The sequence below is a fragment of the Sinohyriopsis cumingii genome, chromosome 12 (assembly GCF_028554795.1).
Source record: "Sinohyriopsis cumingii isolate HCF-2022 chromosome 12, ASM2855479v2, whole genome shotgun sequence".
Classification (NCBI taxonomy): domain Eukaryota; kingdom Metazoa; phylum Mollusca; class Bivalvia; order Unionida; family Unionidae; genus Sinohyriopsis; species Sinohyriopsis cumingii.
Genome location: NC_142972.1, coordinates 121659243 through 121803421, shown reverse-complemented (window position 1 = coordinate 121803421; position 144179 = coordinate 121659243). Strand labels below are relative to the sequence as shown.

The window sequence follows — 144179 nt, the reverse complement described above, 5'->3', positions numbered from 1 at the left end:
TATCAATAGTTACAATCCAATTCACAATTCACAACATAACACTTTAAAAAGTTCATACACTTCTTCTGTCTCATTGTCTACTCTCTCTGTTTTTTAAATTTCTTCACCGTCACAGTCTTTTCCTCTTCTTCCTCCTCACTTTCTTCCCTTCTTCTTTTCTTCTCCTGTTTCTTTTTCTTCACCTGGCTGCTTTCTTTCTCTGAAGAATCCCTCTCTTCTTCTGAAGAATCCCTCTTTTCTTCTGACTCCTCTTGTTTCTTTTTTGGGCAATCTGGAGACCAATGTCCTTTTTCTTTACAATAATAACAGGTATCTTGACTTTTGTCTTTTCTAGCCCCTGTTTTTTTTCTCTTTTTTGACGGTCTGGACACTCTGAAGACCAATGCCCTTTCTTTTGACAGATATAGCAAGTATCTTGACTTTTATCTTGAAAAGAAGGAGAGTAGTCCGTCGGCTGGTCTGAAGAGAATTTTCTAATGACCCCTCGCAAAGCTCTGATGAAACGTTCGATTTGGCTAGTCTCTTCCATCGTTGTGCTCGGTTTGAGAGTGAAATGAATAGTGAAAGGACAAGACACATGCCCTTTATATACGCTGGTCTGCCATGACTATAAATTAGTCCATGGTGTTTAAACTTGAGTCATTTGACGTTTTGCACTCAAGATGAAACGATCCAATTCATTTGAGAAGAAAGAAGAAGAAAGTAAGAGGCAGAAACGTGATCTATCGCCATGTACCAGGGCTGAAGTCTTGGCACAAATTCATGCCAGTGATTTTGAAGAGGACATGAGTGAACCAGAATCCGAACCCTCTAAACAAAGTTCACCACCCTTAGTCAACCCTGAAAAGAACTATTCCATTCGAGAGACGGAAAAGCGCTCCTCTAGAAAATTTAGAACCACGGCTTACAAATACACGGTGAAGTTTAAAGATTTCAAGGCTGAAGTACCGTTAGAGAAAGCAGAAGGGTTCATCACTGGGGTGTGGGATTCTTTGCTCACCGCACTCAAGCGACAATGTCAACCCAAAGAAGACGATCGCTTGAGACTTTCCATACAACACGACGGTTTGAAATCCCTTGTTTGGATCGAGTTTAGCAGACCCGCAGAACTGACTGCTTCCAAAGTCATGGACAAGATTCAACACGTGCAACAATCCAATGACCAGTTTGACATCACCAATGGAAAAGCCACACTGGACATGACCCACGTCTCTCCTCCTCAAGGGACTGGCCGCAAAAAGGTGTTATTGGTGAACGACCTTCCCATCACCAAAACGAGCCTCGTCCGAATTCACAACCCTCAAGACCAGATGTGTTTAGCCAGGGCTATCGTGGTGGGACGAACCTATGCCAACAAGAACGACACGGTAGAATGGAAAAGAGCCTGGGAGAACATTCGACAATCGAACCGAGCCAAACAACGAAATGAAGCAGAACTCATGTTACAACAAGCCGGACTGTCCAAAGACACACCCTGTGGCATTCCTGAGATGCAAAAATTGCAAGATGCCCTATCTCCACGATACACCTTGAAAGTGCACCCTCAAGAAATGCGCGGGCCTCTGTTGTTTCAAGGGAAAGACTTCAAGGATGGAAAATACATTCATGTCTATTATCACGATGACCATTTCGATACCATTACCAGTATCACCGGATTCCTGGGATACAAATATTACTGTGAGAAATGTGACCATGGTTATAATAATCGAGAGCAACACAAACATTGTGGATTGAAATGCTCAGGATGTTTGGCCTCTCCATCCTGTCTGAGCGAAGGACCAGTGCATTGTTCAACTTGTCTGCGCACGTTTGTCAACCCTGCCTGTTACCAACAACATCTGAAGACGCAAGGTTCACAGCAGAAATGTGCTTGTCAACTCCTGAGATTGTGCCCTACGTGTGGACAAGGCATACGTACCAATAGTGCCAAGGCACACGTATGTTCAGGAAAGAAAAAATGTCACATTTCTCACCACATCGTGGACTTGGAACACCAATGCTACGTGCAAAAATACCAACCCCCACCAGAGAAAGAGGATGGACACAAGAAGAAAGGCAATTTCATCTTTTTCGATTTCGAATGCATGCAAGAGACTGGCATTCACATTCCTAATTTCTGCGTGGCTCATCGAGCATGCGAGAAGTGCATTCAAGAACCTATCTTCAGTCATTGCCCTCACTGCAGCAAGATTCCTGGAGGACGTGAAAAAATCTTTCGGGGACCGAACACGCTAGCCGATTATGCTCGATGGGTCTTAGACTCCATCGACAAGACATGGAGCCAAGAGGACATCGAACGTTACGGAGATTGTCATCGTCATACCACGGTGATGGCTCACAATTTCTCCGGATACGATGGACAGTTTCTTTTGAGATACTATACGGAACATGGCACCGAGCGTCCTAAAGTGACTTTGAACGGAGCCAAAATCATTTTCATGCAAGTGGGACAAGTACAGTTTAAAGATTCGATGAGTTACTTGGCCATGCCTTTGAGTCGAATGCCTAAAACGTTTGGAATGACAGAAATGGCTAAAGGGTACTTTCCACTCTTTTTCAATACGGAAGCCAATCAACACGCCGTTCTACCCCATTTGCCTGAGGCTCACTATTACGACCCCGACAACATGCGTACCGAACAACGAGAAGCTTTCTACGCTTGGTACCAGGCTCACGCCTCGGACCCTTTCGACTTTCAGGAAGAAATGCTAAAGTATTGTCGTTCCGACGTGGACATTTTACGACGTTGCTGTGGAAAATTTCGAGAACTGTTCATGGAACACGGAGGGGTCGATCCTTTGAAAGAAGCTTGCACCATTGCCAAAGCGTGTTCCTTAGTGTACCGGCAACGATTCATGCCTGAAAACACCGTAGCTGTCATCAGTCCTCAAACGACCAGCTATGTCAAACATCAATACTCGGTCAAAGCCCTACGCTGGTTACATTACTTGTGCGACAAGGAAGACAAGTGGATTCAGCATGCCCGCAACGGAGGGGGCGAAAAGACCATCGGAACGTATTCGGTCGATGGCTGGGACTTAGAAAACCCCAAGATCGTGTACGAGTTTAACGGTTGCTTATTTCACGGATGTCCCGTCTGTTACCCTGACCGTGGCACTAAAAATCAGTTTTTACAACGAACCATGGAAGACTTGTACCAGGACACTTGTCAGCGACGCCTACAGTTGGAACAGGAAGAATACCAAGTGGTGGAAATGTGGGAACACGTGTACGATCACCGTATGAAAACCGATCCCGAGTTTAAACGCCTCGTGGAAAGTTACCAGTGGGTAGACCCCCTGAACCCGAGGGATAGTTTGTACGGAGGAAGGACCAATGCCACCTGTTTGCTGTACCAAGCCGACGAAGAGAAAGGAGAAGAAATCAAATACTTGGACGTGTGTTCGCTGTATCCCTACGTGTGCAAATATTGTCGCTTTCCTATAGGGCACCCACAATTGCTGACGGAACACATCGACCTGAAAAACATTCGACAATACGAAGGCTTGATCAAGTGTAAAGTTTTGCCTCCCACGAACCTATACCATCCCGTCTTACCTCACCATTGTCAAGGCAAACTGATGTTTCCATTGTGCCGTACTTGTGCCGAAACGTGCAACCAAGACCAACCTTGCCATCACACCCAGGAAGAACGTGCCTTGATGGGAACCTGGGTCAGCGTAGAATTGTTCAAAGCTCTGGACATGGGATACCAACTGTTAGAAGTGCACGAAATTTGCCACTTTCCCAAGACACAACAATACCACAAGGGTGACCCCACGCAGAAAGGCATTTTCGCCGACTACGTGGATGCCTTTTTGAAACTGAAACAAGAAGTCAGCGGCTATCCTTCCTGGTGTCACACTCCCGAAGACCAAATACAATTCAAAGAGAAATACTATGAACAAGAAGGCATCTCTTTAGACCACATCGAGAAAAACGAAGGCAGGCGATCGTTTGCCAAAGTGATGTTAAATTGTTGTGGGGTAAAATGGCACAACGACCGTGTTTACCCAAGACGGAATATTTGACAGAACCTTCCCGCTACTTCCAGATGATTCACGACAAAACCAAATACATGACACACCTGGACGTCGTTCGAGAGAATTTGATCTTGGTCAATTACGAAGAAGATCTGGACTTTGTACAAGACGACCCTTTTGGAAATGTCATCATTGCGGCTTACGTGACAGCTCATGCTCGCTTAAAATTGTACGAAGCTTTAGAACTGTTAGGGGAACGCGTCCTGTACTTTGACACGGACAGTTGCATTTACATCCATCACCCGAGTCAACAGCACCCTGATATCGAAGGAGACCGTTTAGGAGCCTGGACAGACGAGCATCCCGACGACAAGATTCTAAGTTTCGTCAGTGGCGGTCCCAAAAATTACGGCTACGAATACCGGGACCCACAAGGAGAAGTGCACACGACGTGCAAAGTGAAAGGATTGACTCTGAATTATCGTACCAATCGTGTGGTCAACTTTGGGGTATTGAAAGAAGCCTTGCAATCGGGAGAGGATGAACACTTTAAAGTGACCACCTATCAACCGAACAAGATTGTACGTTTACCCACTCACCACATCGTCAGTCGACCCTTGGAAAAAGTCTATCAAATCGTGTACCAGAAGCGAGTGCGACTGCCCAATCATTTCACTTTGCCGTATGGGCATGTTGGTATAAAACTTTGGTTGTAAGCGAATAGCCACCCACTAGAAGGATGACTTCGCCACAGCAAGAATCGAGTGAGAAACCCGATGAGAACTCCAAGTTCAAACCCTACCATTTTCCAGTCTTCTTACCTGACTATTGTGATTATGCCCGTCGATTGGACACGTTTCAAGCATCGCCTATGGATAGGAAAGGATTACCTTCTTCGCATATTTTAGCTAGAACAGGATTTGTCTACTTGGGACCTGAGTCAGGATTGGGATATGAAGTACAGTGTTTCGCTTGTGGCCTGAAGTTACGAATGGATCTATGTATCTATAAAGATTCAGCTATTCTGGAACATACTCGATGGTCTCCGCACTGCCCTTACCTTTCTATGGCCTTTCCACCCATGACATTACGGTACAATGATGATGGTACCTTAGAGACGGTACCTTCCAAAACAAGACATAAAAAACATAAAAAAGGAATGATGTACAAGCTTGAGACTGCATTGCGACTAGTATAAAAAGGGGCTATGGTCAAGATCGATAGTTCATTGGGACTACCAAGACCGAGCGAACAAGATGAATACTTTCAGAGAAACACAAAACAAGTTTAGACAGGCACAATTCAAGTGTGGGGCTTCGGAAGTGTAATGCGATTGTGAGCCTTGCGATGGGTACGATGCTGTACGTTGTGACCTTAGCGATGCCGTAAAGCATCGTGGGAACTTTGTTCTCACTACCCCTATCATGGAAAGTGATGCTGTGCGTGTCAAACCTGAGGGATGCGAAAGCGATGCCTCTCGTCCTCTTGGACATTTTACTGGGTTTCGTTTTAAAGGTGGATGTTCACCTTCACGTCTACCCCCCCCCCCCCCTACGGATGTCATCCAGCTCTGAGCAAACTCCTGCCCATGTCACTCAACCCTCATCGAAACGAACCTGTGAAAGACGAATATACGTTTCCTGTGCGTTTGTCGGAATACTGCGACTTTGAAAATCGTCTTCAATCGTTCAAAGGAAAATGGCCTAAGTATCTGGGAGGACCGACCCCCGAAGAATTAGCCAGAGCCGGATTTTTCTACTTGGGCGAAGGGGATAAAGTCAAGTGCTTCAGTTGCGGTGTGTCACTTCACCACTGGGAACCGCAAGATTCGGCCTACGTAGAACATGCTCGATGGTCAACGAATCGTCATTACTTACCCTTAGTGGGACCGAGACATTGAAGTAACTTAACCATAATCTGTTCATGAATACTTTACACGAGAACATTCGTGCTTTGCCTGTGGAGTTGAGAGAATGCTTTCACCGAGAGCTGGTCAAAATACAAGTCAAACGTAAAGAACAGTTGCATCCGTTACGTCACCAGATCTTTAACCACTGGTACCTGAATGGTATAAGAGAACTGATGCGTCAGAAATTGTTTCAGTGGTCAGACCTTGTTCAATACTTCCAGGACCCCGATGATCCACGTGTTGATTATTTTGGTTACTTCGAGATTCACCTAGTACAACACATTGAGGAAGACAAGGTAAAGGATTACCGACATATTTTACGTGGAATCTACTTAGCGGAAGAGGAAACTTCTAAACGAAGTCTGACGTATCGGTTACAGTATGCAACATTTAAATTCCCCACTGGAGAACGAAGATCTCTGGCTAGAAAATACGTGTATTGTTTCCGAAACAAAGAGACTATAAAAACAGGCTGCCATGCCACGACTTTTATCGCATGTAATCCAACAGATTCCGTGGAAGGAACTCAATGACCATATTCAAACCTTGGATCATTACCATCGATTATTACAAGAACTTTATCCATTCAATTTGGGACGACAAGTGGTGTGTGTCTTAGTGACTTGTTTTCTGGGATTTCGTTTACCAGCCGATTCCTTGTGGACTCTTTACGAACAGTATTTACCACCCCATTCAACATGAAAGTGGTGCCTTTAAATGTTCACGAGAGACTCCTTTTGCTCAAAGCCTTACGTTTTCATCTGGATACTTCTCGACCTCTACGGGAAAAAAAGATTATTCAACTTTTAGCTACCCAAGACGTGTATGACGATGTGTGTGTAGCTTGTGACTTACACCCCCACTGGACAGATGTCCGTGCCTGGAAAAAATGGGATTTTGAGACTTGGCCCCAAGAAGTGGCCCAGTATGTTCGAGAGTTGTGATCCTTCCTTTCAACGTCCAAAGAAAAAAGTTACTTTTCAACCTGTGTTAGTGACGGTGTCAGTAGTGACGGTGTCAGAAGAACCCGTCACCCAGGACAGGACTGTCGTGGGCAGGCCTGAAAGACCCTTTCGGGAGGACACTTGTGTGACCTTACCCCCTATAGAATTGGTCAGAACTTTACCCAAAACATGTTGTACAGACACTTGTGTTTATTCCACGTTGATGGTTATCATGTCCCTTTTATCTTTGTACTTAAGCCTTTGGCTTTTATGTATTTTTGTCTTTCGTATTCATGTTTAAAACATTCAATAAACGTGTTCTGAAAAAAAGTATATAAACTCTCATCTTGTTTGTTTTCGTGTCACAAGTGACATTCCTGACACTATCTCTACTTCTGCTGTCTCTGCTCCCTCTTCCTCCACTGTCAAAGTCATCGACGAACACTTAGATCGTGCCAATTGGGGGGCTTTGTATTTTCGTCATCCCTTTAACATGCTCATTGCTGGACCTAGCGGTTCAGGCAAAACCGAATTCGTCAAACGCTTGATCGAACATAAACATCATTTGATCGATCGACCACCTCAGCGAATCGTGTGGTGTTACAAAGAGTGGCAATCGGCGTACAGCCTCTTGCGAGAAAGTCAAGGCGATTCCATCGTGTTTGTGGAAGGCATTCCTAAAGAAGACGACGGCATCGTCTCTGACTCCCGTCAAACCCATTTGGTCATTTTTGACGACATGTTAGGAGAAGACGAAGAAGAAATTAAACTGTGGTTCACGCGCAAAGAGCATCACCGTAATGCCAGTGTCGTTTACATCACCCAAAATTTGTTTCAACAAAGTAAAGCCCATCGCACCATCAGTCTCAATGCGCATTACGTGGTCTTGTTTAAAAGCCCTCGAGATAAATCGCAAGTGCAAGTCTTAGCCAAACAGTTAGGAACGCCTTGGCTGACTCAGGCGTACGACGATGCCACTCAAACTCCACACACCTATTTACTCGTCGATTTGAAACCTACGACCCCCGATAATTTGCGATTTCGTACCCACTTGTTTCACCACTGGTGCCAAGACGGAGGGCCTGTCCTGTACACGTCTCCGTCCTCGACTTAATTTCACTCCAGAAAAAAATCTATAAAAACCTCAGACCCTTTTCGTCTGTCTCACACACATTTTGAACATGACGTCCCTTCAGTCGCATCTTCCCGTCAAATTGATTCGTGCCTTGTATGGCATCAGTCGAGAAAAAAATCCACAAATACGAGCTCGTGTCTTAGAAGCTAGTCTCAAAGAAGTCTTACGATGGTTCACGGTGACGGCACGTCAATTACTCCAAGGAATCATTCAGATTCCTCATCAAACCAAACGCTTTTTTGATCGAAACAAAGTCGCTTTGACCCAACTGGCCGATCCCCGCATCGACACCCAAACCAAAAAACAAATCATTTTGAAACCTGGAGTGAGCGGTACTCTAGGAGGGGTCATCATTCGCTCTCTCTTAAGATGGGATCCTAATGCCCCCAAACTTCTCCCCAAGAAAAAAGTCAAACAAAGCTCCAAGAAGAAGAAAGAGACCAGGTCCCCAAGGAGAACTTCTCCAGTGGCGGGACCCTCCTCTTACCAGACACCACCCCGGAAAAAGAAAAGAAGCCCCCAGAAAAAGAAACAGAGAAAAAGTCCCCAGAAAAAGAAAAGTCCACAGAAGAAAACTAGTCGCAAAGAGAGGCACTTCGGCCATGACGCAACCTTACACTCGCAAACCACGACCTGCCTCGGCGGTGACTCCGTCTCCGGCAGCCTCACGTTCATCCACTTCTCCGTTGATGACACCAAGAACTGAAGGGTACTTGGAGACGTTGATCACACCAAGAACTTCTCCGTTGATGACCCAAAAAGAACTTCCCCAGTGGCAGGACCCTCCAATTTAGTGGCAGTGGCTGCTGCTCACAAAGTACCTTCTCCCAAAATCAAAGTCGAAGAAAGATCGGGCATGTCACAAAGTTTACTGGATTTGTCCAAGCAAGAACTGGCTCGATTTAGTCCGTTGCGTACCCCTGCACGACGTGTCATGCCTGTCCTCAAACTGATACGACGTAAAGACAATCAGTGGCGACGCGTTCCAGCATAAAAAAGGCCTGTGACCAAGTCGGGGTATCAGTGTTTTTGGTGCTCCTGAAGACTCAAAGATGTCACCCTCCAGAAAACATCCCTCTTCTAAACAGCCCCAAGGAAAGAAAAGAAAAGGACTGCCTCCTCGTTTAGTCAAACATGGGGACATGTTATCTGTCCTGTCCAAAGCTTCTCCACCTCTACGAAAAAAACTCATTCAATCAGCCTCCAAAGAGGTCATCGATACCGTGTGCGAATGTTGTTTGAACGTTTTGAAAGGCACGATCCCTTTGTCCAAACACCAGAAACAATGCTTAGGCAAACATCGTCACGTTCTTCGCCAAATGGTTCAAAAGAAAATTCCCATTCGTCAAAAGAAGAAGATGTTGGTCCAACGTGGAGGCATTTTACCCCTCTTGTTAGGTCCCTTGCTGAAAGGAGTCTTGGGAACCATGTTGGGAGGACTGGTGGGAGCAAGATAAAAAGGCCCTCGGAAGTCCCAAGATCTCAGAATCGACCCCTGACAACCCCATGGAAGGACGAAAACTGCCTTTAGTGCCTTACAAAGGATGGATGGAATACCATCGTTGGCAAGAACAACGCACCCCGCATTTACCTCCCAATCCCAATTTGAGCGAGATGTCCCAGTTACAACACGAATTGCAGTCCTTGATGGATCGCCAAGATTTGTCCGAAACAGAAAAATCGCAAAAGTACGGTCAACTCTTGCAAGGACTGCAACTCTTTCACCAGAAAGCTTTAGACGAAACAGCTCTACCCACTTTGAAAGATTTTAAGACCTTGATGAAAAGTCCAGCTCCATCATCACTACCACCACCACCACCACCACTACTACCATCCCCAGGGGTCACCAGAGATGCTACGCCACGAAGACCTGAGGAAGAAGAGATGCGAGAAGTGTTTCAAACACCGTCAGCAGCTCCCATTTCAAGTAAGATTGCAGCATCCTTGTTGACCCCGTCCCCCACACCCCAACGAGAAGAAATGAAAGCTTGGGTTAAAAAGATGATGTCCACTCCTCCTTCAACAGAAGTGAAAAAGAAAGAAGGGAAAGCAGAAGTGAAAAAAGAAAAGAAGACCAAAGCCATTCCATTGCCACCTCCACCACCACTACCTTCGACTTCTACTCCCGTAGCCCATCGGACACGTAAATCCGTTTCTAAACCACCCTTTCGACCCACCCAAAGTAGCATCACCAAAGAGTGGGTGACTTATTAACACACAAACAAACACAAAAATGGAAAAAGTCTTAGCCAGCGTTTACTACGATCCTTCTCATCGTGCAGGTTACGCTGGAGTTCAAAAATTGTATCGTGCTGCCAAAATGCGACTGAAAAGTCTCCGTTTACCTCAAGTGCAACGATGGTTACAAGAACAAGCTACCTACACTTTACACAAACCCATTCGACGCAAGTTTGCCAGAAGTCGCACCCGAGTGGAAGGCATCGATCATCAATGGCAAGCCGATTTAGCCGATGTCTCTCATTTGGCCAGCTACAATCGCGGCTACAAATATTTGTTTTGTGTCATTGACGTCTTTTCCAAATTTGCCTGGGTCGTGCCCTTGACTTCCAAATCGAGCAGCGAGTTAGTGCGAGCCCTGCAACGAGTGTTGAAACAAAGCGGTCGTCACCCTCTTCGATGGCAAACGGACAAAGGTACCGAATTTCTGAACCAAGCTTTCCAAAAAGAATTAAAGAAACGTGACATTCATTTTTTTACCACCGAGAATCCCGAAACCAAAGCCAGCATCGTGGAACGTTTTCAACGCACTTTGAAAGAACGCATGTGGAAATATTTTACGCATCACCACACTCTGAAGTACATCGACATCTTACCGCACCTGGTGCAAGCGTACAACCAATCTTACCATCGAAGCATTGGACGTGCCCCGCAAGAAGTGACTCCCGACAACGAAGTGCTGGTGTTTGAGCGCCTGTTTGGTACGTCCCTGACGAGGGCTGTCCCCAAGAAAAGTTTAGTGTTGGCCGTAGGAGATTGGGTACGCATTGGCAAAACCAAACGCACTTTCGACAAAGGTTGCTTACCTAACTGGACGACCGAATTGTTTCGTGTCACTGGACGAGTGCATCGCCGTCATCCTACCGTCTATAAATTGGAAGACATGAACGCAGAAGTGCTCAAAGGAACGTTTTATTTGCCCGAGTTACAACGTGTCACCAAAAAAGAAGACGATGTGTACGACATCGAAAGCATTCTCGAACGCAGAACCCGTAAAGTGGGCAAACGACGTGTCAAAGAAGTCAAAGTACGTTGGAAAGGATATCCACCAAGTTTTGATTCTTGGATCGACGCTTCGCAAGTCATCGACTATAAAAAGAAGTGACCATCATGCCCTTTCACACAGACGCAGCTAAGTCGACCACTCCTTCACCTAGTTCTTCTGTGCAAGATTTACAAAAACAACCTTTGTGGGTGTGGTGCGGAGAACGTGTGCCAAAAACGCAAATCGTCTTTTTCTGCCAAATCTTGGTGGTGTATTGTGTCATCGGGGCAGCCATTGCCAATTTGAGTTTGCAACAAGGAGACAAATAATTGTGGACCATTTTATTGAGCAGTTGCATCGGTTACCTGCTTCCCAATCCCTCCCTGAAATTCTCCTCGAACGGGAACCACGGGAACCTTGTGTCCAGTGCCAGTGCCAGTCACCACTCCAACAACAACAACCAGAACCCCATTTTGGGCGGAGACACGCCTCTGACGTCCAGTAACCCCTCGGACAGCCACAGAACTCTGGAATTATGAGTCACCAAAACCAATTTTACTTAACCTTACCCAGTGACAGTTCCATGGAGGTGTTTCCCCACAACACGTTGTGCTGTTACACAGCCAAATTACCTCAGGCCATCCCATTAGATCACGATGCCCATTGGGAAGTGGCTTTGGTAGAAATGATTTACCCAACACAAATCAAAAACATCACTGAAACTCAAAACACTTTTGACGTCGAAATTCTGGACCGAACAGTGCAGCAAACCATGATGACCACTTCTCAACATAAATCACTTGCGAAGACCCCAATACCCCGCAGCAGCAGTGACCCTTCTCCTCCTTTTTACGTGTATCACTTTAAAATTAACTCAGGCCATTATTTTAGTGGTCAACATCTGGTGGAGGCCATCGCTGACAAATTCCATGCAGCATTTGACAAAGTTCTGACCGGAGTAGAGAAACGTGACACCATTGAGTACCACAAACTGTCTTACCGTCTACTCATCAAATTTGAAAGTGAGGAAAAAAGTATACGTATTAAATTTTGCCCTGAATTGTATGACATTTTGGGTGGAGACCTCAATTTGGTCACGGATAAGCACTCCAAAAAGATTCACATGGCAGACATTGACAACAACGGGCATTTTGCAAGGTATTTTCGTTTCCCGGTAGAACTGAACCGGGGACTGAATTTGATCTTTGTGTACTCCGATGTGGTGGAGTACAACGTGGTGGGACACACCTCCGTGCAGTTATTGCGTGTCATTCCTTTCAAAGTAAATTCTGCCACGGTCACTGACGAGGAAGGTCGAAACACTTACCACGTCCACCGCGAATTTGTACATCCTCATTATTTGCCTGTCAGCAAGTCGTATTTGGACACGGTCAACATTGCTATAAAAGGAGATTTGGGACAAAATATTCCATTCACCAAAGGAAAAGTCACGGTGAAACTCCATTTTCGAAAACGGTTCTCTCACGACTCGTAAGTCATGTATCCAGTGTACCGAGGGGTTGCTCGACAGCGAGGACACGGCTTAGGAGATATGTTAAAATCGGCCTTTCGTTCGGTGGCCCCGGTGTTGAAACCGATGGTGACACGCGGATTGCACGCCTTGAAAGATGCCGCACTGACGCAAGGCAAAGAATTTCTCCAAAATGTCATCATTGACAAACAAAACCCAAAAGAAGCCTTCATGAGGGCAGGCAAAAATGTCTTGCTACAAACGGGTAAAGACCTTTTGGGCCGACGAGACACACCTATAAATGCCCTGCACGCTACCGAGTCAGGCATTCAGCAAGGACAAGGCAGAAAGAGACGACGAAGAAAACACCCTTTCACTAGACTTCACACGTCTAAAGCTAGAAAGGCAAAGAAAAGAAGAACCGTTCTAGACTTAGACGTTTTCGATTATTGAGACACAGAAAAAAAATGATGCACCGAGAGTCATGCGCCTGTTCCAAGTCGGAACTGGATCTGTTTGCCATGCCCCCTACCATGATGACGATGCAAGAATCCCAATGGGTGGAATTTCACCCCGTCTCCTCATTGACAGATTCTGCTCCCATCGAGTTTGAAATCAAGGGACAGCCCGAAGATTACATCGATCTGAATAGCAGTTACTTGTACTTGAAAGTCAAAGTTCTAAATAAGGATAATGGTGGAATAGAAGACACTGAGAATATAGCTCCCGTCAACAATTTCATGCATTCCTTGTTCAGCTCAGTGGACTTGTACTTGAATAACAAACTGGTCGGCAGCAGCATGGATACTTACCCTTACCGTGCCTACCTGGAAAATCTCTTGACGTACGGAATAGATGCCAAGAATACTCATCTCAATGCTTGTGTGCTATGGGAACCTGACGAAGCGAAGAAGTTTGAAAAATTTGACAATGACGGCTTTGAGGAAAGACGAAACAAAATCAAAGATGGACAGAGTTTAGAACTGATGGATCGTTTGCATTTGGACATGTGGTTGCAAGAGAAATATTTGCTGAACGGGGTAAATGTCCGCTTGAGACTGAATCGCAGCAGTGCCGCTTTCCATTTGTTGGCTGATGATGATGCTACTAAGACTGGCAATCCTAAAAGCAAAATCGAGGAGGCCAAACTCTACGTACGACGCGTGGAAGTGTTACCTAAAGTGGGAAATGACATCAGTCAGACGTTGAGCAGAACGACTGCCAAGTATCCCATCCGACGCGTGGAAGTGAAAACGTTCACCATTCCCCGTAACCATCAATCCATAATCGAAGATCATCTGTTCCAAGGACAGTTACCCAAGCGTTTAATCCTTGGTATGGTCCTGAATTCAGCCTTCAACGGAGACTTCAATGAAAATCCTTTCAACTTTCATCACTTCAACGTGAAGAAAATCGAAGTCAGTCGCGATGGCAAGACCTTGTGTACCCGACCTTTCGAACCTAACTTTGACAAGAAGAATTACTTGAGATCGTACTTGTCCCTGTACGAAGCCACCGGTCAGTTAGGAACCAACACCAGTCACGGCATTACGTACGAAGATTACGAAGGAGGCTACGCTTTGTGGGCTTTCGATTTCACTCCAGACCAAGGCAGTGACGAGGGACATTTCCACCCTATAAAATCCGGCCAGATTCGTGTGGAACTTCAGTTTGCAGAACCAGTGGACAAGACCGTAAACGTCATCCTGTATGCAGAATTCGATAATACGATAGAAATCAACAGTTTGAGAGAAGTCATTCTAGACTATTAGAAGCTATGGAAGACTGTTATCCCTCCTTACCTAGTGGAGAAACTTTGGACATGGAATGTGAGGAGACCGTGGAAGGAGAGTCCCAAGACAAAGACGAAGAAGTTGTCATGATGAAGTCGAGATGGCCAGAACAAGAAGCCCATTTAGTCTCCTGTTTTGCCAAACACTTGGTCGAAAAAATTACAGAATTGATCAAGAAAGATTGCTATGGATGTCAAAACGATTGTCCCAGTCAAATTCAACACGATAAATGCCTGATGATGAGTCAAGAAGAAAAATTGGACGAGTATCTGGACGAAGCTTGGAGTCTCATCTCGGACGAAGTCGTGTTGCACCAGTGGTATAAAGACTTGCGTGAACATTCTTGTCCACCATTAACCACTCAAGAGATCCATCGTATCGAAGCTCTCCTGAATCAAAGTGAGGAGACGAAACGAAGAAACGGTTATTTGTCAGACATTTTCAAGCAAAAAGTCAGGATCGAATTGATGACTTATTATTACCTGTGAAGAGGAAAAAAAACAAAACATGGATACCTGGGAACTTCATTACCTTTTGAACCACAGTTCGTATACGGCTTCTTGGAATCCTGTCGTCTGTGCTAAAGATGAACTCCCTCATCGCAAACCTAAAGACCATCTAGCTTATGTCATCAACACGGACGACTGTCATCTCCCAGGAACCCACTGGGAAGCCGTTTACTTTCCTCAAGAAGGATTTGTGGAATATTTCGATTCGTACGGATTGCCCCTTTTGGAAGACGATATCATTGACTTTATGAGAAGAAATGCTCAGACCACCCGATTCAATAATGTGAAATTACAAGGCACAGATTCCTTGGTGTGTGGACAGTACTGTGTGTATTTTCTGCATCATCGCAGCCTGGGCTATTCCTTAGAACATTTAGTGACTCATTTTGATCCTCGTTCTTCTTCAAGAAACGATGTGAAAGTAGATCGATGGTTTTGTGACCATTATGCTTATCTTTTGTCTCAAGCTAGGAAACGTAGTGTCCATCAATGGCCTAATGATTTCCAACAGTGGAAATCACAATTTCATTCACAACGTTGTCAGCCCTGTTTAAAGTAGAGTGTGAATTGAAAAAAAATGTTTGTGATTTGAAAAAATGTTTGATGTTATATTGTTGGATTATTGTTAAAAATGTTAGAGTTGTTTGTTAGTGTTAAGTGATTTTGAATAAAAAATGTTGTGTTTTGAAAAAAAAATGCCTTTGTCTTTTGTTTGGCTATAAGAATGTTGATTCATGCTCTTTGACTTCTTACTATCCCTCTCATGACACTCATTGAACGTTCCGGCTCGAAAACCGTAGAGGAATGTTTTCCTTCACGTCCGCGCTTTGACTTTAAGAACCGGGGAAGTTTCCAGTCTAACCATCCATTGTCGACTCATCCTCCTACGAAGATGTGCTCCAAACTAGCTAAGCTAAACGAAGCCTACGTGAATTTGCATAGGGTCAGACACAGTCTGATACCGAAGCCAGAAGAGATAGAGAATGTGAGAATGTTAAAGGTCACTGAAGACCTGATAGAAGAGCTCTTCAGAGAAGAAGTGAACAGGGAGAAAGAAGAATGGACAGAGAAGTACAGACTTCAGAGACAGCAGCAACAGCAACAACAGCAGCAGCAGCAGCAGCAGCAGCCTGAACCTGACAGAGGCTTTGTCGATTGTCGTATCGACACCAAAGAGTTCTTCTTCTCTTTCCGAAGAAGCAGACCTATCGTCAGAAAGTCTATCCTCAGAGGACGTCGCATTCTTAGAAACTAAAAGATTGCCATAACAAACAAAACAACAGCCCTTTTCAGGGCTACCCAATACTCTAGAAAAGAAATAACAACCGATTTGCCAATGTGTGTAGGTAGAGTAGTGTAAATATAAACACTGACTCTTTTGTGATGTGAGTGTATATGTTTGTGTATAGGATTGTGTGTTTGTAAGTGTTCACATACGTTTGTGTGGATAGTAGATTAAGATCATGTTTTTGGCTGTTTGAGGTGTGGGGAGAGTAGATTTGGGGTTTGATTGGATTGCTTTGCGTATGTGAATAGTAAATTGAAGTGATTAATGAAAATTTTTAGAATAGTGATGGGCAGTATAAAAAAGTGAGTGAGTGTTTCTTTTAGGTCCGCGCGTTGTTTGGTGATGATCTAGGTAAGATCAATTTTATGTTTTAAGGGGATGTTTTCCATCACGTCCGCGCTTTCAGTATAAATTGAAACTCGTTCGGCAGTCTAGCTACCCTTGTTGATTGATCAAGAGAATGAATACCAGACTAGCAAAACTGCTTGAACTTCATGTACACCTGGAATATGCCAGGCGTATAGTGAATGAGCTGGCTGCAGAGGCCTTAGTAGAAGAGGGAAGGATGAAAGAGGAGGAGAGAAGAAACAAAGAAGAGGAGGGAGGAAATTTCAGAATCCCAGAGACAGAAAATTGGGATTCTGAAGCCACTTATCCCGCCTCTGCTCTTCCCCCCCCCCAAAAAAAAAAAACAAAGTGAAAAGAGACTGGGGAAGAAGATGTGTGTGTGGTGCCAGGCCTGCAAGGTGCCATCATTAACCAGGTGTCATGGAGTTCAAAAAAAAAAAAAAAACAGCCTTTTCAAGGCTACCCAATACTCTAGAAAAGAAATAACAATCGATTTGCCAATGTGTGTATGTAGAGTAGTGTGAATATAAACACTGACTCTTTTTTTCTAGTGTGAGGGTATGTGTTTCTGTTTGTGTTTGTAAGCGCTCACGTACGTTTGTGTGAATAGTAGATTATGGATTTCGTTTTAATGATTTGCGTGTGTAAATAGTAGATTTGGGTTTGTTTATTGCTGGTTCACGTATGTGGATAGTAGATCATATGAACTGAGAAAAGTAGGGGATGTTTTGCTTCACGTCCGCGCGTTGTTTGGCCATGATCCAGGTAATATCAATTTTATGTCTTAGGGGGATGTTTTCCATCAAGTCCGCGCTTTCACTATAAGAACCCACAGTATTCGTCATTGAAACCATTCTACAAAGAATAAAAAAAGAAGATGGAAGTGTCCCAACTGTTCAGTGACTTAAGGCATGTTTATTTTTGGATGGTGGATGGTGAATATGGAGTTGAAAGGATTGAAAGAGATTGGAGGTTAAGAACCAGTGTGCACTACGTGAACGAACTAAAATTATCCAGGAAGATGATAGAAGGATTAATTGAAGAAGAAGTGAAGAGACTGAGAGGGCTAATAAATCCCCCTTATGTCAGAGTGGGAACATTAAAAGAGGCCCCTGAGAAGGTAGAAGAAGTAAGAAGGTTTTTGGAAGAGATAGAAAAAAGGTCAGAGTGGCCCTTTGTCAAAAGGAGTGTTGAAAGATTGAAAAAAGGGGAAGAAAAGATGAGAAAGGTGATAGATGAAGAAGTGGAGAAAATAAAGGACAGGTGGGCAAAAGATAGAAAAGGAGAAGAAAATAGAAAGAAAAAGGAAGAACTAGAGAAACTGAACGCTAACTGGATAAAAATCCAACAGAAGTTCCGAGCCATGGGTCATCCGGACTGGATACCGGAAACAGAAAACAAGAAGAAAGGAATGATGGAAAAGATAAGAGGATGGATAAAGAAGTTGAGGAGTTAGAAGAACAAGAAGAAGAAGAAACCCAAAGGCCCTTTTCAGGGCCACTCATAGGTCTCGAAAAGAGATTGACTTTCAATTGTCAACCCTCTTTTTTTTCTTTTTTTTAAAAAAAAAAAAAAAAAAAAAAAAAAACAAATCCCATGTTAATTTCCCCTTGTCCCTAGAATAGATATTTTTTCTCCCATGTTCAATTCCCCTTGTCCCTAGAATGGATATTTTTTTCTCCCATGTTAAATTCCCTTGTCCCCAGAGTGGATATTTTTTTCTCCCATGTTAAATTTTCCATAGTCCCCAGAGTGGATATTGCCTTTTTAACATGGAACTCCCCTAGTCCCTAGGGTGTCCCCATTCACTACTAGTGGGGTTGAAATGTTTAGTTTAAATTAAAAATATTTCTCTGTAAAATAGGCGAATAAAGTTGTGTTTCTATATCATTTTCTGCTTACATTTTTATATGTCTAATTGCTCCTCATTGGTGAATTTGGGTCCCCCGACACAGGTGTGGGTGCCTTCATGCTCGCTAACATGATATACGTCTTGAACTCTCCACTTGTGAACATGGTATGCATCTTGATCGTTGTTGAGTTGTTGTTGTTGTTCTAGGGTTTAACGCCATTTTTCAGCACAAGTTAGGCTATATATGGCGGCCAGTATAACTGGTGGAAGAAGAACCCTGGAAAACCTAGGGAAGAGCCAACCGACCTACGAGAAACTACTGGCAGGCTTCCCACGTACCCACGGTAGCCGAGCCTTGGACTCGAACCCACGCAGACAGAGGTGAGATGACCGTGATCCGGAACGGTGAGCGCTTTAGACCACTCGTCACTCGGGGCCCCGATCGTTGTTGAGAACAGGTGAAACCATAGGATGAGTCGCTTTTATTCATAACCTATGACCGGATCAAAAATGGATTTAAGTCTTTCACCAATCCAAAGTTGCGTTATAAAATCCAGTCAGAGCGGGGAGTAGTCTCTCTTCCAATCAGAAGAGAGCGCCTCGTGAAGTCACATGCAGTATAGGCGCGCCTGACAATGATAACAGGTAAGATGAAACTATCGCACATTTTCAAAAAGAAACTAAAAGAAGAAAGCAAGAGGCAACGACGTATTGTATCGCCTAACACACAAGGTGTTAACTCAAAATCCATGCACGTGATTTCAAAGAGGACAAGAGCGAGCCGGAATCAATACCCTCCACGTCTAATCCAACACCAAGAGAGTCCACCCCAATAGAAAGTCGTTTGGTAGCTCCCAAAAAGTATTGGCAAATTCAAGAGACTCAACAATGCACTTTCCAGAAAATTTAGAAAGACGACTTACACCTACACGGTGAAATTAAAAAAATTCTAATCCGAAGTGCTGACCCAGACAGTATAAGATTTCATCACCGATTTGTGGGATTATTTATTAGAGACACTGAAACTACGATGCCGAGTAAGAAGACGATCGTTTGAAACTCTCCATTCATCACCACAGTTTGAAATCGCCCGTCTGGATCGAGGTAAGCACCGCAGCAGAATTGACATTCTCCAAAGCCATGGACAAAATGCAATACGTCCAACAATCCAACGACGAGTTTCAAATCACCGAAGGAGAAGCCACACTTTACCAGAACCACGTTTCCCCTCCGAAAGTGTTAATGGTGGACGATATTCGCAGTACCAAACTCATCCAAATTAATAACTTCCAAAACCATATGTGCTTAGCCAGTGCCATCGTCGTGGTTAAAAGTATGCCGACATTAACAAAACCGCAGAATGGAAAAGAGCATGGAAAACCATTCTACGATCAGACCGACTAAAGCAACGAAAAGAAGCAGAACTCCTGTTACAGCAGACAGGCATATCGAAAAAAAAAACATCGTGTGGCATTCCTAAAGAGAAAAAAACTTCTTGCGTCTTGACTCCACGCTACACGTTAAAAGTATACCCTAAAGTGGACCTCTGGTGTTTCGAAGGCCCGATTTCCCAGACGTAAAGCATATCAACGTGTATGGTTATGAAGAACATATTGAAGCCATTAGACTATCACGGGATTTTTCTGATCGGCTTATTAGTCTAAGAAATGTAAACAAAGGTTTGCCAATCGGGAGTAACATATTCACTGGGGATAGAGATACCAGTGTTATTTAGCGTCGAAACCCTACGATCCCAAAGGAAAAAAATGAATTCGTTGCAAATCTTGCAACGAACCTTTGTCAGTCCTATGTGTTCCAAACAACATCGCATTACACAAGGTTAATAGGAGAAAGGTGCTTGCCAATTGTTGTAATTGTGTTCATCTTATTTGTACCAATAACGCAAAGGCTCGCGTTTGTCCAGAAAAGAAAAGATGCCGTATTTGTGACCAAATCGTAGACGTTGAACATCGATGTTACATCCAAAATACGTAAATCAACAGAAGAAAGACTTGAAGACCAAGAAGAAGAAAAAGTGGATTTCATCTTTTTTAATTTCGAATGTATGCAAGAGACCAACATACACATCCCTAATTTATGCCTCTCTTATCGGGCTTGAGAGAAGTGCATCCAAAATCTTTTTTTTAATGACCCCATTTTAGCGAGATTCCAGGAGGACGTGAAAAACATTTTCGAGGACCCCGCACTCTTCCCATTTTGGCAAATGGATCTTAGACCCAATCGACGACACTTGGAGCGAAGAAGACATCCAACGGGTACGGAAACTGCAATGGCTCACAATTTCTCGGGAGAAGATGGACAATTTCTTCTGCAATACTATTCAGAACAAGGCACAAATTTCCGCTCAGTCACTATGAACTGAATATTAAAAAAATGTACATGCAAGTGGGACAAGGAAATTAAAAATATTTCACGAGTTATTTGACCGTGCATTTGAGTCGAATGCCTACAACATTTGGAATGACAAAAGTAGCTAAAGGGTATTTTCCACACTTTTCAATACCGAAGCCAATCAACGCGCTGTCCTCGACCATTTGCCCAACGCTCACTATTAATCATGCACACCGAACAACGAGAAACCTTCTTCGCTTGATACCAATTTCACGGCTCCAACCCGTTCGACTTTCAGGAAGAAATTCTAAGGAATTACCGATCCGATGTGGACAATTTACACCGTTCCTGTGGAATATTCCGACAATTATTTCCGGAGCACGGAGGTATCAATCCTTCGAAGGAGCTATACGATCGCATAAGCGTGCTAGTCAGTGTACCGCAATAAATTAATGCCCGATAATACATATTTCCACGCATACGCCTTTCCGCGGGTAGAATTGTAATCCAACAACAGCATGTATTCTATCGCGGACATTAATAAAAGTGGAAAACAACGATAACCAATGTTTTCAATGAGTGATCTTATCCGCTGTGTATTCTGCGAGCGAGCATACATACAAGACTAAAAAAAAAAAAACAGCACCAGGGCGAACTCGGGTTTGGTAACATTGAATTTCCAGTGCAGGTTACTGACATCAGTAAGTTTGAACGATTCAACACTGATATCGCTGTTAATGTGATTCGTCTATCAACAGCTTCCACGCTAGTCCGAGTTTCCCCTGACCATGCCACCCCATTTTTGATATTTGGACGTTTACGTTGGGGTGTAGCGTCAGAGTCCATTCTCTATCGAAAAGTTGGAATTCGCCGACACCATTTGTTATCGGCATGTGGTAGCCGCTTACTAGCCGGCCTAGCAAACTTTAACGAGCTATTAACTCAACTATGACTGATCTGGCAAACTCAGAACGAGGCAAAACCCTGGATCAAACGGTCTTTGCATCATTTAAGGGTATCCACCATGATGAAAATTATGGCTTTGGAAATGGTATCAGGCATACTGTTAAAAAACCCGTTTGTGTGCAATGACTGGAGGATACGGACTTTTCTTAGCTAGTCTGGATCAAACGGTCTTTGCAGAGCGGTTTGTGATAGATGTTGAGAAACACCCGATGACGTTTAAACCAACTATCAATGATATACAAGGGAAGTGGTTTGGAGATCTACTGTTTTAGTTTTAGATGTCGTAGATCCTTATATCAGTAGATGGTACTTCTCCATAAGTTGTGAATATGCATGACTGGTTTTAAACTGTTTTTGTTTGATCGTTGTAGAACAGACTTCTTGAATAATGACACAACAAATTTCCTTTGATTCTGACAACCTCTTTTAAATCCGTCTGTAAGGGATGAAATTTTTTTTAAAACCTAAATTAGATAGATAGATAAATAAATATATAGATAGATAGGGAAAATCATATAACTTCTGCAATATTACTTGTGAATTAGATATGGAAAATGGAAAGCAAACTCATCAAGCACGAAAGACGTTTATAAAGCGAAACACAAAATGTAACACAAAGACGAACTATTCAGATTTTTTCGAAAATGGATAAGGATAAACAAAATGTAATTAATCTGGCGTGTACGCCATTTGAATTTACGTCTCAATTGTATAGATTAATTATAGTTGTGTCTTACTTGTTCGATTATGGGAAGTCGCTGTCGGTGAAACATTTCCTAGTCCGAGTAATTAGATAGTTCAAAGAGCAAACGTCACAGAGTGCAGTGTTGATGAGATTTGATGATGGCATGGTTTAGTTTCGTAGTTGAGTTCAGGTCTGAGCCAGATAAGTGGGCACGGCCATGTAGTTCCTTTTAAAATCTAAAGATGCTGATTGACAGTGTATTTCCATGTGAAATCTGATATTTGCACGATGGAATAACCGAGAAGGGATTGTTCCATTATCTGGAGACGCTTTTTGGCATGATGGTAAATATGGTGCGAAGTCACATGTGAACTGATGCTGGAAATGATGGTTCGACTGACCCAGGGGTAGAGTGGGAAAATAGTTCCATGCATTAGTTGTTTGAGTTGTGATTTGTATTTTATGGTATTTAAGTAATGACCTGACTACAACCCCAAACCCTTCTCTGTCTCTAATTGATACGCGACTGGCTTATTGTGACAATTAACTGCTCATGATAAAGCAGAAAAGACAGAACAGAGAAAGCGGTACAAATTAAATTAGATTTAGGTGGGATTTTGCCCCTGTTTTAGCATATATTTACAGTTTACGGTAAGCGTTAAATCTGATTAATGTGGAAATTTTATTGTATAGAGCTACGTTGCAAGCAGCTGCCAGAGCACCTATTGCAAGACAATAGTCAGCAAGTGTGCTTTTTTAAAGTTAGCATTCTCGCAAAGGTCATGTTATAGCACTTGCCTTCTACTCACAGAATAGACGTTACAAGTCCAGTATTTTTTTTTATAAGAAATTGGGTTCTATTGTGCAGGTTGATAAATGGAGATATATACATTTCTCCTGCTTTATTACACCTTGCGAATAAAATAAAAATACGTTCACTACAAATATGAATAATACTGTCATCAGTGCATTATTGTTCTGCATGTATACATTGATTATGTTTACAGTACATTCAATGCGAATAACTTACTACAACATATATTTCTTAATCATCCATCTTGAGAGATAGTGGACCAAATAAACCAAAACACAATAATCAGTGTGTAGAGCAAAAGTAGACAGCAGACAGACAGACAAGCGTATGGACAGAATGATAGGCTCATAAAAGAATATGCAGGTTGATAACCTATTAAAAGTACTAAAATTCATCAACATACATTCCAGAGAAATATACAGAGTACATATAAAATAAAATTTTACATTAACCCTAGTATAAATCTATTTACCTTATCATATGGGACTTAGGTCAAGTCACATTTTCCTTGAAGCAAAAGAATCATCAAGCACTTTGCTTACTGCAATGCCATGACCAGCACCCTTCAGAAGCTCAAATGGAATGACCACCACTAATATGCTGTTCATACTATGTTGTTTATACAGACAAGTAGCAAACTAACCAATCAGAAAGTTACTTACTACTTGTCATACAATAGAACAACCCAGCATGAACAGTAATCAGGGTATTTGATTGATTGATTGATTGATTGATTGGTTGGATTTATGTTGCGTGCGCCCAGAAGAGCATGTGCGTAGGGTTTATTCCCGCACAGCGGAATGCTAAATGTTCCTGGGGGAAGGAATTAGTGCCACATCCCCCCGGCGTTTATGTGCTCAAGGAGCAGTGCTAATTTAAAGGTCAGGTCGTATGACTATATGTCACTAACGACCTGAATGAAGGGCTTTCATGAGTGGGAATGGGCCCAACACATACTCATGTTAACAGAGAGTCGATTTCAGTCCGTATTTTCTATACTAGGTGTCGACCAAAGCAGTATATAACGCCCGTTGCGATTGGTCGTAATGATGACGTCACATTGGGACACCTAGCTTTAGGCGGGTGGAAATTGTTCCACATCTCCGCCGTTATACTATGTCCGGGAGAGGCAAGAGAGCAAGGAACTCGGCAAGCCAGCCATGGATGTCGTGCACTCCCAAGAAAGCCAGCTCATACTTAGTCAAATTTAGTCTAGTTGTACTAATGGACAATAAAACAAAATGCCCATAATGTGTTAGCCACCTGTACAATTGGGTCAAATCAAAACAAGTTGTAAAATTTTCCTACGTCCTAACAATCATAAAAATTATACTACATAGTGTATGTTGTATAAGCCCTAAAAAATTTTAATACCTAATATGTCTCAGCTACATACAAAAAGTTTGGTCTCTGTTAGGTCATAAAAGGTTTGAATTTAGAACCGGTGGATTGACGGATCAAGTTGTGTACATAATAGTTTTATCGAAACGGGATACCAAACCAAAATGGTTCCCTGGATAAGAGGCAGAATTGGTAGCCCTTAGAATGGCTTTTTTAAGCAGAAGTTCTCCGTTTTTATTCTGCTTCTTTACATTTCTCCGTATTCCTTTTTCCTCTCAGGTAATTTCGGGGAAATAGTAGATGTATAGTGTAAAATGTAGTTAGCTGCTTCTACTAACTGCTGGACTGGATAGTTCTTGTAGGCCTCTTGATATAATTGTGTAAGGATTCTGACACCATGGTGCCACTCGCTATTCATTTATTTTTGCTTTTATTTATGTTAAGTGTTTCATGCGTGCGTTGCACGCTTATTTGTGTCCGACTGAGGCAAGGGAGGTAGTGACCAGGAAGGCAGGCGACCATCTGCAGGCAAGAGTTCGCTTTAGGGTACTGGTCTAAATGGATGTACTTGCACGGATTTTGAGTTTTGGTTCTTGTGTTTCAAATTGTTCTAAAGATGAGCTGATTACATTGGATGGACAACTCTGTGCTGCATTAGTGTTAGTATGGTCTCTATCGCAGAAGTAGGACGCAGTATTACCTTGGCTGTCTTTTATGTTAGGGCTAGGAAGAGAGCAGAGAAGAAGATGTTTTAAAAATATAATTTTTGTTTATTTTTTAAGGATATATTTGGGATTTAAGAACACGGGACCCTTTGCTGAGTATTGAGGTCCCTAGGGACATATCAAAAGCGCCCGTCTGTCTATGTATATTAATCTGGTTTTAGAGAGTTTTTGGATGGGTTATGTATGTTTTACAGGTTGTTAATTTTAAGTTAGAGGGACACCCTTGCTGAGTACTCACATCCTCCAGGACGTGTCAAAGATGCCCATCTGCTAGTGGAAATTTATTTTATAAGTGAGATCGGGTTGCATATTTTATGCTTTTAGGGTGTTTTATATTTTTTTCTTTTAGCTTGGATGAGTATAGGAATTTAATTATATTTTGGTAGGTCATATTTATGTTGGGGTTGTTATTTTTAAGGAAATCTGGGTAAGTGGTAGGGGATCAAGTTTTGTTTTGAGTTTTTAAAATTCCATTCTAGTTTCCTGATATTTTTAACAGCTATTGAATATATGTGGCAGGTCTTCAATAGTTTTGCAGTGATAGCAATTGATATTAGCAGGCTTGGGTCCCAGTTGTTTGCCAAAACGTTTTTGGTCCAGGCTGTTCACTTTTGGTAGTTTGATGGACCTATTGATTTCTTTTATAATGGAGTAGAGTATCCTGCCTTTAGTAGTGGAGTTCCACTGCTCCTGCCATTTCTGGTTAATATAGTTTCTTGTTATGCTTTGAGCTTCTATTATGCTATATCTGAGTGGGGCAGGGTTAGGGTTCCCTAACATGTTTTTTGCGACTTTGTCGGCTAGATCATCACCAGGGATTTCTATATGCGAGGGTATCCACATGAATTCAACTATCTGATCCGCTGTGGATAATTCCTTAAGCATATAAAAAGCTCTAGCCAAGAATTGTTCTCTTGATTTGGTGCTGTGTGATTTGATGGATTATATTACACTAAGTGAGTCACTGATGATAACTGCTTTTGGAATTTTTTGGTCATTAATCCATTGTAATGATTCTGTTATTGCTCAGAACTCTGTGGTGAAAGTAGTGCAGTGGTCTGGTAATCTGGGTCTCATTTGTATGTTGAATTCGGGAATAACCACTGCATCTGCTGTTCTGGGGGGTTCGGTTGTTTTGGATTCGTCAGTGAAAATATTTACGAAGCCAGATTAGGTGTCTTGTATTTCCATTGCTACGATGGTTTTGAGTTTAGATTCTTGTTCCAATCTGTTTCCATAATTGGTGACTCTAGTGTTGATCCTAAGGATAGTGTTTGTCCAAGGGGCGGGGTCAGGGGAGTGAGTGTACTCTTCTTGTAGAGCAAGTGTTGGCATCTTTTCCCCGAGTTCTAGGATTTGTTTGCCACCTGGTGGGTTAGGAACTAGTTTGCGGCTAAACGGTTTGTTGCATTTTCTGACGGTTACTTTTGTAGCATGCGAGTCGGGGTGATTTGTTAATCGATTGGAGTATCAGAGGAGCATTTCCTGTCTTTTTATTTGTAATGGCAGTTCACTTGAAGTTCGTCCAATGATGTCGATGGTAGAGTGCCAGTACAAACAGATAAGCTTTCCTTTGGATGGTATCCAGTTTGTTCAGTAATGTTTGTTTCGCTGAGTTGAAAACTTGGCATCCATAATTTAGCTCCGACCTTATAAGTGTTCTATATATGGTTAATAAGGTTTCTTGATTGGATCCCCAGGTTATCCCTTTAAGATTTCTTAAGAGATTAATATCTTTGTTGCAATTTTGAATTAGTTGTTCAATCTGGTGTTTCCAAGATAGATGCTTATCGAAGAACATATCCAGGAAATTTACTACCTTAGCATATTTGATTAACTGGTTTTGAATGTACAAGTTGGGGTAAATTATCTGGTTTTTGCGTTTAGGGGAGAAGATTATTGCTATCGTTTTTTCATGTGAGATCTTAAAACCCCATTTATCCGCCCATCTCCCTATGTTATCTAGGCTTTTCTGGATTTCTTTGACAACTTGATTGCTAGCCTGCCCTCCAGATGCCGCTGACATCAGCGAATTGGGAAATGTTAACCCGTTGTGTCGCTAGATTGAGGTCAAGGTCGTTAATCATGATGTTGAATAGCATAGGACTGAGTACACTCCCTTGTGGGGTACCGTGTTCAAGGGGGTGTTCTTTTGAGGTGGCGTTTTCTACTCTGGTGATTATTCTGCGACCTGTGAGGAAGTTTTCGATCCAGTTAAACATGCGTCTAGTAATTCCGAAGTGGTTGAGTTTTGCAATCAATACTTTAGTCCAGGCAAGATCAAACGCTTTTTCAAGGTCAAGGAAGACAGCTATAAGTTGTCTGTCAGATTTTCTTTTGGAGCTGAAAGCATGTTTGATATCAGCTTCTAGTCTTAAAAGTTGATCTGTGGTAGAGCGCCTGTTATGGAAGCCACATTGGTTTTCCGATAGGAGTTTGTTACTTTCTAGGTGGTGTTTTAATCTGTTGGCTAGGATTGTTTCCATCATTTTACATATGTTATTAGTGAGGGAGATGGGACGATACGACTTAATATTATTAGGGTCTTTACCTGGCTTAGGGATTGGGATGACAATTGCTTGTTTCCAACTGAGTGGTAGTTTTCCACTTTGCCAAATTTGACTGAGCAGTTTTATAATGGTTACTGTAATGATGTTTAGAAGATTTTTATATATGATATATCCAATTTGATCTTTCCCAGGTGAGGTTTCTTTTTTAGACCCTAGCGCTATTTTCCATTCGTATAGGGTGAGTTCGGAATTTAAATCTGAGTTCTTGAACCCTAGGTCTTTAAAGATGTTAGGAAGTGTGGTTTCAGTTTTCCGTCTGTGTTCTTGGAAGTTCCTAGTGTGATTGGTATTACTGCTCATGGCCGAGAAATGGTTAGCAAGTAGGTCAGCTTTGTCATGGTTGGTTGTAGCATTTTTCAGTTTAGGTGTTAAGTTTATAGCTTTCCCCCGGATATATTTTATTTTATCCCATACTTGTTTAGAGTTAGATTTGTGGTTCAATTTGGAGCAGAAGCATTACCATGTTTTTTCTTTGGCAAGTTTTATGATCCCTTTAAGGTGTTTTTGTCTTTATATTGGATGAAATTTATTGAGTATCTTGTTCGCTTATATTTGCTAAGTGCTTGTTTTTTGTATCTCTATGTGCTTTTTTACATTGATCATCCCACCATGATTCTGATTGTTTAGTTTGAGTGGTTTTTTTTTTGTTGTTGTTTTTTTTTTTTTTTTTTTTTTTGGGGGGGGGGTAATATTTAGGGTAGCAGCATTAAGTATAGTATTAATTACATTGTCATGGAATATTGTTATATCTGAGTCTTCGAGCTCTTTTGTATTAATAGCGGCTAGTATGTTTCTAAAGTTATCCCAATCAGCTTTATCATATCTCCATTTGGGTGGGGCTTCATAGGGGTTGTGCTGAACTGATATTTGGAGAGAGATTATGATGGGGAAATGGTCACTACCTAACGTGTTATCTTGATCAACCCACCAGTTTGTAAGTTGGCCTAGTTCGGGTGCGCATATAGTAAGATCGATTGCTGAGAGGGAGCTATCCTCATGATTAAGTCGAGTTTTAGACCCGTCATTGAGTGTGGTTAGGTTGGATTCAGCAATCCATTCTTCAATTAATTTGCCTCTTATATCCGTTCTACTTTCTCCCCATAGTACATTGTGAAGTTGGATATATGTTTCGGATTCACTGGTAAGTGTGTTTCCTGGAGGCAGATATATCAGGTTTATTGATTGCATTAATGATTTTATGAAGGTGGTCTGAGGAGCAATTGTGAGTTTAGCATGATAATGTTTGGTAACACATGAGTTTAGGTGTTCTATTATGTTTTCTAATATGGGGGGGGGGTCTGGTGCTGTTAGATTTAATTATCTCTTTGAACAGTTCAGTCCACATCTGTCATGTGATGATGTTTTGATAACCTTGGTGGGGGTGGGGGGTATGACTGTGGGTTTTTTTGGTGGTAATGTTATGGCTTTGATTTTTTCCTGATTGCATTCCTGCTGATTGGGTTTCAGATTTTGGTACAGTTTGGGGCGGATTAGTTTTTTTGTGGAGGTGGATTTTGTTTTGTTGTGATTGGAGTTGAGAGGTTAGGTGACTTCCTTTGTTCCAATTTGATAGAAGTTGTGTTGCTGTTATAAATTTCTTTTTGCTGCCTGATACGTCAAATGTTTGGCATTCATGAGGTTAAATATTTGATTTTCTTTGATAGTATAGAGGCATTCAGATGCTCTGGGGTGGTGGTGTGGTTCTCTGCAGTTGGGGCATTTGATAATTATCTTTGTACATGCCTCTCTATGTGGCCCCCGCAGCGGCCGCATCTATATCTGTATCGACATTTGTTGGCGTAGTGTCCCCAGTGTTGGTGCAGAATCGGGGTTTGTTGCCAAAAGGTTCTAGTCTGTGTCTTACTCCGGAGGAACTTAATTTTATCAAGGTTGTAATTGGTTCTTTTGATACTATAACTGCTTTTGTGGTGTGTAGTCCTTTACGATTTTTATGTCGGTATGCCTTTTCTATTTTTGCACCAGTCTCATTGAGTTTTTTAAGCAGTGTTTGGTCATTTAGATCCTTATTATATCCTTTGAGGGTTAGTACTTATTTGAAGTTCATATTTAGGAGTGGTTTGGTAGTTTTATTGTCTGTTTTGATTCAGATGGGTTTTTGCTGTCAGGTTTAGTAGGTTTACTTTGTATTTTGTGGTGCCTTTCGATTTTAACTCTAATGTGGCTTAGGATTTCCAGTTGCAGGATTTTTTTCCACTTGGTTGAGCGTGCTGCAGCGAACAATTAGGTAGTCAGTTTTTGGTCTAATTAACCTAAATTGCACACGGTGTGCTCTGGAAAGGGCTGTTGTTGCTTAGGTGGAGCAGTTGCTTGTCCCTACTGCTTATGTATGACGTATGTTCCAGTGAATGAAATCTTGGTTTTACTTCCTGGTTGTTGCCTGGGGAAGAGGGTTTGTTAGTACTTGTATCCTGTTTCCCAGGTTGGGTTGGAGTGGTGGTGTTTTTTTTTTTTTTTCTCCGTAGGAAGCTTTCCTTTACCTAAATAGGTTACTTGTTCCCTGGTGCTGTCTATAGTATATGGGTAGTTGGGTTTAGGGGGTTTATTTTTAGGTGGTTGGCTGTTGGTTTTATTACATTGATTGATCCCCGAGGGGCCTGGGGTTTAGCTGTTGTGGATTGTTTCTTTTTTGGTTTATTCTTTGAGACATCCATTTTTCCATTATTGTTGGATTTTGCTTTGAGTGTGGATGGGCGGGTAGTAGTTTGCTGTGTTGTTGTAGTTGGAGCTGTTACGTTTAGATTGGTTGCTGAATCGTTTACATTAGGTTGGTTTAGCTGTGGTTTGGGTGGGGTAATAGTGGTTTTTTGGTTCTTTGCTTATCAGGATGCCAATTGATGTTTTGGATTGGGGAATTTCAAGTAGTTTGTATGTTGGTAGTGTTGTTTTGACATTTAAGTGATGGTCCAATGGGGGCGTGGGTTGCGATTATGTGTTCCATATATAGTGTGGGTATTGTGTTATCTAATTCCTCATATTCGCATGTCTGATCAGAGCGCCTGAAGTCTATAGGTGAGGTTGGGTCAAGATCGTTTGTTGCTGCGATTAATCAGGGTAGCTTCATTGCTCAGTGAACAAACTCGAACAGGTAATGCTGATCCAAGGTTACCTAAATGGCTAAATATGCGTAAAATGAGAACACATAAATTGCAACTGATGACTTTATTTCACTCATCAATGAACATTAATTACATCAAATAATGAAATACCTACTTCTGCCTAATTCAAACATGAATATATAAAATTATAAAATATATGCTCCTGCTACAGTCACAACAATGAAAGTTTAACATATCGGCACTATCATGTAATCGCTACTTATGATTAAAAGTTACCGAAGATTAATTTGGATTTAAGTGGATTATTATTGTAGGTGTTATAATACTTTCCATTACATTTTGTCACTAAGAGATTATCTGATTAATGTGAAAGTTTCATTTTGAAAGAATAGGTGGATTTTAATGCAGCTAAATATGTTATAATACTTAAAATCGCTAGTGTTTATCAAAAAGAGACGCAGAAGAAAACTAGCATTGATGATTCAAGGTGAAAAGCTGCATAAATCAGCATGCCAAAGCCGAACTGGCTCAAATTATTTCATGCATGTGATAACACACTTTACTTGTATTAATTTGGTGCGTGAACTGCAAAACATATTATTATTTTTTTAATGGAATAAATATCAGAAAACAGTTACATTTTGGAATTGTAACGTTTCGACTTGGGTACGTTTCGGCATTCTTAAGTATATTTTGACTTTGATACGTTCAGACTTGGGTTCGTTGCGGTGAAGGTACGTTTTGACTTGGGAACGTTTTGACTGTGTATAATACACCTGCACTTTTTAATTTTTAGTGTTATTCCTGGAACTTTGTAATCAAAATATAAAATAAATCATTACATTTCAAAAGCATCAAACTATGCTTACGTTACTAGCGATGCAACGTCATTGAGCCGTTGTGACGTTATGAAAATAAGACTCAATAACAACGTGCGGTATAACGGTTATTAGAATGTCCAATATTTACATCCGATATTTTAGCAAGCGAGCAAAAAAGCCGAGGATGCTCCAATTGCAAACATGTTAAGTAAAGTAGCCTAACTGCACAAGTACATTTGCCGGTGTATCCAGGAAACTTGATTCAGCAGTCAGAAGGTTTAAACCTTGGCATATTTAAGAATAATCAAGCATTAATTTTTTTAATGGGTAGTACACGCAGCAGATGCTTGAAAGTGAACCTGCACATCAGTCATCATATTCTTCATAATTGTTACAGAGTAATGGACCTAACTTTATGGTGTAACCTGTTTTCGTGAAAGACTTGTACGAAATACCAAAACTTTGCGCTAGGTCAACAAATACAACTATGCTGGCTAACATTCTATGACACTAGGTTGACACTAGGTTGCATAGTTCTACAGTGTAAGACATCTCACTTGATATTCATATTGCTAGTGTTACGTCTTACCGCCTAAATAAAGGCCTTGTGTAGCGTGTTCCCCTGTTGACTGACACCGGAACAAGCGCCACATTTTCAGGAGTATCTCAGATACATGGCAGCAGGTATCGATAATTTTCCACATATTAAAGTAATATTGATTTATGCATACATGGATGTCTTTGTTTTTCTTTTTTCTAATAAATGAAAATACTCACAATCAAATTTTCCGCCTCGGAAGCGGGAGGTCGTGGTTTCGAACCCCAGCCGAATGATACCAAAGACTTACAAATATGGTACTAACAGCTGCCTCGCTTGGCGCTCAGCATTAAGATGTTAGTGTTAGGACTGGCCAGCCATGTGTCAGGATAATGTGACTGGGTGGGACATCATGATATGTGTCTGCGACATGATGCCCCAGTGCTAGATATCACTATAAACTGCCACACTGCAGACATCGTAGCGATATAACTGAATAATTGTTGAAGCTAATTTAAAAACCCAAATCACACACACATCCTAATCACAGTTAAATTTATGTGTTTTTGTGATCCATTATACATTTCAGTGGGTTGGAATGTGAAGGAAGCTGAAAATGCTGAAATGGGTTAAAAGATTCATGAGTATTATATTGAATGAATTAAGTTATATAAACACTTTCTTCATTATTAGTATATTTGTGTTCATTTTGTTAAAGAAACACTGATTTTTGGCATTTCCTGCCTCCATCATATCCCAACCAACGGAAATGCACGACAGGGAACATGAAAATGCATCCATTTTGCTTGTGTCACACTTTGATGACAGCAAATTTAGTATATCAGTTTGACTTAAATTTGTGGAAGCATGTCAGTATGGGGAGTTGTGTGAGATATTCCTGAAAATTTCCTCTTGTTATATTGTCACTCAGTTTGGAAACATACTACACAAGGTGGGTATTTAGGCAGTAAGACGTCACACTATCATAAACGTAAAGTGAGGCATCTTACATTCTGCACTTTAGTTTGCAAAATTTGAGGTTGTTTTTGGATGTTTACTATAGGAAGAGCCCATAGAACACCTAGAATTAATCTCAGAACAACAAACATTGCATGTTCTGTTTGGTATTTTCAACCATCTTTGCTTTCTTCATTTTCATTTCACAACTGACTCTACCAAAGATGTCCTAACAGTCTAGAAAGAGTTGACTTGCCACATTACACAGTGCATACAAATTTTGTTTCGTATACACAAGAGCTTTCCAGCTGAGACAGGTAAACCAAGATATGTAGTTACATTACTTGAACAGCCAATGCGGGTATGTGAGAAAGCTTGCCAGTAGCTTCTCATGAGTCGGTGGTTCTTTCTGGGGTTTTCCTGGGTTCTTCCTCCACCATTAATACTGGCTGCCATGTGTAGCCTATTGTGTGCTGAAATACGGCATTAAACTATACAACAACAACTTTAGTTGAAATGTTGTATACCTAGGCTGCTCAGTAAAATAAAATTGCACTCAGTGCTAAAATTGTATGTCCTTTGTGAATGCAGCCATACATATAGGCCTGATTTAATTTAAACCACAAATGACTTTTAATAATTCAATTAAAGGTTGACTATTTCTTTCTTTAAATTCAGTGAAGTATAACAAAAACACTTGGGTCGCTTTCTTGGGGAAGAGATGTGATGGATTTTGCATTATGATGCCTAGCCCTAGGTCACCACCTTGGGGTGTAGGTGTGAAGGATTTTGCAATCGAATGCCTGGGTCACTGTCTTAGGGTGGATATATGATGGATTTTGCATTATGGTGCCTGGATCGCTTTCTTGGAGTGGAGGTGTTTACTTGTTTGGAATAGGTGGGTGGGGTGATTGGAACAGATTTTGGGGATTAGCATTGGCAAGCTACTGCAGTTACTCTTTTTAGAAATTGTTATACTACAGTATGACATAAAATACAAAATCTAGTTTAGGATTTTTTAAATTATTCTCTTTATAAGTCATTTCCATTTCAGAATGGGTCTTCTTTCCAACCCCAAACAACGGCAGAAGATAATTGATGCTGTTTCCAAATACAACAACAAGCTGTGTGTTTTGTGCTATGTGGTTGGTGTAGGATGGTTTCTAGCTTTGGCATCTCCCTATCTGAATGCTCAGACCTACATTTCCGAAAATGCTCTGCTACCTGGTTGGTAATCAATAAACATACGGGTAAATCATGGTATTTGGCCCAGATGTGTTGCACATGGGGGTAAAATTTCAACTTCATAGAATTCTGTTGAAATGCCTTGATTTTGGAAGTTCAGTACTTTAAACCTCTGAAAATTAAATGGTTTATTGAAGAGAAAATGGCAACAAAAATAATTAATGTTTGCTGGAGGTAGAGTAGGTACTACAGGGTAAATATAACAAGCAAAGTCAGTCATGGTTTTGCCTTGAACCTTATAAACAAACAAAAATAAATAACTTTTATGTGACTAAATAGGTCATAGGCAAATTAAACCTTACTCTCTCTCTTCAGCACTTGCTGAAATACTATTTTAACTCATTTGGCCCCAGAGGTTTTTGTCGTTCTTGCCTGAAATGTGCATAGGAAAGACATTTTGGGCACTATTTCTGAATACATCATAATACATCGGCTTTCAGCAGATTTTCCATGAGAATAATGCCTGATTGTATTAGAAACATCATTTTCCATTGGTTATTTTGCTTGCGCATGAACAGAAGGGTAAAAGTTGGATTTTTTATTATTTTTTTTTTGCTTAATGGACCCATCACTTTCGTATGGAGACCGCAATTTATTCCAAATGCCCACCTTATCCTAGTTTTTGCAAAGAATCATCTGTCTGTGTGCAGTTAAGACTGGTATGCCTTAGATCTGAGGCCAAAATCCAGGACACAAAATCGCATTCCGACCTCGAGCGAATTTTGGGTGGAAAAAAAACGGGTCCAAAAAATTAGGTTTTTCCATTGTATTTTGTAGTGCAAGTAGAGATTCCAGATTATTTGGTATCATTGTAGAGCCAAATCTGTCTGCTTTTTTGTAATACCACCCACTTTGGTTATCTTAAATGACCTTGCTGCTGCAGAGCTCGGAAGTAGGGTACAGCCTCATCACGCCTACAGACGGGATCGGGGCCAAATTGGTTAATGGAGCATAGTTTCATCAGAACATACTAACAAGGTCAAGGGAAATGGAAAATATTGCTTTGATATTGTTGTTTGATTAATAAACCAAACTAACTTTGATATTGTTAGGCAATAATCAACCACATGTTCTTGTTCCAGAACTGCATATGAAAAAGATTAAATTAATGTACCAGACAAAGGTCCAAACAGTTACGGACACTACATAATTCATGAAATGAATAAACTTATTTTGACTTGTTCTGCGTAAATAATCTCTTTCATTCCTTTATTAAACAGATATTGAAAAGATAATGAAATCTTGGAAGATTGGTACATTTACTATTAACTAGAGTCCATTAACATTCTTGCAATACCATATTTCATGTTATTTTTCTTACCCTCTAATTTTTTGTACACCATCAGGCCATACAAATAATAATTAAATCTATAATTATTTTTCATACACAAAACTTCATATGTTTTTGGTCATTCTATTATTTTTCTTAAATAAAACGATCTACTGTGAAGATTTACTTTTGCCCAAGTGGTCAAAAAAGTACTTCCCTTTAAATTTTACAGCTAAGAATAAGAGATAAAACTCATTGTTTTGTTGCATTTTTATTTATCTATTATTTGATTTCATTTTTTTAAAATTTGAAGACAGGTTCCTATTTCAAATGGGTTCAAAAATATACAAAAATTTGATTTAGGTTCATTAGATGACCAGGGTATTGTTTTGCTGAGCAAGTTATGAATAGTGACTAACTTTGGGCACGTTCTTAACTGAGGCATCGAATGGAGAAACAGGAGATTCATGCAATGTAATAATCATCGTTTATAATCATGCATGTAGGTCATTGATAATTTCTTTCTTTTATTATTGTATTTCACTATCTATTTTTATGTTTTTTATTTGCATCACCTTTCAAACGGTGTCAGAAATATATTAATGTATCACTTAGATATGCAAAAGAACTAGTTTATTCTTTGCCGAGTATATTTGGTATAATCCCATATTAAGAAATATAAGTATGTTTCTTCAGTGAAACACAAACCCGAATTATCTGTTTTATTTGTGTAAATGTGTAACTGAGGCATCTAATAATGAAAAAAAAAATAATAAAGAAATATTCACCAATTATAAGTGTATAGAAAGCCCTTTGCTCAGCTTACTCTGAAAGGGAAACTGTTTCGCATTTATCACATTGCCCTTCTTTTGTCTTTTGTATCAGTGAGAAAATATAATGATTGTTGTTTTTGTTTTGTTGTTGTCATTACAGTATATACCGCTATTCATTAACAGCTGGACAACATCGTTAATGAGTGCTCTTTATTACATCAGTCAGTGTAACTAAGAAATGCACACATTTGAAAAGGAGTTCAGAAGCCATTTGAGTTTATTTATCCAGTGAAAATAATATCTCAGTACAGGATGAAGTGAAGACCACAGACTATTGGGCAATTAATCTTATTGTCTCAGTATAGTAATGCAGTAAAAACTATAAAATCCCAGTTAGTTCTAATCATAAATGCAAAAGTCATTGACTTCGTGAAAAATATTTAAAGGACAAAGAAAGGATCCATCCCAGGTGCTGGCCGACCCTTGATGTATTTGCATGAAAAGCAGCAGGAAATTTTATCCTGGTTACTATGTATGCGGGACCATCACGTGCCTGTAACAATTGAGATGTTGCAGAATTATGCTACTACAGATATTCAGCAGGAAAATCCAAAGTTTCAGGGCCCAAGAGGATGGGTTGATAGCTTTTTCAAGCGAAATGGACTTGCACTGAGATGCAGAACTACAATATCTCAAAAACTACCTCGAGACCTAGAGGAAAAATTAGACTTCTTTACCAGATATATAAGAAGGCTGCAGGAGGATGAGGAATTTGATGAACATTTAATTGGAAATATGGACGAAATGCCAGTATATTTCGACTTGGTTCCAGGGAAGTTAATTAATAAAGTCAGAACGAGAGAGGTGCGTATTAGAGGTACCGGCAGTGACAAGCGCCATTTAACTTGTGTATTGACATGCCTGGCATCTGGTGACTTGTTGCCAACCATGATAATCTTATGGAGAAAAAGAATCTTAAAAATTGTAAAAATCCAAAGGAAGTTGTAGTGAAAGCTAAACAAAAAGCATGGATGGATGAACACCTAATGTTGGATTATATTGATAAAGTTTGGAAAGTGCACATGAAGCAAGCACCTCTAAAAAATATTTTTTGATACATGCTGCGTTGTTGTTCTCTCCCTCTCTTGCTCTCTCTCTCTTAAATTCATTTGCCATTTTTTTTCAAACTGGCTTCAGAACAAGTATCAGTAGATTAATATTGTTCTTGAGCTTGTTGTACACATTTTCAATAACCCATGGGGAGCCTCATTTCCCTACATAGAGCCTCCTTAGTTTGATCTGTTGAGGTGAATCTGGTCTTCAGTCCAGTATTTACTGGAAAAGACCAAGCTGAAGGTCAAGCCTTTATAATTAGCATGTATATTACTTGTGTGGCCTATTGACAATGGATCTCATAATTACAACCAAAACAGTTTATTTATTCAGGTTTTAATTGCCAATGGAATATAATAGTGCCCTTGTAGTGTTTACATAAGGAATAACACAACTGATAGGTAACTGAACAATAAAGATTATTCTCTCTTTCTCTTTCTCTTTCTCATAACAACAATCAGCTCTTTTCTTCCTTTTAGACTTTCTCCACCATTCTCCTTTGATCTTTTGGGTTTAGAATGATAAACTGATGTGTTTCTTTAGCGCTGTGTTTGTTCCAGAGCGGACCCTCTTATTTACAGCTCAACGAATGATGTTATATGCATTCCTTTTGTTGCTCTTTTTGCTGTTAGCTCTTTCACTTCAGTTAGACTTTCCTGATTTTTTTTTTAAGTATTGTGTCTGCTTCTTTAATTTTTCTTCTGCATTCTGGACTTGCAATAACATTCGGTTGTGTGAGAGACTTAGAGGTAGATGGAGAGTTAATCAAATGTTTTAATACTTCAGCTTTTCTCTTTGGAGTTTTTGGAAGAGCTGATTTCACTTTCCTCAGACTTGTGTACTTGGAATATCTGGAAGAAAAGATATTTCCATCATGATGTGATGAACTGGCAAGATCTAGTTGTTTGACAAACCCTGCTCACTTCCTTTCAGTTGGACTCTAAGTCTTTATATTTGGGTACTTTGAACAGCTGTTTTCTGTTTCAGAAGTGATGTCTGTCTCTTAGTTTTCAGCTGTTTTTCTGGGGTTTTGTTTATTCTGTCTGCAGACTTATTGTTGCCGTGCAGTAATGTTTTCTTGTTTTTTACCTTTTCTCTCTATCGTTGCATTTCATTGCATTTTCTCTGTTTAAGTAATTGTAGCTTCTCTGGACAGAACTGAACTGTTTTGTTTTTCTTCTTGCCTTGTTCGTTTCTTTCTTTCTCTGTCCTTTTCCTTCAATTCTTCATCTCTGGATTTGTCTAATTTTTGTTTTGCCCCCCCCCCCCGGCTTTTCACTTTCAGGGCATTTTTTTCTTCTTTTTATTACTTCATCTGTTTCTGGTTTTTCTCTCTTGAAATGTCCACCAGCTTTGTAGTTTCTAGATAGTTTGGATGATCTTAAATCCATATTGGATACTGTTGAGGAAAAGAAATTAGAAATCTGTAACATTATCAAACTGTAGTTGTGCCTTAACATAGTGCTACTGCATTACCAGTTATTAACATCATTAAGCTGTGTCATGTGTAATCAAGACGTTATTACTTGCACTTTCATTTGCAGATATTTGTGTCTACTTATTAATATAATTACCAACCATGTCAAGCTTTTTAATTGACTTCTCAGGATTTGTAGGAATTAAAACATTTTACTCATCAAAACCCTTTTGCAGAAAAGAAATCTTGTTTAGGTAGGGCTTTTATGTCAGTATGACAATTTAATACATACGTGTTTAGGTAGGGCTTTTATGTCAGTATGACAATTTAATACATACGTGTTTAAGTAGGGCTTTTATGTCAGTATGACAATTTAATACATATGTGTTTAGGTAGGGCTTTTATGTCAGTATGACATTTTAATACATATGTGTTTAGGTAGGGCTTTTATGTCAGTATCACCATTTAATATATATGTGTATTATAGTATGAACGTTTAAAACATGTTTACAATGTGTAGTATCCATAACCTTTTTGTATCATATTAGCATCATCGATATGTACACATATTTGAAACCCTTTAGTGTTAGTTAATTTGTGCATATATTGAAAACGGTCATATATTAGCCTGAAGGAAAAATTGAACTAAATGGAGAAAAATAGGACATAATTACTTTTATTCTAATTTTTCATTGAAATTTGCTATTTTTAATTCAATAATCAAAGAAGATATAATTTTATCAAAAAGTATTGACTTAAGTATTTAAGATATGTTTGATAAAGGACAGTTTAACACAAAAAGTGCTGCATTCTGGCATAATAATGACATAAAACATTTTTATCATTTGCTTAATATAGGTTACGGACTCCGCAGAAAATATTGGTGCAGTATTTCACTTTCATAATTACCATTATTTCAACTTTGACAGATAATTTCTTGTCAGTAATTATGTTGAGGAATCCTTCCATGCTTCCAAGTGACTCGGTTGAAGCCAAACTGCAGGAATGTACTACTTGTATGCAAATACAATGGACTTATTTTTCTTTTCTTGCAGACAAACAATTAATGATGCAATATTGCATAAGGAAATTGTTGCATCATCTTGTAACATGGAATATTTTCAGCCAAAGATAATGCAATACTATTGATACGGAAAGTTTTAGTTTTTTATGGTTAAAGTTTTGAAAAATGGCTCCAGAACTATTACATATATTTTCAGGTTATGGACACTACAATTTTTTTATAATGTCTGTAACCACGTTTTGTCCATCAGGAAATTTGTAATGAAAAATATATCCATGAATTGTATATATTTGAAACCATACCCACAGTATGTATAACCAAATTAATAAAACTGTTGTGAGTGTCATCAAAATAGGAAAACTGGGTGGTTACAGACTCTACAACTTTTTCTGCACCAGGTTTTATTTCAATGGATACTCCGTAAAAAAAATGTAAGACTCCAGTCTGACATTTCTTTGGTTTCTGCGTCATTTATAACTATAGTTTAACTTTTATATATGAAATTCAGTAAAATAATAGGAAATCTTGCCTAATAATTACATACATAGCTAGAAGAGGGTAACAGGAATATAAAAAAGTATAATGAAGTACAGGTTCCACATTTTTTTGGATTATCTACCAATTTCCTGCCATTACTTTCAACAAATACATAAAAAATTTTGTGATGACATTTTCTGTAAGAATAGTGACAACGCTCTGTTCTACTAATATAAGGAAATACTAATATTCTTTGTTGAAAAATGAAATATTTTTAAATGCAACAGCATAACATAAAGAATGCCATTTTGGGGTGTATTCACAAGTGATGAAAAAAAAATGTAATTTTCGTAAAGAACTGAAATTTGGGAAACGCCTACAGCATGCCATCCCCCCCCCCATATGTTTCTGAGAAACACCTATAGCATGCCACACACCCATATGTTTCTGGGAAACACCTACAGCATGCCACACACCCATAACACATACAGCATGCCACACTCCCATAACACCCACAGTTTACCACACTCCCATAACATCTACAGCATGCCACCCCCCCCATAAAACCTAAAGCATGCCACACTCCTATAACACCTACAGCATGCCACACTCCCATAACAGCTACAGCATGCCACACCCCCATAACACATACAACATGCCACACTCCCATAACACCTACAGCATGCCACACTCCCATAACACCTACAGCATGCCACACCCCCATAACACCTACAGCATGCCACACCCCCATACAGCATGCCACACCCCATACGTTTCTGGACACTAAGACTGTATTTTAGGCCACAATTGTGGCTTCTATGTTGATATAACATGTAAAAGCTGCAAAAGGGCCACATACCATGATTTACCCAATACAGAACTAGCCTTAACTGCCTTACTCTCATCATTGGAGTATGGAACTCAAAAACTAGATCCAGGTAAAGCAGTTAAGCACGGTAATACACATAAGAAAAATCCTGAAAGTTTGACTTTATTCTTAGAAAAGTTACAGTGACAAAATATTTTACTTTGAATATGAAAATCAATTAATTTTATTAAAAAAAAGAAGTTAGAAGCACATGCCACTATGTCATCATCAGATGAACCAATCCACACATTTCTTTTGTCTGTTTTAAGCATTTTTTTGTATGTTCATTCAATTAAAGTACTATCCCATGATTTACATTTCTGTTGAAAAAAAGAAAAAAATCCCTGAAATGTGTTACAGAAACGTGAAAATCAAATTGTTATCCTTTTCTTCTTATGAAAGAGCTTATTAAATTTCAATTTTGTGTCACCTAATTCTTAATTATTCATGCCTATAAGCTTGCATGAGACAGGCATACAGATGGACAGACACAAACAAGATGGATACCACTACTTTTGTGGGGATGAATAGGGAAAATGGAGGAGGAGGAAATACAGTTAATAATTAATTAAAGATATATGAAAGACGAAATATTACAGTATTTGACATAGATCTAAAATATTCCATTGAACAACAATGTTATGTAAGGTTCACCCAATAGGTAGCTGACACTTTTTTTGTTCCAAGAGAGATAACTCTTACTGGAACTGAAAACCATATCTTTCTTATTTTTTCAGGCGTTGTTGGAAATGAATTTCGCTTTGCAGATTTTGATGTTGATGCAGTTTTGAAAGAACTCCAAGGAGAGCTTCAAAAAGACAAAGGGTTAGTTTCCTTCTTTCACATGTGCAGGAAAGTGTTGTGTAAATTGAGATCATATCTCTGTATAAAGTCAGCATGTTAAAATTAGGGGATTCTTCTGCAAAGTAGATTTTAAAAAAATAATGATAAGAGCTTTCATAAAAATCATAGGGAAATGAACTTAAAACATAGGAAACATAAAATAAAAATGGGAAAATATGAATTATGATCAATAGAACATATGTACATGTAATTAAAAAATGAAAGCTGCATTGAACAGTAGTGTTCATCAATCCATGTTACCAACATCCTTTTTCCATTCTGTCCATTATGTTAGGGCAGGTATAGCAACATTTCTGGTTCAAAAGCAAGGTTCCAGCTTTCACACTTGCTTTTATTTTTTTCGCACTGTCACACATTGTTCTGAATGTACTTTCACTAAGGTTCAAAGCATGCTTCATCATGGTGGTACTCTGACCAGCTTCATACCTTTTCACTACTTCAAGTTTAACCTCTAAAGAAATAGCCTTCCTTGGTCTCTTCAGACTAACACTTGCTCATCTTTTAGATGCCATCACTAATAACGTTTCAAAATTGTAACAAACAATTTGTACATGTACCTAGGTACACAGCACTGAGGCCACAATAAACAATGGTGGGGGCGTAAGAGCTGGGCATTGTGGGTAATGTTTGCCTGCAATGGTGGCACTATCTCTGTGTATGAGACAGTTATCTCATTAGTAGCAATCCTTTTTGCATTTGTCCCCATCTCATGTTATTTCGAATTTGCATAAATTGAGATCACCCTGTATTGTATTCTGACCGAACTACAATATGCCATCAGCACTGACTTCTAAACATCTGAACATGACTCCTGGAGCTGATATCTTAGAGGTAAGTTAGAACTGCCATTGGGAACTCTTAAGGATATATTTGTTCAGTAATGAGCCAATCATGTAATTTTTGTGCCCATCCCTATCAAAAAGTGGGGGTAGGCACTTAATTGTGCATATTCTTCCTTCCATCCATCCTTCTGTCCATTCATCACACTTTCCTTTTGCCCAATAACTGCCTTGTTATTTTATTTCAACCAAATTTGTTCCTTAGCTTGATATTGATAACACCTTCTACAGTTAAAATTGTCAGTCTTTTATGCCATCATTTAGCAGAGTTGTGACCCTGATTGATGTACCTTCCACTTTTTTCCTGCCCCAACATCAATAAATCCCTTGATTATTATTTGATTTCAAGTAAGTTTGATATGCTGCTAGATATTGTTATGTATATTTGATTTAATTTATATTTCATTTAATTTGATTGTTTGTTTGTTAGTTTTATTATTTTTATATTCCATTACATGCTATTGTAATGTAACTTTATTTACTGGATTTGATATTGTTCACTTCAGACTGTTTTTAAAAATATTTTTGATGTAAACAACTTTATAGAGACATTGTATGTATCTAATACTGACCTAGTTCCTAACCTTGATTCAGAACCAGTATGGGTTCTGGTAAACAACTTTTTTTTCTTTTTTCTTTTTTTTCTTCTCAGAGTAAGATTCATAAAGTGAAGTTGAGGCCATACATAGAGTACATGACAAAGAACATGTGTTTATTGTTACAAACCTATGTTTTTCCCAGAGGGACGAATTCTTGACCTCCATCCAGGAATCTCTTTTGCATTGTAGTTAGACTTGTTATTAATGTATTGAGAAGGAATCGTCATTAGTGCCTTAACACTTGAGATGTCCAGGTGTTTTATGTTGTGACCAATTTTGGGCTAATCATTTTATTTTCTTCAAATTATTGTTAAGAAAAGTGATTCTTTCTCCTGGAAATACTAGTGCTCTAAATTAATTCTTGGACAAGGACATTTATCAGAATTTATACTGGATTCAAAAACTGGAATAATATTTTCTGTGATTCAACAAGAAACTGTTGACACTGCAGCACTTCACAGGTTACAACTGACGTCATTGTCTTCTGTTCTCGATTTCATCGAGACTCAAACTCAGATTCATTTAGGACTTTTAATAATAGGACTCCTATTTTTTAATTCTTGGATTAATTTTGGATTTAATTCTTAAAATCATAAGTTCTTTTTCTCATTTTTACCTTGTTTTTCTAGGGAAATAAATTATTTGTTAAATTTTACAAAGCTTGTTGTCTTCACTTTTTTCTTGTTACATTTTTTAAGAGCCTAAACATGTGACAGTATTGATGAAATTGTTTAGCAGTATTATATCCCTTGATTGTCAGACAAAACCACTTTCTGCACCTTAACTCCTTAATTATTATTGGATTTCAATCAGTTTGTATAGCTAGCTTGATATGGACCTGGCCAAGTTTCATTACCAGCATTCTGCATCATCATTTTTTTAGCAAAGTTATAGCCCCTGATTGACAGTCCCACTATGTGAGCACAATTTATGATTGGATTTCAACTATTTCAGTGGACTGCTTATACCGCTCTGGTGGCCTAGTGGTTAGATCATCCACCTCGGATGTGGGAGGTCGTAGGTTCGATCCCCGGCCGAGTCATACCTAAGACTTACAAAAATGATGCTAACAGCTGCCTCGCTTGGCACTCAGCATTAAGAGGTTTGTGTTAGGACTGGTTGGCCTGGTGTCAGGATAATGTGACTGGGTGGGACTTCATGCTACATGTCTGTGGCATGATGCCCCAGTGCTAGATATCACTATAAACTGCCACACTGCAGACATCATAGCGATATGACTGAAAAGTTGTTAAAACTATGTTAAAGTCAAAATCACACACACACACACACACACACACAGTGGACTGCTTGATGGTGACAGGATCTTGGTTGACATTGATTATATCATTGTTTATTTCTAGCACCTGCTTGTCAGATCTACACATTTTCATTTCTACACAATGACTTGTTCAGTTTTAATTAGATTTCAACCAAATTTTGTATTTAGCTTGTTGGTGATACCTCAGCTGAGTTCAATTATAAGCATGCATTGTCATTAAGTAGGGTTATGGCTCCTGATTGTCAGACCCTGTCACTTTTGTGTCTGCACATAAATGACTCCATTATTGGATTTTAAGTAAATTTTGTATGCAGCTTGATATTAAGGAGATTGTTTCTGAATTTTATTGTCATTAAGTACATGTTCATCATGCGGCATAGTTATGGCTTCATATTGTTAGACTCACTATCTTTCCATTCTGCACAATAACTTAATATGCAATCACTGCCCTCTGTCTGCTTGGCTTTGAGTCTCAGGCTAGGCCAATGTGAACGTGTGAGAAAGCTGCCAGTAGCTTCCCTTGGTTGGTGGTTCTTACTGGGGTTTTCCCAGGTTCTTCCTCCACCAGTTATACTGGCCGTCATATATACCCTATCTTGCACTGAGAAATAGCATTGAATCCAAAACAACCACCAACCCCTATTATGCAACTTTATTTGTACATCACATTGACTTTGTTAGATTTTTCAGTGTTTGATATGCATCATAATTTAGCAAGAGTTTTGTCTCCTTTATGTTGAACCCTCAAACTTTTGTTTAAACACAATGATTTCCTTAATTATTATTGTTGGATTTCAAGAAAATCTCATATCACACTCTTTATTGATGTAACTTCTGAATTAGACTTATTTTATTATAAATTGGTTGTTTTATTGCTGACATCTTTATAGTGATGGGAGTTTCCCTGGGCTCCATTTTTTACATCATCCTGGAATTGCATGTTTATAAATTTGATAGGTTGGTCTTATCATGGATGAAATATTCTAAAGGAATATGATAAATGAGCCATGACTCTTGTTCCATCAATTAATTTTAGCTTAATCACACAAACTTGTTGCTTTAATATTTGTATTCACAACATTCTTTTCCTGTATAACTAATGGAGTAAATCATTTATTTACTCATAAATGTACACATGACCCATTTTTTAATTTAGTGCAAGTCTGTTATTCCTTCATTTATTTTACATATTCCTTAGTTGAATAAAGTAATGGTACCAGTATATATTGGCCTGGTGACCTCAGCGAAAATAGCAAGAGCTCTGCTTTTATGGCATGATTTTAAGCTCAGGTATAACATTCTGGCTTAACCAATGAATCACCAGTGCTGGAAAAACCATATTTTTATTGCCAGATTTTGTAAGGAAAAGAAATATTTAAAATATGAAGTGATGAACATAGTATCTCACACACAAATTTACCTTGAATTGCTAAAGTGATTCTTAATGTTCCATTTCAGGAAACTTCCCAGAGATTGGTTATACAGTCAGTTTCGCATGATTGGTCTGGATACATACATGCAGAACTATTCCATCAAGTACCCTTTGCATATAACAAGAGGACAGGTAAATGGGTTTCTCCTTTCTTTTTGAGAAGGGTCTCGGACTCTTGGAAATAGTTACCATATTTATTTTAATTTAAAAGTGCCACTCCAAAGTTGATGCCATTCTGATAAAACTTGCTAACATTTTCTTTAATATAGGTTCTTCCAAATTTGATAAATTTCTACATAAATGAAAAGTGTGAAAACTGTACCAAGTTATGTCTTTCCAAATTTCTGCTTAAGAGGACCATTTAGAAGGCTTTGTCCTCTGAAATCTTTTTATGAAGCATGGATGATTTTCATATCAAAATGTGGTATCTATAGAAAAATTCCAGACTTGACAAGAATTGAGTACACTGTGTAGTGTCAGGTTGATATACTAATAATGTTGACAAGAATTGAGTATACTGTGTAAGATGTCAGGTTAATATACTAATAATGTTGACAAGAATTGAGTACACTATGTAAGGTGTCAGGTTGATGTACTAATAATGTTGACAAGACTTGAATATACTGTGTAAGGTGTAAGGTTAATATTACTAATAATGTTGACAAGAATTGAGTACACTGTGTAGTGTCAGGTTGATATACTAATAATGTTGACAAGAATTGAGTATACTGTGTAAGATGTCAGGTTAATATACTAATAATGTTGACAAGAATTGAGTACACTATGTAAGGTGTCAGGTTGATGTACTAATAATGTTGACAAGACTTGAATATACTGTGTAAGGTGTCAGGTTAATATTACTAATAATGTTGACAAGAATTGAGTACACTGTGTAGTGTCAGGTTGATATACTAATAATGTTGACAAAAATTGAGTATACTGTGTAAGGTGTCAGGTTAATATGCTAATATGTTGACAAGAATTGAGTACACTGTGTAAAGTGTCAGGTTGATATACTAATAACATGGACAAGAATTGAGTATACTGTGTAAGGTGTCAGGTTGATATACTAATAATGTTGACAAGTATTGAGTATACTGTGTAAGGTGTCAGGTTAATATTACTAATAATGTTGACAAGAATTGAGTACACTGTGTAAGGTGTCAGGCTGATGTAATAATAACGTTGACAAGAATTGAGTATAATTTGTAAGGTGTCAGGTTAATATACTAAAAATGTTGACAAGAATTGAGTACACTGTAAGGTGTCAGGTTGATATACTAATAACATTGACAAGAATTGAGTACACTGTAAGGTGTCAGGTTAATATTACTAATAATGTTGACAAGAATTAAGTACACTGTAAGGTGTCTGGTTGATATACTAAAAACATTGACAAGAATTTAGTATAATGTGTAAGGTGTCAAGTTGATATACTAATAATGTTGACAAGAATTGAGTATACTGTGTAAGGTGTCACGTTAATATGCTAATAATGTTGACAAGAATTGAATACACTGTGTAAGGTGTCAGGTTGATATACTAATAACATTGACAAGAATTGAGTACAGTGTGTAAGGTCTCAGGCTGATATGCTAATAACACTGACAAGAATTATACTGTGTAAGGTGTCAGGTTAATATACAAATAATGTTGACAAGAATTGAGTACACTGTAAGGTGTCAGGTTGATATACTAATGACATTGACAAGAATTGAGTATACTGTGTAAGGTGTCAGGTTGATATACTAATAATGTTGACAAGTATTGAGTATACTGTGTAAGGTGTCAGTGTGTTAATATTACTAATAATGTTGACAAGAATTGAGTACACTGTAAGGTGTCAGGTTGATATACTAATAATGTTGACAAGAATTGAGTATACTGTGTAAGGTGTCAGGTTAATATACTAATAATGTTGACAAGAATTGAGTACACTGTGTAAAGTGTCAGGTTGATATGCTAATAATGTTGACAGGAACTGAGTATACTGTGTAAAGTGTCAGGTTAATATACTAATAACATTGACAAGAATTGAGTATACTGTGTAAGGTGTCAGGTTGATATACTAATAATGTTGACACAAAAACTTTGAAATCTATAATATTATAGTGTTGTGCCTGAAAGAGGGCTTTCTGCAATTTTTGTGTCGAATTTCCCCCAAATCTAGATTCCCAATGATCCCTGGTCACCTTTTCATCAGGAATAAATAGAAAAATATGCCTGCATTTTCTCTTTAGTGGACGTTGATGTCCATATTGGCACTAGCACTGGCCAAAGTCACTAAAGTTGAAAAGGACTGAAAGATGGCAATTATTTTCCATTTTAAAACAAGATACCAAGGAATGAAACGCACTTGTGGTGATGACAACTTCATTTATTTTGAGACTGAATTAATAGCAAGGAGAATGAATGTATGCAAATTCTCAATTTGTCATTAAATCAATGATTTAATAATTTAAAAGGAAGAGTAATTGTGAACAGTGGGGTAATAAATACTGGATGCTATGGAATGAACACTTAAGTTAAATGAGAGCAAGATCTTCAATAGAACGTGCCATGGTACAGTTCACTTCATGCCATGGTACAGTTCACTTCATGCCATGGTACACTTCACTTCATGCCACGGTACAGTTCACTTCATGCCATGGTACAGCTCACTTCATGCCATGGTACACTTCACTTCATGCCACGGTACAGCTCACTTCATGCCATGGTACATTTCACTTCATGCCATGGTACACTTCACTTCATGCCATGGTACACTTCACTTCATGCCATGATACACTTCACTTCATGCCATGGTACAGTTCACTTCATGCCATGGTACAGTTCACTTCATGCCACGGTACAGTTCACTTCATGCCACGGTACAGTTCACTCCATGCCATGGTACAGTTCACTTCATGCCATGGTACACTTCACTTCATGCCACGGTACAGTTCACTTCATGCCATGGTACAGCTCACTTCATGCCATGGTACACTTCACTTCATGCCACGGTACAGTTCACTTCATGCCATGGTACAGCTCACTTCATGCCATGGTACACTTCACTTCATGCCATGATACACTTCACTTCATGCCATGGTACAGTTCACTTCATGCCATGGTACAGTTCACTTCATGCCATGGTACAGTTCACTTCATGCCACGGTACAGTTCACTTCATGCCACGGTACAGTTCACTCCATGCCATGATACAGTTCACTTCATGCCATGGTACACTTCACTTCATGCCACGGTACAGTTCACTTCATGCCATGGTACAGCTCACTTCATGCCATGGTACACTTCACTTCATGCCACGGTACAGCTCACTTCATGCCATGGTACATTTCACTTCATGCCATGGTACACTTCACTTCATGCCATGGTACACTTCACTTCATGCCATGGTACATTTCACTTCATGCCATGGTACACTTCACTTCATGCCATGGTACAGCTCACTTCATGCCATGATACACTTCACTTCATGCCATGGTACAGTTCACTTCATGCCATGGTACAGTTCACTCCATGCCACGGTACAGTTCACTTCATGCCACGGTACAGTTCACTTCACAGTTCACATCATGCTATGATGGTACAGTTCACTTCATGCCACGGTACAGTTCACTTCATGCCATGGTCATGCCATGGTACAGTTCACTTCATGCCATGGTACAATTCACTTCATGCTATGGTACAGCTCACTTCAGGCCATGGTACAGCTCACTTCAGGTGAGCCAGATATTCAAACATGTTAATGTTTTTATGAGTTACTTAAGCACATGATAGTATGTTTATTGCAGTAACTTAGCTATCAAAGGAAAATACGTTATTACATTGCCAATGACGATGTTAAGATGGCATAACTGTCAGTGCAAATAATTATCTCATCTTTTTAGTGCTAATAGTGCATTAAGTTCTTCTATTTTTCTTTTTTTGTTTAAAACCTTGTATTTCCAGATTTAGAGGGTGGGTGACATTGTCTCCTGCCATTGAATTCCTATTGGCAATGCTCTAATAACTGGAAAAGGATGTATAATTCATTATCACATTTTTCACCAAAAGCATTTAACTTCCAGGCAAGTGAGGATTTCTATCATTAACACATGTGGTGTCGAGTAATCTTTTCAAGCAATGCTGGAACTGTGAATACTCAGGTGTATTCTCTTGGTCAGCCTGCGGGTTCTACCTTGTGCTTGGTTTTTGCCATTCTGTGTGACCGTCTGGTTCCAGCAGACCCTCTACTTATTCTCTTCTACTCAAGTACCAGCTATCACTTGACTCACCTGTTTAGTACTGCACACTGTATCTTTCTAACATCAATCTGGTTCCACCTTACTATCAACTTGGTGAGAGGATGCATTTTGATGAATACTAAACTCTCATCTTAAAAGTAGGTCACTGAGACCTATATAGGAAGCTTCACTTACCAGGATTAAGTTTTATGTTTTTACTGTGCTTGCTTGAATTAGTAAACTAGATGTTTAAACAGTTCTCTCTTAGTACAGTCATGCATTAATAAGTAGTATGGCCTACATTTGACATTTTTTGGACTTGGTTTTTACATTTGGCTCATGACCATACAGGATTTTTTGCATGTTACATAGCACTTTATTGTGAAGGGATGTTGATTGCTACTTCATGACATTAGTAGGTAATTATGGCTTGCATTTTACATTTCCATGATTTGGGTTAAATTTGTGTAATTGAAGTTAATATGTAAGGTACTGTTCATGCTAGAATTGTGAAATCAATGATGATATGCATTTCTGTAACGTCCACACTAATTAAACAAAACAAGCTCAATAGGACCTATGTGTCATCTTTTACTGGCTACTCTATGGGTTTAGCTCATCACCACTTGAAGTTTTGACATTCTATATACGTTCTGTCCTGCCTAGAATAATGAAACCTGGTGAGTTGATATGTTCTACATCCTTGTTAGAAAAAGAGGTCTTTGTGACCTATATGTCATGCTTCTGTGGCATGGTTGAGATTTTGTTTATGTTCCATTTATGAATTTGATAATTGGAGTTATCTCTTTTAATACTACAGCCATGCAATCACTGATCACTGTGACTTACATTGTATGCTTTACTTACACAGGTTTGTGACCATATAGATTATTCTGTATACATAATGGCTTACTCATTTAGTCCTTTCTGACCAGTACAGTTGGATGTTGAAATAAATATGCCTAGGTAACTTTTCATAATAATGAATTAGCATTGTATGTTGTGAGTGTTCACCTTCAACAAGTTAACTCTGCATTGTACATGTGAATAAGTATAGGACTTGGACTGTATACTGTTGTTTTTTATGTACAGCTTGATCTATACAACAAAAACAACATTGGACTGTATATTGTTGTTTTTATGTACAGCCTGATCTATACAACAAAAACAACATTGGACTGCATACTGTTGTTTTTTATGTACAGCCTGATCTATACAACAAAAACAACATTGGACTGCTTACTGTTGTTTTTATGTACAGCCTGATCTATACAACAAAAACAACATTGGACTGTATACTGTTGTTTTTTATGTACAGCCTGATCTATACAACAAAAACAACATTGGACTGCATACTGTTGTTTTTTATGTACAGCCTGATCTATACAACAAAAACAACATTGGACTGCATACTGTTGTTTTTTATGTACAGCCTGATCTATACAACAAAAACAACATTGGACTGCATACTTTTGTTTTTATGTACAGCCTGATTTATACAACAAAAACAACATTGGACTGCATACTGTTGTTTTTATGTACAGCCTGATCTATACAACAAAAACAACATTAATTTCTGCTTCTTTCAGCTCATTATATTACATCTTATTTGTTATCATATAAATAAGTGTTTGTTTTTATGGTTTTATGTCTTTATACCCAGTCACGGTAGATAGATTGGTAGGTTGGTTGTTTGTATAACTCAGCACCGTACTAACTCTGATGTGCTGATTGAATGTTTCAGTTTTAAATGTAACAAGATTTAAATTTGAAGTGTAAACAGTCATAATTGCAACAGATTAAAGTTATTATGAAAAGTCAGTATCACTCTGATCTGGTTTTATTTTTTGTGTATATTAATTAATGTGTTTATTTGTGTGCATATTAATTAATGTGTTTATTTTTTGTGCATATTAATTAATGTGTTTATTTTTGTGCATATTAATTAATGTGTTTATTTTTGTGCATATTAATTAATGTGTTTATTTTTGTGCATATTAATTAATGTGTTTATTTTTGTGCATATTAATTAATGTGTTTATTTTTGTGCATATTAATTAATGTGTTTATTTGTTACTGGAGACTACTATGAATGAGATGTATAATAATTGATCATTTTTTTAAAATATGCCAGTTGTATTTTTTGGCATCCATATATTAATGTTTGATTGTCTGACCCATAACTTTGTTACAGTTAGAGATTTCCATGAAATCTACCCCAAGTATATATCTTGACTAGATGCTGTGTTGCTTACCATAGCCAGATACCTTTTGACTAGATGCTGTATTGCTTACCATAGCCAGTTACCTTTTGACTAGATGCTGTATTGCTTACCATAGCCAGTTACCTTTTGACTAGATGCTGTGTTGCTTACCATAGCCAGATACCTTTTGACTAGATGCTGTATTGCTTACCATAGCCAGATACCTTTTGACTAGATGCTGTATTGCTTACCATAGCCAGTTACCTTTTGACTAGATGCTGTGTTGCTTACCATAGCCAGATACCTTTTGACTAGATGCTGTGTTGCTTACCATAGCCAGATACCTTTTGACTAGATGCTGTATTGCTTACCGTAGCCAGATACCTTTTGACTAGATGCTGTATTGCTTACCATTGCCAGATACCTTTTGACTAGATGCTGTATTGCTTACCATTGCCAGATACCTTTTGACTAGATGCTGTGTTGCTTACCATAGCCAGATACCTTTTGACTAGATGCTTTGTTGCTTACCATAGCCAGATACCTTTTGACTAGATGCTGTATTGCTTACCATTGCCAGATACCTTTTGACTAGATGCTGTATTGCATACCATAGCCAGTTACCTTTTGACTAAATGCTGTATTGCTTACCATAGCCAGTTACCTTTTGACTAGATGCTGTGTTGCTTACCATAGCCAGATACCTTTTGACTAGATGCTGTGTTGCTTACCATAGCCAGATACCTTTTGACTAGATGCTGTATTGCTTACCGTAGCCAGATACCTTTTGACTAGATGCTGTATTGCTTACCATAGCCAGATACCTTTTGACTAGATGCTGTGTTGCTTACCATAGCCAGATACCTTTTGACTAGATGCTGTATTGCTTACCATTGCCAGACACCTTTTGACTAGATGCTGTGTTGCTTACCATAGCCAGATACCTTTCTCCTCAAGGTCAAGGTCACAGTAAACAAAATTTTAATTATGTTACTTGTATCCTTCTCAAGAGTTTAACTTTTTAACCGCTGAAAATATTTTGAAAACTTTGCTCCACTATACTAGATGGTATGTTGGGTACTGTTGTCAAGCTTTCTCTCTCAAGGTCAAGGTCATGACAAGGGAACCTGTAATTATGTGACATGTCCTTGTCCAGGGTATAACTTATGAACCACTCAATTTTTAATGACACCTTAGCCAATTATATATCATATATAGATGGTGTGTCACATACCATTTCCAAAAACTTGACATCAGGATGAAAGTCACAAGGGAAAATGTACCTGACTTGTTTCATTGGATGTGCCCTACCTGAAGGGAAAGGTTCCAAGTAAGAGAAGATATAAATCAGTGATGTTTATCCATATACAGAAGGCTGTTCAAATTCACTTGTCCCACCAGCATTTTCACATGTCCCAAAATTTCAATCACTTGCCTAGGTTTGGCAATATGTATTTTAATCAATGTTAAAGACAAAAGAAACAATGTACAACATATTTATTTCTTCAAAGGGCTTAATTTTTTTAGTTTTTGTTACTGTCAAGGTATCTTATATACATTATTTCTTGCTCCAATATGGTAGCATCAGTACTTCCATTAGCAAGAATGGAAAGGAATTTTCCTGGAATTCAAACCTTCAATAACTACTTTTTTCGAGACATAATCAATTGAGAGAACAAAGTTTCCTTGCATTGAAGTCTGTTCTTATAATTAGCACCAAATTTAAAACCATTCTTTCCATAGAGTGCACACAGCATTTCCTTTGTCAAAAAATTGCTTTTCCTTATTGTGCTAGGTTGTAGACTGTGTTAAAAAGAGTTTTCATTTGATTTGTTTTTCATTTTATTCTCATTTACTTTTAAAATGGCCTACCAGTATTATCTGCCCATGCTAGCTAGTGTCATGCAAAGGCTTTATCAGTTCCAAAACTGTCATGAGACTTGCTTGATTAAATCGTGAATTTGTGAATTTCCATCCTATGTCAGTTTGGGATGTTGTTTGAAATAATTTCCTTCAGAGTCAGTGAATTCAAGTCATGGATATTTGTCAACTCAGTGTGGCTGAGCCATGTTTTGTCTCTCAGTTGTGTCATATTTGACATTTTTGCTGAGTCTTCTTTATGTTTCTTTGAAGGAATAGTTGTCTCAGACTTGGTGGCAGCCTTACATTTTAACCATCCACTTTCATGTGAATTTTCTTTATGACCTTCCTTGAGAAAATAATTTAGAAAACTCATTTTGATCCAGGTAGAGAAGATCACCTCATTTAACAACTACTATGACTAAAGTGATCACAAGATACCTTTTGTCATCTAAATGCAAGCACACAGGTCGCTCCATTTGTGTAATTAATTTGTTTCAAAATGCAATATAATCAATCCAGTTTTGTTAAAGAGATTACTCTCATCTATTCAGTTACTAAACATAATGGACACTAATGCTGATAAAGTGCCTTTCATTAATTTCATTACATTGACTCCATGGATTGAAATCAGAGGGTGGTCCACTCATGAGGAAACACAATATAACTAGGTCATTGTCACACATTAACCCCTAGTGACGAGTTAACGTGGCAGGAGGTAGTAGTCTACTACCGAGCTATGTAGCATCATGGTCATGCATGATACACTAAAGTGGGTGGTATTTTAGAAAGGTAGACAGATGTAGCTCTACATTGATACCAAATAACCTGGAATATCTAGTTGCACTACAAAATACAGAGGGAAAAACCTCATTTTTTGGACCCGATTTTTTTCTACCCAAAATTTGCCAGTGGTTGGAATCCAATTTTGTGTCTGGATTTTAGACTTTTTGGTTTCAGATCTAAGGCGAACTGGCATGAACTGCAAACAGGCAGATGAACCTTTGCAAAAAGTAGGATAAGATGGGCATTTGGAATAAAGAGTGGTTTTGATACAAAAATAATAACTCCGTTTAGGACAAAAAAATAATTAAAAAATCCAACTTTTACCCTTCTTCTCATGCGCGAGCCAAATAGCCAATGAAAAATGATGTTTCTAACACAACTAGGATGTATGTTATTAAAAGATCACCTGGGATTTGGTGTTTTCAGATCTATTTAGACATAGTTTTCAAAATGTGTTTCCTACTCAAATTTCAGGTGATAACAACAAAAACCTGCAGAGGTTAATGTGTTAATGGGTGCATTTTGATGACGTCACCAAATGTGAATATTCCTTGCATATTTAATCACTTGTGCATTGACATTACACATAAATTACAAATTTAGCCATTCCTTGACGATTTGTAATTTTTTTTACAAAATCCTTGTTAACACATTAACCCTAAGTGACGAGTTAACTTGGCAGGAGGTAGTAGCCTACTGCCGAGCTCTGTAGCGTCATGGTCATGCATGATACACTAAAGTGGGTGGTATTATAGAAAGGTAGACAGATGTAGCTCTACAATGATACCAAATAACCAGAATATCTAGTTGCACTACAAAATAGAGAGGGAAAAACCTCATTTTTTGGACCTGATTTTTTTCTACCCAACATTCGCCCGTGGTCGGAATCCGATTTTGTGTCCGGATTTTAGACTTTTTGGTCTCAGATCTAAGGCAAACTTGTATGAACCGCAGACAGACAGATGAACCTTTGCAAAAAGTAGGATAAGATTTGGAATAAAGAGTGGTCTCGATATAAAAATAATGGCTCCATTTAGCAGATTTGATATGCACATTGTCTCAGGACATAGATGCATTTTGTATGGGTTTGTCTGGTTAACTCCACATTGTCTCAGGACAAAGATACATTTTTGTATGGGTATGTCTGGTTAACTCCACATTGTCTCAGAACAAAGATACATTTTTGTATGGGTATATCTGGTTAACTCCACATTGTCTCAGGACAAAGATACATTTTTGTATGGGTATGTCTGGTTAACTCCACATTGTCTCAGGACAAAGATACATTTTTGTATGGGTATGTCTGGCTAACTCCACATTGTCTCAAGACATAGATGCGTTTCATATGGGTTTGTCTGGTTAACTCCACATTGTCTCAGGACATAGATACATTTCATATAAGTTTGTCTGGTTAACTCCATTTTGGATCAAGTTATGGCCATGACAATTAAGTTAATATTTTCACATAAAATGTTGCTTGTGATTGGTACAGTGCAAAAACCATGCAACATATTCTGATACAATTTGATACAAACATTGTTGCATAAATTTCCAGTTATGGATTGTGTGTCATTTATAAGTTATGATCCCCAGAATGCTTGTCCTCCAGACTTGGCTACTGCAAGATAACGTCACAAAAATTTGCTGGTTTGATGCTAGATTTGGCATGTGGCTTCAGCTTACATTACACGTGGCTTCAGATTCAGCCTTACATTACACGTGGCTTCAGATTCAGCCTTACATTACACATGGCTTCAGATTCAGCCTTTCATTACACGTGGCTCCAGATTCAGCCTTACATTACACGTGGCTTCAGATTCAGCCTTACATTACACTTGGCTTCAGATTCAGCCCACTTCAGATTACATTACATGGAATATTGCATTTCAGCTAAACTTGTGCACTTTTATATTAATGAGACTTTGGATGAAGTAGGTTCCCAGCATTCTAAATCGTTTAGAAGAGTTATGGCCCCTGAATGCCCATCTTTTATAAATTTAGGTTTCACAGAATTATTTCTTGTCTTTAAGGCCATCCCAAGCAAAGTGTAGATATCGGGTCCTTTTATTATGCACTCATTGTTGCTAACTGTAGTTAACATATGGTCAGTGTTTATGGATATTGTCAATTGTGAGTTATCAAAGGTGAGGTGTAATTTAGATTATAAAAGAGGATTGACTAAATAATTACAGTACATTAAAAAAATTCTTCAAATAAACAATTAAGTATTTCCAACAACTTTTTAAGCAAAAACAGTTTTAAAAATTGCATGAGGAGATAAAACTTTAAGAAGGGAAAATATTTTGTTGACAAGTATCAATTATATTTTTCAGACTGTACCAGGTCAGAATGTCTATGCTATTTTGAGAGCAAGAAGGACAGCAAGTACAGAGGCTATAGTGATGTCCACTCCATTCCGGCCAAAGGGTTCTGAGCTGACCCAGACCACAGGGGGCATAGTTTTAATGTTGGGACTGGCCAGTCATTTTAGGAGTAAGTGATATGATTTGTGAGACAAATATACAATCTCTCATAATTCTCTGCCTTTTCTTTGGAAGACAAGGGCACAGAAATATTGGATTTCTGTGTAAATATTTTGCAAGTTTTCTACTACATACAAGAATTAACATATTGTGTTATGTGTTTTCAGAACAGCCATACTGGTCCAAAGACATAATATTCCTGGTGACGGATCATGAGCAAATTGGAATGCAGGCCTGGCTTGATGGCTATCACCTGTTAGAAGCTGATTGTATGTATTTCATGCACAGATTTAGTCATGTATAACACTGATTGTATGTATTTCATGCACAGATTTAGTCCTGTATAACACTGATTGTATGTATATCATGCACAGATTTAGTCCTGTATTACACTGATTGTATGTATATCATGCACAGATTTAGTCATGTATAACACTGATTGTATGTATATCATGCACAGATTTAGTCATGTATAACACTGATTGTATGTATATCATGCACAGATTTAGTCCTGTATTACACTGATTGTATGTATATCATGCACAGATTTAGTCATGTATAACGCAGCATAGGCCCAAACCTTCTTTCACTTTCTGTGTCTGTACTGTTTGTATCAAGTCATAAATAGAACAGTGAAAATCCTGCAGATCTGCATACCATTATTTGATGGCAGATCAGAGTCTGATCTGTTTGCAGTATGGTATGTACCTTGTATGGATAAATATTTCATGTTTTAGTTGTGACTATTTTTTGCTGTCTTTCTGTGTGCATCAGAGAAAGTGCTTCTTTTTACTTGTTGAAAAAAACAGCTCCATATACAAAAATGTTAAAATATTTACAATCGAGATTTTCTGTTAATTGAAGATATTGGTAAGAAATCACTCACCCTGCTGCCAAAATGGAATTTTTCATGAAGTTTTGACTTGGTTCAGCTTAGAGAACTTTAACCCTTAGCCGAGCCTTGTTTTTGAATTTTTTATCTCACAAGATTTGTTTCCTGATAGCACTAGCCTTGTCATGCAGGATGAGTGAGTTGCATGCCCTTTCAATAGATCTGAACAATCTTTAGTTCAGATGTGATAGTGTTAATGACTCAACTGGGTTTTAAAGCTATGAACGGGTTACTGACTGGGGGCAATCAAAAGGTCATTATCCTAGCTCTTTCCTCAGCTGACATGTCAAGAGAGGCAGCTAAGCAAGACTTTTTCCATGGTGTTAAAATTTATTTGAAACGCATTGTGAAGAGCTGAGAATTTCCAAAACTCTTTCTGCCCATTAAGATTTGAAAAGAGGATAAACCCCTCAAGCCTGGCATCATGGCAGAAATGGATAATACATATCTTGTTCAGACTCAATCATTCAATCTGAGTTATAATGAAAGCTATCGGCTGGCAAGCACAGCCACCTTCTTAAGTTGTTATCTCCAAGATCTAGCATCACATAGATGTAAATTGTGTCTGGTGGGTCCAGTGGCTTTGGCCACCAAACCCTCTTGAGGTCAGCACTACCTCTTCACAGGTGTGGGTTTTATTGCTATTGTTTGATTGGCCAGGATTTTTTTGCTCTACAAGGGAAAGTCATTATCCTTGTCTGAGCATTATGGTCACAGGACAGGTGACCATCAGTTGTGCTACCATTGTATTAAGAGAACAGTCGATCCTCCTTATCGGGAATTCAGACATTTTTCCTTTGAAGGACACCGATGGTAGAGGTTGAATGCTCTTGAATTTCTGCCTCATATCAATTCTTCCAATCTTAATGTCACTGGGAACTTACTCAAAGCAGAAAGCAAATTGTTTTAGCTAATTTGCTTTCTCAGAGAATACTTACCTAATCACATTACTAGATTACCATGTTACACAGCCCTGAACTCAGCTTAAACTAGTGCCAACTAGGAGGGGTAAAGGGTAAGATATTTTTCCATTTGGCATTTATATTAAAAAGTTGAAATTTGCATCTTTCTGCAATCGCTTGGTTTGAGAGGTGGTGGAGTTTGTATACCTAATGTTAGTATGATCTGGTAAGCATTCTCAGAGAGATATAATTTACTACAGTAAAGTAGTCAGTCAAAGAGATATAATTTACTAAATCAGAATTATTCTGGTCAACATGTGCTTTCAAGCTTGAAAGTGCACTGTAATAAATAAATCCTGTCAGTTTGACATATAAAGCAGTTATGTATCATAATTTAACTTCATTGTGAGTCAAGTAATGAATTACAATTGTGGAAAATGTGTATAGTAGTTTTAAATAAAAAACTACTACTGATAATAGTGATTATGCATGCAATGTGGGTAAATTTTGTAAAATTTGATGATGTACTGGTGAAAATAATATGGTAACAAATTTATATTGGTACTCCAATAAATAACACATTTGTTTGCACTGGTTCAACTGGGAAAACACTTTTTATATGCATGAGAAATTCTAAATCATATGCAATCTGTCGGAATTAAACAAATAAAGGTGAATTTGGATAAAAAAGAGAAAATAAAGAAAGAATAATAAAAAACTTGATAAGAACTCCTAAAAAATAATTTATTATATTTTTCATTAAAAACAACTATTTTGATGACAGTAATATCATACCAATTAAGTCTCAGATTTTTGTTGAGCCTGCAGCAATCATTATTGCATCCACGTGTGTCCATCATTCTGTCCATCTGTATGGATCTTGATACCCTTGATTAAGCTAAAGTTAAAGAGGTTAAGATTAGCGTCAGTGTTAAGGCTTTTTACTTTTCTTCTATGTATGTCTTTTATAAATAAAATGCAGGGTAGACTTAAAATTGGATCTCTTGTTTAATAAAGGGGCTGAGATTTGGCTGGTGCCTACTCTAGTTGTCATTTTTTATTTATAGATTATTCTTTGGAATATTTAACTATGGTATTTCATAAACATGCCAAGCAGGGTTCTGGGTGACCTGTGGTCTAAAGCACTCACATTTACTGCCATCTCATCTTTCTGCCATGGTTCATCCTGGTCCTTACAAATTGGAAATATGCTTTTGTTAAAAGCAAGAAAAAGTGCTTACTTTTAGAAAAAAAGAAACTTTGCTAAAAGTCCTCACTTTTTAATTTTTCTAATTTTTTCATCGGTAATATCAGCTCTATCGTGACAGTTACCAACAAATCTTTTTCTTAATAAAAAATCTAAGAACTCACTGGAAACAGGAAATGGATGTCAGTATACCAATCAGCACACCTCAAAATAATCTGTGGACTCTTTCAGTGTGGAGGTACGGAGTCTGCCGAGTTATGACGATGTTTAGTCCTTACATTGAAGATATTTTTCCTTATAAAGTCCTTGCAAAGCACTAACCCAATATTTTCATAAAATGGTGCAAACCATGGTCTGCATGGGTATGTGCCTTGCGCTTGGCAAGTGTGGGTATGTGAGAAAGCTTGCTAGTAGCTTCCCATGGGTCATTGGTTCTTATCTGGGTTTACTTGGGTTTTTCCACTGCTAGTTATACTGGCCAACATGTACAGTGTATCATTTGCTAAAAACTGGTGTTAAACCCACAGTGACAACAGCAACAACAAAACATATAAAGAATATCTCTTAAGTATAATGTTATGATAATGTGATTTTGAAAAGAGACCTGAATATTTATGTTATTTTGTAGTGAGTTGCATGTTGAACAACTTGATACATCTCTTTGTGCATAGATCTTCAGCTTAAAAAATGTATGGGCATAACTCTGACATGACTCCTATCATGTTTCAAGTTGCTGTAATTTATATAGTTTTTTCTAACAAAGATTTCACTGAAATTCAGAAATAAAAATGTATGCACCTAAAAGTTTGATTTACATATATTGCATATACTCAGCTTCCAACTGCAGAGACCACTTCTGCCATCATATAATGTGTTGGCAGATCTGGCCCTGTCTTGTTTGTTAGAACTCATCAGTAGAACATAACAGTATATATGATGCTGATGAATTTATTATTTAAGATATAAAGCCAGGAGATCTTCCAGGAAGAAGTGGCCCTATTCAAGCAGCCATAAATCTAGAGATCCCTAGCAGTTACTTGAAGTCTTTTGATCTGAAAATCCAGGGTTTAAATGGTCAACTGCCAAACCTGGACTTGTTCAACCTGGCAGTGAGAATTTGTAAGAAGGAAGGAGCAGACGTAACTTTACATCAACAGGTTTTTTTCTCTTCAGATACTGTTATTCATACATATAAAGGAACTTGACAGTGAATCAGTCCACTAAATATTTGTGCTTCAGCATACTACACACTTGGGGCAAATGAGCTTTTTCTCACCTGCAGCTGAAGCAGAGGGGACATAGAAATGATCTCCATCTGTCCATTTATCCATCTGCTTTGTGAACTTTCTAGCTTCATTTCTTTTCTTTTTTTTTAGATTTTGTCCTCCTGATTTGATATGAATCTTTATCACAAGAAGTTTGTTGATTCATTTTAGCATAAGCATTTCTATAACCTTGTGAACAAGCAAGCTTCAACATTTATTATAATTTTAGCCAGATGTGCAGGTCTCGGCAAGAGCTCAGATGTGTTTGATGATGAGAATGTTCTACACATATTTCTTGTCGGTTTGATCCTTGATCAGCTTAGCTCAGGCATTGCCAGTGCATTACCTTGTAAACACATTTGTAATTAGATTTAAACAAAATTTGATGTGAAACATCTTCACAACAAGAGCACAGATGAGTTTGAAAATGAACAGATTCATTTTATGTTTCAAAGAGTTATTGCCCTTGATTAACTTAGATTATGCATCCAAATGACTTGTGAATACTGTAGCATTCATACTTTTTGTTTGACTAAGGAGCAAATTTGACCAAAAGGAGACAATTACGGGTAATTACTGGTAATTTAAAAATATTTCCTTTCTTATCTTTCCAAAGCTGTGTTTATTGACTGAAGTGCAGCATATTGACAGATAGCAGGTACCAGTACATGTCAAAACTAACAGCAGAAATGTAAATTTTAACTGAAAACTTACTTAAGCTTACTGCTTTAGCATCCAAGTATACAAAATAATTAAAAATCATCTCATTTCTCTGTTAATTTAAAAGTGTCAAAGAATCTTTCCAGGCTTTTAGCACTTGATAAACTGGATTCAGAGTTGTGCATCTTTGACACCCATATCATATTTTTTGTTTATCGAGAAATAATAGTAAATGTGGCATAATTATTGTGAAGAAACATGAATATGCTTTTATTTTGACAAATAATCATTTTCATTGTTTACACAATTAAAAAGGTATTGCTAAAAGGAATTGTTATGGAGGTGATGTTCTGGAGCATTAAACCTAACACTATAGACTGGTCCCCTGTTTCAGTAAAAGTATACTAGATGGGCTAAGGTGGGACAGGGAACTAATGGAAACCAGTCACAAGCAGCTGTATTGCTTGAGGGAAGATTTTAAGTTGACGATGATTTGGTGCTCATTGTTACACAAATTGAATTAAAACTGAGACCTTAAGGTAACTGAAGGTCATTCATTATGTTTTGTGATCAGTTTTGGAACAGTTTTCATGCACAGGATCTGTACTGTTGTTTTTGAAAGTCACAGTGCCAGTGTTGCTATCTGTCAGTTTATTTAACAACAGGGATTATGATGGCTCTAAGATTAATAAAAAGAATTTGCACTGAAATAAGCATACTGACACCAAGAATGTTATCTTTAATCTGCAAGGTTTTTGGTTCCACTCGCTTTTGTTTAATTATTTCTGACTATCTCTCAGCATTGCTGCTGTTGTGAATAGTGCAATCAGGATATTATCAAATAATAATAAAATATCAGAAGACATTACAAAATTGTGTTATGTCCAGGATTTTATAAAGTTTGTGATAGCAGTATTCCCCATTGAAATGCACATTCTATACAGTGTAGACCATGACCTGCAATGGCATCATGTGCTGGTATTTCAAGATCAGAGCTGTTTGTGAGAAATCATCCATACAAGAAGCACTATAAACTATCATCTGCCATGGCATAATGCGCTGGTATATCAGGGATTGGGCCGTTTGTGAGAAATCATCAGTTGAACAAATACCATAAACCATGATCTGCCATGGCATAATGCGCTGGTATATCAGGGATTGGGCCGTTTGTGAGAAATCATCAGTTGAACAAACACTATAAACCATGATCTGCCATGGCATAATGTGCTGGTATATCAGGGTCTGTGCTGTTTGCCAGAAATCATTAGTAGACCAATCAGTATTGACCATGATCTGCTGGTATATGAGGGATGATGTACACATAATTACATCCAGGCCAAAATGGCAGAGTAGAATGAATGTGACAAAAACTTTCTGATTGATGCAAACTTAGGAAACTTGACTTCACCAGATGTATTGCTGATGTATGTACATTACAAAATTAGTGAAGAGGACACTTATTCATTTAGTATGAATTTGTTCAAAGCACATTGCATATAAAGTATCTAAAAAATCAACCTTTTTAAAAAGTACCCTGTATATAATGCTTCTATATGTTTTCAGCTCAGTGTGGATGCAAATAAAGCTTGGACACTGGATGGATTTGAGCACACTTTGAAGACAATGCTGAAGATGATGTGGTCCCAAGCCATGGGGCTTCCTACAGGAAATCATGGCTTGTTCCACCAGTATCACATTGAAGCCATCACTATTCAGGGGATACATAAGAAGAAATCTGGCAATATTAGGTTGGATACTGCTGGAAGGTAATATGTTGTTGTTTTAGTTGTAAAATTTTTGTCTAGCATATAACACATTGTTGAGATAGTATCACCTTTCCTTACAGGGAACAATAAAGTCAGCTTTAAGATTGTCAGTAAAACGTTTTGAAGTCATCTTGTTGGAGATTCCAACGAGACATGACAATTTGTAGAACCCATTTTCACAGGTAGGCCCTCCTGAAATGTTTGAGTATTTAACAAATGCAGAAATTTTAATTTTTATATAATCATTACTTATAACGTTTGGGATAACGTCCGTCACTAATTAACTATAAAATATTAACTAAATGAGCATTACAAATGTGTGGAATTTGCACAGGCTGAAGATTCTGGACTCCCATTATACAAAGGAAAGGTATTTGAATTGTTTTAGTAGAACCTAATTTTGAGGTCACATCCATTTCCCACAACACAAGGCAGCATGGTTTATTTTATGGCAGGTCATAAATTAACATCAAATTTCAAAACGTTTTGCATACTGGCCATTGACTTCATTTTTTTAATCTTTTATAGGACTGTTATTGTAATTGTTAAAATTGAATAGAATTTTTCTTTAATAAGAAACAGAAGTTGCAATCACATATTTATACATCCACTCTCTGCACGAGTAGATAGCACTATAATACATTTGTGTAAAAAGTAATATTATACAGCTTGTGTTATGATGTAATGATCCAGTTTGAAGCAACATTACAAATGTTAATTTTACAAACACAGACATCCTTAAAAATCTTCATTTGTAGCATAAAACTAGTTTGATACTAGGAAATCTGACACAGTTGAAATGTTCTTTTGTGCTCCTGCTTTTTCTGTAAAGGAGCATATAATTTTAACCAGATTTGTCTTATCAAAGTTCATCTAGATGTCCTTTTTTTATGAATTCATTTTCACTCAGTAGCCTTGAAGGATGTATCAGACTTTGGTAGTATTCTGTTTGGAATTTACAATAAAGAGGACCTTGGTGAACATTGATTTTTGATGTTGTAAAATTTGAATGATTTATGTCCCTTAAAATTTTTTCCTGTTGCCCAATTATTGGTGGGTATTATTTCTGGACACATTTTTAGTATTTCTAATATTACTGATTCTTGAAAGTCTAACATGATAAACTCATTGCTCTTTAATATTAATTGCACAGGATTTGTTGAGTTTGCCATGCCCTCTTTGAGTGCACCTGTCTTCCTTTGGGGTTGGCCTGTCTTAAATCTTCAGGGATTTAATACATATCAGATGTTTTGCATGTGCATTTTGTACATCAACTTGGCATCATTAACTAAACTTTTTAATTGCTGTGCAAGCATTATTTTAAATGCACTTTTGCATTGCACAAAAGTGCTCACATTTATAGAGATTTAGCCCATGACTCTGCCATCACACTGATGATGGGTGTCATCAGAGACTCAGAATAATAGAGTGGTTACCTTCAAAAGAAACTTACATAAAATGCCCTGACACACAACTGGCACCCAGCTCTGGCTTGTGCTTTGGGGACATCACTGTGATTCACCATGCAGTCTGTTGTATATATTTTTCAGGATTGTGGAAGGAATATTCCGAAGCCTGAACAACTTACTGGAGCGTTTTCACCAGTCTTTTTTCTTCTACATCCTACCTGCAACAAACCGCTATGTGTCCATAGGCATGTACATGCCTCCATTTGGTCTCATTTGTGCTCCAGGACTGATTAAAGTATCCTTTTGACTTCTTAAGGACTTCATGATTTTGTAGAACATCAGTCTGGTTTTTAAATTCCCCAGGATTATGGTATGTTTAAAGAGAGATAATTTATAAGGCCAGTAAGATTAAAATTTCACATAAGATGCAATTTTCATATTTTACTTATTTCAGCATATATTTCATTAAATAATTGTTCCAGAACTGTTCTTTTAAAATTATTCATATATAGTCTCACATCTGAATTTTCTAACAACAAAAATTATCAGTCTCTAATCAAAATTGTGAATAATATTTTTAACAATTTCACTTCAGTTAAGCATAGATTCATTATGGAGGAGATTTTTAATATTTATGTCTGAACTTGATTAGCAAAACGTAGAAGTTAGCCAGAATTATGTCCATGTTTATGTGATTAGTTGAAAAATTGGTTAACAAAAATATTTTATTCAAGAGAATCCATAAGTTATTGTTGCACACAGAAAAGGACTAGTACAATCTTTTGCCATATTGGTTCTTATAAGGAATTCTTTATAAACTTATTCCAGCAAGATTTATTCCCCATGGGTACTCTTCTTATTGGAGAAGAATAACTTTCTTATTTAAAAACAGATTGTAATGTTTATTTTATTGCTGTCATATTATTTTATTCTCATGTTGTTGAACTGCAGAAATAGTAATTTATTTTATTGAAATGAAGTTTAAATTCAACCACTCTTGCATTTTATTGTCTTTTGCTTATCTGTTTAAAGCTTGGTATATACATAGGGATAAACATGATAATGTCACAAATTGCAATGATTTTGCATGCATCCAGTTAGAGCATTGATAATATTGACACATAATGGATGCACTGCATTCACCCAGTTGCCCAAAACTTAAAAAATGTTGTTGTAGGTTTGAACTATTTGGGTTAATATACACTGTATTATTTCATGGCATGCTTAAGTTTCAATGAAGTCCTTATTAAAATTCAGAACTATGGGCTCCATTATTTTGGCAGTTTATGTATGATGGTTCTTCATACTGATTTAACAGTAGTTTATCCACTCAGTCTTTCACAAAATATTGCAATAAATTACACCTTAACAGATGTCAGGCTATTGCATTATGGGTGGGAGCAGGAAAAGAGACAAAGAAGAAAGAAGCAAATGGAGAAAAAGAAGAGAAAACAGAATCAGAGAAGGAAGAGATTACTAGTGAGACATGTGATCAGGGTAGAGAAAAGAAAGAAGAGAAGACGGATCAGCAAGAAGCAGAAGGGGAGATAAATAGCGAGGAAGAGGATGAAGAGGTTTAAATAGAATGTTTAAAACCCCAAAGCCGCCATTTCCCATAAATTTCACCATTCTTCCAGGCTAACTAATTTTTTGGAAGGAAGGAAATTATTTCATAAGAAAGTTATCCAACATAAATCATTCTTGGAAATAATCAAGCTGTTAGATTTAAATGACGTTCAAGTATTTAGCTTAAAATTAAGCCACCCTTAATTCAGTCAACAACGTCACTTGTGTTTCCGATCTTTCTCTGGACTGCTCCAAAAAGTAGTGATATGATAGTGATTTATCTAAGATGGGTGGATATTGGTGATCGTCTGGGGCACTGGAATATACAGTGAAGAGCCAATCTGACATAGCATGGTATTAGCTTCTTATGATGGTGATGTCATCAAATCTTGTTTTGCAGCTTTCAACTGAAATCAGGCCACCCAGAGATGTCGCTGATCAACATTGGATTAATTTGTAATGGCAGGGTTGCTCAGTTTGAGGGAGAATTAAATAACTCATAATGTGATGAATTGTCGTCGTTAACTGGTTTTAATGGAACCTGATGATGTTTAGGACCAGTATCTTTCAGGATTCAGTAATATTCAGATTCTTTGGCATATATGACTTTTTGCACATAAAAGCTCAAAATGGTTCATTCTGACCTACCACCTCATTCTGACCTTTTACCTCAGAAATATATATCTCATTCCAAAATACTCAATTCCACCTGGTGATCTGTTAGCGGAAGCACAAGTTCCCACCCAGGTCTTTCAGCAGTAGTGTAAGAACATGGGTCATTCAGCATCCACTGGATTTGTTGGAACAACAATATTTTTCTGTTACATGATCAGGTTACCCAATCTACCAAGGGCAAACCCACCCATATAAGGTATTCATTTGATACTGTATTACATGATCATGTTACCCAGTCTACCAAGGGTAAACCCACCCATATAAAATATTCATTTGATACTCAATTACATGATCAGGTTACCCATTCTACCAAGGGCAAACCCACCCACATAGGGTATTCATTTGATACTCAATTACATGATCAGGTTACCCAATCTACCAAGGCAAACCCACCCACATAAGGTATTCATTTGATACTGTATTACATGATCATGTTACCCAGTCTACCAAGGGCAAACCCACCCATATAAGGTATTCATTTGATACACAATTACATGATCAGGTTACCCATTCTACCAAGGGCAAACCCACCCACATAGGGTATTCATTTGATACTGTATTACATGATCATGTTACCCAGTCTACCAAGGGCAAACCCACCCACATAGGGTATTCATTTGATACTCAATTACATGATCAGGTTACCCAATCTACCAAGGGCAAACCCACCCATATAAGGTATTCATTTGATACTGTATTACATGATCATGTTACCCAGTCTACCAAGGGCAAACCCACCCATATAAGGTATTCATTTGATACTCAATTACATGATCAGGTTACCCAATCTGCCAAGGGCAAACCCACCCATATAAGGTATTCATTTGATACTGTATTACATGATCATGTTACCCAGTCTACCAAATGCAAACCCACCTACATAGGGTATTCATTTGATACTCAATTACATGATCAGGTTACCCAATCTACCAAGGGCAAACCCACCCATATAAGGTATTCATTTGATACTCTTTCATATATGGTAGGATATTGGAGTCTTCTTGCATTTTAAGATCAGGTAGTGTATTTGAAAAATCAACAAAATTTTGTGCTTAAGTTGTTTTTGATAAATACTTATTAGATCACTGTATAGGCACACCCTTACATGTCATGTCTGCAGTTACATTCACTGTAATGTGTATACCTCTCCTCCAGTAATAACTGACAACTATTTGCCAACAATCACACTATCCAAGGAGAGATTACTCCTGTTTGATTTCTGTGATAGGCAAGCATATGGCAATTAGCACTTATGTGCTAACCAAGCCATAGACACTTCTAATGTCTTTCATTAGCTTGGGAGGGTTGTGTTTGCAATGTAGTTTACATACTCATGGCATGGTAGGATTGAATTAAGTTTTATCAAAGAAACATTGCTTTTTACTTAATATTTTGATGTTTCTGGGACCAAGTAAACTTAAATGCTGCTGCATGTAAAAATTGACACATTTATTTCTGAAAGACTTGATGCACCTTGCAAAACATTTATCTGTTATACAGTATCTTGAGCAATGTTGGTGCCATTTTTTCAGTAATGATCTATGATCATCCATATTGAGGCAGAACTGCACAGAATAAAATTTTTTTATGATTCTGTTAGAAGGATGATAATAGTCGTTTAGATGTTGATGATGATTTTACTGTCACATGCCTGTAAAACTCAATTTGCAACACTGCAGTCATCAGTAATGTAATGTTTCCAAATGTATATTACCTTGACTGAAATTTATATATCTCTTTCCAGGAATATTTTCATCCAGGATCTGGTATCCTGTCCACAGTTCCCCTCCTGTTCAGCAGCACACTGATGGGTTTACTGTGTTCCATGGGCCCTGATCTTCTGGCCAGTATGTCAGGGTCCTTCAGGATGAGTATAGAAGATGGGATTTTCTATGGTTTTCTTGCACTCTTCACGGCCTCTCTGATATTTCCGAAGATGGTCGGAAGGTAATGTTGTAAATGATGGCAAATTTAGGCTTCATGCTGATTTCATTCATATGTAATGTATTTTCATGGAGTTTGCAGGAGGAAAGTTCATCTCTTTCTGAAACATGTAAAGGGAAGAAATTCATATCCATTACCTCCCCTTACAACTGCCAAGTGGCTACATGTCCATCAGATGTTGACTGTTTTTAAAGTATTTATTACATACTATCAGTATAGTACCATAAGACCTTCCAAAGTTTTATAATATCCTCATGATTTCAAACCGTCTAGCCAGAAAGTCAGTATATTAATATGTATTAATGTATTTGTCATGTTCCAACTGTTACTTTTGATTTTTGATCAGTATTTACTCGAACATTTTTGGTCTTGTGGTCTTTGTATTGGTACTAATTGTTGTTCATTTATTCATGCACACTGCAAGTTATTTTCACTTGTTTAGTTAACAGGTATGGTTACTGATATATTTGAACACTACTGGGTTGTTATTGTCTTGTAGTTTTATTGTACTTGTCATTTCACATTAACAATAAAAATGTTAAGTGCCAAAGTCATTGAGGACATGCACAATACATGTCTCGTCTTCACAAAGTGTTCATTATCTTTTAACTGCAGTGTTTATGAGAAGTGGTCAGAAGGAATTTGGTTAATGGTTTTGTGGAAAAAGCTGCAGAGAAGGGTAAAATATCAACTGACAGAAAGTAACATAGCCTCCTATGGTGGCTTGGAGTTAAGACAGTGTGTTCTTCCTTGGTTCAGCATCCCAGTGGCCATGTCTCATACATGTTCAGATATTACCTTCAAGTTTGTAAATCCAATCACATGGTATCTGGCTTGGATTTTGATGATCTGTATTACTATCTGTTTGTGCCATACACTGCTGATCTGGCTGCTGACCAGAAAGTCCAGTCTCTGTCCACTAATACCTGTTGACTGGGGATGAAGGTCTGTCACATCAGCAAGCTGTGCTGCATACCAGCACACTGTCTGTCCATGCTGGCAAGAGAATCATCCATCCCTCTGTACAGCACACTGTCTGTCCATGCTGGCAAGAGATTCATCCATCCCTCTGTACAGCACACTGTCTGTCCATGGTGGCAAGAGAATCATCCATCCCTCTGTACAGCACACTGTCTGTCCATGCTGGCAAGAGATTCAGTGGCATCTGCCCTGATGCCAATTCATTTGTTCGCATGTTCACAGCTTATCCATTGGAGGGATACTGTTGCAGAGACATTTACCACTGAGTTTCTGCAGTAGACTGAAACATTCACATGACACTCTGCTGTTTTACAAGGTGGAAAAAAATGTGTGCAATGCCCCTGTAAGTTCTTACCTAAAATGGTGACATTTTTCTAACTTCATGCCTAAGAAGGTGGCATTTTTTGATTTTCTGAAAAATCAGGCAGGGGCTACACTGACTAATTACTATTTGACTGTAGACTAAAGGAGGTGCAGAGGCAAGCAGCACAGAGCTGCCTCACTAACATGCCTTGCCACCTGCACTAGCATTCAGGCTGAGTGAATTTCAATCCCATCATAGAGATGATTATCAGCTAAGAGATAGGGGACTGAATATTTCAGGTAGCAAGGAGTCCCTCAGTTCAGGAGGCAGTTTAGTAAATGAGATAAGAAAGAAGGTTTGTTAATCTCCAGTCCGTGAAAAATAAAGAAACTGATTTGCCACTCCAACTGTCTATAGACTTCTGTCCAAAGCAACTCAGCTGACTTAACAAATACATTGCCACATCGAAGCTTAATGGAAACAGCATGGTAAATCAGGCTTTAACTATTATTATTAATGAATTTGTGGTCAGACTAGACCTTACGAATCAAAGTTACTTGAGTTTGCCTACAAAATGAAAAATATATCAGTTTTGTGCACTCCCATTTGGTCTGAACATCATTCCACAGACATTCAGAATAATCATCAACTTAGTCATTAATCTGTTCTGGTCAACTTCTTCCATAGTGACAGCACTTTATCTAGATGCCAACCTCCACAAAACACATTGTAAGTTCAATTCGTTGAAAAGCAAATCTTCCGAACCTTTGAGGTCATCTAGGCCTTTCATTGAAATGGAAGAAGTCATCTCAACCCATCCCAGTATTATGTCAGACACTTGGACATGAAGTTTCTGACTAAATTTCAGTCTCATCCTCTTGCTCATGATGTTGTTGTTGTGGGGTTTAACGCCATTTTTCAGCACGATAGGGCTATACATGGCGGCCAGTATTAATGGTGGAGGAAGAACCCGGAAAACCCCGGAAAGAACCACCGACCCACGAGAAGCTACTGGCAAGCTTTCTCACATGCCCACATTGGCTGAATCTTAGACTCGAACCGCCGCAGACATAGGTGAGATGGCAGTGATCCGTAACGAAGAGCGCTTTAGACCACTCGGCCACTCGGGGCCCCTCTCCCTCATGAATATAACATTATGATCTGAAACCTAACAGAAGATGTTGGCCAGCATGCAGAGTCAACTTTCCCGAGTTTTTATTTCCATGATCAAACTTTGCAGAGATAAAAATTGGATCTGATGGATCCATTGGTTGTGGCTCAAATGACCACTAGCCCAACTGATGTCCTGATGTCAGCACAACCTCCTCATGGCCATGGGTTTAGCACTTTTGCTGGATTTGCATGGAATTGCAATTGGTAAGAAGAATTATAATTCTTATCCATGTATGGTCATCCCATGTTATGTAAACATTGGCTCTGCTGCTGTCATGCTAGAAGAGTGAGTTGTCCTTAATATAGGGAATCCAGCCACTCTTTCCTCAAAGGGTACCTGTGGTAATGGTTGGATGCTCAGCATTTCCTTGTCCTATTACTTATTCTAATGTTAATGTGATCAGGGAATGTATTTAAAGGAGAAAGCAGAAACTTTCAGTAAATTATGCTTCTCTGAGAATGATTGCATGGTATCACATGGTCTTGAAAGGACTTGTCCTTTTAAGACCATGTCACACCATGCAATCATTGTCATTGACCTCTGCAAGGTCATTAAGAGTTAGTGCGATGGACATTTTTTGCTTACTCTTTCTATAACGGAGTTGGTTTTAGCAGTTATTAACATGCTGCATTGCTAATTTATGCTTTGTTTTTCTCGTCTTGTATAGTTTCAGTAGAACAGTCAGTCAACTACTTGTAATGCACAAGTTCAAATCATAGTCTATAAATTTCAGAAGAAGGACCAAATTAGGCTGACTATTGCTTACAGTTAGCCTGTACAAAATGAAGAACTTCATTAATATATTGGAACAGCTTAGGTTCTGTATTTAGAATAGTGAACCTTGTTCTTCATGAAAATCCTGGAGAGTAAGTTTTCAAAAATTTAATTGACATGCCATTAATACAACCATGCATGGGGGCCCCGAGTGGCCTAGTGGTCTAAAGCGCTCACCGTTACGGATCATTGCCATCTCAATCTCACCTCTGTCTGCGTGGGTTCGAGTCTCGGATTCGGCCAATGTGGGTATGTGAGAAAGCTTGCCAGTAGCTTCTCGAGGGTCGGTGGTTCTTTCCTGTGAGTTCCCAGTTTCTTCCTCCACCATTAATACTGGCCGCCATCGTGTGCTGAAAAATGCCGTTAAACCCTACAACAACAACAACAACAACCATGCGTGAATATTTTACTGGATAGGTGTGAAAATAAAAATGACTTATGCATTTCCTTGCTTTGTACACTGCAAATTTAAAATAAAAAAATGTTCATCAATAAGAATTATAATGCACAGCACAACCAGTAGTACCAAGATACACCAATACTAAAATCAACAGTTATATGGCACACACAGACACACACACACACACACTATACCTATCTGCTCATGGTTAGGGACATAACTTTCAAGACTTGTTATGCAAGCTACAAAGAGGTAAATTCCCTTTCAATCAATAAGTGATAATGATGACAGTGATGTCATCATTAATTTTGAATCTGTTAGCCACATAGCCCTCATCAGTAAAAGAATCCACTATTTAAATAGATCTTCTCTTATCTAAGAGCACATGATCATTTCAATTTTACTTACATTAATCTAAATAGGTGCTTATGTGATTTGAAAAAATGTTAAAATAATCAATAGACAGTTCTGTTGGTGTAAATGCATAGTTAAAGGTCCTAAATAATCCAGACAGTTCTGTCGGTATAAATGCATAGTTAAAGGTCCTAAATAACTCATAGACAGTTCTGTAGGTGTAAATGCATACTTAAAGGTTCTAAATAATCCATAGACAGTTCTGTAGGTATAAATGCATAGTTAAAGGTTCTAAATAATCCAGACAGTTCTGTAGGTATAAATGCATAGTTAAAGGTTCTAAATAATCCAGACAGTTCTGTAGGTATAAATGCATAGTTAAAGGTCCTAAATAATCCATAGACAGTTCTGTAGGTATAAATGCATAGTTAAAGGTTCTAAATAATCCAGACAGTTCTGTAGGTATAAATGCATAGTTAAAGGTTCTAAATAATCCAGACAGTTCTGTAGGTATAAATGCATAGTTAAAGGTCCTAAATAATCCATAGACAGTTCTGTAGGTATAAATGCATAGTTAAAGGTCCTAAATAATCCATAGACAGTTCTGTAGGTATAAATGCATAGTTAAAAGTTCTAAATAATCCATAGACGGTTCTGTTGGTGTAAATGCATAGTTAAAGGTCCTAAATAATCCATAGACAGTTCTGGTGGTGTAAATGCATAGTTAAAAGTTCTAAATAATCCATAGACGGTTCTGTAGGTGTAAATGCATAGTTAAAGGTCCTAAATAATCCATAGACAGTTCTGTTGGTGTAAATGTATAGTTAAAGGTGCTAAATAATCCAGACAGTTCTATAGGTGTAAATGTATACTTAAAGGTTCTAAATAATCCATAGACAGTTCTATAGGTGTAAATGCATAGTTAAAGGTCCTAAATAATCCAGACAGTTCGGTTGGTGTAAATGCATAGTTAAAGGTTCTAAATAATCCATAGACAGTTCTGTAGGTATAAATGCATAGTTAAAGGTCCTAAATAATCCATAGACAGTTCTGTAGGTATAAATGCATAGTTAAAGGTCCTAAATAATCCATAGACAGTTCTGTTGGTATAATCCATTGACAGTTCTGTAGGTATAGTCCATTGACAGTTCTGTAGGTATAAATGCATAGTTAAAGGTCCTAAATAATCCATAGACAGTTCTGTAGGTATAAATGCATAGTTAAAGGTCCTAAATAATCCATAGACAGTTCTGTAGGTATAAATGCATAGTTAAAAGTTCTAAATAATCCATAGACGGTTCTGTTGGTGTAAATGCATAGTTAAAGGTCCTAAATAATCCATAGACAGTTCTGGTGGTGTAAATGCATAGTTAAAAGTTCTAAATAATCCATAGACGGTTCTGTAGGTGTAAATGCATAGTTAAAGGTCCTAAATAATCCATAGACAGTTCTGTTGGTGTAAATGCATAGTTAAAGGTGCTAAATAATCCAGACAGTTCTATAGGTGTAAATGTATACTTAAAGGTTCTAAATAATCCATAGACAGTTCTATAGGTGTAAATGCATAGTTAAAGGTCCTAAATAATCCAGACAGTTCTGTTGGTGTAAATGCATAGTTAAAGGTTCTAAATAATCCATAGACAGTTCTGTAGGTATAAATGCATAGTTAAAGGTCCTAAATAATCCATAGACAGTTCTGTTGGTATAATCCATTGACAGTTCTGTAGGTATAGTCCATTGACAGTTCTGTAGGTATAAATGCATAGTTAAAGGTCCTAAATAATCCATAGACAGTTCTGTAGGTATAAATGCATAGTTAAAGGTCCTAAATAATCCATCGACAGTTCTGTAGGTATAAATGCATAGTTAAAGGTCCTAAATAATCCATTGACAGTTCTGTAGGTATAGTCAATTGACAGTTCTGTAGGTATAAATGCATAGTTAAAGGTCCTAAATAATCCATAGACAGTTCTGTTGGTATAATCCATTGACAGTTCTGTAGGTATAGTCCATTGACAGTTCTGTAGGTGTAAATGCATAGTTAAAGGTCCTAAATAATCCATCAACAGTTCTGTAGGTATAAATGCATAGTTAAAGGTCCTAAATAATCCATCGACAGTTCTGTAGGTGTAAATGCATAGTTACAGGTCCTAAATAATCCATAGACAGTTCTGTAGGTATAAATGCATAGTTAAAGGTCCTAAATAATCCATAGACAGTTCTGTTGGTATAATCCATTGACAGTTCTGTAGGTATAGTCCATTGACAGTTCTGTAGGTGTAAATGCATAGTTAAAGGTCCTAAATAATCCATAGACAGTTCTGTAGGTATAAATGCATAGTTAAAAGTTCTAAATAATCCATAGACAGTTCTGTAGGTGTAAATGCATAGTTAAAGGTCCTAAATAATCCGTAGACAGTTCTGTAGGTGTAAATGCATAGTTAAAGGTCCTAAATAATCCATAGACAGTTCTGTAGGTGTAAATGCATAGTTAAAGGTCCTAAATAATCCATAGACAGTTCTGTAGGTATAAATGCATAGTTAAAGGTTCTAAATAATCCATAGACAGTTCTGTAGGTGTAAATGCATAGTTAAAGGTCCTAAATAATCCATAGACAGTTCTGTAGGTGTAAATGCGTAGTTAAAGGTCCTAAATAATCCATAGACAGTTCTGTTGGTATAATCCATAGACAGTTCTTTGGATGTAAATGCATAGTTACAGGTCCTATATAATCCATAGACAGTTCTGTAGGTGTAAATGCATAGTTAAAGGTTCTAAATAATCCGTAGACAGTTCTGTAGGTGTAAATGCATAGTTAAAGGTCCTAAATAATCCGTAGACAGTTCTGTAGGTGTAAATGCATAGTTAAAGGTCCTAAATAATCCATAGACAGTTCTGTAGGTGTAAATGCATAGTTAAAGGTCCTAAATAATCCATAGACAGTTCTGTAGGTATAAATGCATAGTTAAAGGTCCTAAATAATCCATAGACAGTTCTGTTGGTATAATCCATAGACAGTTCTTTGGATGTAAATGCATAGTTACAGGTCCTATATAATCCATAGACAGTTCTGTAGGTTGTTGTTGTTGTGGGGTTTAACGCCATTTTTCAGCACGATAGGCTATACATGGCGACCAGTATTAATGGTGGAGGAAGAACCCGGAAAACCCCGGAAAGAACCACTGACCCACGAGAAGCTACTGGCAAGCTTTCTCACATGCCCACATTGGCTGAATCTTAGACTCAGACAGAGGTGAGATGGCAGTGATCCGTAACGAAGAGCATAACGAAGAGCGCTTTAGTCCACTCGGCCACTTGGGGCCCCCAATTCTGTAGGTGTAAATGCATAGTTAAAGGTCCTAAATAATCCATAGACAGTTCTGTAGGTATAAATGCATAGTTAAAGGTCCTAAATAATCCATAGACAGTTCTGTTGGTATAATCCATTGACAGTTCTGTAGGTATAATCCATAGACAGTTCTGTAGGTGTAAATGCATAGTTAAAGGTTCTAAATAATCCATAGACAGTTCTGTTGGTGTAAATGCATACTTAAAGGTTCTAAATAATCCAGACAGTTCTGTAGGTGTAAATGCATAATTAAAGGTCCTAAATAATCCATAGACAGTTCTGTAGGTGTAAATGCATAGTTAAATATCCTACATAATCCATAGACAGTTCTGTAGGTGTAAATGCATAGTTAAAGGTCCTAAATAATCCATAGACAGTTCTGTAGGTGTAAATGCATAGTTAAAGGTCCTAAATAATCCATAGACAGTTCTGTAGGTGTAAATGCATAGTTAAAGGTCCTAAATAATCCATAGACAGTTCTGTTGGTTTAATCCATAGACAGTTCTGTAGGTGTAAATGCATAGTTACAGGTCCTAAATAATCCATAGACAGTTCTGTAGGTATAATCCATAGACAGTTCTGTAGGTGTAAATGCATAGTTAAAGGTCCTAAATAATCCATAGACAGTTCTGTTGGTATAATCCATTGACAGTTCTGTAGGTATAGTCCATTGACAGTTCTGTAGGTGTAAATGCATAGTTAAAGGTCCTAAATAATCCATAGACAGTTCTGTAGGTATAAATGCATAGTTAAAGGTCCTAAATAATCCATAGACAGTTCTGTAGGTATAAATGCATAGTTAAAGGTCCTAAATAATCCATAGACAGTTCTGTTGGTATAATCCATTGACAGTTCTGTAGGTATAGTCCATTGACAGTTCTGTAGGTGTAAATGCATAGTTAAAGGTCCTAAATAATCCATAGACAGTTCTGTAGGTATAAATGCATAGTTAAAGGTCCTAAATAATCCATAGACAGTTCTGTAGGTATAAATGCATAGTTAAAGGTCCTAAATAATCCATAGACAGTTCTGTAGGTGTAAATGCATAGTTAAAGGTCCTAAATAATCCGTAGACAGTTCTGTAGGTGTAAATGCATAGTTAAAGGTCCTAAATAATCCATAGACAGTTCTGTAGGTGTAAATGCATAGTTAAAGGTCCTAAATAATCCATAGACAGTTCTGTAGGTATAAATGCATAGTTAAAGGTCCTAAATAATCCATCGACAGTTCTGTAGGTATAAATGCATAGTTAAAGGTTCTAAATAATCCAGACAGTTCTGTAGGTATAAATGCATAGTTAAAGGTCCTAAATAATCCATCGACAGTTCTGTAGGTATAAATGCATAGTTAAAGGTCCTAAATAATCCATAGACAGTTCTGTTGGTATAATCCATTGACAGTTCTGTAGGTATAGTCCATTGACAGTTCTATAGGTATAAATGCATAGTTAAAGGTCCTAAATAATCCATAGACAGTTCTGTAGGTGTAAATGCATAGTTAAAGGTTCTAAATAATCCAGACAGTTCTGTAGGTATAAATGCATAGTTAAAGGTCCTAAATAATCCATCGACAGTTCTGTAGGTATAAATGCATAGTTAAAGGTCCTAAATAATCCGTAGACAGTTCTGTTGGTATAATCCATTGACAGTTCTGTAGGTATAGTCCATTGACAGTTCTATAGGTATAAATGCATAGTTAAAGGTCCTAAATAATCCATCGACAGTTCTGTAGGTATAAATGCATAGTTAAAGGTCCTAAATAATCCATCGACAGTTCTGTAGGTATAAATGCATAGTTAAAGGTCCTAAATAATCCATAGACAGTTCTGTTGGTATAATCCATTGACAGTTCTGTAGGTATAGTCCATTGACAGTTCTATAGGTGTAAATGCATAGTTAAAGGTCCTAAATAATCCATAGACAGTTCTGTTGGTATAATCCATTGACAGTTCTGTAGGTATAGTCCATTGACAGTTCTGTAGGTATAAATGCATAGTTAAAGGTCCTAAATAATCCATAGACAGTTCTGTAGGTATAAATGCATAGTTAAAGGTCCTAAATAATCCATAGACAGTTCTGTAGGTATAAATGCATAGTTAAAGGTCCTAAATAATCCATAGACAGTTCTGTAGGTGTAAATGCATAGTTAAAGGTTCTAAATAATCCAGACAGTTCTGTAGGTATAAATGCATAGTTAAAGGTCCTAAATAATCCATCGACAGTTCTGTAGGTATAAATGCATAGTTAAAGGTCCTAAATAATCCGTAGACAGTTCTGTTGGTATAATCCATTGACAGTTCTGTAGGTATAGTCCATTGACAGTTCTATAGGTATAAATGCATAGTTAAAGGTCCTAAATAATCCATAGACAGTTCTGTTGGTATAATCCATTGACAGTTCTGTAGGTATAGTCCATTGACAGTTCTATAGGTGTAAATGCATAGTTAAAGGTCCTAAATAATCCATAGACAGTTCTGTTGGTATAATCCATTGACAGTTCTGTAGGTATAGTCCATTGACAGTTCTGTAGGTATAAATGCATAGTTAAAGGTCCTAAATAATCCATAGACAGTTCTGTAGGTATAAATGCATAGTTAAAGGTCCTAAATAATCCATAGACAGTTCTATAGGTGTAAATGCATAGTTAAAGGTACTAAATAATCCATAGACAGTTCTGTTGGTATAATCCATTGACAGTTCTGTAGGTATAGTCCATTGACAGTTCTGTAGGTATAAATGCATAGTTAAAGGTCCTAAATAATCCATCGACAGTTCTGTAGGTATAAATGCATAGTTAAAGGTTCTAAATAATCCATAGACAGTTAGTTCTGTAGGTGTAAATGCATAGTTAAAGGTCCTAAAGTTGTTTATCTTCAGGTTGTATTTCTTAAAAGTCAGATGTGGAGAAACAAATTTCAACGATGTACTTTTTCATGCTTTTTGTAGTACATTATTTACACAGATTAAAAAGCTGTTAATCTATTTCTCTCTTTTCTCTGTTAATCTATTTCTCTGGTACAGTTACTCTTTTTGATTTTATGAAATTAATTCTTAAAGTTAGTGAAGTGTTAGATGGTCCAAAATTACAGACTTCATTACCTTTTCTAATATAACCGCTCCGGTAGCCTAGTGGTTAGAGCATCCGCCTCAGATGTGGGAGGTCATGGGTTCGATCCCCGGCCAAGTCATACCAAAGACTTACAAAAATGGTACTAACAGCTGCCTCGCTTGGCACTAAGCATTATGAGGTTAGTGTTAGGACTGGTTGGCCTGGTGTCAGGATAATGTGACTGGGTGGAGCATCATGCCACACGTCTGCGGCATGATGTCCCAGTACTGGACATCACTATAAACTGCCACACTGCAGACATCGTAGCGATATGACTGAAAATTTGCTAAAAGCAACGTTAAAAATCAAAATCACACACACACACCTTCCCTAATGCTTAGTTTGCTGTTATGTGTTTTGTCATTTTTGAGCAAGCTGAGGATGTTTTGCTTGTCACAGAAAGAAAGAAGAAGCCTTTGATTTGCCTTTTTAAATGACAAAGGGAGGGATTTGCCACCTATGCTGTGTCAGATTGGAAAGTATTATGAAGAACTTTCCCAGTAGACCTTACTGCTAATTCTATTTTTCCCAGGCATATTATAAGCATTTAGATCATCACAGAATTGTTTAAATGTTGGAAAAAGAAGTTGGACGTATCATTTAGGCAGTCATCGAAAACAGACGAGAGAGCCTGGAATCAATCATGTAAGAGATTGATTTATAGAGAGAGAGGAAAGACAGAAAAGAAGAATACTGAAAAATAAATTGTCCATTTTCTTTTGGTGCAGTAATTTGACATGCAGTCACATATCTTGATGACACACTTTATAGATTTTGATCACTTTGGTGGCCTATATGGTTAGAGTGTCTGCCTCGGATACAGGAGGTCACAGGTTCTAACCCCAACCAAGTAATACCAAAGACTTATAAAAATGGTACTAAAAGCTGCCTTTCAGGTGCTCAGCATCTAGAGGTTAGTGTTAGGACTGGTCAGCCTGGTGTCAGGATAATGTGACTGGGTGGGACATCATGCTACACATCTGCAGCATCATGCCTCAGTGCTAGACATGACTATAAACTGCCACACTGCTGATGTCGTAGCAATATGACTCAAATTCTTAAAGCTACATTAAATATCCAAAAACACAAAATGAGAGCAGCAGATAACACATAGAAAATGGCAAAATATTATGTTTGGAGATATGTTACAGTTAAAGGGTTCAGTGCCACCTATGCAAAGTTTTAGAGAACTACTATTTATTTGTGATGGGTTAATGTAAATATTTGTAACTAAAAAAAGGGCTCTATATTTTTTTCTTAATGTGGCTTCTATATTATAAAAGTTGGCAAATACACAGAAATCACTCTCTGAATTTAAATGCATGTTATTTTTGTAATTCTGTCCAGTAATTATCATCATTCATGTTTTTTTCTTTTTCTCGACCTATCAATGACCATATTTTAGAAATTTTATATTAAAAGGGATAATCATTCAATTTAATACATTTTATTTAAACTAAAGGCTCATGTAAGATCTATATATTGTTGAATAATCAATCTTTTTAAAACTAAAGAACAGCCTATTCCTTCCTTACAGAAAGACATCAAAAGGGAAGAAGTTGCAGTTTGACTGGCGGCTGTTGAAATGCATTGGATTGATTTTCCAGTCATTAGTCTTATTTTCGCTGTCACTGATGAACATCTCACTGGCATTTTTCCTTGGTGTTGTCATCATTCCTGTCACAGTGATAGTCCATCCCACCTCAAACAGGTAAACCAAGATAGGAAATTCATTCTGTTTTATAACTTTGTGGCATCAAGCATAAATATGAATTAAAAAAGTAAATCATATGACCTCAGATCGATTTGATATTGCTGCATGAATTTGTTATCATGTTTTTCATAACATTTTTAGTGGATTTGACATGAATAAAATGAATCTAAGAAAAATAAACATGATATATACCTCATGTAGTCGTGTATAAGTTGAATCAAACTGCATAGACAACCTAATGCCCCATCAGATCTTTGTCTGTGTAGTTTATTAGGACTAATAAGTAAAACAGACATGTACCCTGATCTGCCGATGCATTATTGGATGGCAGATCAGGTTCTTTGTTGTTTGCATTTGGCTCCAACTTATGTGTGAGTGTGTACAGTAAATTTACAACATTCTTGGCTCAACCCTTATGTAAGACATTGGAATCAGTTCATTGTAACCATGGCCATTATTACATAGTTTAGGTTTTCTATTACTATATATACTTGCTTGTAAGCCAAGTCCAACTGCAGATAACATAATGCACCAGCAGATTAGGGTCCATGTTGTTTGTTTCTATGACTAACAAACTAAATAGAGTCCTATCTGCTGGCTCATAATGTGAAAGCATATCTGGGTCTGTTTAGTTTGTAATTGAACTTGACATGTAAGCAAGTACAGATGGTAGTCATTGCAGAAGTATTTTCCAGTGATGCCATCTTGCTTGCATTGTAAGTAAGGTATTGTTTTTCCAGAAAATGCAAATTACTTATTATGATCTAAAATATGCATCTCTAGGTGGCTGTTGTGGCACACAGATATTGTTCTGTCCAGATACTGTTGGCATCCTACCAGTTCTCATGAATTATTTCTGTCTTCAAAATCAAATTTATGCATTATATTTATTAGTTTACCTATCACTTCATAGCATTTTATGTTTAGTTGATCAATTACATATTTTGTGCCATTTAGGCCATTGTAAAAATAGCTTCAAATTTCCTTATTTACATATGCAGTGGTCATCATTCACTTTTACAGCAGTGCTATAAATTCATTTGTGTTATTTCAGTGAGTGTATTTCCTTTAATGTTTTATCCTTCAATATCCTAGAAGTGATATCTTATATTGATTTAGAAATGACATTGTAATTTACATTAATGGCTGTCAAAATTTCCACCAAATGGTAGATCTCAAATAACAGCAGGTTAATATTATCCATGGAATAAATGCAATTACTAAATATAATCCCTGATAATTGAATTCTTAAATTAAAAATTTATTTAGTGGCCCATGACATTTACATGTAGTACAATAAGTGTCCTTTATTGTTTTCCCTTTTTTGTCTTGTATTGTACACGTGTTAACAGGATGAATTCTAATCTGAGTTTCCTCTGACCCTTCCCACCCCATTTTTGATATTTGGAGATTTATGTTGGGGTGTAGGGTCAGAGTCCATTCCCCATCGAAAAGTTGGAATTTGCCGACACCATTTGGTGTCAGCATGGGGTAGCCGCTTACTAGCCGGCCCAGCAAACTTGAACGACCTCTCATGAAGATATACCTGCATGAAATCAATATGAATATGATTTTTATTCTGCAGTAATTGCGATCTTAGCATTCGTTCTGTCTTTAATCTGCTGACAGATGAGGCGAAAGTACGTCGTTGCTGAAATTTGACCTGGATCTAGCCATTTGCATTCCTATCACATGACTACCCAACTCTCACATTCTACATGTCAATGACATCAGAGGTCATACAGTCACATGATATCAACAATATACAATTTCTTGAGTCGCTGTAGGTAAAGAAATCTAGCATGTAAATGAAAGTCACGTAATTTTTATAGAAAAATGAAAAAACAAACTGTTCAAAATATTTATTGTGAAAACAATGAACGAAAATCTATAAACATTGCAGCAATTTGAAGAAAACCACATTCACTATGGAGAGAGCACATGTCAATGTGGTAGTCACGCGACACCATCTAAAACATCGCTGATATATGCTCGGTACTTCTTGAAAATAGTTTTCTCCACCCTACTGCGATACTGACAGGTTTCTGGTCATCCTTATAATAAATATGTTGAGAATTAAGTGTGCATTATATTTATTTACAAACATTGTGACTTCTGTATATATGACCTCTGATGTCATTGACATTTTGGTTGCGAGATTTGTATAGTCATGTGACTTGGGATGGAAATGGCCAGATCCAGGTCAGATTTCAGCAACAACGTACATACGTCTCATCTGTCAGTGGATTAAAGACATAACGGATGCTATGCTCACGATTTTTGAGAAAATAAATCATATTCCTATTGATTTCATACAGGTATATCTCGATGAAAGGTCATTCAAGTTTGCTGGGCAGCTATTAGGCAGCTACCTCATGCTGACACCAAATGGTGTCGGCGAATTCCAACATTTCGGTAGAGAATTGACTCTGACCCTACACCCCAACAAATATCTGAATATCAAAAATGGGGTGACAAGGGTCAGAGGGAACTCGGACTAGATAAATTCATTACCATTTAGGTACTTTATTTAAATAAACACATTTGCAAGTTGATGATTTGATTTTGAAAGGCACTAAAATGTAAGGAAATGCATAAGTAATTAAAATTTCAGTATTTATGCTTGTTGAGAACCACAATGAGGACTGGTTGCTGACGAGAACTGATAGAATGTTAATAAACTAGGGTAACTTGGTTGTCTTAATTCATAAAATCTTGAGCAAGGAAAGTATCAGTAGAGATTGTTATCTGAATGTCATTCTGTATAAATTTATGAATTGAGTTGAATGAAATTATACAATGGCTTTTATTCTTTCATTCGATGATTTTCTTGAATTTAAAATCTTGTGAACATGAACTGCTAGTAATTGCAAAAACTAGATTATTCAAGAACATGTTCAGGTGTTATTTAACGGCATGACATAATTTTTCTGTGACATGACTTTATAATAATAATAAATATGAACATCATGTGATAAATTGTAATCTCTTTCAGATGGTTACTATGGTTCCAGAAACTGCTATTATTGCTGGTGTCCCCAGCTGTGCTGGTATATCTTGCTGCCATTGTAGGCACGCTTCAGGAAGAAAAGTTCACACATCTCATGACTTTGCTATCCAAGTCCTGGAGTAACTTGAGCCGTGGCCTGCTTTTGACTTTAGTTGACCGATATTTCTTTGGCAGCTGGATGTTTGGTGTGTTTAGTTTATCTGTTTTACCCAGTTGGCTGGTATTCTGGGGAATCGCATTCTGTGAACCTATGTAACATTTGATATTTTACAGTTATCCAAAGTTTTCAATTGCATTTCTTTATATAACACACACATACACTCAGTTATGTCAGTACTGGAAGAATTCCTTGTCTCATAGCCTTACAAAAATATTGAACACATCAAATATATTTTGTTATTTGCACAGGATTTTTTTTGTATCAAGGAAGAATTGGACTCTTATGCAATATTATAGAAAGCTTACTTTTGGATGAGAAGAAAATTTGCTAATTTGTCTCACCCTTTGACCTGTAGACATTTTTATTTATGCATTATTGCGGTTTGCATTCTTCATGCAACAAGCATGCATAGAATCGTGTAGTGTTTAACTTGGTCTCAAGAGGAAAGATGTTTGGTAAATGCTTCAAACATATACCATATTAGGAAGAAAGTCTTAATTATTAGTTTTGAAAATTGCTGCATGATTTATGGAGAATAATGACTTCAGTCCCTCAAAATATAAATCAGAATTTCAGCACAAGGTTTATAAGGAATAATGCATTTTGTCATTTGAATATAATTCATAGTTTTAGCACATGATTCAGAGAAATTTCAGCATAGATGTTGCCATTATGGATCACATTTCACATTCATTCATTCATAAAATGTATGTCTTGGACCACATTTTTTTGAGTCGATTGTCATACTTAGCATTAGGTTTATGATGCTTGTAACCATCGCCAAATCATAGACATGTGACATGGCTTATGATAGGAAGATCAATAACTATTTCATCAGGAAAATTAAATATAATTGGTTTGGAGATTTTGTTTTTTACTTTTTTAATGGAGACTGTAATTTTTTGTATGCTTGAAAAAGTAGCTTTGTGTCTCAACAAGTGTATGGTTTGGTGAAATATTTATCATCTGTCATGTTGAATGGGGTTGTAAAGCCACTTGTCCTTGGCCTGTGTCTGAAAATAATTTAATTGAGCATTGAATTTTTCCAAGTCGTGTTATTTTACATAACTTTAAGTGGAAATGCATACAGTGGTAGATTTAATTCCTAACACTTTTTACGCAATGTCCTTTAGACAAACCAATTAAGTAAGATACATTGTGATGATGATGACATATGGAGGAACAAAAGATTATTTACTTTTTCAACTCAGTTATATTTATTTTCTACTTTGTTGGTATAAATACTAGAGAAACTGAAAGAGAAATATTTATACTGAGAGAGGGATAGATAGAGAGAGTGAATGTTTTGAAAAGTAGCTCTTTTTTGTAATTTGTATTTTCAAAAAATTCTCAGTTATATACATTCGAGCAAAGTTTTGTTTTTTGTGAGTTGATACAAACTTGTACATCATGTTGTTGGTACACTAAATGTAGATTTAGGAGTCATTTCTGTTTGACTGTGTGTTTTTTTGCCCATCCACGTCTTTGTCAATGATTGTTACCATGACATTTGTAAATATAATTTGGTTTTGCTATATATTTTCGCATATAAGTCAAATCCAGCTGCACTAACATAGATCCATGTCTGCCAGTCCATTATGCGATGGCAGATCTGGGTCTCTGCAGTGTGCAGTTGAGCTCAAATTACAAGCAAATATATCTGGAATGCTCCCTTTTGAATGTGGATCAGCCATCTGCTCTGTTTTTTCTCAATCAACTACATCACCAGACCACATTATATTAGAATAACTTTCTCTGCCTGCTGCCTACAAGTCCAGCCCTCCTGGATAGATGCAAAATGTCTTTCTGTCTGTATATTTATACAGACAAAAGGCAGAAACGCTTACAGGTAAACTCGCTTTTCTACCTGTTAGGTGTCTACCATTGTATCCGGATGTAACCAGTTTTAACTTTAGCTGTCATGCAGTGTGGATGCTCTCCAAAGAATCCAGTTTATCTTGTGCATAAATTTCATCATCATTTTATTTTCAGTAGTACAGTAAGTGAAAATGTTAATTTTATTTACAACATTTTTGTAAAATCCAGTGGCTTTATTGGTATTTTGACATTATCATATCACTTGCTTTTGTCACTAATGACTGAACAGCAACATATATTTTCAGTGGTGGAATTTCCCAAGCACTATTGTTAGGCATTTAGTGTGATAAAAAGATGTGGAGGACATCCACAAAACATGCGTGCTTTGTACCAAATCCTCCTCATGTTATGTGGACAGAGAAAACGTGATCTAATTTTTTAAAGAAACAGTTCAAGGGCCACAAAAAGTGAACACTATCAATTTCTTCCTAGCAGGAAGTGCTGACTTTACACCCAACATCAGAATCGCTCACAAGTTTCATGGGGTACATTGAGATGCCCCCTCCACCCACCTCCTGATGGAGATTCAGAAGACAGACCCAGATCATAATGAGAGATAATTCAAATGAAGAATTAGAGTCATGCATGCTCTCTCTCTAATGAATAAGGCTTTGTCATTGAGATTATAAATGATGAAACATAAATAATTTTGTCAGGATCCCATTTTGGATAGGACTACCTCTGCCAATGAGGCATGAGAATTCTAAGTCAAATATGGGATGAGGGTGCAGAGTCATACCTTTGTCAACAATCAGGATGCTGATGTCTTTTTCCTAACAGGTACATTACTACAAAAATCAGGCAAGGAGCCAAACTTTGTGGATCTTACATTCTAACACCCTCTGATTACTCCATGATGTCATTCCCATGCCTCTCCCACAGAGGTGGAGTTGTTGTCATAGCAATAACTCCATAATCCAGCACTTTAACCACACTACATCTCTTTAACCACACATTGTTTGGACTGGTCCAAGCCTCACTCACAATGGAACAAAGGTCAGTCCATTTTTTCTGATATGCTTCCTTACCTGATGTGCAAGCCACCCACAAAGTTTGTTACAGGACTGTGCCATAAAACTAATGCTATTGTGCAAAACCCATTTTTCTTCCATCAGTCAGTGGCCTTAACTTTTGGCTCCAAAACCCAGCATGTAAGCCATCTGCAAAGTTTGGTTCAGGCATTAAAGATAAATGGTATTGTGCAGAACCATTTTTCTTCTTTCGATGAGTGACATTGACCTTTGATGAAACTGATTGGTTTCTTCCTTATCTGAAGTGCAAGCTATCCACAAAATTTGGTTACTGTAGATGATGGATTTTCTCTTATTTCTAGTCACACTGACCATGAACTTTGACGTGTTGACCCCCAGATTGAGAGGTTTCTTCCTTGACCCATGTGCGAGCGAACGACAAAGGCTGGCAGGTTTAGATGATGAAGAACTCTAGTTACTGTGCAAAAACTGTTTTTGTTCATTTTGGCACAGTAATTATATCCTTTGACCTTTTGACTGTGAAAGCAGTAGGGCTGTTTCTTAGCCCACGTGCAGGCCTTCTGCAAGTTAGTGTGCAGAAACCCTTTTGTTCTTTCAGTCCAAGTGACCTTAACATTTGAGTTTTTTTAACCAGCAATTGATATGGTTCTTTACCAAAAGCTCAAGCCAGCCACAATGTTTGGTTACTATAAAAAGAGGATGACTCAAGTTATTGCAGTGATTCAAATTGTTGATGGAAAGATGGACAACATCTTAACATTTGCTATGGCAGGTGTGTAAAAAGTAGGGTGATTATTTGATCAGCCAGATCTTGACACAAGAACAATTCTAATTGTCTTCTCTTGATTCTTCTTGCCCTAATTATTTGAGAATATTGTCCTCAGGCTGTGAACTGACACTACATCTGAAGCAGGAGTCTACAGAAACAAAGATGCTGGAACATGCTGAGTGTGATGCACCATGCTCAATTGGTCAGTGTTGATGCAACTTGGAACTGTTTTATGTGTTCTGACATTTCCTTTCTGTTGAATGGATGTGGCTTTATGTGTTGTTCAATTTAGATCCAACTGTACCAGTTCCCAAAATGCATGCCTATAGATATTTCTCATTATTTTGGAATGACACAATTTGCAATTTTGTATGTGTCTTTAAAAACTCACTATTAGTGTGGACTGGAATATGTTTTTTAAGGTCTCCATCCTACTGAATAATTTACTGTACATTCTGCATTTATAAATTTTCTACGTGAGTGACACCAGCTTGATTTTGTACATGCCACCTCCTGGCCTGGAACAGTCCACAGAATCAGATTTTGTGTTATTTCACTGTGATTCTACATAATCAAACAAGCATGCAGTTGTTAGGGAAAGCACATCCAAGAGCATGTAGTCTTAGACTTTCTACAAATGTTTCTTGGGCATTTTGTGCCAAATATGTTTTGAAGGCTTTTGCAGCTTCCATAACAAGGTGAAAAATGTCTTTTTGATGCATCCTACACCACTAGGATGTGTTCAAATTTTTCTAATGATGTATCTTCTGATATTTCTAGCCAAGTTGAGTTTTTTGTTGCTTCCCTAGATACTATGTGGAAAGTGGGTTTTCAACATCTCCATAATCAGAAATGTTGCCAGGAATTTTCTTTAGAGGGGGAGATCACCAACACCTTCCTCCAGAGGTGGGGATGATTGGGGGGGGGGGGTTGACAGTGCCAAATGTGAGCTGATGAATGACAACATTATTATAAGGTATATGAATACATAATTTAAGACTTTATATTACTTCTTTGACAACAAATATTCAAAGTGTCTTCATACTGAATTCAGTTTGCAGCACCAGTAAATATTCTTTTCTGTTTCTTCAAAGCCTTTGAAAATGGGAAATGGTCTGTAGGACCCCCTTGTATCTGAATATTCATCAGTTTATTCACTGTTTCTGATGTAAAGAGCAGTGTGAATTCTGTTTTATAAACTAAATCCTCTCTCACAGTCCGCTGTTTGTAATGGGAGAACCACTGCAATTATGGCCAATTTAAACAAATTATGGAACTGGTCTTCATGATTTTGAACATATTTTTCCACAACTCAGCCATGTTCTTAGGATATTTCTTTTGTATGATCACATTTGTTGTAAGGTTTTATGCCAAGGTTTGAAAAACATTCCATTTGTGAATGGATTATGCTATGCTCTCAACAGAAAACACATAGCATCCATCTTTTTTCGGTTTTTAGTGAACCACTTGAAGGTAATCACGTGCATTGGAATTTCAGTTCTTTTTCTATTCTTTTTCTCAGCCTCTGGTTCTATATGCTGTGGACAAAGTACCAACTATTTCCATATGCTTGGCTTGTGCAATGTCCTCAGAACACAAGAGCTTTTCCCTTGTTCTTTAGTATTGATCATAGCAGGTGATCTTACCATACAGAAATTGGTTGTCTTCCATTTCCACATTCATAAAACTCACAGCTTGTTAGGCTTATCACATTTCTGTTATTGCTGAAGAATGGATCAGTTTGTTATACCTCTATAGGACACAATGTATTTGGAAACCCTTGATAGTTTCAGCAAAAGCTGCAGCAGTTCTCAATCATATAGATGCTTGCATTCAAACACTAAATCTACCTTAGCATAGCTTGACTGCGATCACTGGCAACATGAATAACTAAGGCTTAATTTGACAATCCGGTATTTGTAATTTTTGACTTTAATGAAAATCAAATGATACAAAAACTGTGTATTGGGTAAAACAAATTGTGGGAACCACAAATAATTTGCATGACCTTTCCCCCATTGGTTTTGAGAAGTTGCATGACTAATGATTTTTTTGCAAGAGTCCCGCAGCCTGGTCACATCTCTGCTTAACTACTTGGCCATTTTTGACCAACATTATAGGGCTATTTTTTCAGACATGAGAAGTTTTGTTGGCTGGCCTTGCAACTTTTATGTTTTCCAGGGCTGGTATCTTCTCCAAAGCCAGAGACAGTTTTAGCCAAACTTTCTAGGAATGTCTTTTAGAATATCTTGTACCAAGATGGTATTTGTCTTAGACCCACTAGCATCCTCTTAACTTCTGTAGCAACAAGGTGGAAAGTGCAGTTTTTATAACTCATTGAATGTTACTTCACAAATGAGTTAAACTTTGTAGGAGTCAATGATCAGACCTGCCGAACAATGTTCTACCAATGTTTGAGTTATGGTTATTTGAAAGGCCTTTCAGTAATATGTACAGAATATTTCTGGATCAGATCCTATGTTTGCAAACTTGTAAATCCACATAACCCTACCTCCTGTCTTCATTCTGAATTTCTTTCAGATCCAGGGACCAATACAACTTTTGCTCATTCACTCATTTGAAAGTTTCAGTTGCTTTGGTCATGTGACTTAACTCGGTATTTATGGATTTATCATGTGACTGTCATGTGCACTTAGGAAGTAAGCATATAGATAAAACAGGTAAAATAATTCAAATTACCTCTTATTGTAGATTTCTCATTCAGTTCATTTAATGCATGATTTGACCCAAAAAATGGCAGATAATATATTTTGAGTCAAGTCACATGACAAAAAGCAACTAAAACTCTGAAGTGAGTGAATGAACAAAGGTTGCATCTGATTGGTTGCTGGATCTGATGGAACAGCCAGATGTAGCTCTGAAATTCGAAATGGTGACAGCAGGTAGGATTGTGTTATTCCACATGGATTCACAAGTTGTCAAATGTAGGATATGATCTAGAAATACTCTGTATTCTATTGCCAAAATGTCATCTTTAATTGACCACAACTCTGGAGCTGTTGTAGATACAATTGTCTAAAATGTGCACTGATATGATGCAGACTGATTTGTCGATTGCATGATTTTATCAAGTGAGATCAGACCCAAGTTGTAATTCAGTATCGGAACAAGTTTGCAGCCTGATTTATCAAACTAATGTGACTTGTTCTCACTGCTGAGTATAGCTCAGTTTCTCTTTGTTAGGGTCTTTACTGAGGTAATTTCTTGGACTCTGTTACTGGTTGAGTAAAACGTTGGCATTCAGATGGGTTAATAACTGCTTGAAAGGAACCAAAAAGGCTAAAAAGAATGGTAAACCATGAATAAAATGGTTTGCAATCGGACCATACGCTGTTGGCGGTTTCTTTATATTTATCAGAACCATGAATAAAATGGTTTGCAATTGGACCATACGCTGTTGGCGGTTTCCTTATATTTATCAGAAAATACCAAAGATATTACAAAGCAAAAGAGGAAGATGTACAAATCATAGGAAAATAAATTAATTGATAAAATTGTGCAATAGATCTTTTACGACGCACAAGGTACATTTATCAATTTTGTTCATCAAATAATAATAAAATAATAATGTACAACTGTTTTCTAATGTAAAATTTGATCACACTGTTACTGGCATTGCAGCATAATTTCTTTGATTCATAGATTCAGCAGAATTACAGGTAGATGGTGTATGTATAACTATACCTAATGTCACATTCAAACCAGTAAAGACTTAAATCTGTTAAACCATATTAAAATTCAGGTTGTAATTTAAAATTTTTTGAAAGAAGGGAAAATTCAGTAGAAAAATTAATTTGTAAATTTTTTTTTAGGCTACTGATGTTTCAGTCATTGGGGGGTTTGCTGTACGCACTGGTACATATATATATTTCTTAAACAGTGGGACAGTGAATTAACATGTAACCATCTGCAACAGCATTTCTGCTAGGGTTGCGCTATTACTGATACAAGTCTCTAAAAGACAAATATTTTACTGGTACAAATGCTAAGCAACCAGTCATATAAATACATGGTTTATCACTACAGAGTGGAGAAAATTGTTTTAAACAATACTTTATAATAAGAAAGAGAAATCATCTGACCTTTACAGTTTTTGCATTCCGAATGGACAGCATCACTCATTGACACTATAATTCATTCCACCCAGCATTGCAAATTTTACTCTATGTCTATAACTCAGTAAATTATCAGGTGAACATTATTAAACGTAGTTAAATTACCCAGTTCAATTCATATCCAGTATTTAATATGAATTTGGTGATTTTAGCTAATTGTTGATGCTAACCTAAAAATTTACCGATATTTTTAAAAACTGATCTGCTCACTGCAGTGTGTACCCTTGACAATGTTTTGACATGCAGTTGAGTAGATATGGTGAAAGGGATTACCAGCTCCATGTGTATTGTCCAGTTGCTGGGTATGGTCAGTGTTGTTTATTCAATGAAATGTTGCTTATTTTGCCCACTTACCCAAGAAGTTACAATAAACAATGTGGGAAAGACTGTTCTGGAGGCAAATGGTTCTGACAGGTTTCAAAGGTTGTCAATTATTAACTTAATGTCACTAGTTTACAGCTCTGGATGAAAGCTGAAAATTGAATTGGAAGCATCTCCTGCCATTTTAGCTCAGTCTACATGGCACACACTTTCAACATTGCAGATGATTGACATGTTTAAAATTTATTGATACACACCTGAAAGGGTTAAAATAAGGTTTATCTTTTAACATTTTGGAGTGCCATATCTTATGACCCTGCCTATGACTCTTAATTCTTTGTATTATTTTAACTTTTCTGAAATTTAATAAAAATTTACATCCAAATTACCACAATAACATTGGTTGGGAAAAAAACCTTTTCCTCAAAAATTTGTCATTATTTTGAATTATGAGAGGTTTCTCTAAGTTGCAAGCATGTAAAATGGTTAAATATATCCAATTTAGATAAAACTTACAAGTAATATAGAAAACATTGCACACAGTGTAAGAATGACTTTCTCAAACCTATTTGATTGACAAATTCCTTGTAACCATGGTAACAGAATGGGCAATGAGGTTTATGTTTCTTTTTAATGCCAATTGATATTTCATTGATGTCAATGAACTCATCCTTACAAAAACAAACTTTAGATGTGATAAGGACAAACAAACTTGAATATCTGACTACAGATAAAGGTCGAAGAATTGATGGAATCCATTCTGAGGCTATACCATTGTAGAGTACATAGACAATGTATGAATATAAAATTTCCAGATCACAATAAAGAAAAGTACAAGGTTGATTAGGTCTTGTACAAAAAATCACACTATAGATATAATGTTAAACACCAGCCAAGTGGCCTTGATGATTGTATTTCTATCAAGGTAATTTATCAGCATTGCTTACCAGGGTACTATACCTTAGTAAACCTTGACATATTTTGCAAAAGTTTTGATCTTCAAGGCATGATACAAGTATGTAAAATATATGTAACATTTTTATAAAATAAGTTTTCTTACAATTTAGAAACTGTAAAATTGTTTTGTTCCACTATTAAGGACAAGAAAGACATGCTCTCATCTTGAAAGTGTTGGAGGAAATGCAAAAATGATACTTACAAATATCAAAGCCAAACACTATTTTACACAGCATGGAATTATTTGAGCCACCTGGTAAAGTGATTCTATTGCTAGTCACAGATGTGAGATATTGAGGGAATCTTCCAATTTACTTTCTGGGAAAGGCTGTGCATATCGTAGAGGTAATAATCGTGCAAGCTGATTAGCACTGACTTCACTTAAAAATCTGCAAGAAGGTAGTGCCTTACCCATGCTTTTCTCAGTTACTACCCTCCTTTCTATTACTAGGAAACATTCAGTTATCCCCCTTTTTATTACTAGGAGACATTCAGTTACCCCGCTTTCTGTTACTTGGAAACATTCAGTTACCCTCCTTTCTATTATGAGGAAACATTCAGTTACCCTCCTTTCTATTACGAGGAAACATTCAGTTACCCCTGCTCCCTTCTGTTGCTAGGAAACATTCAGTGGCATAATGTAGTCTTCATTTTTCAGTCATGCAGTTAGTATGTCATTGCTTTCAATGCCATGTACATTATGGTGGTCTTCATGCAAAAAGCAGTTCAACTCCAAATGTGTAGTTGGTTGGTATTTGTTTGTCGCTGTTATTACATGTATTTTTATTGGTTGGTATTTGCCCATCACTGTTATTACATGTATTTTTATTATCAGTTCTATTCCTCTTTATTTATCATGCAGTTATCTGTGTAGCTGGGTAGCTAAGAATTTCTTTTTTATGACTGCATCATATTATGGTATAAAAGACCATCAAATTAATGAGCTTTAAAACCCCTGGCCCCATATATACATTATAAATTTTTTCTATTTGCAGCAGTTCAGTTGTTAGTATGACAGAAACATGATCTAAGTTTGCGAGTTAAAATCCTACCATTAGATTGACACAGGTTGGCTAAGGTACTGGCCAGGGCAAGCTACTTTGTTTGTATAGGCACAGTATAACTTTCACATGCAACTGTGCCATAAAGTACCCAAACTAAAAAAGCATACATGTATCTATCACTCTGTCTGTTTACCTGTCTTCTTTTTCAGTCCAATAATGCTACTTAGCTGTAACGCTGCAATTTGCCAAGTTTTTGGGACAGGCTGCAAAATGTGTGAAATTGGTGGCAGAAAAAAATATGGCATCAAATCAAGATTATGAAGGAAAAACTGCTAGCTATTATACTCAAAAGTCTTATGATGGAGAAATTTATAGAAACATCAATTGAATTCTAAGAAAAATATAAATGGCCCTTGAACAAGGTGAGACAAGGGAATTTGCTAAAACAATTATCCACACTTACAGAGGTGACAAGACTTACTCCTGTTATATAGCATATAACACCCAACATTAGAAAATAATTTTCTAGTACATGTAATAATAAATCGGCGGCTCATTCCGTGGTATAAAAAAATGATTTCCTGATAATGGAAATTATCAAATAATAATATTTTTGACATTTAAAAATGATAGTTTATATTATCAAAATTGAGATTTAAAGAAAACAAAGAACAATAGTCCCTCAGATATTCTAATGGGCAAAAAGAATTTACAGAAATTCAAGATTAGACCATGTCACCTCTTGTCCTGGAACAGTGTTGCAACCATCTGATATTCTGTAAGGATAAGAAGATTTTCAAATATGCTACTGTCAGGAATTATTGGATATTAGATTGGTACCATTTTCATTTAGAAACAGACATGTTTAGAAGTCTGTTGGTGAGAAAAAAACCCATGTCCATATAACCATCCATTTAGGGAAAGCAAGATTTACAAGACAGCCATGGTGGCGGCCATACTAAATGTATGATTGGCTCCATTTTCATTTAGCATCAACTAGGTATCCTAAAAAATCTAATCTATCAGTGTTGATATTTCCATCCTTTTATGAGTAGTATAAATATTATTTCAAAGATGGCTACCACGATGGCCATATTAAGGGTCAATTTGCGTTCTTTTCATTTAGGACTAGTCAGACACCATAATTTCTCGTCTGATGAAAAGTCCATGTCTAAATGACTTTCCATTTAAGAAAAGTAGTGATAACAAAATTTTCAAAACAGCAACCATGGTGGCCATATTGGAAGCCGTCTCAGCACCATTTTAATTTAGGGCCAACTAGAGATTATACAAAGTGTTCTGGTGAAAACCCCATGTTAATATGACTTCCTGTTTTGGAGGAATAACAGCAACAAGATTTTCAAAAGGGTGGCCATACTGGATATCAGATCACCATTTCCATTTAGGACCAGCTAAACTTCAATAGAAGTCTTCAGCTGACAACACAATATCAACCTGACCAGCCATTTAGAAGTAGTGATAATAGGATTTGCCAGATTGGCCATTGTGGTGACTATATTGGAGGTCAGATTGGCACCATTTTCATTCATGACCAACTAGACATAAGAAGTGTTTTAGTGTAATCGCCATGGTGATATAACCATTCATTGACGAGGAGAAGCAATACAAAGATTCTCAAGATGAGAGCAGTGGCAACCATATTTGATGTGCAAGCAGCACCATTTTCATTTAGGACCAACTGGACATCATAATAAGTCTTTGGTGAAAAAAATCCTGAGTTTCTGTTAAGTAGTAGTAACAATATAAAAGATTTTTAAGATGTCAATTTGTTTACTGGACACCAGGTTGGTACCATATTCTTTTAGGGTCAGACTAGAAATCTTTCAGTGAAAATTCCATATTGATATGATCATTCATTCAGGAGCAGTAGCAACAACAAAATTTGCAAGATTCAGCTGTGGAAAATATATTGCATGTCTGAGCAGTACTATTTTATTTAGGACCGACCAATCCTGGGAATGAATGTGTGTGTCAAGTTTCATGGTAATCCTCAACATAGTTGATGAGAAACTGCAATAAAAGAAAATTATGCTAATAAATGGATGGAATGTTGTGCAACAGACTATTAGATAATCTCATTTGATGTATGACCAGTGGAGTTAAAGAAAAATGGGGATCTTTAAAGAATGATTGAACTCTCGGACTGTTGTAAGTAAGTAACAGTTGCACATGTGGTTGAAATATACTTGAAACTTGGAAGAAAGATGTCAATCACTATAGAAGAATGATCGTACAAAGCTCAAATGTACTTGCTATAATATAAAAGTAACAATAGCCTTGCGGAAAGCTGACAGAAATGGTACAATATTTGATCTACTGAAACTACAGAGGTAACCATTCATCTACAATATGTGACCTGACTATACTCAAAGTAAGTTGACAGAAATGGTACAATATTTGATCTACTGAAACTATAGAGGTAATCATTTATCTACAATATGTGACCTGACTATACTCAAAGTAAGCTGACAGAAATGGTACAATATTTGATCTACTGAAACTATAGAGGTAATCATTTATCTACAGTATGTGACCTGACTATACTCACAGTAAGCTGACAGAAATGGTACAATATTTGATCTACTGAAACTATAGAGGTAACCATTTATCTACAATATGTGACTTGATTATACTCACAGTAAGCTGACAGAAATCGTACAATATTTGATCTACTGAAACTACAGAGGTAATCATTTATCTACAATATGTGACCTGACTATACTCACAGTAAGCTGACAGAAATGGTACAATATTTGATCTACTGAAACTATAGAGGTAATCATTTATCTACAGTATGTGACCTGACTATACTCACAGTAAGCTGACAAAGACGTAAAAAGTTGGGACCAAGATATGCTCATTATTTTTGTTATGTATTATAATATTAACGAGCTTCCGTTGATAAATGATATTAAGATGATTGCAAGATTTTGTTATTTTAGTCGTACTTGGAAAACTATGCAAAATTTCTTTGTCTGAAGTTTGGGTCAACAATACAGATGTTTATCAGTAAAAAATCTAACATATAATAGTCGTCATTCCCCAAAAATTGATACCAGATGTGTATCTGAGGAAATCAGGTAGTGACACCAGATGTGTATCTGAGGAAACAGGTAGTGACACCAGATGTGTATTGGAGTAAATCAGTTAGTGATACCAGATGTGTATCTGAGGAAATCAGGTAGTGACACGATGTATATCTGAGGAAATCGGGTAGTGACACCAGATGTGTATCTGACACTGAAAGTATCAAAACAAAACAAAACTATTAAGCAATACATAGTTGTTCAAGTCATGGATAGATGCATTCATTCACTGTTCTCTTGTGGTACAATCTTGAATATTTTCTGGAGAATCATTGTCATCCGATCTGTAATAATAAATAGTAATAATAATAATAATAATACAATTGTAATTGTTATTGGGAGGTGGCAACTTACAGTACAATTTATAAAATATCCTTAATTCTTTGTCATGAGTCCTGAAAGTGCTATAGAACTATTTAGACAGCAACTAGTGCACGCAAGAAAAAAAGGCAATAAGAGTAATTTCTTTAGAACTAGTAAAATTTGTATTATGGTAATACAGAATCAGCAAGTTACTGTTTTAAAGCAACAAACATGGTATTCTTTTAACAATTGAAAGGTCAAGATAAAATCTTTAAAACGGATAGGACAATGCAAACTTTGTAAGTGAATTCTTTTGAATTTACATATATATATCTAAAATAGAAATATGAATTCTTGTTGGGAGAACCATGTACAAGATAAGCCTGTTTTACCATGGAAACACCATTAATGTGAATTTGGCATTAATAGAAAAAAATGCTTTACCCATCCATTTTGGACTATATTTTCTGAACACAAAAGGAACATAAAGCACAAGTCCACTCAGTAGGAACAGCATGGCATAGAAATACTCTATTTCTGGTTGCATTACAACAGGTAGAAGCACCAAGTATGCGGATGCGAACACCACCAATATAGGTATGATGATCGGGACCTGAATAGAAGAATAAAGCAATGCACAGATTGAAATCTTTATTGGAGTGATAAACACACACACACACACACAAAGACACACACAAACACACACACACACACACACACACACACGTGGAAGAATGAAGACAAATCTTTGATAGATAAAGCGCAGAGTGAGATAGTGAATAGACCAAAATTTCATACGAAGACTCATGCAAAGCACACCCACCCATTCATACTCGTAGGTGAGTCCATTTAATATTGAAGCACCGAATAAGTAAAGGCATATTTTTTTTGGAGGGGGGGGACCCAAGAGATTGAGTCAATAATCCCAATGTAATTATTCCGCATTTGTCTATACCCATTGCGAAACATCTATGTTATGTTTCTTGCCATCATTAAAAGTTTACAAGATGAGTCGAACAAAATGATCAAGTCTGGAATGGTTACAAATCCCCTGCATATAAACTGCAGTGGTAATGTATAACTAATGCTATAACTCATAGAAATATGGAGGGATTGTCACATAATGTAAAATTGCAATCATGATATACAGAACATCAAGTTCTATTTTCCACCATAATATCAGTTGCCATTCAAGATAGACTCTATGCCGTAATATTTTTACTTTGTTCGTTTTTAGTAATGCATTTGTTTCTTTTGAAATGTAGGTTGCATTGCCTTCATATTTTCTATCATTTTAGTTTAAACAGACTTTAGAAAGCATTTTTATTTCAGAAATTATTTCCTGAAATCTGGTTACAGTACCATTCATTATACATGGGCAGAAGTTGCTATAATTTATACACTGTTGAAAAATCAAATTTTTTCATATCCATGGAATGTTTTGTTGATTGTTAATAGCTTTTCTTGTTTACAGAATAATAATACCCACTAGTGTATACAGAATAATAATACCCACTAGTGTATACAGAATAATAATACCCACTAGTGTATACAGAATAATAATACCCACTAGTATATACAAAATAATAATACCCACTAGTGTATACAGAATAATAATACCCACTAGTGTATACAGAATAATAATACCCACTAGTGTATACAGAATAATAATACCCACTAGTATATACAGAATAATAATACCCACTAGTGTATACAGAATAATAATACCCACTAGTGTATACAGAATAATAATACCCACTAGTATATACAGAATAATAATACCCACTAGTGTATACAGAATAATAATACCCACTAGTATATACAAAATAATAATACCCACTAGTGTATACAGAAAAATAATACCCACTAGTATATACAGAATAATAATACCCACTAGTGTATACAGAATAATAATACCCACTAGTGTATACAGAATAATAATACCCACTAGTGTATACAGAATAATAATACCCACTAGTATATACAGAATAATAATACCCACTAGTGTATACAGTTCTATCTCCCTAAGACAAGGATGTTTGTGGAATCTGCTCGAATGGTAACATAATAAGTACACAAAGCTGCTGCGGAAATTCTTGCAAATCCTAGGTCCTTTTTAATTTTCATATTAAATTCTTTCTATCTCAGTTTTCCATTATGCAAGGATATGTATGTATGTATGTATGTATGTATGTATGTATGTATGTATGTATGTATGTATGTATGTTTAATGGCATGCCAGAACAGTTAGTGCATATTAAAAGTAATGTTAAAAAAATCGAAGGTGAAAAACTTATGAAAAACAATAGGGAGATAAACCCTTCCAAATCAACATTAAGACATTGTTCCTCAAGGTGAAAGAGTTTTGTCAATATTCACGCAGTAAAAGTGTTGTCAGTGTTCATGCAGTGAAAGTCTTGTCAGTATTCATGCAGTAAAAGTCTAGTCAGTGTACATACACTAAAGAGTCTTGTCAGTATTCATGCAGTGAAAGTCTTGTCAGTATTCATGCAGTAAAAGTCTTGTCAGTATTCACACAGCAAAGGTCTTGTCAGTATTCATAATGTAAACATCTTGTCAATATTCATGCAGTAAAGAGTCTTGTAAGTGTTCACACTGTAAAAGTCTTGTCAGTATTCATGCAGTAAAAGTCTTCTCAGTATGCATGCAGTAAAGAGTCTTGTAAGTGTTCACACTGTAAAAGTCTTATCAGTATTCATGCAGTAAAAGTCTAGTCAGTAGTCATGCAGTGAAAGTCTTGTCAGTATTCATGCAGTAAACATCTTGTCAGTATTCATGCAGTAAAAGTCTCATATGTGTTCACATATTAAAGAGTCTTGTCAGTATTCATGCAGTAAAAGTCTTCTCAGTATGCATGCAGTAAAAGTCTTGTCAGTGTTCACACAGTAAAGAGTCTTGTCAGTATTCATGCAGTAAATATCTTCTCAGTATTCATGCAGTAAACATCTTGTCAATATTCATGCAGTAAGAAGTCTCATCAGTATTCATGTAATAAAAGTCTTGTCAGTATTCACACAGTAAAAGTCTTCTCAGTATTCATGCAGTAAAAGTCTTGTCAGTATTCACACAGTAAAGAGTCATGTCAGTATTCATGAAGTAAAAGTCTCATGTGTTCACACAGTAAAGAGTCTTGTCAGTATTCATGCAGTAAAAGTCTTGTTGTCATTGTTCACACAGTAAAGAGTCTTGTCAGTATTCATGCAGTAAATATCTTCTCAGTATTCATGCAGTAAAAGTCTTGTCAATATTCATGCAGTAAAAGTCTTGTCAGTATTCATGAAGTAAAAGTCTCATGTGTTCACACAGTAAAGAGTCTTGTCAGTATTCATGCAGTAAAAGTCTTGTTGTCATTGTTCACACAGTAAAGAGTCTTGTCAGTATTCATGCAGTAAATATCTTCTCAGTATTCATGCAGTAAAAGTCTTGTCAGTACTCACGCAGTAAAAGTCTTGTCAGTATTCATGCAGTAAAGTCTTGTCAATATTCATGCAGTAAAAGTCTTGTCAATATTCACGCAGTAAAGGTCTTGTCAATATTCATGCAGTAAAAGTCTTGTCAGTATTCACGCAGTAAAAGTCTTGTCAGTATTCACGCAGTAAAAGTCTTGTCAGTGTTCATGCAGTAAAAGTCTTGGCAGTATCCATGCAGTAAAAGTCTTGGCAGTATTCACACATTAGAGTCATCTCAATATTCACACAGTAAAAGTCTTCTCAGTATTCACACAGTAAAATTCTTGTCAGTATTCACACAGTAAAGAGTCTTGTCAGTATTCATGCATTAAATATCTTCTCAGTATTCATGCAGTAAAAGTCTTGTCAGTATTCACACAGTAAAGAGTCATGCCAATATTGACACAGTAAAATTCTTGTCAGTATTCATGCAGTAAAAGTCTTCTCAGTATTCATGCAGTAAAAGTCTTGTCAGTATTCACACAGTAAAGAGTCTTGTCAGTATTCATGCATTAAATATCTTCTCAGTATTCATGCAGTAAAAGTCTTGTCAGTATTCACACAGTAAAGAGTCATGCCAATATTCACACAGTAAAATTCTTGTCAGTATTCACACAGTAAAAGTCTTCTCAGTATTCACGCAGTAAAAGTCTTTTCAGTGTTCACAGTTCTCTTCTGAAGCAAACAGACAGAGGATCGTCATAAGACTCTGAAAATGCACAATTTTTATGAATTTTAAGATTTTACCCATTTAAAAAAAAACATTTACAACACTGCATTGCACATGATAGAAATTATAAGAATACTAGTATTTTCTCTGTGTTTACTTTGCATGGTCTTTTGAGATCTTTTTCTTGGTAACGTAGAATGAGACAGCAGGTTGCTGTCAGACCATAGAAAATCCATGCTGTAAAGTTGAAGAATCCAATGAGTCTGGCTATATCCCCAGGTATTATCATGATTATCGCAATTATCACCTGCAAGGTAAAACCATTCCTCAATAATTTTCTTAGCAACTCTCTACATTTTACGTTTAGAGTAAACAGCGTTGTATTGAGTACAAATGTTCTTTATTCTTCTACAAGACCTGGACAATAGAAGACAAAATTTATAAACCCATTTTCCGTCATGAAACATTTTATCACCTAATTGAGCAAAAAAATCAACTGCATCACAGTACTGAAATAGAAAAATGGATCCCATGCAAAACTACCCCAACAGATATTTTTTTTCTGTTTATTTTTTATCTTTTCTGCTAACATTTCCTGCAATTGACAGCACCAATTAAGAATTAAAACTACAATGTAACCCATTTGTCCTATCCCATGCACATGCAACTTGTGGGATCTGCAATGGGACATGCTTATCTATGACTTCCTAAAGCATACAGTTCTTTCAAATAAACAAAAACTTAATTGCCTAATTTCAAAGTTTCTTAATGAACCCTTAGCCACTGTCCACATGGAAAAGGACATCCTTCATTTATCATTTTCCTATGGTATAAAAGCATAATTTGTCCAACTCCTGAAAACAGACTGTAGTATTTACAACATTTACTATTACAATATAATGTATATTTTCTTCTTTGAAGCATGTTAACATGCCCTTTTACACTGAATTTAAGTTCATACAATATAATTTTATTAACAATATTAACTGAAATTATATGATATGAAACATAACATTTTACTCACAGAAGAACCCCCCCCCCATTGCCCATAATACAAAATATTTATAAAGCTCTCCACATAAATCATTTGCAAGATGAGAAATATGTAGATCAAATTTGGGAATACTGCAATGGTACCCACTTATTAGAAACACTGAAATGTTAAGTTCTATTAAAAAAAAATGAACTGACTGGCTTTAAAAGGTGAGATTACATAAACTGAGAATTACAAACCACTTTTTAACATAGCTATCATTTCCTTACATTCCTGGTGTTTAAAATAAATGTAGCATCAAGAGATTATGTGTTAGGATAATGGGGGAGGGGGCAAGCTTGAACTCACTGTGATCATCAGTGATGGTAGAGGAGTAAGACGTTCATACTGAATGAATCCAAATACAGCTGGCATGTGTCCATCCCTGGATGCAGTGTAGACTAACCTGAAAAAAGGGCATACAAAAAACTTGAGTCGTAAGGTCTATTGATATGGAGACGTTCCAAATATATGGTTCAAAACAGAGCAGCTCTAATGCACTGCATTCATGTCTTAGATTCCTGGTAATATATATATATATATATATATATATATATATATATATATATATATATATATATATATATATATATATTAGTATAATTTTATTTGAGCTGAGAGGTTACAAAAGTAAAGTATTAAGCAGACCAAATTTATTTACATAAAAAAGAAAATAACATTTAGTACAAAATCATGTATTCTGACACCTACCAAGGGTTGGAAACTCAACTCTGAAATTTCTACCACTGCACCTATCACTATACTGTCCTCAAAAGAAAAAGTATACTATATCATGTTTGGTATGTTTCTTCAGTAATGAAAATGAACTATTTACCATCACTATTCAGCGACAGAATGCACTAAATAGTAGTAAATGATTATGTAACTTACTGAATCACTTTCATTCGTTATTAATGTAAAGTGTAAAAATCACTATCCTATAGGTGGTGTGTATGGCATGCAAGCTTAACATGAAATGTATACACCTAATGGCAGTTTGATTGTATAAATCACTATCCTATAGGTGTTGTGTATGGCATGCAAGCTTAACAGCAAATGTTTACACCTAATGGCAGTTTGACTGTACACCTAATGGCAATTTGACTGTACACCTAATGGCAGTTTGACTGTACACATAATGGCAATTTGACTGTACACCTGATGGCAGTTTGACTGTACACCTAATGGCAGTTTGACTGTACACATAATGGCAGTTTGACTGTACACATAATGGCACTTTGACTGTACACCTAATTGCAATTTGACTGTACACCTAATGGCAGTTCGACTGTACACTTGATATTATCCTATAACATGTTTAATGGACTGCTTCATAAAATCATCTTCTAGCAGTTTTATTCTCCAATTTCATTATGCAGCTGAAACATCAAGAATCATCATCCATGGAAGTAAAGGGATCCTGACATAGTTCCCCAACACAGCTCTGTTTCACAGACCCAAACCATATCAGTCATAACTGTCATTTACCATATCTGAGACAACAACATATCTGATATAACACCATATCTGATGCAACACCATTGACTATCATCAATTATACATTTAAACAAAATTTGGTTTAATTTAGATTTAAGGTATCAAATTAGAATGAGAAATTCAGGAAAAAGGCATTAAAATCCAACAATACTTGTCACCTACTATCATACAAAATGCAAATAAACAGAATACAAAGTTTGGACAAGTCGTGAAAAATATTTGAAAAACTTGATGTCTGTTTATAAAATAACAATGTAATCAAAATGTTACTGCAATATAATGAAATTTATACACAAAGAATTACATGGCTCCCCCTCTTCATGCTAATTATTCAACACTAGAATATTTTGACTTTGAAATGCATTTACACAATGATTCTCTTTCTTTTATTTCATCTGTTGATGACTAATAGAGAACTACCCATTCTACAGATTGTAACTCCACTTAAACAGTTAAACTGCTGACAGTGAGAGAGAAGGTATAATTTTGACAAACTACAAACTAATAACTTTTCTGTCTCTTACTTATGAATACAAAACATATAATGTTTAAGCAATTTGCAATTCATTTTATTACTTCATTAACTTTCAACAAATGTCCAAAACTAGCTAATGTGTTATCAATATTAAAACAAATGACAAATCAATTACATTTTACTCTAGTCCCATTTCACTTCGGAGCAATATCAGGAAAGTATTTGAAACAAAAGTTTTTAAATTTGTGTGTAACTCATGACAATGCCTTTCTTTTGCAACATTTCAAACTGGTTTTATACTTGGTCACTTATTTTCATATCAACACCTGGACATATACCACATTCTTTTGGGGCCCTGAGTGGCCGAGTGGTCTAAAGCGCTCTCCGTTATGGATCACTGCCATATCACTGCAAATGTGAGTATGTGAGAAAAACTTGCCAGTAGCTTCTTGTGCGTTGGTGGTTCTTTCCGGGATTTTCTCGGGTTCTTCCTCCACCATTAATACTGGCTGCCATTTATAGCCTATCGTGTGCTGAAAAGTGGCATTAAACTTCACAACAACAACAACAACAACAACCACATTCTTTATAATGTAATTAACAGATTAGAAATCATATGTATAATTTTGTGTTATATCACTAATGCCAAAGATAGGATATGGCTCAGAGCCATAATTAAATTAAATTAATTAACTTTAATTAAAAAATTATGGAACTGATGAGAATTTATTGGCATAAATTGAGGATAACATCACCAAGATGATTTGAAGAGTTATCATTGGTAATAAAATCTCAGAGTAAGAACAACAAGCAGCAAGTGTGCTACAGGGATGAGTCTTATGTCCATTCCTATTTTTAGTTTATATTATTTACATAATTGATAGCCTAAAGTCATTATTCTGTTTATATACAGATATATTCTAATATTGGCATAACAATCTTCAGAAACTTTCCAACTGGTTTCAATTCATGGTTAGTAAATTCAAATTCTTCAAAACCTAGTATGTCATGTACACTAACCAAGAAATTGAATATTTACCATCTTGAATTTACTGATAAAAAGATTTGATTTAATACACCTCATTGTCATCTTGAAGTTACATGAATGGTTCATATTGATTTTATACTTAAATCTGGATTTATTTGGATTGTGCAGACAGGTACATTTATGCATACCTTATCTAAAGACAATCTAAGCAAACATTATTTTAACTTGTATTTAGCCAACTCTACTATCTGAAACATAGACACTATTTGCTATTGCTGAGTTTGAAAAATTTCAAAACCTACAACTTGAAGCTACACAATTAGTTTCTGGTCAAACAAAATATTAAAGAAGAGCAGCAATCCATTTTGGAATGGGGTGGGGGTCGGGGTTTACAGCTACTACAAGAAGAAACATTATAAATTTCTGTACCTTTTACACAATCAACAACAAACAATTCCCAGATTATGTAAGTGACCTGCCTCCATGCTAATGCACTGCCTCTACCCTCACTAAACTGTTCAGCCATAAAAATCTGAAGAGTGTGTGTGTGTGATTTAGATTTTTAACATAGCTTTAACAATTTTTCAGTCATATTGCTATGATGTCTGCAGGGATGCAGTTTGTAGTGATGTCTAGCACTGGGGAATCGTGTTGCAGACATGTAGCAGGATATCCCACCCATTCACATTATCCTGACACCAGGCTGACCAGTCCTAGCATTAAACTCTTAATGCTGAGCGCCAAGCAAGGCAGCTGTTAGTACCATTTTTGTAAGTCTTTGGTAAGGCTTGGATTGGACCCACAACCTCCCACATCCGTGGCAGATGCTCTAACCACTAGGCCACCAGAATGGTTTTAAAAAATCTGAAGACAAGATATAGCCAAATGCATTAGACTCTGGCTAATTACTTTTATTAACTTACTGTGATCTGTTTGTACTGTTTTAGTCTCTGGCTAATTATTTTTCTGCAATCTGTGAGTACTGTTTTAGTCTCTGGCTAATTACCTTACTGCGATCTGTGAGTACTGTTTTAGTCCATTGCTAGTTAACTTATTGTGAATTGTGAGTATTGTTTTAGCCTCTGGCTAATTATCTTACTGCTACTTGTGAGTAATGCTCTAGTCTCTGGCTAATTAACTTACAGCGATCTTTGAGTACTGTTTTATTCTCTGGCTAATTACCTTTATTACTTTACTGTGATCTGTATTATTTTAGCCTATGGCAAATTAATTTACTGTGAATTGTATGTGTATTTTATTTAATCCTGTGTCTAATTGCCTAACTGCAATATGTGAGCATTATTTTAGCCTTTTACTAATTACCTTACGATGATAGCTTCAGGTTAATTACTGTACTGCAATCTGTGAGTATTGTGCTAGGCTCTGGCTGATTATCATACTGAAATCTGTGAGCTTTATAGCCTCTGGATAATTACCTTAATGTAATCTGTGAGTACTGTTTTAGCCTCTGGCTAATTACCTTACTGTGATCTGGGAGTATTGTTTTTTTAGCCTGAATATTATAGAAATGTATCATACTCAATTATAATTTATTTAAAGCAAACATTATTGCTGATTCTTTCTGCTCTTACAAATTTCCAATTGAAAATTATTATAATTTCCTTTCTTAGTTCTTTTGTTCCATATTATCAATACTGACTTGAATACTTTGGAAATGGCTTTAACATATCAATTCAAAAGGAAACGTACTAGTTAAATTCAATAAAAGCAATTGATAGTCTTCACCACATGAAGACATTGGATTTCAGCAGTGTGTTGACATCTGCAAGTGTGTTTCTGTTCTGTCATTGAATTTTTGAAATCATAATGTGGGGAAAATACTAAGTCTTTCAGTTTCAATTATCAAAAGGATGCTATGGAATATAATGTTTATTTCATTTTGAGTGCAGCAAGGAGGATGCAATTGCCCTTGGAATATAGTCAAAATAACAGTACAATTTCGAAATGTGTAATCAAGCTTGAGAACCCATTACATGGCTCATGTAATTTGGATTTGCAAAACTAAGAAAGTACATTTTGAGGAAATTCAGTACGTAAAACTGTAAATATATTTTTTGTCACTCTTTTTACCAGCTAAAGGCAACAGTGTATGCCTTGTCACTTGCATGTTGTTTGCAAGGACCCTGTCTGTCATTTCTTGCAATCCTAAATTCGAAACATTGTATCAAAACAGTTAACGTGGAATGTGGCAAAGCAGCTGGTATGTGGCAGTCCACGAAACATCTGCTTTAGTTCATTCAGAAACAAATTTAACCAACCAAATGTAAAGTATCTACTACGAGAGTGCACATGATTTGTTTACAAAATAGTTCCTAATACAATATGAAGTTGCACGTGAGTTCAATATAGTAAAATATTGCACGATTCTGACAATGTAAAGTAAATGGATAACAAATGAGCATATAACAAACATACTTTTTTAATGGCGAGGAACCTGTAAGTTGTACAGCTTGTGTCCAGCCCTCATGCTTGATATATTACAATAAAATAGGATTGAACTAATCTTAATGCTAGTAGGCCGTTTTGTAATCTGCCGCACATGCCACTATATCGCATAATATAGTATTCACATACAATGGGATACCGAATGTATGCAAATGAGCCAGGAATAAACAATTTAGAACATGTTTCAAAGCCGTTCCTTGTCACATATTGATAATCTAAATATCGGTAGCATGTAAGACACTGATTTAGGGGATGTCAACATGCATAAACTCGTAATCATGAGGTGTAGCAATAGTAAATAGTTCATTGTCAAGGATTGGATGATGAAACTGAACAAAGGAAGATTTTTCATAAGTGGATGAACATGACTCATCAAAAATTAAGCTGAATAAGTGTATTAAAAGTGTGGAGAAAAACAAAGTTTTGATGAAAATTTCTCTACCTTCCAGTGGCAAATAGGCTTCCATTTCCAGCACCAAAACTTGATAAGATCACCAGAATGGGCATTAACCAAGACATGATGCCAAGCATCTTTTCACCCCACAGCTGGAGAAGGAAAAAAGAATACAGCTATTCTTTTTATTTTTTAAATCGAGTCTTATTTATTAAATGCTGACAACAACTTCTGACTACCAATACAAAGTTTCTCGACAGCCAGACGAAGGCATTAAGTCTGTGGTGCACAAGCTGGTATTCTGGTGGCAGCTAATGCCATTGGATGGGCATCATTTGGTGTGTTGTGATGTGATTTCGGTTTTTAATGTAGCTTTAATAATTTTTCAGTCATATCGCTACAATGTCTGCAGCGTGGCAGTTTTTGGTGATGTCTAGCACTGGGACATCATGCCGCAGATATGTAGCATGATGTCCCACCCAGTCACATTATCCTGACACCAGGCCGACCAGTCCCAACACTAACATCTTAATGCTGAGGGCCAAGCAAGGCAGCTGTTAGTGCCATTTTTGTAAGTCTCGGCCGGGGATCGAACTCACGACCACCTGCATCCGATGCGGATGCTCTAACCACTAGGTCACCGGAGCGATCTGGCATCTTTTGTTCTTATAGATAGTCTGTTACGTCTGAATAAATAATCAACCAGTGGCTTAATCAATATGCGAAAGTACCTGACGGTGTTAAAAATGTTACTTTAAAATGATGAAGCAAATTGTGGGCAGTAGTGTACTAACGGCGTGGCGGATGGGGAAGTTTCCCCGGGCACCATACGTCTTGGGGCACCAAAACCCTGTTGGGTCATCATTGCTGCCCAGGACAACATTTATTCTTTTGTACGCCACTGCTTTCCACATAAAATCAGTGATCTTGGACACTGGATGAATTTGTGATTACGTAGATGTAAAGGAATTTTAGCGGTAAAAAATGTGGATTATGACGTAAGTTTGACTCTCACTTGAATTTAACTTTGATCATGTGATAAGCTAATTTGCATATATTGTTCTAATGTAAATCAAACAAGCGGAATAAATACATGTGCGTACCACTTAAATCTTTTATTTATGACAACAATGATATATAATTTCTATATCGAGAAACTTTGATTATTCACACTTATAATAAGATATGGATTTTCACTGGATATTTTCTTTGCAGACTTTCTAAACCTATGTCATTGAAATTTTCCATGAAATCACAACCAGACAATCAATGTTTGGTAAATACACATAGATTTAGCATATATATATATATATATATATATATATATATATATATATATATATATATATATATATATATATATATATATATATATATATAGGGAGTTTTTCCCCCAGTGCAAGTTTGGAACTCTGATATGAAATTCACAGGGAAAGAGCTTTTTAAATACAAATATGTTTTAAGACATTTATGACTGAGTGGGACAAATATGAATCAGCTGCATGACATTTAACACATGAAAATTCAGTCTTTCATATCTCATATCAACCAAACTAGTTATTTTGTGTGAAAGTGGTCATTTAGTAACTTAATGCAAGAATTTGTTTGTTGCAATCTTTGCTTTTGTATTACATCTTATAAAACACTTATGTCATTAGCATCCTGCTCAAGATATTCCCAATAAATGATTGGTTTATATTCGATATGTACAATAACATTTTGGTTTGGTTGGGTTCAGCATGCTTTAAGTTCTTTTGCCAAGGAGCTTTCACTACCTTTATTGAAGAATGAGAGTAAAGTGTCTTGCCAAAGGATACAACATGGCAGCCGTCCCAACATGATCCGATAATTGGACCTGGTACACCGCTACTGGAACATGGAACGCTAACCACTAATCCATTTTGCCTCAAAGAATTATTGGTGTGCATCAGAGACTGTTTGGTTAGGCTATTCATAAAGGTGCTTTGTCTAATAGCTGTAAGTTTACAATGAATAAAGCATTTTGCCTAAGGACACAACACGGCAGAGGCTGGGAATCAAACCATGTATTGATGCGTAATAATCCAGAATGATTACCACTGAGCTATCTTGCCTCCCATAGTGGCATAAAGGTCTCATTGTAGGTCAATGGCCATGAAAAGAAAATCATAGGCTGTTTCCTTTCTGGTCAATAGATTACCTCGTCAGTTATTTTTTTAATAATACATATTAAATCAAATGAAATCTTGACTCATTTTAGCTGAAAATATTTATGATCTAAGGATCTGAAGTATATAATGTAGTTTCCTTTATATAAATGCTACATATTATATTGACATATTTTAAACTATTTTGTTAAAATTATTGTAAACTTATAAAAATGCTGTTTTAGCTAGACATTATATAGGAAAACACTCTGGAAATTCAAGTCTTTCGACAGAAAGGGAGGTAACTTATTCAATACACAATTAGGGAATCTTCCATTTTTATGCCATTTAAATATTCAAAACTCACCACTGCCACTGCATCCGACAGGAGAACTTCCTGCTTGGACAAGACAGCAAAGTATCCAACATTGATCATTACATACACTAGTGTTACCAAGGGTAGACCAATCCATATACATCTTGGCAAGTTTCTGAAACATACCAAAAGGCCAAATCCTTATATCTTATTCGATGCCATGCAATGTTTCCAATGAATCCAGTAAATTTAGATCAAACAATGCTTCTAAAGGAGATTAAAGTTCATGAAAATATTGATGCTTATACGAATTTACACGAGAGAGAGAGAGAGAGAGAGAGAGAGAGAGAGAGAGAGAGAGAGAAAAGAAGAAGAAGAAGAAGAAGAAGAATTTCGGTTATATGTTTTAAAAAAGTGACTATTCAGCAAGAGTTCCTGGTGATAATTTACAACAAAATAAAAAGTAGATGACATACTTGTGAGGATTATTTAGTTCTCCAACTGCAAAGTTTAAATTGTTCCTGCAAAAATAATAATAAACAAATCAGTTTATTTCAATCATCTTTACGTACAATAAGAACAAAAGAAACTACATTCTAACTGAGGACACCTTAATTCGTAATACAGACCTCCCATCTATTGATTTGCACGTTCATCGGTAATACTAAACACAACGATGTTACAATTCTCAGACACTCTAAAGCTATTTTCCTAAATAATTTTAAAAAGCCAATCAGCGGAATAAGGTGGCATTGATTCTGGAAATCCTGTAAGGTTTTGTAATGCCATTGTGTTTTGTGCTGATGTCAAGCGTACCTGAAGAGGTCATCGACTGGCATTGAAAGCTAAGGTGTCCATAGCAAAAAAGAATCCATTCATTAGTTCAGCTAGTCAGATAGTTTGCGTGATTTCTACCTACCTAACAACAGACTGAATAATAGACCAAGTTTTATGTCTTGCAATAGTTGTATTATTTAGTTATTGCCATTTATTTCCAAGACTGTGTGCTGCAAATATATCATGTGCAGAGAAAAACAAAACAGTCCAGCATTTTTAATGGTTAGTGTTTGCAGGGTTGACCTCCATTTAGGAAGCAGACTATTGAATATTTTATTAGCTTCAGCTATTTCATTCCAATCTGCGTGAACAGTTTGCCAAATTATCTTTTTGTCATCTACACAACCATTTGCCACACTCATTGGCTTTTAACAACTTTGACCAAACGAAGTTCTCTTCACCCTCACATTGATTATAATTTTTTTTCTCCATTATTAGTACAATTTTCACTTACTGTAACAACTTGTCTCGTGTGCCATACATATCTTGTGTATCGGTCTCATTTTGATGTGTGTCAGACCTCTAGTCTTTAAAACCATAACATTTGTTCTAAAAATCAATGTGACGCAAACTCGTCTTTAATGTATTTTATTTGTCAGTTCTCTCAGAACTTTCCATCCCTGTTTTTGTATTTTAATAAAGGAATGTATTAGTCTGAAATATCTGCGCAGCATAATCTCCGACCAGGACGATGTGAGAAAACATGTGCCATATATGGAATGAGCAGCTGTCATGCAAGTCTTTTGACTAAGATCTCGGGTGTAGAGGGCATTTGCGAAAGCTAAAAATATATGAAAACTCAGAAGATAGTTTGGGTAGCGGACTAAAATTGTGATTTGGAGAAAACCAAGCTTCAGTGGGACATCGGTTGTCTGCAAGTAAAGATGGGATGGTCAGGCTAAGCATGTATTTAATAACATTAATTGTCTGCAAGTAAAGATAGATGGTCAGGCTAAGCATGTATTTAATAACATTAATTGTCTGCAAGTAAAGATGGGATGGTCAGACTAAGCATGCATTTAATAACATTAATTGTCTGCAAGTAAAGATAGATGGTCAGGCTAAGCATGCATTTAATAACATTAATTGTCTGCAAGTAAAGATAGATGGTCAGGCTAAGCATGCATTTAATAACATTAATTGTCTGCAAGTAAAGATGGGATGGTCAGACTAAGCATGTATTTAATAACATTAATTGTCTGCAAGTAAAGATAGATGGTCAGGCTAAGCATGCATTTAATAACATTAATTGTCTGCAAGTAAAGATAGATGGTCAGGCTAAGCATGCATTTAATAACATTAATTGTCTGCAAGTAAAGATAGATGGTCAGGCTAAGCATGCATTTAATAACATTAATTGTCTGCAAGTAAAGATAGATGGTCAGGCTAAGCATGCATTTAATAACATTAATTGTCTGCAAGTAAAGATGGGATGGTCAGACTAAGCATGTATTTAATAACATTAATTGTCTGCAAGTAAAGATAGATGGTCAGGCTAAGCATGCATTTAATAACATTAATTGTCTGCAAGTAAAGATGGGATGGTCAGACTAAGCATGCATTTAATAACATTAATTGTCTGCAAGTAAAGATGGGATGGTCAGACTAAGCATGCATTTAATAACATTAATTGTCTGCAAGTAAAGATGGGATGGTCAGGCTAAGCATGTATTTAATAACATTAATTGTCTGCAAGTGAAGATAGATGGTCAGGCTAAGCATGCATTTAATAACATTAATTGTCTGCAAGTAAAGATAGATGGTCAGGCTAAGCATGTATTTAATAACATTAATTGTCTGCAAGTAAAGATGGGATGGTCAGGCTAAGCATGTATTTAATAACATTAATTGTCTGCAAGTAAAGATGGGATGGTCAGACTAAGCATGTATTTAATAACATTAATTGTCTGCAAGTAAAGATAGATGGTCAGACTAAGCATTTATTTAATAACATTAATTGTCTGCAAGTAAAGATAGATGATCAGGCTAAGCATGTATTTAATAACATTAATTGTCTGCAAGTAAAGATGGGATGGTCAGGCTAAGCATGTATTTAATAACATTAATTGTCTGCAAGTAAAGATAGATGGTCAGGCTAAGCATGTATTTAATAACATTAATTGTCTGCAAGTAAAGATGGGATGGTCAGGCTAAGCATGCATTTAATAACATTAATTGTCTGCAAGTAAAGATAGATGGTCAGGTTCAGCATGTATTTAATAACATTAATTGTCTGCAAGTAAAGATAGATGGTCAGACTAAGCATTTATTTAATAACATTAATTGTCTGCAAGTAAAGATGGGATGGTCAGACTAAGCATGTATTTAATAACACTAATTGTCTGCAAATAAATATGTCTGGTTAGGCTGTATGAATATGAAATATTTTGCTTCTTAACTGAAGGTAAGCCCTCTGAAACACTTGAAACAAAGCGTGTTCCTTAGTCTACCGCCAACTATTCATGCCCGAAAACACCCTGGCTGTCATTAGCCCTCAAACGACGAACTTTGTCAAACGTCAATACTCGGTGAAAGCACTACGCTGGTTACATTACTTTTGAGACAAGGAAGACAAATGCCCGCAACGGAGGAGGAGATAAGACCATCGGAACGTATTCTGTGGATGGCTGGGACTTAGAAAACCCTCGGATCGCGCACTGATCTCCCATTTGATACCCTCAACGTGGCACCAAAAATCAGCTTTTACATAGGACCATGGAAGATTTGTACGAGGCCACTTGTCGGCGGCGGTTGAAGGTAAAACATTAAGGATACCAAGTGGTGGAAATGTGGGAACACTGAGTACAATGACCGTTTGAAAACCGATGCCGAGTTTATACGTATCGTGGAACGTTATAAGTTGCTGGACCCACTGAACACACGTGACGGTTTGTACGGAGGACGGACAAATGCCACCTGTTTGCTGTACCACTTTGATGAGGAGAAAGGAGAAGAAATCAAATACTTGGACGTGTGTTCGCGGTATCCATACGTGTCAACATATTGTCGCTTTCCCACAGGGCACCCGCAATTGCTGACAGAACACATCGACCTAAACAACATTCGACAGTACGAGGGTTTGATTAAATGTAAAGTTTTGCCTCCCACGGACTTGTACCATCCCGTTTTACCTCACCATACTTGTGCTGAAACGTGCAGTCAAGATCAGCCTTGTCAGCAAACCCACGTAGAACGCACCTTGACGGGAACGTGGGTCAATGTAGAACTGTTCAAAGCTCTGGACCTGGGATACCAACTGTTCTAAGTGTACGAAATTTGCCACTTTCCCAAGACACAAAAAGACCACAAGGGTGACCAAACTCAGAAAGGCATTTTCTCAGACCACGTGGATGCCTTTTAAAAACTGAAACAAGAAGCCAGAGGCTATCCTTCCAAAGACCAAAATAAATTCAAAGAGAAATACTGGGGGCAGGATGGCATCGCTTTAGAGTACGTGGAGAAAAACGAAGGAAGGCGATCGTTTACTAAAATGATGTTAAATTGCTTGTGGGTAAAATGGCACAACGGCCGTGTTTACCCAAGACGGAAGATTTGTCCGAACCTTCCCGCTACTTACAGATAATTCACAACAAAACCAAACACATACAACACATGGGCGTCCTTCGTGAGGATTTGATCATAGTCAATTACGAAGAAGAATTGGAGTTTGTACAAGCCGACGAATTTGGAAATATCATCACTGCGGCTTACGTGACACCCCATGCTCGCTTAAAATTGTATGTAGTTTTAGAACTGTTAGGAGATTGCGTCCTGTACTTTGACACGGCTCTGTCTGCGAGGGTTCGAGTCTAGGATTCGGCTAATATAGGTATGTGAAAAAGCTTGCCAGTAGCTTCTCGTGGGTTGGTGGTTCTTCTAGGGGTTTTCCCGAGTTCTTCCTCCACCATTAATACTGGCCGCCATGCATAGCCTATCGTGTGCTGAAAAACGGCGTTAAACCCCACAACAACAACAACAACTTTGACACGGACAGTTTCATCTACATCGATCGCCTGAGTCACCGTTCCCGTGACATCGAAGGAGATCGTTTAAGAGCCTGGATGGACGAGCACCCGGACGACAAGATTATAAGTTTTGCAAGTGGCAGACCTAAAAATTACGGCTACGAATACATACCGGGACCCACAAATAGAAGTGCACACCGAGTGTAATCGGAAAGGATTGACTCTCAGTTAACGCACCAGTCGAGTGGTGAACATTGGCGTATTGAAAGAAGTGTTTCAGTCTGGACAGGATGGAAACTTTAAAGTGACCACCTACGAACCGCACATGATTGTACGTTTACCTACTCACCCAATCGTCAGTTAGCCTTTGGAAAAAGTGTATCAAATCGTGTACCAGAAGAGATAATATGGTCACCATATAAAAAGGGACAACGTCCAAGACCGATAGTTCATTGTCACTATCAAGACCAAGCCAGAAAGATGAATCCTTTCAAACAGACATCATTCAAGTTCGGTGATTCTCAAGTGGAATGTGATGTTGTGCCTTGCGATGAGCGCGATGCCGTAGGCTGTGACCTCAGCAATGCAGTAAAGCATCATAAGAACTTTGCTATGACTACTACTACAACTACCACCATACCTACCATGGAAGGTGATGCAGTGCGTGTCAAACCTGATGGATGCGAAGGCGATGCAGCTCGTTATCGTGGACTCTTTACTGGTTTTCATGGTGTATGTCATTCTCACGTGACACCATGCAGCAACCACCCTACGGACATTCTTGACCGTTACCATGAATGGCAGTGGTCAGAAATTACTATGTCCATTACTTTCGCTCTAGGAGAAGATTTTAAATATGATAATAATGACTGACATGATCATGGATACTTTACAAGAGAACATTCGAGGTTTGCCTGTGGAGTTGACAGAACGATTTACCGAGAACTGGTCAAAATACAAGTGAAACGCAAAGAAAAACTGCATCCGTTACGTCACCGATGTTTAAACCACTGGTACCTGAATGCTATAAGAGGACTGATTCAGACGAAAGTGTTCCAGTGGTCAGACATTGTTAAACTGGACGTGGGCGAGAAGGATTGGTTTTTGGTGACTCATTCTATTTAATATAAGGTAGACTTACTGCAACGAATTCCAGAGGAAGAGTAAGAGGGTTACCAAAATATTTTACACAACGTAAACTTAGTACAAGAGGAAACTTTTGAACGGTGTCTTGTGATGTGCAACTTAGTGACTAAACCATTTAGATTCGCCACTGGAGTAAAATTATCTCTGTGCAGAAAGTAAACTTATTTCCTCCGACAAAAAAGAGGTATAAAAACGGGCTAACATGCCAAGGCCTTTATCAGAAGTGATACAACAGATTCAGTGGAAGGAAATCAATCACACTGTTCATACAGCGGAGGATTACCAACACTTAATCACGAGAACTGTGTCCATTGAATTGGGGTCGACGTGTGGTGTGTCTTGGTGACATGCTTTCTGGGATTATGTTTACCAGCCGATTCCTTGTGGACTCTTTACGAAAAGTACTTGCCACCAAATAAAGCATGAAAGTGGTCCCTTTAAATGAGCACGAGAGACTCATTTTGTTAAAAACCTTGTGTTTTCATCTGGATACTTCTCGACCTCTACGGGAAAAAAAGATTAGTCAACTTTTAGGTACTGAAGATGTGTATGACGATGTGTGTGTAGCTTGTGACTTACACCCTCGTTGGACAGATGTATTTGGGGATTAGAGGCTTGAACCACACAAGTGGCCAATTATACCCAATAATTGTGACCATCAATTCAAACGTCCAGGGAAAAAGTAACTTTTAAACCTGTGCTAGTGACAGTGCTTGGAGAAAAACCCGTCACCGAGGACAACCACTCCCTTCAGAAAGACCATTCCGGGAGGACCCCTGTGTGATTGTACCCAATATAGAGACTGTAAAAACATTACACACTGTCTTTAGGACACCTTGGTTACCAAAAACATGTTGTACAGTGACTTGTTTATATTCCACTTTGATTGTTTTGGTGTGTATTTTATCGCTGAACTTAACCATTTGGCTTTTATGTATTTTTGACTTTCGTGTTGTTCCATTTTAAATTGCAATAAACGAGTCCTGAAAAAAGTATAAAAACGCTTGTCTTGTCTGTTTTTGTGTCAAAAGTGACATTCCCTGCACTATGGCTACCTCAACAGTCTCTGCTCCCTCTTCCTTTACTTTCAAAGTCATCGACGAACACTTAGATCGTGCCATATGGGAGGCTTTGTATCTTCGCCATCCCTTTAACATGTTAATTGCCGGACCTAGCGGTTCAAGCAAAACCAAATTTGTCAAACGTTTGATCGAACATAAACATCACGTCTGAGAAGGACGAAAACTGGCTTTAGTGCCTTACAAACGATGGATGTAATACCATCGTTGGCAAGAACAACGGACCCCGCATATGCCTCCCAATCCTTATTTGACCGAGATGTCCCAGTTACAACAGGAATTGCAGTCGTTGATGGATCGATACGATTTGTCTAAAACAGAAAAATCGCAAAAGTACGGTAAACTCCTGCAACGACTATAACTCTTTCATCAGAAAGCTTTAGACGAAACAGCTCAGCCCACTCTGAAAGATCGTAAGTCCTTGATGTTACCCAGCATTTACTACGATCCATCCCATCCTGCAGGTTACGGAGGAGTTCAGAAATTGTATCGTGCTGCCAAAACTCGTCTGAAAAGTCTCCGTTTACCTTAAGTGAAACGATGGTTACAAGAACAAGCCACGTACACCTTACACAAACTCATTCGAAGAAAATGTTCCAGAAGTTGCACCCGAGTGAAGGACATCGATTATCAATGGCAAGCCGATTTAGCTGATGTCTCTTATTTGGCCACCTACAATCTTGGCTACAAATATTTGTTTTGTGTTATCGACGTGTTTTCCAAATTTGCCTGGGTCGTGCTATTGACTTCCAAATCGAGCAGTAAGCTAGCGCCACCCCTCAAACTGACGTTGAAACAAAGCGGTCGTCACCCTCTTCGATGGCAAATGGACAAAGGCACCGAATTTCTGAACCAAGCTTTCCAAAAAGAATTAAAGAAACTTGACATTGACTTTTTCACCACCGAGAATCCCGAAACCAAAGCCAGCATCGCGGAACGTTTTCAATGCACCTTGAAAGAACGCATGTGGAAATATTTTACGCATCAGCACATTCTCAAGTACATCAACGTCTTACCACACATGGTTCAAGCGTACAACCAATCTTACCATCGAGGCATCGAACGAGCCGACCCCTCCCCCCTAAAAAAGCGAATTCCGACAACGAAGTGACCGTTTTTGAGCGCCTGCCCCCAAGAAAGGTGGAGTGTTGGCAGTAGGAAATTGGGTGCGAATTGGCAAAACCAAACGCATTTTCGACAAAGGTTACTTACCCAACTGGACCACCGAATAGTTTCGTGTCACTGGACTAGTGCGTGGCCGTCATCCTACCGTCTATTAATTGGAAGACCTAAACGGGGAAATGTTAAAAGGAACGTTTTACTTGCCCGAGTTACAACGCGTGACTAAAACAGAAGACGAAGTGTACGACATCGAAAGCATTCTCGAACGAAGAACCCGTAAAGTTGGAAAACGACGTGTCAAAGAAGTAAAAGTGCGTTGGAAAGGATATCCTCCCAGTTTCGATTCTTGGATCGACGCTTCGCAAGTCATCGAGTATAAAAAGAAGAGACCATCATACCCTTCCACACAGCCTCAGCTACCGCTACCACTGCAGTGACCACTCCTTCGCCGAGTTCTTCTCTGCTAGATCTACAAAAGCAACCCTTGTGGATGTAGTGTACAGAATGTGTGCCTAAAACACAAATCGTATTTTTCTGCCAAATCTTTGTGGTGTATTGTGTCATCGGTGCAGCCATTGCCAGGATGAGTTTGCAACAAGGAGACAAACAATTGTGAACCGTTTTACTGAGTAGTTGCATCGCTTACCTTCTTCCCAACCCTTCCCTGAAATACTCCTCGAAGGGAAACAACGGAAGCCTTGTGCCCAACAACAACATTGTGAGTGGAGACACTACTCCGACTTCCAGTGACACCACGGACAGCAGCATAACTCTGGAATTATGAATAACAACAACCAATTTTACTTAACGCAACATAGTGACAGTTCCATGGAGGTGTTTCCCAACAATACTTTGTGTTGTTTCACGGTCCAATTCCCTCAGGCCATCCAACTGGATCACGAAGGCCATTGGGAAGTTGCTTTGGTGGAAATGATTTACCCTACACAAATCCAAAACATCACTGAAATTCAAAACACTTTCCGGATCGAAAACAGGAACCAACTATTGCAACAAGAGATGAATACAATCAAGGTTTCGGGTATCATATTCCAGCAAATAATCCATCATTCAGCATCTACACTGTGAAAATTCCGCCAGGCTATTATTTTAGCGGTCAGCACTTGGTGGGCACAAGTGTTGACAGGTTGGAGGAAGCGTTTGGCAAAGCCCTGTTAAATAACAAAAGAACTATTAAGATTTAGTAACATAAAGTGGCTCGTCGCCTAATGATGAAATTTAAGGATACCGAAACGGTGGCGATTACCTTTGATGGTAGTTTGTTTAAAATTTTGGGTGGGCAGCCACATATGGTAACAGAGAATTTGAGCCCAAAGATCAATAGCAATATGGACTTTTACGAGGCTTTTTGATCCCTGGTAGAACATAACCAAGGACTCAATTTGATCTTTTTGTATTCCGATGTGGTGGAGTACAACGTGGTGGGACACACCTCCGTACCGTTACTGAGTGTCATTCCTTTCAATGTGGATTCTGCCAAGAACGGTGACGAGGAAGGTGGAAACACCTATCACGTTCACCGTGAATTCGTACATCCTCATTATGTGCCTGTCAGTAAGTCGTATTTTGACGCTGTCAACATTGCTATAAAAAGAGATCTGGAACAAAATATTCCATTCTCCAAAGGGAAAATCACGGTGAAACTCCATTTTTGAAAATGATTCTCTAACGAGTTGTAAGTCATGTATCCAGTGTACCGAGGCGTCGTTCAACAGCGAGGACATGGTTTCTGAGATATGCTGAAATCGGCCTTTCGTTCGGTGGCTCCGGTTTTGAAACTGATGGTGACACGAGGGTTGCACGCTTTGAAAGATGCCTCATTGACGCACTTCACGCTTTGAAAGATGCAGCATTGACGCACTTCAAAGAATTTCTCCAAGATGTCATCATCGACAAACAAAACCCCAAAGAATCTTTCTTGAGAGTAGGCAAAAATGTCTTGCTGGAAACGTGCAAAGACATTTTGACTCGACGAGAAACTCCTATAAATGCCCTGGACGCTACCGAGGCAGGCATTCCTGTTTCATTTCCGTCACAGTAAGGACATGGCAGAAAGAGACGACGAAGAAGACACCCTTCCAGAGGACTTCACACTCATAAATCTAGAAAGACTAAGAAAAGGAGAACCTTCCGAGACTTACACATTTCTGATTATTAAATCATAGAGACAAAAAATGATGCACCGGGAGTCTTGCGCCTGTTCCAAGTCGGAACTGGATCTGTTTATCATGCCACCCACTATGATGACGATGCAAGAATCACAGTGGGTAGAATTTCGTCTTATTTCCTCTGTCAAGGACTCAACCCTCAGATAATTTGAAATCAAAGGACTTCCCGAAGATTACATCGATGTGAATAGCAGTTACTTGTACTTGAAAGTGAAAGTTATAGACTCCGACAATAAGGACCTCGATGGTGATGAGGTACTAGTTTCCGTCAACAATTTCATGCATTCCTTGTTCAGCTCAGTGGATTTGTCCTTGAATAACAAACTTGTCAGCAGCAGCATGGATACTTACCCTTACCAAGCCTATCTGGAAAATCTCTTGACGTACGGAAAAGGAGCCAAGAATACTCATCTGGATGCTTGCGTGGTATGGAAACCTGATACGTCAGGCAGGTTCACTGTCCCAGATGAAAAAATGTGGAGTTTAAAACCGTAAAGAAAAAATTGCGCGCGCGTGTGTGTGTGTATGTGTGTGTGTGTGTGATTTGGATTTTTAGGTAGCTTTAACAATTTTTCAGTCATATCGCTACGATGTCTGCAGTGTGGCAGTTTATAGTGATGTCTAGCACTGGGACATCATGCCGCAGACATGTAGCATGATGTCCCACCCACTCACATTATCCTGACACCAGGCCGACCAGTCCTAACACTAACCTCTTAATGCTGAGCGCCAAGCGAGGCAGCTGTTAGTAAGTTTTGTAAGTCTTTGGTATGACTCGGCCGGGGTTCGAACCCACGACCTACCGCTTACGAGGTGGACGCTCTAACTACTAGGCCACCGGAGCGGTGACAGGTCGTTTGCATTTGGACATGTGGTTGAAAGAGAAGTATTTGCTTAATGGTGTGGATGTCCGCCTGAGACTCAATCTCAGCAGTTCCACTTTCCACTTGTTGACTAATGCTGCTGATTCCAATTGCAAAACCTTCATCGAGGAAGCCAGACTCTATGTACGATGCGTGGAAGTGTTACGTAAATTGGGAAACGACACCAGTCACACTTTGAGCAGAACGACCGACAAGTATCTGATACGACACGTGAGTGTGAAACCTTTCATCATTCTCGCTGAACAGCGATCCATGATCGAAGATCATCTGTTCCAAGGGCAGTTACCCAAGTGTTTAATCCTTGGTATGGTCGAGAATTCAACTTTCAACGAAGCCTCCAATGAAAATCCTTTCAACTTTGAGCACTTCAGCGTGTCCAAAATCCTTTCAACTTTCAGCACTTCAACGTATCCAAAATTGAAGTCAGTCGCGATGTCCTGACCTTGTGTACCGAAACCTTCGAACCTAACTTTGCCCAGAAGAATTACTTGAGAACGTACTTGTCCATGTACGAAGCTACCGGACAATTAGGGACCAACACCAGTCACAACATTACGTACGAGGATTATGCAGGAGTCTATTTTTGTGGACTTTTCATTTCACTCTAGACCAAGGCAGTGACGACGGACATTTTCACCCTATAAAATCCGGCCAGATTCGTGTGGAACTTCAGTTCACTGAAAAGCTGGATGAGACAGTGAACGTCATCTTTTCTGCCGAATTTGATAATACCATATGAATCAACAGTTTGAGAAAAGTCTTTCTTGACTATTAGTAGCAACGGAAGACGGCAATCCCTCTTTGAATAGTGGAGAATCTATGGAAATGGAATGGGAGGATACCGTGTAAGTAGAACCCCAAGACAAAGACAAAGAGAACATAGTGATGAAGTCCATATAGCCAGAACAAGAACAACATTTAGTTTTTTGTTTTGCTAAACACCTGGCAGAACAAATTAAGGAATTGATCAAGAAAGATTGATATGGATGTCAAAACGATCATCCCAGTCATATTCAGCTTGGAGTCTCATCTCGGAAGAAGCAGTGTTGCATCAGTCGTATAAAGACTTGTGTGATCATTCCTCCCCTCCATCCCTCCATTGATGACTCTAGAGATCCATAACAAAGAAGCTCTCTTGGCTCAGAATGCGGAGACGAAGCGAAGAAACGGTTACTTGTCAGAGATTTTCAAGCAAATTGTACGGATTGAATTGGTAACTTATCTTTACCTGTGAAACAAAGATGCAAAAAAAAAACCTACAAAAACAAAACAACACAGAAAATGGATACCGGGGAACTTTATTCCCTTTTGAACCACAGTTCGTACACTGCTTCTTGACATCCTGTCGTGTGTGATAAAGACAGGAAACGTCAAAATCATCAAGCTTATGTCATCAACATCAATACGGACGACTGTCATCTCCCAGGAACCCACTGGGTAGCCGTCTACTTTCCTAAAGAAGATTGTGTGGAATATTTTGATTCGTATGGATTGCCACCTTTGGAAGACGACATCATCGACTTTATGAGAAGAAATGCCCAGACGACACGATTCAATGATGTGAAATTACAATTCACAGATTCCATGGTGTGTGGACAATATTGTGTTTATTTTCTTCATCAACGCAGTCTTGGATAATAATTAGAACATTTAGTAACTTATTTTGATCGTCACTCTTCTAGAAGCAATGACAAAGTAGATCGATGGTTTTGCGACCATTATGGTTGTCTTTTGTCTTTAGCTATGAAACGTAATGTAAATCAATGGCCCAATGACTTCCATCAGTGGAAGTCTAGCTTCACTTCAAAACGTTGTCAACCTTGTCAAAAATAGTTTGTATTTTGAAAAATGTTTGTGTCACGGAATTGTATAAATTATTTTATTTATTAAATACATGCACTCGGGTTTCGTTTTTTGTGTACAACGATACCCGAGGGTGATTTATGTATATTGTGTTGTATTTCGAAATAGTGAGTTCGGTTCATTCTATGCCGCACGTGCGAAGTGCTTTCGATGGGAAGAACCGAATGCCTTCAGTGCACAGACTATATCTGTGTATAAATACCTCACCGTAGGAAAAACTCTTTACATTACGGATAGTCTTGTCAGTCAGCGGTCTACTATAAGGACTTGCATATCTTCAGCTGTAGAGCTGTCCAGAGGGTCTTTAGTGTCTGGAGTGTTTAGAGTGTCTAGAGTGTCCAGATTGGCTGGAGTGTCCAGAGTGTCTAGAGTGTCTGGAGTGGCTAGAGTGGCTGGAGTGTCCAGAGTGGCAAGAGTAGCTAGAGTGACCAGAGTGACATGAGCGTTCAAAGTTATCGGAGTGATCGGGGTCGACGTGGTGCAAACTGTAAAGCCAACCACAGGAATTAACCGTATCAGCTGTGAAGCTGAACTGTAGCAGCCATGGGGCTGAAATAAAGTATGCTGATGACGTGGGCTAATTTTGGGGTTCGTCAAACCCATTGTATCTTTCGGGACTGTAAAGATGATTTGTATATCTGTCCCTTTTTGTTTGGATATTTTCACTATCTAAGAGAATTCATTTTACTACGTGAGTAAAACTCTACATTGTTTACTAGTTGAGTAAACCATATCCATCTCTTCATTGTGAAATCACTGCAAACCATTCACCCCTTGTCTCTGTATTTTGTAAAGCAATTTATTTGTATTTTTCTTTATTTAAGTCTGTGCGTTCTTATGTTAATTAATTCAATATTTGCATTATATATACGCACACATTGTTCATAATTAATTGCCCATTCAAGTCATTCATTATTAAACATTGTATTTATATCATCGTCAAAAGTGTTCTGTTGTGAATCCGGAAATCCCACCCGGTTATCCGGGAAAATGAAATAAGAAGGCCACAGCATCCACGAATGTGGCATAGGAAAATGGAACTCAAGCCCCGTCTGCGCTCCCAACCACAACAATCAATTGAGACAACGATTGGAGTCGGCGTTGTGTTTGTTGTGCCCGGCCTGGGAGGTGTCAACATTAAGAAAGGTGTATTTGGAGTTCTAAAAAATCTCTAGAAAAGAGACTATTCAAGTTGCTAATTGGTATGATTGTGGAGTAGTGTGATTATAAACACTCACTCCTTTCCTAATATACGTGTGTGTGTGTGTGTGTGTCTGTGTGTGTGTGTATGTGTGTGTGTGTGTATAAACTCGCGTACGTTTGTGTGGATAGTATATATTGTGTTTGTCCCCTTCCCTTATGTGTGGATAGTATATTTTGCTTTTGTTTTCTTTCTCATTTCCGTGTGTGGATCGTATATTTTGGTTTTTTTTCCCTCCTTCCCGTGTGTGGATAGTTTCTCCTTATCGTGTGTATGGATAGTAGATAATACGTGAAGTGAGTGTAATCGATGTTTTCCTTCAAGTTCGTCGTTCGCGCCATTCAACCTTGAATAAGATACGCTTTGTTAAACAACTTAAAATACAGTTGGTACTGGATTGTGGATGGAGCCTTGGTGGTGAAAAGGCTGGAACATGAATGGAGGTATCCAGTTAGCAAAGACTTTGTGACAAGTCAAGTGACCAGCCTGAAATTAGCCAGAGATCTGGTACAAGGCATGATAGAGGAGGAAGTTGAAAAGTTAAGAGGCTTCATTCACCCTCCGTATGTGAGAGCGGGAACCTTGAAGGAGGCCCTTGATAATGTCATCAAAGTTCGGTGCTTTTTAGAAGGCATATTGAATTTAACAGAATGGTCATTTATGAAGTGGGGGCTCGATAAACTAATGAAAGGAGAAGGAATGATGAGAAAAATGCTGGAAAAAGAGGTAAAAAAGATGAAAGATAACTGGGCAAAGGAGAGAAAGGAAAACAGAAAGAAAAAAGAGAACTTTGAGAGACTAAATCAAAACTGGATAAAGGTACAGGAGAAATTTAGATCTATGGAACATCCTGAATGGATGCCAGAGAAAGAAAAGAAGAAGAAGAAAGGAATTATTGAGAAAGTTAGGAAATGGTGGAAGAACTGGAGAAAAAAGAAGAAGAAGAACCCAAAGGCCCTTTTCAGGGCCACTCATATGCCTTGATAAGATCTGCTTTCTTGCCTCAATTTTTTTAGTTTGTTGTATAGTTGATTGTGTTTGTATGTTGTATGTGTTATAAATGTCTCTGTCCCGCCATTCCTTTTCCCGCCAAGCGTTCTAGGTTTTTTCCGCTCTTTGGTCCCGATTGACGTCACATCACCTGTTCCTACATTGTTGCAACATTGTTACCAATCTTCAATACCGTTACGTCACCTCATTGGTTCCATTCCTACTGTCCTTATACAACAAACCCACTTTCCTTTGACGCTATACAGGCCCAATATTCCCCATGTTCAATTCCCCTTGAGGCTAGAGTATCCCAGTGTGTACTGAATAACCTTGAAGTTAGCGTGTTCCAGGGTGTGCTGAAAAACCTTGCTGGTAGAGTGTCCCAGGGTGGTCAGTAATGTATTTTCCCATTGAGGCTAGGGTATCCCACTTAAATACTTTCATAAATATTCATCATGCAAATTGACCAAGCTCAATCTCTCTCTCTCTCTCTCTCTCTCTCTCTCTCTCTCTCTCTCACGCATTTCTTTCATATATATTTATATGTAATTTGATCATTGGAAAGTATATGCTGTTACTTGAATACTTTGTGATTGCGAGGAACCAGTTAATTGGACACGTTGTTTCCATTCCATTTGCCGTTTATACATTTGCTATCTAAATAAAATATTTAAGCAGAACGATAGATAATGACACAGGAGAAACTTAGTGGAGTCTCTTTCCAGTCTTAGTTAAAGAATCTCATGCATCAGTACTGAAATTTTCTTTCTCTCATTACAAGGAAACTGTAGCATGTGCGACAGACGGACACTTACAAAAGATATCTGTTCATGCACCTTTATAATCAGATTCCTATCAGTACAAAATCCCACGTTGTTGTTTTAATGTTTATTGTCCATGGGGGTTGGCATGTTGGCTTTATGCTTAATATTTAACATCTGTGGGTCGGCAGGCTTTGCTAAACCAAAAATAGGGTTTTATAAACCCACAATAATAGTAATTATGTCATTTGTTTTGACATTGATGGTTTTTATACTCTAAGTTGGTCATGGAATATTAGTTGTGAACTAGAACTCTTTTGCAATGGTAAATCGTCGGGACGCTGGTGCGCATACATGTTGAAAGTTACCTCACGAGTCCGCTGTCTTTTGATCGGAAGATAGGCAACACACTCGGACTGAATTATATTACACGTAATTTGATTGGTGGAACATACTATCTATTTCGATGTGGTCCTAGATATAGTTAAAAATTAGAGCCATTGACCATCATTTCCTCCATACTTTTTAATCCAGACTTCCTGGTATATGCTAAAGCATCGTGGGCTATTACCATGATTACATATACAGCTATATGGAAATGGAAGAATCCATTTGGAGAGGCAGGGGTTCCTGAAGCGTATCTTATGGACCGGCAGCGAGGAGAAGATTGTAGAAGAACTGTCAAGCGGTGTTGTATTATTTAACTCAATTCTTTGGTCAACAAACGCCAAAAGGCCCTTCTCAAGACAACCCAGGCCTATATAAATGAGAAATACTACTAAAGCGTATTGCTATGTTTTGTTTATTTGCATATTTATCTATGTCAGTGATTTAAAAATTAAACAGTGCACTCTTTTGAGTGATAGTATTGTATGTTTCTGTGCGTATAGTTTGTCTATAAGCACCCATATCACTGTGTGAAAGTATGTTTGAGTACAGCGTGTGAATACACGCTCTTGCCCTTTCCATTGGATAGTATGTGTAGGTTTTATGTTAGTACCTACTTAAGGTGTGTTGAATATAATGTAGGGATCGGATAGTACTCCAAAAGTGTGTGCTGGATAGCATTCAGAAAGTGTGTGTTGGGTTGTAATCGAAAAGCGGGTGCTGGATAGTATATCAGAAAGTGAATATTGCAGTCATTGAGTGTTTCAGTTACTCACCATCCGTCATAAGCCCAGAGACCGTTGTAAAAAGAAAGCGCAATTCCAGATGGGTTCCCTGAGGTATCTTCGAAACCTTCCGCCAGATATTCTGTGTTACCTTGAGGAGGCAATTATATATATATATATATATATATATATATATATATATATATATATATATATATATATATATATATATATATATATATATATATATATATATATATATATATAGTTATTATGTTTTCATTGTTACATGCCCTTGTTGCTTATGGTAATTTCCCTCAAGCAGTAAATTAAAATATTAAAGCCCAATTTGATAAACTGCCCTTTCTATCTATCTCTTACTAAAAAAGAAATATATTAAAGATATTACAAGAGGACATTTTACAATACTCAGTTCCCAGATTAATATTTGGTGAAAACCTGTTTCTATTTTACCTTTTGCAAGCATGTAAATACCACCAACAATAATGATCCCTGCAGCTATCAATTTAGAGGCCGTCAGAACACTTTGAAGCTTGGCTGCAACCCTTGCACTATAACAGTTGATGAAACATATCAGGACTGAAACAGTTGGAAATGATGCTTATTATTATTATTATTATTATTATTTTATCATCATCATCATCATCATTATTATTATTATTATTATTATTATTATTATTATTTTATTATTATTATTATTATTACTATTCTATCATCATCATCATCATTATTATTATTATTATTATTATTATTATTATTATTATTATGAAATTCAATATTAGTGTAAGACATTTAATTTTACCAAGACTCAAATAACAAATGTATCAAATGCTGGAAGGCCATCCATGGCCATGAGTAAAACTTACATCCAGAACCCATATTTATCTGCAACTACAAAGGACACCACAACGCTACCAAACTCTTAATTCAGCTTACATCAAAATGTATGATAGCTATGAGTATTTAGAGCCAGGAGGTTGTAAAATAGTCTAGACGTTGTTCGTTTATTGGTGGGTTTTTTAAATACATTTTTATAGATTTTGTTTAACTCAGTACATAAATAAGCTGAAAGACTATATTGCTCAAAATATATATTGAAGAATACTTACAAATTGCACATGCAGTGACAAGTTTCCTTACGTAGACTGGTGGTTCGCAATCTCCGTAAAACGGTTTTGTCGAGTAGCTTCCCATAACGAGAATAATCACAGCCAACTGGGCTGGACGGAGGGTTGTAATACTGATCCAGTCAAAAAGAAAAGCTGGAACCCGTCCAATTAAGTCCCCATATCTTCGGAATGTGTACAGTAAATAAGCATGTTCACCGCCTGATGTTGGGATAGATGTTCCTAGTTCTGTGTAAGTTAGAGCGCCTAAAAATTATAATAGAACCTGTCTAACCATGAACAAAATTGTTTTCTCCAAAAGTTTATATCGCATAATCTACTCGCTGATTCTGACGCCATAGATATTATTAAGTGGCAATCAGCAACAGCAATTTCTTAGCTGGGCGAGGAGTCAAGAGAATTTTCATTCGCCGTGACAGTTCATTATATGTCTTCATAGTAACTTCATAACATTTCCTTATTACAGTTTCTTTCAAACTGATAAAATAAAAAACCTGGTATTGATCACGTTTAAAACTGTGTCTAGAAACACTTCTTACTTAACTTAGTCAACCAAGATCATGAATTAGTTGTTTTATCGCCTTGCTCATTATTCAGTTGATTTACAAACTATCTAGCGACTTTAGCTTGTTTCTCAACACAAAATTCCGTCACGATGCCGTAGATGTTTTCGTTTTCGTTTTTGGTGATACGATTTCCTGTACCCTGAAGATTACACATACTCTCTGTCATACAGTGATGACCATACGTCATCGTATGGATGTGAGTGTGTGTGGTTTGGATTTTTAACGTAGCTTTAACAATTTGTCAGTCATATCGCTACGATGTCTGCAGTGTAGCAGTTTATAGTGATGTCTAGCACTGGGGATTCATGCCGCAGACATGTAGCATGATGTCCCACCCAGTCACATTAGGCCGATCAGTCCTAACACTAACCTCTTAATGCTGAGCGCCAAGCGAGGCACCTGTTAGTACCATTTTTGTAAGTCTTTGGTATGACTCAGCCGGGGATCGAACCCCCGAGCTGCCGCATATAAGGCGGACGCTCTAACCACGTAAGGATGTGAATGACACAACAATGTCAATGTTTAATCGCGTGTCTTAGTATGTTGCGCTTTTACTGTAGATGATTTACAATTTATACTTATTTCCTATTACCATGTTCCGATTTCATTGAAACTTTAATTCCAGTTTCGACATTTTGTCATAATGTTCATTCTAGACTGTAGACTACGATCTCACTTATATTTCGTATAATCATATTACTCGATTCTAAACTGAAGTTTCAGTCCAGACTCCAGACTGAAGTTCTTTTTGGTGAACTCCGGGCCAGAATGGCCACTAGCACCTACCGAGGAGAGACAAGACTCCGCATCCCGCCCACACGACTAAGCTCATCCCAACAGACCCAGATCCGCTCAAAACACCCCTGGGGGAAATAAAGATTCCTGAGCCTGCAATGAGAGAAGACACTTGGAAACAAACGAAGTTAAGGAATTTAATTCGCAAAATTTTAACGAGCATGAATTTTCGCACATTTTGTGAGGAAAATGATTTCTCGAAAACTGGACATACTGTGATAATAATATTAATTTTAGTGGAACTTACATAAATGTGAAAACTCGATGTACATATAAACTGGAATTATAAAAGGACGCTAAAATAGGGGGAAATATGTTTCGATCTGTAATTGGAAACGACTGGGTTGTTCGGTTCTTCTAATTTTGTTTTGAGCTGAAATACATTACGGGTGTTCATACATCCTTCGATTCGATTACAACACGATTATGGCTTGACTCCTTCAATTTTATAATAATTAACAATTTCTTAAGTCCAACAAAGTTTAGTGCCAAAATAAGTTTTATTTAATCATTTTTCAAACTTACAAGTTTCTCTTTTGTATGTTAATTGCACTTATATGAATAAGCAATCACTATTTTATGCTCTTTGTTTACTTTTTAAAGATGGCAGATCTTTATAAAGCTGATAAATGTTAACCTGAACTATCAACAGTATGGTCAATAAGTGTTTGTCTTCAATGCATCCTGTGTGCAATCGTGCTTAGTCCAGGATAAATAATGACCAACTGCTCGGTCAGCCGGATTACATAACAAGCATCTAACAGAGTGGGGTGGTCAAAAATGGTGTCTCGCTTTATAAATCAGTTAATTTAGCTATCTAATAAAGTAATTGCTATCATCAATGTCAATATCACAGCTTAAATGTATTGAAATTATAGGGCACTGCTTTATAAAAGCATTTAAATAAAAACCATCACGCGCTCATGGCATAGCCATGAAGCCAGACAAGAATAATGCAGTCAACCTACCAGTGAATCGTATTGTCCACTTAATCCCGCGCCAACAAAGAAGATCATTCATGCTAAGGGCGTGGAAATCTGAATTTAATCTGACTGTATTATATATTAGCTTTTTTTTAACGATTATGTGTTAAATATGTTTGCAAAAATGTGTAACTGACCTTGTCAAAAATCAAGTTGACTGTGTACCTGACTAGGACCATTGATTTTGTAAACACCATAATACTTAGCTAATATTTTCAAGTGAGAGTAGATTAAATATTAGAATCATTGTCAATGGAAGTAAACATGTTTATCTTAATCGAGTCAAGGGCATTGGTATTTCCCCATGGAAATACCTGGTCTACCTGATGTTTCTGATGTTCTTTATTACAAATTTAGTAACAGACCTTGTTTTTTGACAACTTAGAATATTATAGAAATGAACTTTTGACGCTTATCCTAGTTTCATTTTGTGCCTTAGCTTTTTATATGATGTTGTTTCTTGAGGAATTACTTATTATTGCTTTAACATCTTGATGTAGGATCAGTCTTATTGTTGTGTTCAGCTTTTCATTTGGGTGGATTTATTTATTCATATTATTATTAACTGGAAATAGAAGTGCTCATCAATAATATTCTTAGACAGACACATTTATCTGGAATTATAGTGAATTCAGACAAGAACATTTTGGGACTATTATTATGACCCTATGTTCTTAAACTAAGTAACAGAAAAGTGAAAATTTAAAAAGAAATTACAGTAATGATAATTAAGTCCTAAATAGTCATAAAAGTTTCATATGTTAAACGCAATTATGAGCAATTTCTCAAGTTAACAACGACATTAATAAAATCTAAGACACAAACGTAGAACCATGATGAGGGTCAAAAGTTCGTTTCTAGAATATTCTAAGTTGGCAACAAGATAAGGTCCATTACTAAAAGTATAATACAGAACATGGGAAACATCTGGTAGATCATGTTTATCATGGGGAATTCACAATACTGTAAGTTCTTTTAAAAGCTTCAATTTGTATTCTAGGGAAATAAATTACTTGTTGAATTTTACAAAACTTGTTGGTTTTCACTCTTTTCTTTTGCTTAGTTTATGACCATAAATTCGTAACAGTATGATTGTGAATTTCTAATATGCGTTTGGAGTTTTCTATCCAAATGGTTTAGAGAATACGTGTCCAAAAAAAAAGAGTGCTCACCTATCATGGTGCCAACAATCAAGGCCGTTCCACTCAGTAGTCCTAGGTTCTTCTTCAGCTCAACTGTCTTTGCATCTTGCTTGTGATGGAAACCGTCAGAGAGCAAGGGTCCCGTGGAATCGGTGGGTGTTTTAAGGATTGGAGATTCAATCCCATCACCAAATTTAGGCAAGGAATATGTACCTTTTCTACCTGAAAATGTTGGCTACTGTCAAACTTTCATATAGATTATGGCAATTAAAACATTTGCATACAATGTGATAATTTAAATTAGTACAATTTTACAGTTCAAGTCGTGATCGATCTAGCTATAAGTTCATTTGATTACTTTTATCCAACACAATATAAGATTAGTTCCCAACAGAAAAAAATATTAGAATTTTTATCTTTTTGATAAAACATGCTACCCAGGCTTCTCGGATTGTGAATTTTTTATCCTTAATGATTTCGTTTTTAAAGTCGGTCAGTGGTACAACTGGAAGGGTGTGAGAACTTGCAAGTTCATGATGACTGGTATTAATCTGCGTTTTGTAACACAGTCCAGTCACTCATGACCAGCAACAGATGATAGCCCTTCTGTTGATCACATGTACGATATAAGACGGTTGACTGGCATGGTGGAGCTATCCATTTCGGGTTCGATTCACAAAGGTTTCAGTGGAATCTGTAGCAGTCCTAAAAGACTGACCCCACCTCCCGGTCATGTTTCACTTTCTTGGAAAACTCATTTGACACCGCTAATCCTTCCCATTATATTAAAACGATATGGTGTTTAGGACTGAGTAGGCAAGTTAAACAATACCCCATCCTTCCATGTTGCCACAAAGGAAGACAGAGAAAAACATATCAGACTCAATTATCACAAATTTGAAGAAGAAAAATTGTTTCAATTTTTATAGACTTTTGATCAAAGATTTCCCATTCATGTACATAAGATCCCCAAAGATGATAACTTGATGGATGATAACTATATGGGTGATGACTAGATGGATGTATTTGTTTAAAGTATAACTTCACATATATGATTTTTTTATACTTGAGTAGGTCATAAAATACACCTTTGTACACACAAAACCCCAAAACAAAACAAAACAAAAATAAAAACCAGATACTCTTCCATTTTGGAAATTAATTTTAAATCTTCTTACGTACCAAAAATAGGACTAATAAAGTCCTGTCCTATGCACATAATTAATCCTGAGTAGTACTTTTATTTGCTGATAATTGTATTCTTTTTAGTGAAGTTAATATATAAATGTACACTCAAAATAAACACACTCATGCGTAAGCATTAATATATAAATGTACACTCAAAATAAGCACACTCACGCGTAAGCATGTCACATGAGTATGCACAAAATAGGACATAACTCTAACATGATATCATATACTTAAATATGAAACATAAAAATTTACTGGCCAAATAATTTTCATATTATTTTCTCAGTCCTATAGTTTTACATGTGAAAAATATATCCTTTTATTTTCACATGTAAAAATATAAGATTTCCCATCATGCCATGCAACATATTATTGTGTGTTCCTACACACGTTGTAGCCGCAGCAGCAAAAACGAGTAATTTGTGAGCTAGAAAAAGAAATCTGAGCAGACGCAGTTCACGTCTCCCTCTTACTTTCTTGACAACAATGACAAACCCGCTGTGACGTATTATTGAATCGGATTTGCATTGTTTTCAGATACGGTCAAATAGTTAACAAACTGACAAAAATATAATTTACTGCGACAGATTAGGTCAACCAAATCCTTCCGCATTTTAAGTCACGTATATGTATATAATAAAGTTATGAAAGTGAGGTGAATTTACAAAAAGGGGGTGGGGATGAACATATTTTTCAGCACAAGATAGGCTACACATGGTGGCCAGTATAACTGGTGCAGGAAGGACCCTGAAAAACCCCAGGAAGAACCACCGACCCACGAGAAGCTACTGACAAGCTTTCTCACGTACCCATGTTAGCCGAGCCTAAGACTCGAACCCATGCAGACAAGTAAGATGGCAGTGATCCGGAACGGTGATCGCTTTAGACCGCTTGGCTACTCGTGGACCCCGTAGGAAAAAGAAAATATCCTCTATGTAAAATATAACATTAATAACACGACTTATCCAAGGTCAAAATGGAAAATGTTATCAAAATGCAAACTGCTAAAGAACAAAAGAAATTTCAGTTATAAATAGAAAAGATATTTCCAAGGAGGGGTAATAAAACAATAAAACAAAGGAGTGATAAAAGGAAGCTAAATTCTATAATTTCATTCCTGAAATTGAAATAAAAATATTATGTTGACGGTAATGGTAAATAATCAATACCCGCTGTTCTCCATTAAAGGTTTGTTTCTTAGCAATTTTCTATGTGTGCTAAAAGCATGAAATAACTGATAAAATTTGCAACAAAGTATATTCGCAATGTATTAACTTGAAAAATCCAGCATTGGTAGGATTAGGCTTAGCTACGATGTCGTAGCCTCAACTTGATTTGTTGTGGTTGAGTCTACGAACTGATCCCATATCATGGAATGGAGCACACACACACACACAAAATCATCACTAAAGTCAGAAAAACAAACAGTGTAGAAATCTACTACATAAGTATAATCATGTTGTGAAAGAAGTTTGGCTTATTTTGAATTTATTAAGCCCTTACACGACAAAATAAATTGGCATGGTTACACTAACCTCACCGTGTTCGCCATGACAGCTAACGCGGGACTCTCGCCGTGACCCCTTTTCTACGTAAGGCTTGCCAGACCATATTTGAATATTCTACGCTATGTTATTATCAATCAAGTGGAGAATAATCGCTTCTTGGTGGAATTTCAAAGTTGCCGATAAACCGTATTTACTTTTAATGCGCAGAATTTCTGACTCAAACCGCGCCAAATTTTTACTACGATTTGTTTACGTTTCCAAATAAGGCCTAAATGTCCTTATATGGCACACAAACAAACGAGGCTGAGAACGGAAGTAATCATTATTTGAACTAATATGGCGGACGATTTAAACGAAAATATCGGATAAAAAAGGTAAACGAGATTTTACAACTATTTCTACAATGATTTTCCATATTTCCGGTATTAAATAAGAGGACTACTCAATTTATTGGATTATATTCAAGGAATATGTTCAAATTGTTATTATTGGGCTAAAAGAGCGCCGGGTGTGAATCACACCCGGCTTGCTCCATAGACACGCTCATGTTAGTACCCTGTCCACGAGTACTAGATTACGCTATGTTACTTAGCGGATAGAACGGAAAGTGCTAAACCTGGATTTTATAGGAGAATGCTTGATAAAAGAAGGCAGAATGAATATTCAATACATATAATACTATCATACAGCTTAGAGCATTTTTAATTCGTATTCTACGGATATTCGAACCCAGGCCAGCGGGTAAACAGCAGCCGTCGCCTTGCCTGCACACACCAGTCCATATACCATCATGACTAAACACACATCACCAAAACAATTATGCTATTCAATCGGTATTATACGCACTCATGTGTAGCAGACACACTCGCATGACGACCTAGTAATTAATTATCATTACCTACACAGACATTCCAGATTCCTATGAAAGAAATCAATGTATATATGATTAATTATAGCGAATTAGAGAGAATTATAAATATACATCGGACAGAACGGAAAGTGCTAACCATGGATTCTATAGGATAATGCTTGATAATAGTAGGCATAATATATATATATATATATATATATATATATATATATATATATATATATATATATATATATATATATATATATATGAGCTACCTATAGCAGAGATACCTTTATATTGTATATTACATAATTACACAGTGCATATTAATTTGTATTAATTTGTGTATGAGAGGGTTCATTATTGTGCACATGGCCCCGTCTTATATTAAATGACCCATCCCAACTTTCACTCAAGGAGAATCCAAATGTGCATACAACGGGAAAAATGTCGGAAGAGAGACATTCACAAAAAGCTTTGTCACATCGCCTCTTTGGTAGCCCGATAAATAAAATCAGGTAATAAGAAGACAGGTAAAAATATGAAAGAACTTACCCTTCATCGTTAAATCCCACACGTTAAATGACTTAAAGCAGGGGAAATAGCTATGGTTGAGTAACCGACTAGATGATAAAGCGTTACGCATGCGCCAAGTGGGTCTATTATTCCTTTCATGTATTGATTAAATGATGCAAGAGGAGATACATTTGAGAATAATCGGAACATCAGCCATTGTAAAAGTTCAGATTTGGCATATGCATATTAAAAGTGGAGGGGCCCCGAATGGTCTGAAGCGTTCTCCGTTACGGATCACTGCCATCTCACCTTTGTCTGCATGGGTTCGAGTCTCGGATTAGGCCAATGTGGGTATGTGAGAAAGCTTGCCAGTAGCTTCTCGTGGGTCGGTGGTTCTTTCCGGGGTTTTCCCAGGTTCTTCCTCCACCGTTAATACTGGCCGCCATGTATAGCCTATCGTGTGCTGAAAAATGGCGTTAAACCATACAACAACAACAACAACAACAACATTAAAAGTGTAAATAAATTAGTGTAATACCAGTCCTACATTTTTAGGAATGAGAAGCTGCATGTTACAATAACGGAAGAATGCTTTACTTCTTGTTATGAAAATTAGATATAAACTATAAACTAGGGTAATTGCATGTATATTACATATTTCTTTCTTCTTTATTTCTTATTTTTTGAAGAGTTTGCATGCTTGTTTTAGAAGGTGATTTTTCCAATAAGTTTTATGAATGAATCTCATCCTTTACAATATTTATTACTATGCCATGAACTTAATTTTCCAGTCATCTGCAGTTCAATTTTAAAAAAGGCAACTTTTTAACGTTTCCAATTTAAGAGTTATGAACCAAAACTATTTTACACTAAATGACTGCTGAATCCCAGCTTTCAGAACATGCCTTATATATATATATATATATATATATATATATATATATATATATATATATATATATATATATATATATATATATATATATATATATATATATATATATATATATATATATATATATATTACTATCATACAATTTGGGGAATTTCTTAATTCATACATTCATACTCGAAGGAGATTCGAACATTATTTTGACCACGGGTTTACAGGTAAACGGCACCAATCGCATAGTAATTTGGCAATAGGTAAATTCCTCTTTGGAGTGACCCAAGGATGTGATATATATATATATATATATATATATATATATATATATATATATATATATATATATATATATATATATATATATATATATATATTATTAGGCCTCACAATCACCTATAATCAGTAGCTACAATTATGCTAGATATGGCTACAAAATGCCATACTATCATCTTGCGAGTTAATAATAGTGATTATTATTTTGCAGTTGGTTAATTTCTAACTAATTTATATTATTTTGCGACCATTCGTAAAGTCTCAGGCGTCAGATAACTGACCGCTTTCTGCCATACTAAAATATTTTGTAATAAAGTGCACGCGACTTTTTATAAATATGATTTATAGCTGTTGCACATTATCAGAATGCTTTTGCCTCGATAACGTAATAAGTTGCAAGCTGTTTTAGTGCACTGAATTTAGATTTCATCGGTTAGTAAATAGACGAGAGAGAGAGAGAGAGAGAGACAGAGAGAGCATTAAAACTTGCTATCATAATATTACTGAATTGGTTGATTTTATACCCTTTGAAATTTGAGTAGCGGAGGTTTATTGAACGAACTAAAAGCTGGTCGTATATGCGATGATAGTGGAGTGCCCATTTGTATAGATAGTGAGAGTGACAGACCTGAATAAAACACTCATTCGAGGGAGTAAATCGGTTCTCTACTGTTGACTTCCAGTAGCAGAATTCCTGCTGAGTCAAATCCAGTTGGAGGAAAGTTAGAATGGGTTGTGTGACGTCAAGTTCAACGTTTCGTTCCCTTTATTGGTAGGTTCCTGTACTGTCCAATATTAGAGGCCCAGTACTGGCACGAAATGTACGTATGCATTTTCTTCTTTTCTTGCAAAGATTGCCTTAATCTTCCTGAGGCTTCCATGACTGACAGTGACAAAGACTGTCGGGTCAGCGAAAGTCGTGTAGAGTTTGGAATCCTGTTGTTGTCATTTTCCCTGGAGTTGACGAGTTTCAAACATCATGTCACAGGTGCTTGACGCGAGCTTGATGTTGAAAAAACGTAATAATCTGAAGGAAAAAATATCATACCAAGAGTCAAAATTATCTAAGATTGCCCACATGACCCGTTTTGAATAGGACACTGTCTATCATAGTCACAAAGGACGATGAGCTTGCTTGCTATTGACACGAGAAGATAAGAGACTCTAGGTTTTGATTTCATCTGGGTTCGTCATGATGGTTGCTGATGATAACTGCATGTCTTTTTCCATACAGTGAATGTCTCATTTGCATGTCAATAATTCAAAGTCTTTGGAAGATTTGTGAGCTAGCTTGCTACCAATGATTACATAGCACACCAACACCAGCTTCACGTTGCTACTTCGGCTACTCCCGTAAGGAGTTATAACCGGTCTTACTTCAATGAGTTGTCCTTTTTCAGAGATTCTAGTTTCGCTCAGGTTCGAGATCTGGCTGTTGAATCTAGCCAGATCTAGTTGGCATATTTCTTAGAAAAAGGAATTGTTTTCAACGTAATGTCGACTGTTCGGAAAATTCAACAGCTAAATACTATTATCACTCTCTTCATCCTAAGTCACGAGCATACGGAATACCATGGCTGCTTTTACAATGTTTTTGTGTCTGCTCATTGAAAAAAAAAATAGTTTTAAAAACTTACTTCAAATCGGAAACCGTTTTCTTAAAAGTTATTTAACAAGGTACGATTTTTTTCTTCCGTAAGTAACGTTGTTTGAAAACGATGTAGCTAAAATGAATACTGTCCACACACATATATTTATTTCGGCTAGTTTTCTTGTCTGAGCGTCTTCGAATTTTTCAATCAGAAGAGTTTAAAAGGTAAAGCAGAAAAGCCCGAAGGGATCCAAATACCCGAGACAACCTGTGATTTGTGAAATGACTAATTAAAATAATAATGTTTTGAAAAATGTTAATTAATATCAGATTGGGTTAAGAGTTGAAGACGTTTAAGCAGTTAAACACAAGTCACACAGCATGTGCTTCAGAAGGCACTTTGTTTTGAATTTTGTTATTATGACTTTTAATAATCATTATTAAACTGTGGTTTATTACAAAATATTTTGCTTTTAAAAAAATTACAAATTAAGGACATTTTTGTTCATACAGATTCTGTAATTCGGATCTATCAAAGTAAAATTTTATTTTATACCATTGCCTATTTTCTTACCTTTTTGAAAGAATGTGTGCAATTTTTATGTCTCTAGATGGAACCCTCGAGCTACATAAAACCTCTCTTGTAAACCCGTATATATGGTCTATATTTATTTTCATATCTTAACACGCTTACAGGTCACTAAGCCAGATTGTATACTTCAAAGGCTGATAACAGATCAATGGTTGCATATACATTTTAGTAAAAGGTGACAGCAAAGAACATGTAAGGACTTCAGTTTAAGTAGTATACTTTTATTTTCCAGTAAAATAGACAAAAGTAAGCTCTTTATTAAGCCAATATGAAACACATTCAGAACATTTAGGACAGATAAAACACATTGAGAACATTCAGGCCAGATAAAACACATTCAGAACATTCAGGCCGGATAAAACACATTGAGAACATTTAGGCCAGATAAAACACATACAGAACATTTAGGCAAGATAAAACCCATTGAGAACATTTAGGCCAGATAAAACACATTAGGAACAGTTAGGTCAGATAAAACACATACAGAACATTATGGCCAGATAAAACACATTGAGAAAATTTATTCTAGATAAAACACATTAAGAACATTTAGACCAGATAAAACACATTGAGAACATTTAGGCCGGATAAAACACATTGAGAACATTTATGCCAGATAAAACACATTGAGAACATTTAGGTCAGATAAAACACATAGAGAACATTTAGGCCAGATAAAACACATTGAGAACATTTAGGCCAGATAAAACACATTGAGAACATTTAGACCAGATAAAATACATACAGAACATTTAGGCCAGATAAAACACATTGAGAACATCTATGCCAGATAAAACACATTGAGAATATTTAGGTCAGATAAAACACATACAGAACATTTAGGCCAGATAAAACACATTGAGAACATTTAAGCCAGATAAAACACATTGAGAACATTTAGACCAGATAAAATATATACAGAACATTTATGCCAGATAAAACACATTGGGAACATTTAGGTCAGATAAAACATATTGAGAACATGTAGGCCAGATAAAACACATTGAGAACATTTAGGCCAGATAAGACACATTGAGAACATTTAGGCCGGATAAAACATATTGAGAACATTTAGGACAGATAAAATAGATACAGAACATTTATGCCAGATAAAACACATTGAGAACATTTAGGTCAGATAAAACACATAGAGAACATTTAGGCCAGATAAAACACATTGAGAACATTTATGCCAGATAAAACACATTGAGAATATTTAGGTCAGATAAAACACATACAGAACATTTAGGCCAGATAAAACACATTGAGAACATTTAAGCCAGATAAAACACATTGAGAACATTTAGACCAGATAAAATATATACAGAACATTTATGCCAGATAAAACACATTGAGAACATTTAGGCCAGATAAGACACATTGAGAACATTTAGGCCGGATAAAACATATTGAGAACATTTAGGACAGATAAAATAGATACAGAACATTTATGCCAGATAAAACACATTCAGAACATTTAGGTCAGATAAAACACATAGAGAACATTTAGGCCAGATAAAACACATTGAGAACATTTAGGCCAGATAAAACACATTGAGAACATTTAGGCCGGATAAAACATATTGAGAACATTTAGGCCAGATAAAACCCATTGAGAACATTTATGTCAGATAAAACACATTGAGAACATTTAGGTCAGATAAAACACATACAGAACATTTAGGCCAGATAAAACACATTGAGAACATTTAGGCCGGATAAAACATATTGAGAACATTTAGGTCAGATAAAACACATACAGAACATTTAGGCCAGATAAAACCCATTGAGAACATTTATGCCAGATTAAACACATTGAGAACACTTAGGTCAGATAAAACACATACAGAACATTTAGGCCAGATAAAACACATTGAGAACATTTAGGTCAGATAAAACACATTGAGAACATGTAGGTCAGATAAAACACACTGAGAACATTTAGGCCGGATAAAACACATTGAGAACATTTAGGCCAGATAAAACACATTAGGAACAGTCAGATAAAACACATTGAGAACACTTAGGTCAGATAAAACACATACAGAACATTTAGGCCAGATAAAAGACATTGAGAAAATTTATTCTAGATAAAACACATTGAGAACATTTAGACCAGATTAAACACATTGAGAACATTTAGGCCAGATAAAATACATGCAGAACATTTAGGCCAGATAAAACACATTGAGAACATTTAGGTCAGATAAAACACATTGAGAACATTTAGACCAGATAAAACACATTGAGAACATTTAGGCCGGATAAACACATTGAGAACATTTATGCCAGATAAAACACATTGAGAACATTTAGGTCAGATAAAACACATACAGAACATTTAGGCCAGATAAAACACATTGAGAACATTTAGGCCAGATGAAACACATACAGAACATTTAGGCC

The 144179-nt window shown here is 37.2% G+C and overlaps 2 protein-coding genes across 3 annotated transcripts; one reads left to right on the top strand and one right to left on the bottom strand.

Moving 5' to 3' along the window:
* The first annotated feature begins 31997 nt into the window (after nucleotides 1–31997).
* LOC149787363 (GPI-anchor transamidase component GPAA1-like) lies at nucleotides 31998–87041 on the top strand. 2 transcript variants are annotated; one of them, XM_089977938.1, is made up of 13 exons: nucleotides 31998–32082; nucleotides 34356–34528; nucleotides 42226–42313; nucleotides 46528–46633; nucleotides 57914–58073; nucleotides 58231–58332; nucleotides 62025–62221; nucleotides 64553–64755; nucleotides 66306–66459; nucleotides 67544–67738; nucleotides 70150–70352; nucleotides 82332–82505; nucleotides 85504–87041. In XM_089977938.1, the coding sequence occupies exons 2-13, from the start codon at nucleotides 34357–34359 to the stop codon at nucleotides 85772–85774; spliced, it is 2025 nt and encodes a 674-aa protein (XP_089834064.1). In that variant the 5' UTR covers nucleotides 31998–32082; nucleotide 34356; the 3' UTR covers nucleotides 85775–87041. The 2 variants fall into 2 exon arrangements, with proteins under 2 accessions (XP_089834064.1, XP_089834065.1); XM_089977939.1 differs by having other exon boundaries at nucleotides 32010–32490.
* A 121-nt stretch (nucleotides 87042–87162) lies between these two features.
* LOC149787362 (b(0,+)-type amino acid transporter 1-like) lies at nucleotides 87163–138474 on the bottom strand. The gene is made up of 13 exons (XM_089976093.1): nucleotides 138468–138474; nucleotides 134391–134582; nucleotides 132227–132328; nucleotides 130857–131120; nucleotides 130201–130326; nucleotides 129778–129877; nucleotides 113057–113101; nucleotides 112632–112755; nucleotides 110187–110290; nucleotides 104628–104724; nucleotides 103443–103592; nucleotides 99590–99758; nucleotides 87163–99126 (listed from the first exon to the last, which is right to left on the bottom strand). The coding sequence occupies exons 1-13, from the start codon at nucleotides 138472–138474 to the stop codon at nucleotides 99065–99067; spliced, it is 1542 nt and encodes a 513-aa protein (XP_089832219.1). The 3' UTR covers nucleotides 87163–99064.
* Nucleotides 138475–144179: the final 5705 nt, after the last annotated feature.

What these genes read in the sequence shown, in the direction of transcription:
- LOC149787362 (XM_089976093.1), bottom strand. An exon ending in TATTTACATGCTTGCAAAAG is followed by an intron (nt 129,878 to 130,200) that starts GTAAAATAGAAA and finishes TGCCTCCTCAAG; the next exon opens with GTAACACAGAATATCTGGCG. An exon ending in TACCATCACTGATGATCACA is followed by an intron (nt 103,593 to 104,627) that starts GTGAGTTCAAGC and finishes TTTACCTTGCAG; the next exon opens with GTGATAATTGCGATAATCAT.
- LOC149787363 (XM_089977938.1), top strand. Translation starts at nt 34,357, where the DNA reads ATGGGTCTTCTTTCCAACCCCAAACAACGGCAGAAGATAATTGATGCT. An exon ending in CGAAAATGCTCTGCTACCTG is followed by an intron (nt 34,529 to 42,225) that starts GTTGGTAATCAA and finishes TTATTTTTTCAG; the next exon opens with GCGTTGTTGGAAATGAATTT. An exon ending in ACTGGCCAGTCATTTTAGGA is followed by an intron (nt 58,074 to 58,230) that starts GTAAGTGATATG and finishes ATGTGTTTTCAG; the next exon opens with AACAGCCATACTGGTCCAAA.